We start from the raw sequence: 144,179 nt of genomic DNA, 5'->3' as shown, positions 1-144,179 counted from the left end.
GTCTTAGCAGGACGAAGGGCTTACCCTTCCACTGGTGATCTTACTAGAATATTCATTGCTACCTATGAGGTCAGAGTCCAGGGTCAGTCCATGTATAGTCTTTAGGTAGTGGCTTAGTCCCTGGAAGCTCTGGTTGCTTGGCATTGTTGTACATATGGGGTCTCGAGCTCCTTCAAGCTCTTCGAGTTCTTTCTCTGATTCCTTCAACGGGGGTCCCGTTCTCAGTTCAGTGGTTTGCTGCTGGCATTCGCCTCTGTATTTGATGTATTCTGGCTGTGTCTCTCAGGAACGATCTACATCCTGCTCCTGTCGGCCTGCACTTCTTTGCTTCATCCATCTTGTCTAATTGGGTGGCTGTATATGTATGGACCACATGTGGGGCAGGCTCTGAATGGGTGTTCCTTCAGTCTCTGTTTTAATCTTTGCCTCTCTATTCCCTGCCAAGGGTATTCTTGTTCCCCTTTTAAAGAAGGAGTGAAGCATTCACATTTTGACCATCCGTCTTGAGTTTCATGTGTTCTAGGCATCTAGGGTAATTCAAGCATTTGGGCTAATAGCCACTTATCAATGAGTGCATACCATGTGTGTTTTAATAAGACTGTATCTGACGCCTTTCTTATAAGTTAGTCAATGTTTGCTGCATCCGTTATAATTCTCAATATTCTAGACACATTCTAACAACCCACTTTGTAGTTTAAGCTGTAAAACCTGCCACTACCTTATGAAACTTCACAGCATTATTTTCAAGGCTGCTTGACTTTGTCATCTCCCAGACTCTGTCCTCAACAACTTCATGTGAATATTAATTTCTTTTGTTCCTTACCTGGCTGATTTTTATCTCAGTTAACTTACAGTTTCACTTCTTTTTAGAATACTGACAATAAAAAAAACATCACAGTCTGGGACTTTTAAGTCTCTAAGATATTTAAAGAAGTGGAGCTGTGCAACCATCAGACTGTGTACCTATGAAATATATAAATGTTGGTAGTAAAAGAATGATACATACAGGAACATATATTAAAGACCCAAGTGATTCATATATATTAGATTGCCTTGAAATGGAAGATTGGGTCATTTTAATGGCCATATTAATACACACTAATAGCCTGCATTCATGCAACTAAAGAAGCAAAAGTAATGTGATATTTAGCATACAAGAGACTCTGTAAAAATGTGGTTGCTTACCTTGGGCATCTCTGATCTTCCTGGGAGATATGTTTACCAGATTTCTAATAAGAAAAGCAACAAAAAGAATGAGACATGGTGGGGTGCATAATGTTGGCAAATATCTCTGAAGTACTAAACTACACAAAGTACTTAAAAGTACTTTAAGGAATGCTAATCTAGTTTATATTCAATTTATTTCATTTCCCTACAAAGCCCGAAGGAACATATTCCATTTGTTGCACAAAAACCAATTACAGTAATGGGCTGTTCATAAGAGTTTCCAGATTTCCAAATTAGTTCTTACTATTTAATAGTACATTTTCAAATGGCTGTGAAGCTAATCATTTCTAATTCTTCAGTGACGATATTTATAGGTTTGGAACAGAAACTATGTCATTCTCTTAGTGTTCAGTGTAGACCAATATGAATGAACTCCCAGAAAAGAAAAATAAAAAAGATCATGGAAACAGAAGCGGAAAGACCCATTCATTGTAAGGAGGTTTCCTGTGGAGATATAAATCTTTCAAATGCTTTTAAAACACTCCCATTGGAAGAACAACTCTACTTCAACATCTCATTCACATCACCTACAAAATATGGCCTAGTGAGATCTTGGGTTTGGGGCTCTCTTTTTACTTTAATGATGCTTAGGTAGATGTGCAGGATATTAAGTGGAATATTGTTGGTGGGAAAGAATGGTAGATGCCAATGAGTCTGAACCAGCTCTGTCTCTCTCAGCTCCCTGGAGTACACTACTTAGTAGTTCTATGTACTTGGGAAAATTGTTCCTTTTTCCCGACTTCTATGTTCTTCTCTGTAAAATAGAATAATCTCATTTTACTGATCATTTTTGGATAGATTAAACTGTAGAATAGAAGGAATAATATATATATATATATATATATATATATATATATGCTGGATGAGTATATGTCTTAGTGAATGCTCATTCATATTTAATTTTTTCATATATCAGTACCTAAAGTCCAGTATAAAGATGTTTATTTATTTTTTTCTTTCTAGCTCAATTATTTCCCATCCTGATGTTTGGGATATACAACCTATGTATACATCTTATCAAAAGGATCATTCCAGATATTTCTTTGGTTCTGAAGATTCATTTAAATCTCCCAGTATTTCTAGGCAGGGACAGACCAGCAGGGGGTGGGGAGAGAATTACTGTTTTTGCTCGTATAATATAAGCAATTTCTAAATGCCAATGTGAAATCATTTGTTGTGATAATCAGAGAAAATCAGTGAGTGTTTATATACATTATAGTCACATCACTGGCTACTGTTTAAAGAACAGCCAAATTTAAAGGAACTTGAGAGGGACCAGCCCTTTCTGTGTATCTGTGATTTCACCTAAGAGAATGTACATGTTTATTAGATAGCTTTTATGAAATAATTAAACCTGAGCTTTCATTTTGGTGCACCTCCTTTATCATCTATTATGAAGAAGTTTGGGGTTAGGATTCCTTTATATGTTTGAATATGTTAACATATGTAAAAATGTGGCTGCTATGTTAACATCATCAGTGTTAAAGAAAGTGTTATTTAATTAGCTTTGAAAATATAAATAACAATAAAAATTATGTAATGGTATTTATAAACTACATGTTAGTTGAATCTGCAAAAAAGGCAGTATTACTGATAGGAGGTCTTTATTTTCTAAGTGATCCAATCTCTGTTTCTCATTTCTTTTAACCAAAATATCTAGGCACCTTAGACTTTCAACCAATAGTGCAAATATATACTGAGGTTTTTATTTGTTGCAATGCATTAAATTTCCAAGGTACTTCAAAGCTCAAAAAATCTGAGATTTTTAATTCAATGCGTGAATTTCACATGATAAGTTGTAAATGGAGAGCAAATGGCACTATACTAACTAGATTTCCATATCTATGTAGTACTTATATGTGTTTTGTGATACTGAGATTATCAAAAGTGTATAGTGCCAAAGATGCTATATATGAATACATATGCAAATTTATGTCAGTTAAATTATGTATAGATAAGGGTATTGCAGTTTTAGTTATGAGTCTAGCCTTTAATGGGACCATCTCTCCAGCCCTATAAAACTCTGTTTTAAGTCTATAGTATCTTTAAAGTATTTTATATTTTGCCAAAACATAGATGGAAAAACTGAGTTTAATAAACATAAGATAGCTTTAAAATAATAAATAAATGAACAAATAATCAAGTAGAAATTATTCCACTATGCAGATGAGAAAACTCAAATCCTACTGCCTTCCAGGAGGTTCATTTTACCTCTATATTAGAAACTATAAAACCAGAAACGAGTGGTTATGGATGGAATTTTGTTGGTATCAAGAGTCAATTAGGAAGTCATAGAGCTGGCATGCCAGTCAAGCAAATTTACTGACCCTAAGAATGACATATTCATCAGTGGCACTTACTTTCCTACATCACAAAGAAAAGAGGCACTATTGTTAATATATATGAAGTCTGGGACAGTCACATACATACATACATACATACATACATACATACATACGTATCATGAGTGAACATATTGACGCTTGTATGGCTTGAGCTCTCTAATAAATTACCATCTGGACCAATGACCTATTGTTATTTCCTGACCTTTAAAACATTGTCATTATGGAGAGATAAGTTAAGAGCCAACATTTCCTTGGGTTGTCAAGAGCCTTTTACTTGCCATTTATTTCCAACCTCTGCATCTAATCTAAAAGTCTCGGTGCTAATAGATAAAATTCTGCTAAAATACTACTGAATTAGGTGGACTTCTAGCTCCCTCCAACCCTAAAGCTAGAAATAATTTTAAAGATAATTGTATTTGACATCTAGAGAAAAGGCTCATCAATTTGTTGTAGACTGTCTCCCTAATACACCCAGCAATGTGTGTGTGTCTGTGTGCATGTGTGTGTGTGTGTGCGTGTGTGCGTGTATGTGTGTGTGCATGTGTGTGTGTGTACTTGTGTGTGTATGTTTGTGTGTGCATGTGCATGTGTGTGTGTGTGTGTTAAATGAACTAATTAACAAGGTTCTCTGTTCTTTGTAAAGACTGCATAACCCATTTCATAACAGACTATGTTATTTAATGAATTTAAAGAAAGCTATGTTTCTGGAACATAGCTATTATTTAAGTGCAGAATTGGATCTTTTCTTAAGCTTTCGGTGAACAGTTGTCATTTTACATAGATCAAAATAGTCATAACACAGTCAGATGGTTAGCTTTAATTGTCAGCTTTCTACAGTGAAGAAATACTCAAGAAAAGTCTCAAAGAGTGAATGACTAGATCAGGTATGTCTGTGGGGGACTAGTTTAGCTACGTTAATTGGCATGGGATGCCTCGTCTAACTGCATGTGGCACCATTTAACAGAATAGAGATCCTGGAGTATACGCTTATAGAGAAGGACATAACCAGTGGATAGGACATGTATGCACCTCTTCTGTCTTTGCTCAACTCAGGGTATGGACAATCAATTTTAATTTCTTAACTTGATGGCCCTGCAATAAGGCACTATAAGTAGAATAAACAATGTACAACTTAAAATTTATTTTTTTATATTACTTTCTGAAAGTATTGAAAAGAAACTGGGATTCAGTGGCTATGGTAACAGGTATACAATAAAGATATTTCTATTGTACCTTAATTAACCCTCAAACAAAAAATAATATATGGAAAAAGAAAAAAGTGAACCTAGAATTTTACATCTTTGTGTCTAGTAAAAGATTTGATGTTCAGTGTTGATAATGTATAATATATGATTATATCTTAACTTAAACTTACACATTTCATGTGAACAATTGGCTTACTTTATCTCGTTACCTATCTTTAAAGTTTGCTAAGACAGTTTATGAAAATACTGTGTAACATTTGAATGGATAAGATATATCCATTTTAAGCAATTTAAATTTATCATTATTATTGCCTGGTATGTTTTTCAAAATTGATCAAAAATGTGATTTGTTATAACTTAATGAAAATATATAAATTAAGCCAATGTCAGGAACAAATTTTTCTTGAAGTTAAAATGTTAGAACTATTAGGGGTTTTCTTTGGAGTTTTTAGAATTATTGTGATCAAAAAGTGAATTCTCACTTTTTGTGATCAAAATTAGAATTCTCATTAATCATGGAAACTAGATGATAAATCTTATATTTATATTGTCATCTTTTAAACAACTTAAAATTTATTTAAAAATGTTTCACTTTACTGCCATGATGTGTTATAATCACGCACTATAAAAAATGCCATTATGGTTCTCTGTCACTGCCAAATTATTAAGGCTTCAATTTAAAAAGAATCATCAACTCTCAGCTTGGAGAGTTAGTATTTGAAAGCATATGTTTAGTTTACCAAACTAGATTATAGTTGTATTCATATGTACATAACTATTACTGTTTTAATTTGATTTACCTACCTTTTGTAACTTAACATCTTTTTTCTGAAACGCTACTTAAATTTCCAACCTCCTAAATCTATCATCTTAAAAAAAGTTTTCCTAAAACTCAACATAAATTGCGTCTGTCAATGGGTAGCCATGGTGGCTTATTGTGTAAAATTATTTTCCAACGTGACTAAGAAGATGTGGTTGAGCTTTAGGACCCACATGATAGAACAAGAGGGTACTGGGTTTGCTCTAATGCTGCTTGTATTATGTTAAATTGTGTACCCAAAATTGTTTGTATGAGAATCCACACACATAAAATACTAAGGAACCCTATTGGTTCTGACTTATCAGTTGTCAGCAGTCAATGGCTGGGCAGGGCACAGGGAGGTAGAACCTTTGGAATTCTGAGAGAGTCAGGAGGGAGAAGGAAGAAAAAGATCTTTCATGCTAGGAGAGGTGGAGGAGAGGAGTCACCATGCCTGAGAAGGTACAGAACAGAGGGCATATCCGCCATGTAGGATCCAGAGGAGAGCAACTCTGAGAGGACTGCCCCACTGAGTCCAGGAGAACAAAGATGGAATATAGATTTTAATAAAAACTCGGGAATAGCAGAGGGAAGTGAATTAGCTACGTGGAGGTTAGAAGTGGCACAGCCATTGGGCTGATTTAAGCATATCAAAATATAAAGGCTGTATTCACATGAATGTGTTTCATTCAGGAGCCCAGAACATTAGAGTGTGTAGCAAGAAACGGCCACTGCCTCCAGGATCTGTTTAAGAATTTTTGGGGTACTACTACAGATGGTGTCTAACGTGTAAGTAAAGACTCTCTTAAAAATTAATTGAAGATTCCTGAATGGAATACACATGCCTTTCATTTAAGATTAAGAGGTAGGAAGAATTACTTTCTTAGAAAAGATGTGTAGTTTTTCCCAAGCCGGTGAGCTCAAGACTAGGACATAGTACATGCTAAATTGACACACATAATTCTGGAGCTCATGACATAAGGTAGGACATGGCTGCATCCCCCAAGCTGACCCTGACAATGCTAAGTGACAGGCTTGGGATCCAGCCTGAGCCCTTCTCAAAGGCTTCTAAGCTGCTTTGAGAGATCTTGAAGTTTGGAAATGCTGGGACCCCTGCTGTGCAAGGAGGCAGACTGCTCAGATGGCAGCAAGCAAGATTCCAAGATTGCATGCTTCCTGCAATCAGATAAAAAGAGTAGCAATAAATGCAAAGTTAAGACATCAATGCTATTGTAAGTAACTGGGTTCTTTGAACATAAAGTCCACAGAAATTCTGGGATTGCTTACACTGGCATATGCCACATTATTTGCCCGAAAATAAGCTTATACAGTAAATAGAAGGGAATTTAATTGACGTTAAATAGAAAGGATATTACCTCAATTCATATAGTGAAAGGTGATAAATATATATGTATCAATGGAGATATTAATCTCCACAAAAGGGAGAAATAAATGAAACTTGCCTAATTATTTTTTAATTATTCCGGGATTAATAAATTAATTTAGTCCTTTGATCTCAAATGTAAGAACAAGGACAGGAAATAGGAAGCCTTGTCACAATTAATAATAATAATTGTTTAAGGTTGATTTAATTGCTTTGAGTTGTTTTAATTATCAAAATACGGGTGGTATATGTTTGGTGATTAAGGTATTACAAATCATCTGTGAGAGAGGTCAAAATAGAGTAGGCCTAAAGAAAAAGTAGGCTTCTAAATTGAATATACCTATATTTTTGATGATTTCAGGTTGCTGGACCAAGGAACATGCTATTCTAGAGGAGAGGCTCTGTATTTGTGTTAACAGGAATGAAGAGCAGACTTTGGACCTCTTCCAAAGTGATATGGATCATATCTGATAGGGGGAGACAGCCAGAAAAGAAAAATTGAAGAAGACCAAACAGGTAACATGATCCCTCCACATGCAAACACTCCTAAAATTGGTTTAAGTATTAAAAAAAAAAGTCTAGCCAAAGCTTCAGCTAAAATTAGCAATAAATCTTGTTGGCTAAGAAATCCTGAAGATTCATCATGCCATCCTTCACATGGCATGAGTGAACATGTATTACAATTGCTTATTGGCCAACTTAACTCATAAAAAGACAGTTGTCTTTCACATGCTAAACAAGGAGCAAAAATTCTTAACTGATCTGTGCACCTTGCACAATTCATATAAATACCTTTATTGTATTAGAAATTTGGTTGTAAGATTTCTACATTGCAAGATACAGCTCTAACAAGATTCATCCTCCAGGATGCTGAGAAGATTGACTGTTGCAACTCATTAAATGACTGCCTCACCTGAAACTGTTTTCAGAGATTTACTCCCAGAACAGCTTCAGGAATAATTGCTGATTCCTAATAAACTTGGTTCATCCAGTCTATCAGACTGATTCTGTCAGAATTCAGTCAGGCCCTGAACTTTCTAAACATACGTAGACTGGACAACAAATGCTAAATCTAGCTTTATTAAGCATAACCAATTTTTCTAAATTCCTACCCTTCCTCACCCCTTTAAAATAATTCATTGCTCCAATTCCTCAGGAAGCAGCTATGGAGAGCAGTCATGCCAAATCCTACGTTTCAAGTATCTGGTTATAGATAATTTATAAACTATAGATAGTTTGTATTTTAAGGGATAATTTGGAAATAGGAATAATTTTGGACAGGAGAAAACTAGAGAACTTAGACTTGGAAATTTCTATCTTTCCTTTTCTCTTCTTTATCCTTTCTTTTTTAAGTAAAGGGAAAGGGGTTGAAAGAAAGAAAAGGGGGTAGAGTAATATTGCTAAAAATTAGGTATATGGGAATGGATTACTAAATTTACTCTTAAACATTTTATTGCCATAACCTTAAATCGGTAGAAATCTTTATATTTGATGCAAAATTAAAGTTATAATTTCTTTTTTGCTTCTATTGGATACTTTTTTATTTAGCTTTCAAATGGTATTCCCTTTCCTGATTCCCCTGACATAAGTCCCCTATCCCAACACCCTCCCCCCTTCTTCTATAAGGGAATTCCCCTCCTCCTCAAACCCCCTTCAGCACTCCCAACATTCCTCTACACTGGGGGGTCCAGTCTTGGCAGGCCAAGGGCTTTTCTTTCCATTGGTGCCCAAAAAGGCCATCCTCTGCTACATATGCAGCTGGAGCTATGGGTCAGTCCAAGTATAGTCTTTGGGTTGTGGCTTAGTCCCTGGGAGCACTGGATGGTTGGCATTTTTGTTCTTTTGAGGATGCAAACACCTTCAGCTCTTTCAGTCCTTTCTCTAATTCCAACAGGAATCCCATTCACAGTTCAGTAGTTTGCTGCTAGCATTTGCCTCTGTATTTGACATGCTCTGGCTGTGTTTCTCAGGAGACAGCTATATCCAGCTCCTGTCAGCATGCACTTCTTAGCTTCATCAATCTTATCTAGATTTGCTAGTTGTATAAATATGGGCTGTATACCCAAGTGGGGCAGGCTCTGAATGGCTGTTCCTTCAGTCTCTGCTTGAAACTTGGTCTCCATATCCCCTCCTATGAATACTTTTGTTCACCCTTTTAAGAAGGAGTAAAGCATCCCCATTTTGTTCGTCATGGTAATTTGAGCTTTTGAGATAATATCCACTTATCAGTGAGTGCATACCATGCATTTTTCTGTGATTGGGTTACCTCATTCAAGATATTTTCTAGTTCAATCCATTTGTCTATGAATTTCATGAAGTCATTGTTTTTGATTGCGGAGTAGTACTCCATTGTGTAGATGTACCACATTTTCTGTATCCATTCCTCTGTTGAAGGGCATCTGGGTTCTTTCCAGCCTCTGGCTATTATAAGTAAGGCTTCTGTGAACATAGTGGAGCATATGTTGTTGTATGTTGGAGCATCTCAGGGGTATATGCCCAGGAGAAGTATATCTGAGGAACTTCCAGACTGATTTCCAGAATGATTGTATCACTTTGTAATCCTATCAACAATGGAGGAGTGTTCCTCTTTGTCCAAATCTTTGCATTGATTGTCACCTGAGTTTTTGATCTTAGTCGTTCTAACTGGTATGAAGTGGAAGCAACTCAGGGTTGTTTTGATTTGCATTTCCCTGATGACTAAGGAAGTTGAACATTTCTTTAGGTGTTTCTCAGCCATTCAATATTCTTCAGCTGAGAATTCTTTGTTTAGCTCTGTACCCCATTTTTAATAGAGTTATTTGGCTCTCTGTAGTCTAACTTCTTGACTTCTTTGTATATATATTGGATATTAGCCCTCTATCTGAGGTAGAATTGGTACAGATTTTTTCCAAATCTTTTGGTTGCCATTTTGTTCTAATGACAGTTTCCTTTGCCTTATAGAAGCTTTACAGTTTTATGAGGTCCCATGTGTCAATTCTTGATGTTAGAGCATAAGCCATTTGTGTTTAGTTCAGGAAAATTTCCCCAGTGCTCTTGTGTATGAGGCCCTTGCCCAATTTTTCTTCTATTAGTTTGAGTGTATCTGGTTTTATATGGAGGTCCATCATCCACTTGTACTTAAGCTTGGACAATAATATGACAATAAGAATGGGTCGATTTGCATTCTCCTACAAGATGACCTCCAGTTGAACTACCACCAATTGTTGAAAATGCTATCTTTTATCCACTGGGTGTTTTTAGCTCCTTTGTAAGATCAAGTGACCATAGGTGTGTGGGTTCATTTTTGGGTCTTCAATCCTATTCCACTGATCTATCTGCCTGTCTCTGTGAATATGAGCAGAAGTAGGCAGAAGTTGAGTTCTCCCCTGAGATCTCAGGATTGTCCATATTTCTGGGAGTTCAACTCTCTTACCTACAGGGTTGGGTGCAGGGAGCTGTGGGACCAGTTTAGATAATTTCCAGGCACAGCAAGAAACCAGAAGTGTCCTGTGCCAGAGAACTTCTGCCTTTGTGTGTTCTGAGGCCATCAGGCAGTCACTTGGAGCAGAAAAGTTTATCTCAGCTCTGCTCTCAAGTATGTAGGTGCTCTGATGACTGGCTTTCAGCTCTCGGTGCAGGCAAAAACCGAAAGTGTCCTGCTTCTGACTGCACCTAAGTCCCTGTGCCCAGAGGGCACAGATGGCACTAGACAGTTTCCTCTTGGGTCAGGAATGTGGGCAGCAAGTAGATGTCTCCTCTGAGTTCTCAGAATTGTCCGCACTTCTGAGGGCCCAGCTCTCTCCCCCATGTGGTCTGGATCCAGGGAGCTATTTGACCAGTTTGATTCAGCTCCAGGTGCAGGCAAAAACCAGCAGGTTCTGGCCGCTGACTGCTCTTATACTCCTGTATCCAGAGGCCACTATGCAGGTTCCTGTAGAACAAGGCATGTGAGCAGAATGGGCAGAAGTAGCAGTCTTCCCTGAGGTCTCAGATTGTCTGCACTTCTGGGAGTTCAACTCCCTTCCCCATGGGATTTGGAAAGTTATAACTTCTTATATTGGTACAGAATCTATATATTGATACAGGTTTAATGTTTTCATTGTTGTAAATCTTTGTTTATTAATACAAAATTTAAAATTAATATTATATGTATTGTACCAATATATGTATTGTACCAATACAACCCATTTAAGAATACAAACTCAGTACTTTTAATAGCTGCTATTACAAACTTTTTAGGATGATTATGTAATGCAAGTTAATAGGCAGATAGTAAAAGTCACGGTCATATTAGATTATAATTTAGTAACTTACAACAAATGTTTTAAAGTTTATTCCAATAGTGAATAGCTAAAGTTAATCAATGTTTGACTATTTAGTTATGCTCTCTCTATATATATCAACTTGAAAAGCATCAGAGATCCGCAGAATATGGCATTTAATGTCATTTCATTATTAAAGATCACTTGACTATGATACACGTATATTTCTGACAGTATCCCCATTCAACTCAAGGAAGATACTGTGTGCATTACCTCCAGGCAGAGTTGGTTCAATTGTGGCAAAGTACCTGCTGGGCAAGAATTGCCCCAATTCATCTGCAGACAAAAAATACTGTCTGAAAAAGGGCAAACAGCTGTAGGACAGTTGACTCCTCAGCTCTGCCAAGACAAGGTAAAATAGTTCTTCATAATTTTTGCTTCACTAAAGGTCTGTTAGGTGGTTCTAGCCCAGAAGGTTGAGAACAGATGCTCCAACATTATAAGAAATTAGGGGACTGTCCAAGCAATCAGCTAGCTCTACAAATTGTACAGTTTTAGTAGCTATGTCATTGTGCTTCTTATATACTTAGGTAATATTTATTTCCTTCTCAGATCTCTGACTAGTTCAATGACTAATTATACTCTCATAATCAAAGATAAATTGTTTGGTATTAAGGAAGATGATCTAAATTTGAAAGGATGGTTTTCAGATGGTATTAAAAGTTAAAAATCAAACATAATTCAGGTAAAGAATTGCAAACTCTTTAAGTTAGGATAGATGATAGAGTATTTTTATCTAAATTGCCAGATAAGATGGACTAGATGTTATAAATGTATACCATATGTTATTTTTCACGTAATTGTTATAATTATGTTCAATTGAAATCTGAGAGACAGGAGGCTTTTTAATTGGACAAAAAGGGAGAAATATAGTGGGTTTGGCCTAATGCTGTTTGTATCATGTTAACTTAGGTCCTTAAAATTATTTGCATGCAAATCCACACATCTACCTGTAAGACACTGTTAGAACCCCAGTTGGTTCTGATTGGTAAATAAAGTTGGTAGACAATGGCTGGGCAGGGCAGACAAAAGGGAGACCATTAGTATGAGAGAGAGAAAGAGAGAGAGAGAGAGAGAGAGAGAGAGAGAGAGAGAGAGAAGGGAGAAGAAAGTAGGAGACCCACCATGTCAGAAGAGGTGAAGGAGAGGAGAAACTATGCCTGAGAAGGTACAGCACAGAGTGCATAGCTGCCATGTAGGAGCTAGGAAGAGCAGCCCATGAGGACTGCCTGACTGGGTTCAGGGTAACAAAGATGGAATTCACCACCACTGAAATCTATAAAAGAATTTAATTGGTTACTACTACAGAGGCAACCAATTTCAAGTTGGCCTATTACCTCCACATGTGTATAAGGTTATACACATGCACACACACACACACACACACACACACACACACACACACTCACACTAAAAGTGTAATTTTAAAATGCACCATTAATTGTTAATTGTTTCTAACACCCCAATTTGGTTAACTTTTATTTCACTAAATATTTTTTTAATTATGTAATGTATAAGCAATATTAATATGGCACAATTAGCAGATTATGGTAAAATTAATATAAAGCACATGAATAAAGAAATACTTGGGGCTGGGGATTTAGCTCAGTGGTAGAGCGCTTACCTAGGAAGCGCAAGGCCCTGGGTTCAGTCCCCAGCTCCGAAAAAAAAGAACCAAAAAAAAAAAAAAAAAAAAAAAAAAGAAATACTTGTGGTATTATTACTACTATATTATATATACATACACACACACACACACACACACATATATATATATATATATATAGTCAAATATTACAAAAGCATTTTTTAATTAAAATGCAATTTGTTCCTATGGTATGCAACTTCCATGCAGAAAATCATTATAAACTCTAAACAGAATCAAAAAGCAAGAAACAGAATGCACTGAAAAGTAAAGAGAATTATACAGAATATAGCTGGGTGACCACACTGTGTGGAGAGAGGTTTTACAAATTGATTTCATTGTCACAACTTTTGGTTTGGACAACAGCATTTAACATGGCATGGGTGTGTCCTCTTTAGAGTAGGTGTGTCACTGTGGGCATGGGCTTTAAGACTGCCTGGAAGCCAGTCTTCTCTTAGCAGTGTTCAGATAAAGATGGTCCTCCTTCACCTTGCCATACTGGATGCTTATATGTACTGACCCTGATGATAATGGACTGAACTTCTGAACCTGTAAGTCTACCCAAATTAAATGTTCTCCTTATGAACGTTGCCTTGGTAATGGTGTCTGTTTCCTGCAGCAAAACCCTGGGTAACAACCTGTGATCCACTAATGTTTAACTATAAATATAACAATAAAACAGTATGCCTATATACAAGTATTGCACAAAATCAAACAAAATGATTGATTAAAAGATGAGGATTGTCTATATCTCATGAAGTTCTAAGTTCTATTTCCAGAATGAAAAAAAAATATGGAGTTAATCCAACTAAAAATAAGAAATGTATGAAATTACATGCTTTCATTAAAAGGACATAGATTAACCTCATATAATATTGTAATATGTTTTATCAGACAAGAATATACAAAAAAATTACAAACTATTAGGAAGTTCTTTTAAACATTTGCTTCTAAGTAGTATTTTGGTGTTCAAGTCCATAAAGCTAAATATAGTTATCTTTCATCTCTTAAAGCATCCATATCAACAATTCTGCTTAGTCGTTTTAAGCAAGTGCAGTGTTTGAGGTGGTTATGGTTGGCACTCTGACAAATGGCCCATGCCCATATGCAGCATTGAACTGTTAAAATATGTAATTGTTTATTCACCACTTGGAAAGCTCTCTGATAGAAAAAAAGCAACTGCTGAGGCCAGACAACCACAGGCATGACTATAATAAGATGAGGGAAATGTCATAATTCATATTCAGAGTCCTTTTGCAGCTTGTCTCTTTCTCTAACTAGTTTCAGAGTGGGAACTACTTCTCTGGAATAACAGTTGTGTGCAGACTAATGGCTGTTGTTCTTATTTCTTGAGTCCTCAGGTCAAGGCTAACTACTATGGTGCAGATGAATTCATACAGGACACTGCTCTGTCACATAAATAATAAGGGACCCTTCAATAGGTTTTTTTTTTCTGAAGGAAGAAACATCTTCTGCATTGTTGAACATTTAAACAACACACAGCACCAATATTTATCTAGAAACGTTGTTTCACTAAACCTGTTTCCTGTACCTGAAGTTGTGGAGGGTAAACACCACAGTTATAATTGTGCATTAACGTCTGGCACCTGAGAGCACATCTGAAACTGGATATCTGGCCAACATGAAGAGTAGAGGAGTTGGCATTGAAAACCAAATTTTCAGGTGGATTAGGGTTGTAGGCTGGGAAATGTCTGAGAGTTGCTTTGATGGTACAACTTAGAATTGCTATCTCAATGTGGTAAAAAGCAATTTGTTAGTAATATTAAAATTCTGTGACAACAATTTTATATTCTATGAATCTCAGAGCTTTAGAATCAGTGAACTGACATTGGATTTGCACAATGATTATAGAGGATTGTTACCTCAGAGTGTGACTATCTAGGAATATATATTTCTGGAGAATGTGCCAATGAGCCCAGGCCATTCATCAGAGTTTCACTGTGAGGCCTATTGACTGAGGAGCAGCCATATCCTAAATATATCAGATATTGAACAATGACCTTTCCAAGAGCCAAAGATTTTTGAAAGATCTCTTCCAGCAATCAATGTTTACAATGCCTTCTAATGTGGAAGATAATGAAACTTAGAGTGGTATAAAGGTAATGACTTAGAATTGCCCTTATTCTATGATACTTGAAGATTATCATAATTGTTTTAATGATACATATAATTTTAAGTGAATTTAAAGGCAATGGTCGACATAGTGGCTAGTGTTAGATCTAGTTTGTTTAAATGAAAGTTCAGAACTCTCATTTGTATGTTTGTTTGTGTCTGTGCATCTGTGTTTCTGTGTGTATGTCTGTGTATGAGTCTGTGTATGCAAAAATATATATGTGACAGAGAGGTCAACACAGAAAGAGATATACACAAATATTACTCCTAGAATTTATGGATGCTTTCAGTGCCTCATGTACACAGCACAAAGCTTTTGATAGATCTAAGGTGGGCCCTTTCAATGACTTCCAGGTTTTCTAGGCCCATTAATTCTGTAATCTATCCTTTTCTGGACCTCAAAGGACTACTATACTTTTCAAGAGTATGTTTGGTTTTACTCTGGAAAGAAAGAGAAGCCTTGTTTCCAGGTTGTTAAGATGACAGCTCTATAGATAAACATTGTACCTCCACTAACATTGAGAGAGATGGCAAAGTAAAGGTACATTTTTTTTGTTAAACTATCAGTGGAAAGATTTCCCTTGGTGAGTTACCACCCCCAAATCTGGAACCAATCATATTCACAGAAATGCAGTGTCAAGGTTTTGCTCAATGAAGAATGAGTATAACCATAAATGGAAATAATTATAACTATAATGAATTATAATTTACACAAGAGAAAACCAGTTGAGTGTAGGTTTTGATTTTTCAAAACCTTCTTTATTTAGGCTTCTAGAATGATTCAACCACCCCTCTAGCTCACTGGCCAGAGGAAGGGGAGAAAGAAAGTTAATAGAAAAAAAGGGTTATATAGCTGTTCAGAAATAGTTTTTCAGGGCAAATTCAACTCTTTGTTGTCAGGATACCAGCAGTCCAGTCTAATAGCAAATACCAAGCAGGAATCAATAGCAACAACTTCATCCAGAAGAAACCACAAGGTTCTGAGGAATCTACAAGAGTCACCAGACTACCACATCTACAAGAGATTCAGACAAACTACCACAGAAGTTCTTTGGCAAATTTCTCTCTACAAAGTGAAGACAAGTGAAGATTAGCAAAATCTTGTGAAGATCAGTGAAGCATTGCACGTCCAGAAAGGACCAGCAAGGACTAGCAAAGACCAGAGAAGATTTGCACAGCATTACAACGCAAGAGCCTACTCTTTCTAAACAATACATACCCTTCAAGTGTCTGGTCCAGCAAAACATTACATGCCCACTCATGTGTCTTCTTCATTCAGCAAAACATCCTCTCACAAGAAAGCTTCCAGAAAAACATAAGACAATGCAAGTGAGTTTCAAAAGAAACCAGAAATTTACACATTGGCTAAGTGAATGGTTTGAATTGATGGGAGAGAAAAAGAATTGTCAACCTAGAATTCTGTATCCAATTGAATTATTCCTAAACAGTGAAAGAGAAACAGAAACATTCTTTACCAGAAAACTTGAGGAGTTTATTGACAACACAACAGGCTTGAAGGAAATGTAAAGCAAGCTCCTTGAGCAAAAAAGAATAAATATTTAGGTGACAAAATTACAAAGAAGATTGTCTGGGAATAAATAGGGATGATACAGTTCTTTGTTATCATGCCATTAAAATGTGTAGATGATGGGAACGAATGACTAACTTGCTTCTCTGTACTATTAAGTATCTTAAATGACTGATAAATATAATACTAAGTAAATATTGCCTAAACAGCTACTACCCTGTCTTTCTAAAGAATGACAATGATGGAAAATTATTTATGCTCAATACAGATAATTTTTTGATATTATGGGTCATGGTTGGTTGACTGAATAGTTGTGAAAACACAAATGTGGGAAGGGGACACTGAAAATTCTATTACATGCAAAGATCTTACATTATTCAAGGCAGTATGGTGTTATCTGAAGTTAGACCAAAACCAATTAAATGAATAGCAGAACATTTTTATGCCTAAAAAGGCTTTAACTATTGAATTGATATGCTACAAGAGGACATAAAATTGGATGACAGAGGCTGCCTTAGTTCTCTTTCCCATCTTGTAAGATGGCGGGTGAAAAAGCTGAGAAGCCTGACAATGAAGGAGAAGAAACCTGCAGCCAAGAAGGCAGCAGAGACACTCACTGCTGCTGCTGGTGATGCCCCCAGCCACTGTTGCAGCCAAAAAAGGTGAGTCTAAGGTTAAAAGGCCTAGGAAGCAGAATAGAGGAATCTGCAGGTACTCCTAATCTGCTATGTATTACAAAAGGGCATTCCCGCTGAACCACTCCCAAAGCTCTCTATACACAAATCCCATGGGAGAGAGTTGGACTCTCAGAAGTGTGGACAATCCTGAGAGCTCAGGGGTGAGATTGTGACTTCTACTCCACTCCTGGTCCAAGAGTAATCTGCCTAGTCCTCTCTATGTTTTCTGGGCATAGGAACCTAGGAGTAGTCAGGGACAGGACACTTCTGGTTTCTGCCTGAGCCCAGAGCCAAAAGCCAGTCTCCAGGAGTGCCAACACATCAGAGAGCAAAGGTAAGACAAACACTTCTGCTCCAAGTGACACACCTGGTGACCTCAGGACACACAAAAGCAGAAGTCCTCTGGGACAGAACACTTCCAGTTTCTGACTGCACCCAGAGTTGAATTGCTCCAACAGCTCTCGGTATTCATTCCTGTAGGAAAGAGAGTTGGACTGTAAAAAGGGCAGATAATCCCGAGAACTAAGGGGAGCCCACCACTTCTGCTCAAATCCATCCCTGGCCTAAGAGGAACCTGCTTAGTGCCCTCTGGGTACAGGAACATAGGAACATTAAGCTGCAGGAACCTACTAGTTTCTGCCTGCCCCCAGAACTTAACCTGTCCCACAGCTCCAAGCAATCGGCCCGGAGACACAAAGATTCAGGACACACAAACCCAGAAGCACCTCTCTGTTCCCAGATCCAGCTGAGAGAAAACAAGTATACAGAGGTGCTAACAGAGAGGAATACAACAAGGTCAAACCACTGTCAGAGACAGCAAGAGAAGCTAACACGAGAGACAACCTGATGGCAAGAGGCAAGCACAAGAACTTATGAAACAGAAACCAAGACTACTTGGCATCATCAGAGCCCAGTTCTCCCACCAAAAAAAATACTGGATATCTAAATACACCAGAAAAGCAACATTTGGATCACATCTCATGACGACGATAGAGGACTTTAAGAAAGACATAAATAATTCCCTTAAAGAAATTCAGGACAACACAGGCAAACAAGTAGAAGCCCTTAAAGAGGAAACACAAAAATACCTCATAGAATAACAGGAGAACATAACTAAACAGGTGAAGGATTTGAACAAAACTATCCAGGATTAAAAATGGAAATAGAAACAATAAAGGAAGCACAAAAAGAGACAATCCTGAAGATAGAAAACCTACAGAAGAGATCAAAAGTAATACATGCAAGCAACAGAATACAAGAAATAGAAGAGAGAATTTCAGGGGCAAAAGATACCATAGAAAACATGGACACAACTGTCAAAGAAAATGTAAATTGCAAAAAGCTCCTAGTGCAAAACATTCAGGAAGTCTAGGACACAAATGAGAAGATCAAACCTAAGGATAATAAGAATAGAAGAGAGTAAAGACTCTCAACAAAAGGGCCATTAAAGTATTCAACAAAATTATAGAAGAAAAGTTCCCTAACCTAAAAAAGAGATGCCCATAAGAAGCCTACAGAGCTCCAAATGGGTTGGACCAGAAAAGAAACTCCTCCCATCACATAGTAGTCAAAACACCAAAAGCACAAAACAAAGAAAGAATATTAAAAGCAGTAAGGGAAAAAGGTCAAGAAACATATAAAGACAGACCTATCAGAATCACCAGAGACTATGAAAGCCAGAAGATCCTGGGCAAATGTCATACAGACCCTAAGAGAACACAAATGCCAGCCCAAGTTACTGTATCCAGCAAAACTCTCAATTATCATAGATGGAGAAACCAAGATATTCCATGACAAAACAAATTTGCACAATACATTTCCAAAAATCCAGCCCTACAAAGGACAATAGATGTAAAACTCCAACACAAGAACGGAACTACACCATAGAAAAAGCAAGAAATTAGTCTCCTTGCAATGCGACCAAAAAAAAAAGAGAGGCACACAAACATAATTCCCTATATAATAACAAAAATAACAGGAAGCAACAATAACTATTCCTTTATACCTCTTAAATTAAATGGACTCAATTCCCCAATAAAAAGATAAACTGACTGGATGCATAAAAAGGACCCAACATTTTGGTACATACAGGAAACACACCTCAGAGTGAAAAATAGACATGAGCTCAGAGTAAAAGCCTGGATAACAATTTTTTCAAGCAAATGGTTCAAAGAAACAAGCTCAGCAGCCATTCTAATATCAAAACAAATCAACTTTCAACCAAAAGTTATCAAAAAAGATAAGGAAGAACATTCATATTCATCAAAGGAAAAAAATCACCAAGATAACTCTCAATCCTAAATATCTATGCTCCAAATGCAAGGGCACCTACATTCATGAAAGAAACTTTACTAAGACTTAAAGAATACAATGCACCTCCCATAATAATTGTGGGAGACCTCAACACTCCACTCTCATCAATGGACAGATCATGGAAACAGAAAATAAACAGAGGCATAGAGAAACCAACAGAAGTTATGAACCAAATGGATTTAGCAGATATTTGTAAAATATTTTATCCAAAACAAAAGAATATACCTTCTTCTAACCACCTGGTACCTTGTCTAAAATTATGCATATAATTGGTCATAAAACAGGCCTCAACAGATACAAGAAGATTGAAATTATCCCAGGCATCCTATCAGATCACCACAGACTGCCAGGAGCCAAGCATGCTCAGTCTCAGGAATTCTTCTCAGGAATGCTCTGCGCATTGTATGGCCCCTATATCCAGGAAAATTAAGCCAGTTACAGCCTCTAGACTTGCGACACCTAGCCAGTTGTCTGTTCTTATCAGTGTATACCTACAATTTATGGTTTAAGGCTATAGGAAGGGTGGTGGCAGTCATGGATTGTCCTGGGTAACCTTCCCACCAGCTTTCAAAAAGCTGCTGTTTTTTGAAATAAACTTTGAGAGCTTGATCAGAACACAGACTTGCTCTCCTTCTTTGCACTTCCTATCCCCCATTCTTTCACCCCTTCCCAGGTCCACTCTTAACCCCTGCTGCCTGGGGCAATGGACTAAGGATGGTCTTCAATAACAACAATAAGGACAGGAAGCACACATATACATGGAATTTGAACAATGCTTTACTCAATGATAACTTGTTCAAAGAATAAATAAAGAAATTGAAGACTCTTTAGAATTTAATGAAAATGAAGGCACAATATACCTATACTTATGGGACACAATGAAAGCAGTACAAAGAGGAAAACTCACAGCTCTGAGTGACTCCAAAAAGAAACTGGAGAGAGCATATATTAGCACCTTGACAGCACATCCAAAACCTCTAGAATAAAAAGAAACAAATCCATCCAAGAGGAGTAGAAAGCAAAGAATAATAAAACTCAGGGCTGGAATCAGCCAAGTAGAAACAAACAATCCATAAGAAAAAACTATACAAAGAATCAACAAAACTAGGAGCTGGTTCTTTGAGAAAATCAGCAGGATACATAAACCCTTAGCCACACTAACCAGAGAGCAAAGGGAGTATACACAAATTAGCAAAATCAGAAATGAAAAGGTAGACATAACAGAGTCTGAAAAATTTTAAAAAATTCATCAAATTCTACTATAAAAGCCTATATTCAACAAAACTGGAAAATCTGGATGAAATGGACAATATTCCAGATAGATACAAGATACAAAAGTAAAATCAGGAACAGATAACCCATCTAAACACTTCCATAACTCCTAAAGAAAGAGAAGTAGTTATTAAAAGTCTCCCAATCAAAAAAAAAAAAAACAAAAAACAAACAAACAAAAAAAAAACAACACAAGACCAGATGGGTTTAATGCAGAATTCTAACAGAATTTCATAGACGACTTTATATCAATACTGTCCAAAATATTCCACAAAATCAAAACAGAAGAAGCACTATCCAATTCTTTGAAGCCACAATTATGATTATACCTAGACCACCCAAAGACTCAAAATGAAAAAGTCTGCAGACCCATTTCCTTCATGAATATCAGCTCAAAACTACTCAATAAAATTTTCTTAAACTGAATCCAAGAACACACTAAAAAGATCATCTATCATGATCAAGTAGGCTTCATCCCAGGAATGCAGGGATGGTTCAATATGTGGAAATCCATTAGTGTAATCTACTATGTAAACAAACTCAAAGAAAAAAACCCACATGATCATCTCATTCGATGCTGAGAAAGCATTTGACAAAATTCAACTCCTTCATGTTAAAAGTATTGGAAACATTAGGAATCAAGGTCAATATATAACATTGTAAAAGCAATATTCAACCAACCAGTAGCCAACATCAAAGTAAATGGAGAGAAACTTGAAGCAATCCTACTAAAATCAGGGACTAGACAAGGCTGCCCATTCTCTCCCTTCTTATTCTATATAGCACTCGAAGTCCTAGCCAGAGCAATTAACAAAATAAGGAGGTCAAAGGGATACAAATTGGAAAGGAAGAAGTCAAAATAATACTATTATACTTAAGTGACCACCAAGTTCCATCAGAGAACTACTAAGCCCGACAAAGAACTTCAGCAAAGTGGGTGAGTATAAAATTAACCCAAACAAATTAGTATCCTTACTCTACTCAAAGGATAAACAGGCTGAGAAAGAAAATTTGGATAATGACACACTTCTCAATAGTCACAATTAACATAAATTACCTCGGTGTGAATCTAACTAAGCAAGAGAAAGATCTGTATGACAAGAGTTTCAAGTCTCTGAAGAAAGAAAGTGAAGATCTCAGAAGTTGGAAAAAGTGCCCATGCTCATGGATTGGCAGGATTAATATAGCATAAATGGCCATTTTGATGAAAGCCATCTACAGATTCAACTCGGTCCCCATCAAAATTCCAACTCAATTCTTCATAGAGTTATAAAGAGCAATTTGCAAATTTATTTGGAATAACAGAAAAAACTAGGGTAGTGAAAACTATCCTAAACAATAAAAGAACTTCTGGGGGAATCACCATCTCTGACCTCAAGCAGAATTACAGAAATATAGTGATAAAAACTGTATGGTATTGCTACAGAGAAAAGCAGGTAGGTCAGTGGAATAGAATTGAAGACCCAGAAATGAACCCACACACCTATGGTCACTTGATCTTACAAAGGAGCTAAAACCACCCTGTGGATAAAAGATAGTATTTTCAATAAATGGTGCTTGTTCAACTGAAGATTATCTTGGAGAAGAATGCAAATCAACCCATTCTTATTGTCCTATACCAACCATAAGTACATGTGGATCAAGAACCTCTACATAAAACCAGATACACTCAAACTAATAGAAAAAAAAGTGGGCAAGGACCTCAAACACATGGGCATTGGGGAAAATTTCCTGAACTAAACACAAATGGCTTATGCTCTAACATCAGGAATCAGCAAATGGGAACTTATAAAACTGCAAAGCTTCTGTAAGGCAAAGGACACCGTCATTACCACAAACGGCAACCAAAAGATTTGGAAAAGATCTGTACCAATTCTACCTCAGATAGAGGGCTAATATCCAATATATATACAAAGAAGTCAAGAAGTTAGACTACAGAGAGCCAAATAACACTACTTAAAATGGGGTACAGAGCTAAACAAAGAATTCTCAGCTGAGGAATATTGAATGGCTGAGAAACACCTAAAGAAATGTTCAACTTCCTTAGTCATCAGGGAAATGCAAATCAAAACAACCCTGAGTTGCTTCCACTTCACACCAGTCAGAATGACTAAGATCAAAAACTCAGGTGACAATCAATGCAAAGATTTGGACAAAGAGGAACACTCCTCCATTGTTGATAGGATTACAACGTGATACAATCACTCTGGAAATCAGTCTGGAGGTTCCTCAGAAAATTGGATATTGCACTACCTGAGGACCTAGCTATACCTCCCCTGGGCATATACCCCTGAGATGCTCCAACATACAACAAAGACACATGCTCCACTGTGTTAATAGCAGCCTTACTTCTAATAGCCAGAAGCTGGAAAGAACCCAAATGCCCTTCAACAGAGGAATGGGTACAGAAAATATGGTACATCTACACAGTGGAGTACTACTCAGCTATCACAAATAATGGCTTCATGAAATTCATAGACAAATGGATTGAACTAGAAAATATCATCCTGAGTGAGATAACCAAATATCAGAAAAACACATGCTATGCACTCACTGATAAGTAGATATTAGCCCAAAAGCTGGAATTACCCAAGATACAATTCACAGACAACATGAAGATCAAGAAGGATGACCAAATATGGAAGCTTCACTCCTTTTTTTTTTCTTTTGGTTCTTTTTTTCGGAGCTGGGGACCGAACCCAGGGCCTTGTGCTTCCTGGGTAAGCGCTCTACCACTGAGCTAAATCCCCAGCCCCAGCTTCACTCCTTCATAAAAGGGGGGACAAAAATATTCATAGGAGGAGATATGGAGACAAAGACTGGAGCAGAGACTGCAAGAACAGCCATTCAGAAACTGCCCCACACCACTAGGGTTCACAGCCCTTTCATACACACACACACACACACACACACACACACACACACACATGCGCGCGCACACACACACACACACACACAGAGCCACCAAATCTAGATAAGATTGACAAAGCTAAGAAGTGCATGCTGACCTGAGTCAGATACAGCTGTCTCCTGAGAAGCAACAGCCAGAGCGTGTCAAATACAGAGATGAATGCTAGCAACAAACTGAAGAACTAAGAAAGGAATTCCCGCTGGAGGAATTAGAGAAAGGACTGAAAGAGCTGAAGGGGCTTTCAACCCCAAAACAACACCAACCAACTAGAAGTTTAGGGACTAAACCACTACCCAAAGACTACAAGTGGACAGATCCATGGCTCCAACTGCATTTGTAGTAGAAGATGGTCTTGTTGGGCACCAATGAGAGGAACAGCTCTTGTCCTGCCAAGGCTGTATCCCCAGGTTAGGTAATATCATGATGGGAAGGAGGGAAGGGAGGTGTTTGGGGAGGGGGAACACCTTTATAGAAGGAAGGGTGTGGGATGGAATAGGGGGCTTATGGATGGGAAAGTGGAAAAGGGAATAACATTTGAAATGTAAATAAAAAATATCCAGTAAAAAAATTGCCTTCTACAAAAGGAAATATTCAGCTGCCAAGTCCAAGACTGAAAAGAAGAAAAAGTAGAAGGTCCTTGCTACTATCTTGAAAACTGTTAGTGGAGACAAGAACTATGGTATCCAGGTGGTGAAGCTTTGAAAAATGCCTAGGTATCATCCTACAATGTGTCTCAGAAATGGCAGAACCATGGCAAAAAGCCCTCAGTCAGTAGGTGAGAAGGCTGCATGCCACATCCCGCTTAGAACTGTCCCGATCATCTTAACTTGGCTCCACGGTGGCAAGAGTGTGGTTTTCCTGAAGCACCTGTACAGTGGCTTTGTGTTTGTGACTGAGCATCTTGCTCTCAACCAAGTTTTATCCACACCTCTAAGTAAGGTTAAAATCCCAAACACCTAACCAATGCTTACTTCAAGAAGAGGAGCTGCAAAAACCTAGGCACCAGGAGGAGGAGATCTTTGATACAGAGAAATGGAAATATGAGATTTCAGAGCAGGGCAAGGCCAATCAGCAAATTGTGGACTTGCAGATTTTTCCCAAGATTAAAGCTGTTCATCAGCTCCAGGGCTACCTGCAATCTCAGTTCTCCCCGTCAAATGTGATGCATCCTCACAAATTGGTGTTCTCAGTGGATAACAACTTAATTAAACATATTCATATGTTTAAAAAATGTATGATAGAAAATATTCAGTAAAAATAGAAGAGGAAATGTATAAAAGGGTCAAGAACCTGAACCATAAATCCATACACTTAATGACTGCCTTAAGTGTGATCTACTTACTTAGAGAGAAATACCTACTGAGAGAAACATAGGAGTACATAAAAATAACATTTTAATTTTTCTAAAAGCATCTCATACACTTTAAAAATGTGTTGTGAAATAGAAAGCTATAATTACCAAATTAAATTCATACAAAGAACTCATTGGAAAAGACTTAAGAATGAAGGAACTTTTGCTTTATTAAAGGAGTCAAATAGTCATGAACATATGTACATATAACAAGGAAACAAAATTACAACTGGCAAAATGATATTGTTGAAAGACAAATAGATGAATCCATTATTACAGAGACTCCAATACTAGTATCTAGGTCATGGATTGACAATGGAAGACAGAAAATCGTTAAGACTATAGGTGTCTGGAACAACATTATCAATCAACTCTATGTAATTGACATTTATAGAATATCCCATTCAACAAAAACAGAGTGCACATTTTTCTTGAACATTTTAGACCATAAAATAAATCTTAACTAACTGAAAAGACTATAAATCATACACCTAGTCCCACAGTCCACAGGTGGCATTGAATTGGAGATCAGTGATGGAAAGAGTTCTAGAACATAACAAACTAGCAAAACTTAAAGGTCATTTTTATAAATCAATGGGTAAGAGAAGACATCTCAACTGAAATTTAAAGATATACTTAATTAAGTACAATGACAGGGTAACTTATAGGATTTGTGGGTCACAGCTGAAACAGTATTTGGAGGTTATATAATGTCAAATATATATGCTTGCAAAGAGGACACTAAAACCATCACCCTAAGCTTCCATTTTTGAAGCAATAGCAACAGAAAACTAATCCAACCCAAGACAAAGAAAAGGGAGTCGATGATAAAAATGGAGCAGAAATCAATGAACAGAGAAATATAGGCAAAGGATGGCTCATTGTAAAGATCAATAACTGATTTTCTTCTCAGCCTCACTCTTAGAATAAAGAGATCATGAATTATCAGTACTAATTTGATATTTGTTTAAAAAATGAAGGTTTAAAATAAACAGCTCAATTCCTATATGTTCAGTAAGATATGAATAGAAATCTTGGACAGATCCAAATTACTGCACTCACTCAGGAGGAAACTTCCTAAATAGTCCTGTAACTATGAAGGTAATCAATTTGGTCCATTTGTTCAGTATTTTTCTAGCCCCTTTTAAATTCATACACTTCTTTCTGTATTCTCCTCCTTTTCCTCCATGTTTCTCCCAGGCAATAAGGCTCAGCTTACTGTTATACCCCTAAGAACTAGCAGCTCAGGCCACAGCAAGATATGCCCCCTTTTCCTTCTTTGCCTTGCATGAGTTTTCTCCTTTATCAAGTCATTTATTTTTTATCAATTTAACTGACAATAGCTTAATTTAAATTGTACAAAAACAATCATATTGCCTTATAATTTCACCTCTCCACTTTAGGTTACTAATGTAAAATATATCCTGTTAATATATCAGAAATCATCATTAATATAAGCAAGTTCATAGTTTAAGGAAAATTGTGTTCCTCATATTCTACATACTGTGACTACAATAGCAAAAGTTGCCCTATTTTTCTGTGTCACATTTGCAGCCATAAATTACATTTCTGTATGGTACTGTGTGGCTGAGTAAGATCCTTTCACTTCAAATTAGTGATGAGTTCCACTAACATGACTTTTAAATATAGGTGGTTGGGTTGTAAATATTCACAAATCTTTGGATTATCTAGGAATAATTTTTCTCCTTGATTGCTGAACAGCAGCATTGCCGCATGCATCTTGATGTAACTTTGAGTGTCTTGAACTCTTCTGTCCACCTCTGTAGCCTCTGCTAAGAACCCTATCTGGTTGATGAGTATTTCACTGCCTTCAAGATTCTCTTTGTCATTGGATCAAACATTTTAATCATTCTCCCTCTGTGTAGGTCAGTGGGTACTGATTCTACTCTAATGTGTTTGATTTTCACCAGTATTTTCATTTTTCCTTTAAATTTGGTAAATCCTTGACCTTTATTTCCTCATATAAGCTTTGCTAATTCTCACGTATTCTCTAGTCACATTTCTTTGACCCTTTCTGACTTTATTTCTATCACTGACTGAACCCAGGGCTTTGTGCTTGCTAGGCAGCTTCTCTGACACTGAATTACTTCCTTATTTCCCTGGATCTATTCCCATTGATACTTGAAACTTGAAGTTTCTTTTAGGATCTTTCTTCTTTTGTGTTCTTTGTCCTGTTGGTGTTGTTTCAACTTTGCTCCTTTGACCCATTGATCTTAAATCATTTGTCCTCGAGTTTGAATCCTTTTAATGTGGTTTTTAGTTTATTCTCTTTTGCCTGCATTTTTCACTCTCTGATGAGAGTGAAATATGTTCTTTTAAATTTTTTGCTTAGATAATTGAATGTTTTGTGGTAGGTATAAATATTTCACATAATTTTGTGGCAACTATCTTAAGTATTTTGTTGGGCAACTTTGACTTGCATTTATTTCTATTTTCTTGTTTTCTGCAGGTTAATTTTATTTCTTTAATTCAGTTTTCTACTTGCTTTGTACAACATTTATTGTTGTTATTATGATTATGGTTATTATTGACATTATTAGCTTACATTCAATCACTACAGAAAAATAAGCACCTCTCCCAATCTTTAATTTTTAGCTACATTTATGTAAAAGAAGTATTTCATAATCCATCCTAGCTACAGGGTTTTAGACTTCGCAAATTATTTTTAATATGTTGCTCCGGAGCATTTTCTCGGAGAACTGTTGATTTAGCGTGTGGTGGCATGTGCACTTTCCCCACATGTCCAAGCTCTATTATTTGGTCTTCAGGATCCCAACCAAAAAAACATCAATCAGCCTATAGGTAACTGCTTGGATAGCCAAAAGGCAATCCAAAACATTAGGCACACAGTCCACTCCTTCATTCTCACCACATGGGACATGTGTTTCCTGAAGAGTTTTCTCCCTGCTTCTTTACTGGGTATAAGATATATGGCATGACGAATTTCATAAAGATTTTCACTCTCAACTTAAGAGTCCGTTCCTGGTTTCACAATGCCAGAGATACTTAACCTTTTAGTTGGATGGTAAAGTTCCTACAGAGGTATTATGATATATTAAAATAGACTATTGTTAACCAAATTATTGGTTACTACTAGACTAATTTAGCTAAAACAGCTAATTGGCCTAACTTTTTAAAATATGTCTTTTAAAAGTAAATACCCTTTTCTGCTTTCCTTAAAATTCGAGGCCTCCTTTTAATTAATGACAAGGTCCTGGGTTCAGTCCACAGTACTGAAAACAAAATCACAAGGAACTAAAACACTACTTTTTATTAATATATGCACATGTATTTCTAAATATAGTTTATATATACTGTTTGTGTGTGTGTGTGTGTGTGTGTGTGTGTGTGTGTGTGTGTGTGTGTGTACTTAGTACAAATAATGTTACTTTTATGTATGTTTTCAGTGCTAAGCTTTTGGCACCAGATGTCCATGTTTTCCCAAGTAAGACCATCTTTCCTACTCCCAGCTCTCCCCAGTTACCTACAATTTTTTGGGTAAGGTTGAAGCCTCGTGAAGCAATTTTATTAACATTTAAAACACCATTCATACAAGCTATAAATATGAGCATTTTCCTCAAGGAAGGAGATGGAAAAGAGGAAGAGAGAAAGCAGTGTCTCTATCAGTTAAGCATGGAAGTTTGACCAATGCCTTAGGTCATGGTAAATGAAAGGAAGCAAAGAAATACAGTCAACTTCAAGGATACTGGCTTGAAATTATGTACTTAAAATTTTGAAAATGAGTTTTATCGAATAGGTGCTATCAGTTCTGAGATCGATCTTCTTGATCAAATGAATTACTTCATTTGTGAGAATGGATTAATAATATTTGCCTTAATAGATCCCCTATCCTGTCCGTGTGTGTGTGTGTGTGTGTGTGTGTGTGTGTGTGTGTGTGTGTGTGTGAGTGGGGGGGGAGAGGAGGGGGGTACAGCTGCATTCACCAATGTATACACATGCTTTGGCCAGAGGAGAACATGGAGAACATTGGGTATCCTGATTTATCACTTGACAACTTAACCCTTTGAGAAGAGAATTTTGTTTTTTAATTAATTAATTTAACATCCAGACTGCTGCCCCCCTTTCTTAGCAATGTGTCAGAGGGTTTCTTCCAAATACCCCTCTCCATTTCTCCTCAGAGAGAAATGAGAGAACCCTTGGGTGGTGTGGCTATTGCAGCAGGGGTCTCACCTATGTGTCTGGTTATGGCAGACTTCCTGGGAGGCACACAGGCTGTGAGGAATGGGAGGAAGGCAGAAATGTGCTTCTCTTAATGAACATGAAGCTTCTATTTTTTTTTCACGTGGTTGCTTGGTTATTAAACTTTACATATCTAACTGGCTCTACCCCACACTGGAGAGGCATGTGCTTGAACCATGCCCAATTTTCATATGGATACTGAAATCCAATCTGAACTTGTGTTTTCTTATTGGATATTTTATTTACATTTTAAATATTATCCCTTTCTTGGTTTACAATCCATAATCTCCTTAAACCATCCCACTCCCCCCTTCTTTTATAAGGGTGATCCCTTTCCCCAACCATCTCCACTTTCCTGCCTCCCTACCCTGACATTTCCCTACACTGGATGGTCCAGCATTAGCAGGAGCAAGAGATATTCCTCCCATTGATGCACAAAAAGGCCATCCTCTGTTTCTGTAAAATTATTTAAAAAATGCTGTCTCTTATCCCACACTATATCCAGCACTGTGGTGCCCCGGGATATCTGTTGGATGTCTTCATCCCAGTCAGTAAATCATCTCACCAGCTTAGCTCCATCCCATATCACACTGATGATGGCTACTCTCTGAATCTGGCAACAATCTCTCTACCTGTCTGGTTCCCAAGGCAGGTTGCCACCACACCAGACATACACATCCCAATTCTGTGATGACCCTGTGTCTCCTGCCACCATATACTCTCCTGAATTCAATTAAATCACCACATGAAAGAACACACATCACAATATATCAGATCCAATAGATAATATATAATTGCCCACCTAGACATATAATGCCTTGTACACACCCATCCATTAAGAATACTCATAACAAAATCCCTTGGGGAAGAGAGCTGAACACCCAGGAGTGCAGACATCCTGAGACCCCAGGATACACTGCCATCTCTGCACACCTCTGCCCACATACCTAGTCCCAGGGGAAACTGCACAGTGCCGCCATATATAGGAACAGACAGCTGCCAGTACCTGCAGTTCTGGTCTGTGCCAAGGACTGAACTGAACTGGCCAAATAGCTCCCTGGACCCACATCCTGTGAGGGAGAGAGCTGGACCCTCAGAAGTCTGGATACTCCTGAGAAGTCAGAGGAGACTACCCTCTGCCCACAGTCTAGACCCAAGAGGGAAATGCATAGTGCCAACTGTGCCCGCTGGGTGCAAAGACCTAGGAGTAATCAGGGGCAGGATCCTGTGATTCCTGCCCATGCCTAGAGTGGAAGACAGTCTCCAGGAGTGCAGACACACCTGAGAGCAGAGGTAAGACCCACTTTTCTGCTACCAAGTGACCTGCATGGTGGATTCAGGATACACAGAGGCAGAAGTTCTCTGGGTCAGGGCACTTCCTGTTTCTGGCTCTGCCCAGAAGGGAACTGATACCATCCCACAGTTCCCTGCACAAAAATCCCATGGGGAAGAGTGATGAGCATCCAGGAGTGCAGACATCCAGAACTGAGAGGTTGTAGAGACAAATCTCCACCAGCACAGTCCTCTGTTAGCACCAGATGAGTGCAAGTCTTCAGCCTTCTAGCCTAGAACCAACTGACAGACTCTTGAAATGCAGAAATGTGAAGGCCTGATAATTCTGGTTTGGCAAATTTAACAATTGACTATTCTGCAAAAGGTGTCTCTTTGTGGATAGCATTAGACTGCAAATGAAATAGGCAGCTTCTGCCCAGTGCCTGCCTAATCAAAAAGTATTAACTCACCTGGAGATAGAGATGTTCAACTTCTACATTAAATCCACCAAAGGGAACAGTTAGGAGCAGATATGTCTCAACAAAAGACAAATAACTTTAAATCTCATATTTTGTGGATTTCTGACAGTTTTGAAAATCATCTATCTATATAAGGTAATCTGGAGTGCTGTCTGTTAACTATCTTAATGTATTATCTCAAAAGCATTCTAACAAACTCAGAGTCATGAATTTGCTATTTGGCCCTTAACTCACATGTGTAATTAACTCAGAAGTTTGTACTGGCATCAATAGAAGGACTGTGTCTAAACCTTGTACTTTTAATTTTTTTAACAAATAAATTCTATACCAAGTAAAGATATGATTTTTGCTTAGTTATCAAATGAGATTATGACTGTACAAATCAATCTAGTTAATTCCTCTCTGTTAAATTATGACCAATTCTATAGAATAACCACTTTCAGCCCTGTAAATATCCAGGGAATTGAGGTGATGACTCTTGAATAACTTCTTCAAGCTGTATGTGGACAATGAGATATCCTTGGGGGTTAGGGGGAAGGGAAAATGGAGCAAATGTTGTAACCCGATATTCCTGTCTTTACTGGACTCAGCTGAAAATCAGTGAGATCAGGAATCCAAGCAGGTACATTCTGGAAAATATAATTCTCAAGACAAAAGTTTAGAATTGGGATATCTTTTTGTTTGATTCTCTTGAATTTAGTTCTTCAGGTTGTCTCCTTCTATCAAATCTAATCACGATAACTCTGGAAGGTGTCCAGAGCCTAATCACAAAGACAAAGCCTGACTTTTGTTTTGGAATCAGTGACTAATTTTCCCTGAGTTCTGAAACATGGGTAAAACTCTCCACATGATTCAGGTAATCTCTGTACTCTCTTCTTCTAAAAACAAACTTAATCCTCTTCTAATAATACTTGTCATTAAGCAGTAAGTTGTTTAACTAGAATTTTAACCCAAAATTCCCATGGAGCCCACATTAGAAGAAATATGAGTATCGTGAAGCACTTTCTAAGTAACTTTCTATAAAAGCAGCTTTTAATCTCTAACTCTCTGAGCTGCCACTACTTACCACAGCAGGGGACATGCAGCCTGCAAGCCTGTTTGTGCTTCTTTGTTTGAGGTTCCCATATTTGAGCCATATTGTGATTCAACATGGCACTGGCCTCTTCTTACTTAGAAAATAAAATGTTCTCTCAACTCTTAGGTTTACTAGTGGATTCTTGCTGACCATGTTGGTTTGCCACCTGCTGCTATAAAATTATTTTAAAAAATGCTGTATTTTATCCCACATTAGATCTGGCCCCGGGACATCTGTTGGGTGTTTTCATCTCAGTTAGTAAATCATCTCCCCTGCTTATCTCCATCCCATATCACACTGTCAATGGTTACTTTCTGAGCCTGGCAACAATCTCTCTACCTATCTAGTTCTCAAGGCAGGTTCCCATCATGCCAGACATAAACATCCTAATTCTGTGGTGGCCCAATGTGTCCAGCCACCAAATACTCTCTTGAGTTCAATTCAATCACCACATGAAAGAACACACAACACAATAACCTTTAATTCAATTGATAAGATATAATTGCCTACCTAGACATACAATGCCTTGTACACATCCATCCTTTAAGAATATTCATAACAACCTGTAAATGTACAGAGAAGAATCTTAACATCCACATCCATGTTCTCTCCTCTGCTTCTCTCCCTCGTTGATCCAGTCTCCTCCTCCTCTTTAAAACTTTTCTCCCTCCAATCCTTCCTTTTTGTTCAATGACAGACCTCATTCTATCTTGTACCTACCTTTACATGAATAATGAACTTATCCTACAATCCTCTGCTACATGTGCAGCTAGAGCCATGGGTCTGTCCTTGTGTACTCTTTAGGTTGTGGTTTAGTGCCTGGGAGCACAGGATGGTTGTTATTGTTGTTATTATCTGTTTTCAAGCACCTTCAGCTCCTTAACTCCATTCTATAAGTCCTCCAAAAAGGACCACATTCTCAGTTCAGTGGTTTCCTGCTAACATTCATCTCTCTATTTGTCATGTTCTGGCTGAGCCTCTCAGGAGAGAGCTATATCCAACTCCTGTCAGCATACACTTCATAGCTTCTTCAATCTTACCTAGACTTGGTGGTTGTATATATATATGGGCTGTATATCCTTGTGGAGCAGGATCTGAATGGCTGTTCCTTCAGTCTCTGCTCCAAACTTTGCTTCCATATCCCTGCCTATGAATATTTTTGTTCCCCCTTTTAAGAAGGAATGAAGCATTCGCATTTTGATCATCATTCTTCTTGAATTTCAGGTGGTCTGTTGATTGTATCATGGGTAATTCGAGCTTTTGGGCTAATATCCACTTATCAGTGAGTATATACCATGTCTTTTTCTCTGATTGGATTACCTAGCTGAGGATGATATTTTCTAGTTCAATTCATTTGCTATGAATTTCATGAAGTCATTGTTTTTGATAGCTGAGTAGTACTCCATCGTGTAGATATACCACATTTTCTGTATCCATTCCTTTGAAGGGCATCTGGGCTCTTTCCAGTTTCTGGCTATTATAAATAATGGTGCTATGAACATGGTCGAGCATATGTCTTTCTTGTATGATGGAGCATCCCATGGATATATGCCCAGGAGAAGTATAGCTGGGGCCTCAGTAGAGCAATGTCCAATTTTCTGAGGAACCTCCAGACTGATTTCCAGAATGCTTGTACCAGTTTGCAATCCCACCAACAATGGAGGAGTGTTCCTCTTTCTCTACATCTTTGCCAGCATCTGCTGTCACCTGAATTTTTAATCTTAGCCATCTGACTGTTGTGAAGTGGAATCTCTGGGTTGTTTTGATTTGCATTTCCCTGATGACTGAGGAAGTCGAACATTTCATTAGGTACTTCCCAGCCATTTGATATTCCTCAGTTGAGAATTCTTTATTTAGCTCAGTATTCCATTTTTAATATGGTTATTTGGTTCTCTTCTGTCTAACTTCCTGAGTTCCTTGTATATTTTGGATATTAGCCCTCTACCAGATGTAGGATTGGTAAAGACATTTTTCTAATCTTTTTGTTGCTGGTTTGTCCTGATGACAGTGTCTTTAGACTTACAGAAGCTTTGCAGTTTTATGAGGTACTGTTTGTCAATTCTTGATCTTAGAGCATAAGCCATTGGTGTTTTGTTCAGGAAATTTTCTCCAGTGTCCATGTGCTCAAGGCTTTTCATCACTTTTTATTCTATCACTTTGAGTGTATCTAGTTTTACATGGAGGTCCTTGATCAACTTGAAAGTAAGATTTGTATAGGGATATCAAAATGGATTGATTTGCATTCTTCTACATGCTAACTTCCAATTGAACCAGTACCATTTGTTAAAAATGCTATTATCTCCCCCACTGGATGGTATTATTTCTTTTGTCAAAGATCACGTGACTATAGATTCACCTATAGTTTCATTTCTGGGTCTTCAATTCTGTTCCATTGATCTACCTGCCTGCCTCTGTAACAATATCATATAGTTTTTTTGTTGTTGTTTTTTTTTAATCACTATCGCTCTGTAATATTGCTTGAGTTCAGGGATGTGATTCCCTCAGAAGCTCTTTTATTGTTTAGGATACTTTTCACTGTCCTGGGTTTTTTTGTTATTCCAACTGAATTTCCAAATTGCTCTTCTAAGTCTATGAAGAATTGACTTGGAATTTTGATTGGGATTGCACTGTATCTGGAGATTGCTTTTTGCAAGGTGACCATTCTTGCTACATTAATGTTGTCAATCCATAAGCATTGGAGGTCTTTCCACCTTCTGATATCTTTCAATATCTTTCTTCAGAGACGTGAAGTTTTTGTCACACAAATCTCTCACTTGCTTGGTTAGTCACACCAAGCTATTTTATGTTATTTGTGACTATTGTGAAGGGTGTCATTTCACTAATTTATTTCTCAACCTGTTTATTCTTTTAGAAGAGGAAGGCTACTGATTTATTTGGGTTAATTTTATACACAGCCACTTTGCTGAAGTTGTTTATCAGGAATAGTAGTTCTCTGATGGAACTTTTCGGACCACTTAAGTATATTATCACATCATCTGCAAATAGTGCTATTTTGAATTCTTCCTTTTCAATTTGTATCCTTTTGACTTCATTTTTTTATCTGATTGCTCTGGCTAAGACTTTAAGTATTATATTGAATAAGTAGGGAGAAAGTGGGCACACTTGGCTAATCCCTGATTTTAGAGTGGTTGCTTCAAGTTTCTCTCTGTTTAGTTTGATGTTAGCTACTCTTTTGCTGTATATTACTTTTAATATATTTAGGTATGGGCCATGAATTCCTGATCTTTCTAAGACTTTTAACATGAAGGGGTGGTGAATTCTGTCAAATACTTTCTCAACATCTAATGAAATGATCATATAATTTTTATCTTTGAGTTTGTTTACACAGTGGATTACATTGATGAATTTCTGTATATTGAATCATCCCTCCATACTAGGATGAAGCCTACTTGATCATGATGGATGATCTTTTGATGTGTTCTTGGATTTGGATTGCAAGAATTATATTGAATATTTTGCATCAATATTCATAAGGGAAATTGGTCTGAAGTTCTCTTTCTTTGTTGGGTCTTTGAGCAGTTTAGGTATAGGCATAATTGTGGTTTCATAGAAAGAATTGTACAGCGTTCTTTCAATTTTTATTTTTTGGAATAATTTGGACATTTTTAGTATGGTGCCTTCTATGAAGATCTGATAGAATTCTCCCCTAAACCCATGTGCTCCTGGGCTTTTTATATCTGGGAGACTTTTAATAACTGCTTCTATTTCTTTAGGAGTAATGGGACTGTTTGTCTGGTTTATCTGATCCTGATTTAACTTTGGTACTTGGTATCTGTCTAGAAAATTGTCCATCTAATCCAGATTATCCAGATTTGTTGAAAATAGGCTTTTTTAGTAGGATCTGATGATTATTTGCATTTCCTCAGTTTCTGTTGTTATGTCTCCCTTTTCATTTCTGATTTTGTTAATTTGTATAATCTCTCTGTGCCCTCTGGATAGTCTGGTTAAGGGTTTATCTCAATTCTTGATTTTCTCAAAGAACCAACTCCTGGCTTTGTTGATTCTTTGTATAGTTCTTTTTGTTTCTACTTGGTTCATTTCAGCCCTGAGTTTGATTATTTTCTGCTGTAAACTCCTCTTTGGTGTATTTGCTTCTTTTTGTTATAGAGATTTTTAGGTGTGCTGTCAAGCTGCTAGTGGCTGCTTTCTCCAGTTTGTTTTTGGTGGCACTCAGAGATTTGAGTTAAAATCTTTGCATTGTTTTCATTGTGTCCCATACGTTTCAGTATGTTTTGTCTATATTTTGATTGAATTCTAAAAAGACTTTAATTACTTTCTTTATTTCTTCCTTGACCATGTTATCATTGGGTAGAGCATTCTTCAACTTCTATGTGTATGTGAGCTTCCTGTCATTATTACTGTTATTGAAGACCATCCTTAGTCCATGATGATCTGATAATCCTGTCAGATCCTGGGATAATTTCAGTCTTCTTGTATCTGTTGAGGCCTATTTTCTGACTGATTATATGGCCAGTTTTGGACAAGGTACCATGAGTTGATGAGAAGAAGGTATATTCTTTTGTTTTAGGATGAAATGGTCTACAAATATCTGTGAAGTCAGTTTTCTTCATAACTTCTGTTAGTTTTTCTATGTCTCTGTTTAACATCTCTTTCCATGATGTCTATTGATGAGAGTGGGGTGTTGAAATCTCCTACTATTTTGTGTGAGATGCATTGTGTGATTTGAGGATTAGTAAGGTTTCTTTTATTAATGTAGGTGCCCTTGCATTTAGAGCATAGATATTTAGGATTCAGCATTCATCTTGGTGGATTTTTTTTCTTTGATGAATATTAAGCATCCTTCCTTATTTTTTTATAACTTTTGGTTGAAAGTCAACTTTATTCAACATTAGAATGGCTACTCAAGCTTATTTTTTTGGGACCATTTGCTTGGAAAGTTGTTATCCAGCCTTCTAATCTGAGGTCGTGTCTGTATTTGTAACTGAGGTGTTTTTCCTGTATGCAGCAAAATGTTGGGTCCTCTTTACATATCCAGTCTTTAATCTATGTCTTTTTATTTCAGAATTGAGTTCATTGATGTAAAGAGGTATTAAGGAATAGTGATTGTTGTTTCTTGTTATTGTGTTGTTAGAGGTTGAGTTATGTTATTGTGGTTCTCTTCTTTTGAGTTTGTGGCAAGGAGATTACTTTCTTGCTTTTTCTAGTGTGTAGTTTCCCCCTTGTGTAGTAGTTTTCCATCTATTTTCCAGTGTAGGGCTGGATTTGGAGGAAGATATTGTGTAAATTTTTTTTTGTCATTGAACATCTTGGTATATCCATCTATGGTAATTGAGAGATTTGTAGTAGCCTGTCCTGGCATTTTACTCTCTTAGTGTCTGTATGACATCTGCCCAGGATCTTCTGGCTTTCATAGTCTCTGGTGAGAGGTCTGATGAATTCTGATAGGTGTGCTTTTACATGTTACTTGACCATTTTCCCTTACTCTTTTAAATATTCTTTGTTTGAATATTTGATGTTTTGACTAGTATATGATGGGAGAAGTTTCTTTTCTCATCCAATCAATTTGGACTTTTGTAGGATTTTTGGATGTTTGTTCGCATCTCTTTCTTTAGATTAGGGAACTTTTCTTCTATAATTTTGTTGACGATATTTACTGACCCTTTAAGCTGTAATCTTTGCTCTCTAATATATCTATTATTTTTAGTTTTTTTTTAATCATCATGGCCTAGATTTCCTGGATGTTTTTGGAGCTTTTTGCATTTTACATTTCGTTTGATGGTTATGTCAATATTTTCTATTGTATCTTCTGCCCCTGAGATTCTCTCTTCTATTTCTTGTATTCTGTTGATGATGCTCCCTTCTAATATTCCAGCTCTCTTTCCTAGGTTCTCTATCTTCAGGATTTTCTCCCTTTGTGATTTCTTTATTGATTCTTTTTTAATTTTTAGATCCTGGATGGTTTTGTTCAATTCCTTCATCTGTTTGTGTTTTCCTGTAATTCTTTAAGGGATTTTCGTGATTCCTCTTTAAAGGCTTCTACTTGTTTACCTGTGTTATCCTATATTTCTTTAAGGGAGTTATTTATGTCCTTCTTGAAGTCCTCTATCATCATCCTGAGATGCGGTTTTACATCAAATATTGCTTTTCTGGTCTGTTGGGATATTCAGTATTTGCTTTTTTGGAAGACCTGTTCAGTAGGTCTGATGATGCCAAGTAGTCTTCTTGGTTCCTGTTGCTTAGGTTTCTGTACTTGCCTCTCAGCCTCTGGTGGTCTCTCAAGTTAGCTTGTCTTGCTCTCTCTGACAGTGGCTTGGCCCTTCTGTATGTATGCCTGTGTGTCAGCACTCCTGGAAACCAGCTTTCTCCCAGCAAAATCTGGGTACAGAGAGTTGTGTCACTGGGTCAGCTTAAAGTGCGGTAGAAATCTAAAGGATTCTGTTCCAGACTGCTCCTTTGTTCCTGTGTCCAGAGGGCTCCAGTTGGATTTTTCTTGGGCCAGAAATGTGAGGAGAAGTGGTGGTTCCCTCAGTGATCTCAGGATTGTCCCTGAGATTCCCATTCTCTCCCCCAGGTGATCTGGATACAGAGATCTGTGAGACCAGGTCAGCTCTGGGCTCAGGCAGAAACCAGGAGGGTTGGAAGAATTTCAATGTCTTTTTCTATTTTGTAAGGGTTATGGGACTGATTTTCATTAACTTTCATACTGCGACTGTATGTAGAAACTCAACCATTTCACCTAGACTTTCCAGTTTTGTTGAGTATACATTTTTGTAGTAGATTATTATGATTTCTTTTTACTTCCTCAGGTTTTGGTGTTATGTCTCCCCTTCTCTTCCCATTTTTTTTAAATTTGTATACATTTTCTCTGCCCATTAGTTAATTTTGATAAATAATTATTTATCTTGTTGATTTTCTTAAAGAACTAGCTTTTGGTCTGTTGATGCTTTATATAGCTCTCTTTGGTTCTATTTGGTTGATTTCAGCTCTGAGTTGACCTAATTCCTGTGCTTTCCTCCTCTTCTGTGTGTTGGCTTCTTTTTGTTCTAGAAGATTCCAATGTGCTGTTAAGTTGCTTAGTTTAACATCTCCCAAATTTCTTTATAAAAATACTCGGTGATATGAATTTTCCTATTAGCACTGCTTTCATTATGTCCCCAAAGTTTGGTTATGCTATCCCTTAATTTTCATTAACTTTTATTTATTTTTTTTATTTTTTCTTTTTTTTTTCGGAGCTGGGGATCGAACCCAGGGCCTTATGCTTGCTAGGCAATCGCTCTACCACTGAGCAAAATCCCCAACCCTTCATTACTTTTATAAAGCCTTTTTTTCTTTTTTCCTTCCCTGACCAAGTGATTATTGAATGCAGACTTACTTAGTTTCCATGATTATGCTTAGTTTTTGGGCTTTTTCTTTTCTTTCTTTCTTTCTTTCTTTCTTTCTTTCTCTCTTTCTTTCTGTTGCTGTTGTTGTTATTGAATACCAGAAAAATTCTGTGGAAATTACATAAAATGTATTGCAGTATTTCAATCTTTTGTATCTTTTGAGTCATGCATTGTGTGCTTTTTGGAAAAGCTACCAGGAGGTTCTGAAAAGAATCTTTTTGTTTAGGGTCAAATGTTCTGTAGATATATGTTAAACCTGCTTGGTTCATAATTTCTGTTTAATGTTTAGAACCACTCTAAAGTGTATACATAGATTAAGGAGGTCTAAATGAAGTTGCTCCCAAAAGCAAGGAGACAGAAACCCAACTGGTCACAACTTGTCACCAAATGAATCATTTAATGTGGCAATACATTACATCTAACTAAGTTTTTTGTCAAAGGAGTCCCATGGGAAGGCCCCCAAAACCCAATTCACTGCAAGCCTATGGCTGTGTTCCATAAACAGACAAGAAGGACTCATTATTTGATATGGTGATGAATCACTCCTTTAACACAGGGAAATCAAACCAATGCCTTCCTACATCTTCCACCCATAAGGGATTGGTGCTCATGGTACTAGAAGGTAATCTGCTCCCTATCAAAGCAGAAAGTTGAACACCAACCCAGCCAAAATCTCTTTAACCTACAATGGTGACCAAGATATATGTTGGTGCAATTGTGAAACAAACCTTGTGGAAGTAATTAACCAATATTTGACTTGAGTAGAATCCCACTCCATGAGATTAAACCCATACATAGTGTTGCTGGAGTGACCATGAACCTGAAACTGGATAGGCCTGGGGTCAAAAGGAAAATCTACTGTTCCTTTTCTGCCTAAGGAAAATTGTTACTTTAGTTTTTTTCGAAACTTCTTTTAATGGTGTTTCTTAAATGCTTTAACCTTCATTTAGTCCACCACCCATCAGATGTAGTAGATATGACATAGATGTAGAGAAGTAGATGTAGAAAAGATATGACAAGGAGGAATGGATCTGTTTAGAAAGAATTCTTAAAACAAAATCCTATGTGCATTGTCAGGAAATCAGAAGTTCAGTTCACAGGAGATGGCAGTGGTAGCTTGACCTACTTGCAAACATTTCATGGATAAGCCAGCACTCCAGTATGGTAGATTTGCGATGGGAAACACAAAGTTTATTTCTCTCTATATATTAACTCTCTGAGGATCTCTGTATTTGCTGCCATTTACTGCAGGAGGAAGCTTCTCTGTTGATTGTGAGGAATGCAATGACCTATGAGTACAGCAGAGTTATTGTTAGGACTCAGTTAGTTCTACTGTTTGAAGTAGAAATTCAGGCTTCTTTGGAAATTCAGTTGTCTTTGACCGTATTTACCTGGGTAACGTATGAATGAATGCTTTCCTGAAGTGGATACAAGTGAACGACTAAGGTAGACTCATGAAGGAGTGTTTATCTGAAGTAAACACAGGTTAAAGAGGAAGGCAGACTTATGAAGCAACATTATGTTGAAGCAGACCCATGTTCTGCCAAACCAAACACCAAGGTGACCCACTGGTTGCTTTAGAATCTTGAGGTCAATTTACTGATCAAAAGATTGCTGTCCAAATGGCAACAGGAAAACTACTTTATTACCTCTGGACAACAAAATATTGCATGGACCTGGATACTGACACAATATCCCACCTCTTATTGATCATGTCTGATTGCCCCAGCATGAGATCTCTTGCTTAAACAGAAAGCAACACTCATCATCTCCGTAATGAGGCACAGTTAGAATTCCAATAACCAAAACTAGGTATTGTCTAGCTGAAAGTTCTGCCACCAATCAGAAGATAGAGTTGGACTGTTTCTAAGATTTGCAGTCAAGATTCCCTGGGCTTTGGGTAGAAAATAACACTCCAGGACAGGATGTAAACCATAATTGCTATAATTGTTCAAGTAATGAGTCCTGCTATCCTTGCTCAGATTAATGCAATGACTCTAGAAGCAACAGAAGGTATTAGAGTCCATATTGCCCTGCTCAGAGAGACAGGCATAATGATGCCTTCAAGGCCTTACTGTAATGAATCACTCTAAATTGTGAATTAGCTTAGGACCTCTGATTATAGAGCTGTCCAAGAGCTGAAAAAAGTACATAAGAAGATTGAGACCATCCACCCGACAGATCCAAACGCACACATTCTCATGAGTTTGAGTTCTCAAAAGAAATAGGTGTAGTCTGTCTTGGACCTGAAACATGCACTGTTCAGCCAGTGTAGCCTTCAAATTTTCAAAACCTAATTTTCCTAAGGGTTCTCCATGGTTTTAAGCCACTTTCTAGCCTACCACTCATGGGTTGGAGACAAAAGACAGGTAAACAGAACAAGGTGGTGTGGACATGATTAGAAGTATTTCTTTGGGGGCAATTCTAGTCTCCATTGTCAGGATACCAGTTCAGTAGAGTCAGGACACTAAACAGGACTCAGTAGCAGTGGCATGATCCAGCAGAGACAGTCACAGGTTTGAGTCTGTACCAGCCATTGTGAGCAGTAGAATGTGCTGAGAAACCAAGAGAAGTGCTCTGCCTTGCCTCTCTCAAAAAAGTGATGAACAGTGATGACAAAGACCAAGGAATCTTTTCCATTCTAGCTATGCAAGCACAGCATTAACGTCCACGAGTCCAATTTATACCTTCTCCAGACATAACATGTTCTCCCAGAGTCTGGCCTCAGCAAAACACCTTGCTATTCTGACAAAGCATAAAACCATGTGCCTCTGCACTGTATGTACATCCAGAAAATTCAACTTCAAACTATTCTTAGGCAAAGGTGATTAAATTCCATTTTGAATGAAAGAATCAGAGGGTGGTTAAAGTGAGGAACTTACTTAGAACCTATTTTCCCAAAGATTTAAATTTCCTCCAGTCCTGTTTGATGAGGCACTAAGTGCTGACCTCCTGCCCTCTTAAGTTTCCAATGACCGAGCTCTTACAGTATATACATGATCTCCCCCTATCTTTTATCCTGAAGTCATTCTAAAAGGGCCTAGGAGGAACTGCTGCAAGAGGTACAGGAAATGATCTACAAAGTGTCACCTGAGAAAGTCCAAGTTTGTTCATAACGGGATACCTATATTAGATGCCAACAGAGGGGGGAAGCAAAGGAGTTCAGCAAAGGAATCCTGACAGTCAACAGATACCAACACCCAGAATAAGAGACAGGTTTGACTGATTCACCATGTGGTTGTGTATGGCAGACCCTGGATACTAGGGCTTACAGATATAGCAAAGCTTCTACACACCAGCACAAATGAGAGGACTGATCCACAAACCAGTATCGAACTGAACAAAATGCGCTTAGAACTTTTAACAGAGGTGATTTTGGATCCACTCTTGCCACTTCCAGATGCTTCTAAACCCTTTGATCTGTTTGTCCATGAAACAAAGGTACTCCAAAGGGTGTTTAAACAAACACTTTAGAGCCATGGAATCTCCCCGTATTGTCTATGTCCAAACTCCTGGAACCTATTACCTCAGCATGACCCATGTATCTCAGAGCTATGCTGGCTACTACTATTAGTGAAAGGAGCAGAGAAGTTGGGTCTAGGTAAGAATAGTAAACTCATATCACCCCATAGAGATCTATTTATCTTCAAGGAACATGGGGAACCCTGGTTGTTTAATGCATGTGTGAAATGTAGCAGTTTTTACTCGGAAAACATCCTGAGGTCTGGTTTGAAAAACCCACTGACAACAATTCTACTAACTTCTGGTCTGATTATGGCCTAAGGATACTACTCATCAATGACTATATGAGTTAAGAACCATGATCCAAGGCATCTGTCTATACCTAGTGGACACTTACTCACCCCAGGAAAAATTCTAATGCAAACTTACGCATGGATGGCAGCATCTTCATAAAACATAGAACCACATGCATATGGGCTCCAGCAGTTATTGTAACTGAAATGATTTGGACCCAAGCCTTACAGCCAGGTATCTCTGCCCAGAGAGAAGAATTTATTACTCTGACTCAGATGGTCAGATTGTGAAAAGGAAAGTCTATCATCATATACCTGGAAAATCACTATGATTTTGCTACTGCACATATGTATACTATGATATATAGGGAAAGAGAACTCGTAACTGAGTGCTTCCTAAAGTAATTGAAGTGATCCTATACTAGCCACTGAACTGCCCATCTAAAAGCTCTAGAAAAAAAAGAAGTAAACACACCCAAGAAGAATAGAAGGGGAGAATACTCAAACTCAGTGCTGAAATCATTCAAATAGAAACACAGAAAAAGATACAAAGAGAAACAAAAATAAGAACTGGTTCTTTGAGAAAATCAACAAGATAGATAAACCCCTAGCCAAACTAACTAAAAGGCAAAGAGATGGTTTCCAAAGTAACAAAATCAGTAATGAAAGGGGAGAAATAACAACAGATAAAGAGAAAATTAAAAAAAAATCATGTCTTACTGAAAAAGCTTATACTCAACTGAACTGGAAAATCTAGAAAAAAATGTATGATATTATAGGCAAATGCCATGAACCAAAGGTAAGTCAAGTTCAGGTAAACTATTTAGCCACTCCCAAAACATCTAAGGAAATAGCAGTAGTCATTAAAACCCTCCCAAACAAAAGAGCCCAGCACATATGAGGGCAATAAGTCTGATCTGGAAGGAGACTGTACAAAATGTCTTTGAGACTTTAAAGACATGTGATTTGGATGCAATCCTAGCACTTCCAGATGTCTCCAAACATTTTCTTTCATAGGTCCATGAAAGAAAATTTACTGTAAAGGGTGTGTAACTACTCACTGTAGTGACATGCAATCGCCGTGTAGTACACCGGTTCAAACTCTTGAACCCTGCAGCCTCAAGCTGGCCCACTTGTCTAAGAGCTGTGGTTTCTAGCATCATTAGTCAAAGAAGTAACTAAGTTAACTCTGGGTCAGGAACTTAAACGCACATATTCTTATGTAGCTGGGGCACTTTTCATAGCAACACCAGAATTATGGATTTTTATTGCATGTGTGAAACAGTAGCAGGTTCTACTCCTGAACCATCCTGGAGTCAGGGTTGCAAAACCCACTACCATCAATCCTGCTACTCTCTTACCGGATATTGACCTAAACATGCTCATCAATGATTGTATGAGGAAACCAACATGGTCTAAGTAATCTGTCTAGACCTATTGGACATTGCCACATCCTATGAAAGGTTCTGATGCAATGTGTACATGGATGGTAACATCTTCATTAAACTTGGCACCAGGTACAAAGGGGCTTTGGCAGTTATTGCAAATGAAATGATTGGACACAAGACTTAGAGACAGAATACATGGTGAAAATGAAGAACTGTCATCTTGTACAAGGAAAGTCACTATGCTTTTGTTACTGCACATACACATGGTATGATCTATAGGGAAAGAGGTCTCTTCATAGCCTTCAGAAAGATCATTAAAAACAAAATAATTCATGGCTCTCCTGGTGAATATTTGCCTTCCTCTATGAGTTCCTTGGTTTCAATGCTGAGGACATCAACTTAATGTCTACCTTGAGACCAGAGGTTAACAGGGTACTGTCGTGTCTGTCCCAAAGTGGCTCAAAAAACTGTGGGGTCTACTGACATTTTGGTGACATACTGTGACTCATTGCTGCCTTAGACTCCATGGTATATCCATGAAAAGTTGAGAATGTAAAAAGAACAAAAGAAGAGCTTGAGCCCAAAGGTTGGTGGGAAGGGAAGGATTGCTCTGCCAGAAAATATTGGCAGGGTTTTGGTAACTAACCTTAACCAGGCTCCATGTCTGGGGTCTAGAATACTTTTTGAGTTTCTCAGAACAAGATATGTTATAACTAGACTTGACAGGCTGGCTGTATGTATCTAAGCAATGTGTCAGGTTTGTAGTTACGTAAATATAAAATAGTGATCCTTCTTTCGGGAAGTGGGCATATATGAAGGGCCAAAACTATGGTCAAGTCTGGGAAACAGAATTCACTGATATCTGCCTGCTAGAGGAAGATAAGGGTATATATTTATATTTAATAAAATGTTTTCTAGATGGGAAGATGCTTTTTCAACCAGACTGAAAATGCTCAAGAAACAGCTATAAGTTTCTGTAGGTACTGAGCCAACAATTTTACCACTACCTCCAGATTGTTTCAAACAATCACTGAGCTTTCATAGTCAAAATTTGTCAATTAAAAGTGAATGATAAATGCATAGATGGGTACCTTGATTGTGCATGCACACTTCAGAGTTCTGGTCATGTGCAAATAAAGAGGACATTACAGAAGCAGTACAAAACTCTCATTATTGTCCAAGAAAGGGTGAATAGACTTCCTATTTACCTTGGGCCTATGGTAACCCATTCATGGAAGGATTCATGCCTATAATACTATGGTTAGAATACCTCCTTCATTGTTTCTCAGGCTCAGAGATTGGCAGCTAGCCAAAGTCTCGCACCAATCCTTTTTCATTATACAGGCACTCTAGTTCTCCATAAAGTATATTCATTGAACAACCTGAGAGACCCACTGGACTTCTGACTTCCCCAACATCCTACCAGCTCCCATTTTGAGCTTTGTCATTGTGATACTGCCTGCTCAAGGGGGTAGCCAAAGGCATTGAAATCAATTGGAAAGGATTTACATGCTTTTCCCACTCTTACAGCTCTGTGGTTAGGTGGCATTTTAACATGGCATCTGCAAACCCATGCCAAGAAGGCAGAAGCCACAGACAGTGTCTCAGGGACTTCCTTGGGAACTTATGAACCCAAGACATTTGAGGTTTCATTAGATCTGAGACTATTCATTCCCTATCTATCCTTCTTAGTATTAAGTATATTATGAATACAGGATTATGGTTCTACTCTAAAATACCAACCCCCAAATACCTCAGGGCTGAGCCAGGAAATTCAGGAAGGTAGATGTTGGAAAAAGGACAGTTTATGAGACCACAGAATAGCAATCTACAGTGCTTGTTGAACATTGCTCACTGATGACTACTTTAATTGTCTAGCTGAATTGGAGATTATGAGGATGTGGGATTTTATCTTTTAAGAATGAACACAAAGTTTACAATTTGATATTTGCCCTATACCTGAGTACATATGTATATGAGAACAAGGGAGTTTTCATTACAAAAAAAATGGGATGGCAAAACAGAGATTTTATAAAAACACATGGATGAATATATTGAAACTGCCCCCTCTCAAGGAATACTCAATGAAAAAATATACTCCAACTTCCATAAATTTAAATGTGTGGGGAAAAGATATTGGCCTCTGGAAAACAGGGAAAACTCTGGGAATTGGATTACATGTCACATGAATGGACTCTGATGGTAGATATTTCATTGACAGGAATCTCCCTCATCTAAGGTCCTTAGATTTTTGGGTCTTAACAAAGATCTTCTACTCATATCAAGGCCATAACCAACTCCCCCTTTCCTAAGCCCTTTAATGATAATGAAGTAGAGAGAACTGTTGAGCTTTGGAAGGAGCGTTTACCAAGGGCTAATCCTTGGGTCAAAATAGAGACTACAGGAATAGAAACCTCAGAAACTGGTCAATCTAGAGAGAGGTAGTTAGGATGTAGACTGTGGCATTTCCCAGTGACATCATCAGTAGTCTCTTTCCTGGACATTCTCTTGTGTTCAGGAGAACCCTAGAATATCTGTCATGTCACAGTTATCCCTTCACAACTTACTGGGTTCACAAGCAGGCATGTTGTCCAGGCTGCTCAGGCTTTTGAAATTGAGAATGGAAAATGAGAGACCAGATTAAGAGAGAAGGAGACTGGCCTTCTATCATGTTGTAGAACAAGAAGAAATAGCCCTGGGAAGGTCCAGTGAGTCCTGGGCAGGGGTTGGGGAGCTTCCTGGAAGAGGTTGGCTTGAGCTGGTCCTTCTAGGAGTAGGACTTATGATTTAGAGCCTCAGTCTTCCTACATGGGCAGACCCAGACTCTACAATTTCTGATGATTAGTTTGTTAAAGAGCCAGGAATTGATATGTGTTGAGCTGTTTTCCTTGGAGCTCTTTAAATTCTTGCAGAGTGTCAAAGAATAACAGGAGAAGCCTCTGGGAGAATAACAAAGTATTCGTCTCAGAATAGGCTGTTGAAACACTTCATTCTCAGCAGAGTGCTTTGGGTTGCGTGTGTATTTGTTGCCAAGAGCAGAGAGGGATCCCCTCCTGGTCATGTATCAACATTTCAGTCATTTTGAACTTGAACACACATGAATATTCAGAGTGCTAAGCAGTATGGATTTCAGGACTTAATGGCATCACATGAGACATCAGACATGAGCTGAGAATGTCCTCCGATTCTACTTTTTGGGCCAGCTTATGCATTTCCAGGCCAGAAGAATGGCACTAAGGAGTGGCGTATATGTCTAGCTATGATGGTTAGGAACAGAGACATAGCTGAGGAGTACAGCTTGAAGATAGCTTTCATGTTATTTCAGGGATTCACAGTGTTTCTAGCAACCATTTTTCCTCAGACTTCTGTTGTGACTAAGCATGACTTTTTCCTGGCCCTATGCCCTCATGTATGCTAGTTTACTTTTGTTTATCTACATACAGGGTCTACTCAGAAGGCATCATCCCCAACCCTCCACTACCCTTGATCAGGGGAAGAGGATGAAGAGGCTGGTGAAAATTGGTTGAAAATTGATCTTCAGGTGATGAAAAATGAAAGGGATGAACTCAGAGGTATCGTCTCCAATCACACAACAAAGGATTTAAACAATAGGTAGTCATGATGTGAATTCTTTGTTGTCTGTCTTGAGTTCTCTGTTAAGCCTATATTTCCTCACATCGAAGTAATCTACAAATTCTCATGTCATCATGGTTAAAATCATTTTCCTGATTGCATCTTAGACACAGAATCTGATGTTCTGATAGGAGTGAGATGGGGACACAGACTATTTTGAGTCCTCCAAAAGTAAATCAGAACCAGTGACCTGAAAAACAGTCTGGGAATAAGGGTAGTAGTGTGTGAACACTCATTTTGTGCTTTAGGAAGCCTGGACATGTGTTGGCTTGTAGAAATGTCTAGGTGCTATGTGTTTATGACCAAACATTGCTTAGTTGACCTAGAAGTGCTCTGGGTTCAGTTGGTCCTGTCAACAGCTGGAGGGACCTGGTCCCACTTGCTGCCTCTCAGTATGTGATTGGATTGACTCTAGGTCACCACTGGTTTTTTCTGACTTTGAGATAATGCCACATTATTGTATTGATTTGGCATTAATGGTATTTAAGTGTCTGTGTGAGTGTGTTTTGTGTATACCTTAAGATATATACCTGGGATTCTGCGGCCTTAATTTGGCCTGGGGAATAGCCTGATTCAGTTTCTCGTGTATGATGGTGATGAGACCAGTGAGTCTCACTTTGAGCAGTACAGCACTTGACCTCTGCTCACCTTGGAGGCACACTGGAATCTCCTGGTATGTGTTATAAATTCTTTTCCCTATAAATACTGATTATGTCCTTTGGGATTTCATGTAGCAATAGATTCTAGGATTGAGAATTCAATAAAAGGATGTTAATCACAGGTATAAATTGGAGACTGGCTTATGCCACAGGGTCCTGGGAAGTTCTTGGTGAACTAGTCCTTTCCTTCAAGCCCCCTCAGTGAGCTCAAGCAGATCAGCCCCTCCTTTTGGTTTGCTGGCTGTGCTATCCCCAGGTCCATAATAATAAGCACCAAAAGGTTCCAATACCAAGGAGCAAGCATATGGCATGTCCTAGGTTGGTTAGCCAGGATTCAGTCTGAATTCATGTAGTTCTTGAATCCTTAGTTCAAAAAGTTATTTGTTTCTTGGACCATGTTCTACAACAGGACCAAATTTGATGATCCTTGCAACTCCAGCAAGTGATCTACCTGCAGAAAATTCCCCAGCAGATTAGTGCACGAGTCCAAGGTACTGACAAGTGAAAATCAGTCCTACTGGTGAGTGACTAACAGGGCTGTGACCCCAGAACTGGGCACAAAAAGTGCCTGCCCATCGTTGTCTTTGAACCAAAGTAAGGATCAGGTTCTATATTGTTAGGATTTTTACCTCTTGGACTCAGTTTGACCAAATGTGAAGTGTCTCTAAGCCCACTCCAAATATTTTCCTTCCCAACTCAGAATCGTCAAGATAGAAAAGGTATGATATATATTCCATTTCCATGAGACACATAGATAGATTGTATACCTGTTGGCTCTATTCTCCTCTTTCAGAGAGTGTTTACCTGCAGGTGACTTTCTAGTGAAATGGACATATAAGCACACTTGAGAATAATGTCCTCTTCTGAGAGGAACATGAATCCATGTTGGTGTCACATTTTTGAGAATTACTTTGAGTCTTCTGTAATGTTGCTATTTTCTGGATTTGACCTGTCTCTAGGTTATGCTCCATGACTACTCTAGACTTCAACTACAGTCTGGGTTGTCTATGGATTAGGGCCCTAGAAGGAGTGATGTAATTGGAGAAGTTGGAGGAAGATGGATGCTGGCTGGGATTCACCATTTTTTGTTTGTGCCTCAGGACCAGGTACTGTTCCTCCTGAGTGAGTCTACTCAGCTTTAACACAAATGAAAACAGTATGGAATGAGAACAGAGAGCTTCTATAGGATCAGATTGCACTGGGAGAATCCATTAAGAAAACAACAAGGTTCTGTGTGTAAACCAGTATGAAAATCTATGATGCATGTTCCCAGCAGCATCAGGTAGGATGAATGAAGCATCAGATGCAGGTTGTCCCCATATCTAGCCATAAACCCAGTTAAACCCATTTAACCATTCTCCAACCACTCTTCTGTGTCTCATCCAGTTCTTCATCTCTTTGATCATTGAGAAGACTTTCTGTGGTTTAGCCTCTTGCAAGAAACTGGAGGATTGGCAACCAAATCCTCCTGCTCAACTAGACACTGCATTTCCTTAAGGGAGATACATTGATCATACATCACACACTTACCTTCCAATATGCTAGAGGCATGTTCTGTGGTAGCCTCATTTGTAATACCACAGAAATTATATTAGAGCCCAGTGGAATTGCCAAAAGAGTGGTTATCATTTTCATTTTTGATGGGGTTTGTAACCTTTCTCTCCTGTTTCTCCTACATCGTAAAATGTTTCCTTTTCCTGCCCAAATCTTTATTCATATTGATAGAGCTTGAAAAGTCGCTTGTCAGTCCTGTTTTGTGTCCATGTTTTAGAGTTATTTCCTGGAGCTTATATTCTGGAGCTGACTGGGTGAACAAGGATGTGGGAAAGGCTTCTCTCAGGGTGAGAGTTGGTGTGAGAGATGTGAGGCATTGAGATAAAAATCTTTTCAACTTTCTCAAACTAGTCTGCCCAAGAAGTGTGCTCCAGACTCATTTTTAATCCCCAAGGCATGGATAGCAATGATGAAGATCTCACTTGAAATATCTCCTTTGCCTAATCTGCATTCAACAACTGTTTATCTAGTATGACAACCTCCTCATTGTTTTCTGCTTCTTACTTATGATTCTCATGTGTGTGTGTGTGTGTGTGTGTGTGTGTATGTGTGTGTGTGTGTGTGTGTGTTTGTATCTGTGTGGGCATAGATGTGTGTGTGCATGTTTATGGCTATGTTGCATATGTGTACAATTGGAGGTGCTTGTTGTAAGTGTTTTGGTGTAGGTACGTATGTATACAGGTGTGTGTTTATGTGTGTGCTTATGTATGCATGTGTGTGTGTGTTTGTGTGTGTGTATGTGTGTGTGTAAAGGCATGTACTCATGTTCCTGCACACATGTAAATATATGTATTATAAGTCTACATTTGTGTGTGTATATATAAAAACATCTAAAAGCATATATATGTGTATGTATATGTAAATTTCTCTTTATGTGAATATATATTTTTCTCTAGAACAAGAGGAAATAAAATGTTTCAATATCAGATTTTAAACTATTTTTAGAAGGAAAGCTATTACTATTGAAACTGTTTATAGAGTGAAAACTACTTGCCAATATTCAAATTGTTTGGAGGCAAAAAAAGGGAGTGCAAGGATGTGAGCAGATGCTGTGTATAAAACCCATGTTTCTGAGAGTGAAAACTGCTGGCTGAGGGCTCTTCTCCTTTTTTGCTCTTGGTGAATAGCGACTGATCAGTGAAAGTTTATGTGGCTTGTTGTGTCATCTCAACATCCTGGCTGTTTTAATCATTGCCTGTTACCATTTTCTTTCCAGATTGACCTAACCTTGGCTCAGTATACCTTGGCTGTGGAGTTTGGACTGGATTTTGTTATTTGAAAGATTAAGTTGTTAGAGTTGAATCTGCATCCAGAATATGTCCAGTAACTATGTGAGGTATGATCACAGGACTGCTTCAGACAAAACCTTAGACACTCACCTTGTCTGAAGCACTCACCTTGTGTTCTGTCTGTGGCACTCTTAACTATTGTTATTCAAAATTATTTGATAAGAGTAAAATTCATCCTCCTGGAGGGTTTGGAGAAGTGAGGACCCTAATATATTGCTGGTGGTGTAAAATGGGTAGCTCTGTGAGAAGCCATGTACAACTCTCCAAAAGTTGAACTGCAGCCCCCATTGACCCAGAGACTCCAGAACAAAAAATAGGAACTATGGTACATTAGGGTTGTAGTGGTACACCGCTGAGCATCCCTGTAGTAAAACTATCCATATGTCCATCAGTCGGAAAGTGAAAATGTACAAAGGTGTCCAGCCCTTCCTTGGAATATTGCAGAGTGTGACTAGACATGCAACCATTTGGCCTTGAACTAGTCAGCCTTATCTTACTCAAAATATACTCAACAGTATCCCATTACAATGTGAAGAGTTTTACTTTGGATTTCGGTTATGGAGATTTCCTAGATGTTTGTGTTGATAGTGTTGGTTCCAAAGTCAGGCAGGTTATGGTAAAGGGTGCTCCTATTGGAAGATGCTGCTGACTTTGGAGATAATGGGAAACAGTGAGTTAGCGAATGGAACAGGCTTGTATACCACTACCCAGTAATCTATTGGTGGGAATCAAGCCTACTGTGCACAGACTTGAGAACTTGTTAGGCAGGTGTGGCTAACAGGCCAAGACCCCATATTTCTGACTTATGTTTTTAGGGGAAAACACTTTATTGACTTAGCTGTCTATAGGCTATGCCCTCTGTGTACTTATCCAGTTCAAGGATTTTTTTCTTATGCCTCTATAGTATCCTCGGTGATCTCTTATATTATCATTAACTGAGAAACTAACCACATTCCTGCAAAGTACTATGCTTGTGTGTGTGAACAAATGTATTGGTGTATTCAGGAGTATGTATATCTGGGTGTCTGTTTCTCTGCCTGGCTATGTGCCTGTATGCATGCATGACTCCATGACAATATAATCTTGTAATGACCAGGATGAGGACAGATCCTGGAAGAAAGTCTGTACAACTCACTGAATCAGAAAGAACTGGTCACTGAGCAAAAGGACTTGGCTCAGAAGATTCAGCATCATTTCAGTGTCTCTGAGATGAGGTAAGCGCACAAAATGGAAGGAACCAAGTAAATTACCTATACCTGTCAACTGACTTTTTTGAGGGGTGTCTGACTTTCTACATAGTTCTCAGACTCAGTTAACTAGGAACAGCTCAGAATATTGTTCTGCTCCGATTTTAAAGAACTTTGGTCCATGAAATATATGTGATCTACAGAGATTCTGGCTATTGTGTACTCATCCCTCCCTGATGACCTCTCTAGCATTATCTGAGCCCATTCCCTTGAAGTCTCCCACAAATAGTTCTACAGTAACTATAAACAAAGCAGGGATATCATTTCTTTTCTTCATGAGCATCTCTTTTAGAGTTCAGTGCCTCCCCTTGGGAAGACTTACATGCAGCACACTCTTGCTGATTATAGTATCACTTCAGTGCGCATGTACTTTGTGTGATATTATTCCTCTCTGTATTTTCAGATAGAGAGGTTGTCAAGTGGAACCCAGGCAGATTCCTTCACTGGAGGCATAATAATAGCCTGCAGTATAGTGGTGGCCCAGCTCCTAAGAAGGCTTTCACATGGTTTTCTCTCCTCAACTGATATTCAGACTTTGCAACATGATTTTTAAAATATAATATATATGGACTACTCAAGTAATGTGGTCTTCACAGTTCAGTTTCTAGCAGGTTTTTAAAAGCAGAGAAAATATAAAGACCCATGAGATCTCTTACCCTACTCTCTTAGAGATGAGAGAATGACCTCAGTTGAAAGGTCTTACTGGATTATCCTGCTGAATAGTGCCTCTGTGGGTTGGATAACTGACATGGCAGGTTCTCACCAGGCTTTTATCTCTTAATTCCCGAGGTCTGAAATACTCCAGTAGAAGCATGAACAGTGCACGGAACAGGACAAGAGTTCCCTCAGACAGAACTGCCCACCAGGAACACTGAGTGTGCAAAGAAAGCCAACAATTCCCCCATCTCAACCCTATAAACCATGGCAATCTTGGACTTCCCGTTCTTCATTTACTTTTGTTTCTTATGTGGGAAGAGCAATTTATTTTGTCTAGCATCTGGTACAGTAAGAGTCACTTTGGAGGGCTTCAGAAGAGTGCTGAGAGATACTAAGAACTGCTTGGCATCCAGAAGGTGTCTGAGAGTGGCAATTTTTGCTTGTCCTGATGGATTAACAAGTATAATTTCCTGGACATCAGTCATTCAAATTTTTAAAACCTTGAGATATGGTCTGTAACATGTCTCATTCTTAGCCTTTGAAAGACTTGTCCATCAACAACCAACCACCCCAATGAGGCATGTCTACATTCGTCTTGAAAAAATTATTACCATCTGGAGTGCCTTCCTGCTATGTTTACAGGGCTAGCAACACTCTGTAGGAAAAATCTGCAGCAAGAGGATGCTGCTTAGGTCAATTGTTGTGTTTGGGTTTTGTTTTGAGGTTTATGTTTTTGGTTTTCTTTGTTTTCACTAGAATTTTTGTTATTTATTTGTTATCTTTTGTTATTAACTTGCTTTTTTCCTAAGTCTATACATTTTACTCATTGACTCTCCACTTTAAGATGTTGTTGAATAAATTAATGTATTCTTACAAATAAATATGTGACCTCTACCCCTTCACTCATAAGAACTTCCTGTTACTCATGTGTGGTTCTCAGTCCTGTAATAGCACAAGTACCAGGGAACAATGGTTTTCTGCAAGTCTCCTGCAGCTTAGGCTTCATAATCAGTTTGTATCCAGCCAGAGCTGCACAGGAAACTGTTCTCTCGAAGTAGATAGTGTGTCATACTCTGTGGATCCCAAAGTCATGATGAAAAAGTATCCTTGCTGTGTCTTAGTGCTCATAAATTTAGTTACCCTTATAATATGCTATGCTATGGAAAATCACGTTGGACAAACAAAGGAGAAAAAGCAGTATGTCTCTAATATGTTTCAGGAAATAAAAATATTCAGTAAGGGAGTTTAAAAAAGAACAAGAAACAAAGAGCTGTATGCCTCCGGTTTCCTTGAAATAAAGCATCAGTTATAACTGCAGAGCAAAGATAATGAATTGCAACAACATTGGAGAAACAAATGTTTTTATTATTATTAGTGGTGGTTTGTTTATTCTTCTTGATAATGATAAGATTTCCTGATGCCTTATCGATATATTTGATAAATTCTTCTTTTTGGGGGGGTAGGGGTTTGTTTAGGTTTTCAAATTATTTCTTATTTCTTTTGTTTTTCATTGGATATTTTCTTTATCAACATTTCAAATATTTTCCCCTTTCTGTTTTCCCCTCAGGAAACCCTCTATCCTATCTCCCTAACCTCTGCCTCTATGAGGGTGTTACCCTACCAGCCCAACCACTCCCTCCTGCTTCCAGATGTTTGTCTACAAGCAATTCTGACAGATTACAGCAGAGGTCATTGGACTGCATCTGAATCTGAGGTTATAGAGCTTTGTAAAATGCCCTTTAGGTCTTATGGGATTCAAATTCTCCAGCTGATGAGCCATATCTCCAGCCCTGGTCCTGAAACTTTGTCCTTCTTTGTGTGGTACATTAGTCGTACTGGCTCACACCCAAACAAAGAAGAAGATGCTTGAGACCTCTGGGGATACATACGGCGGTAGTCGTGCTAATGGTCTAAACTGCCAGGCATTCATGTAGAGCATTTGTGGGTTCAGGATCATGCCTCAGCATCTCAGCATTTTCTGGGTTGGATCAGATCTCTCACACATCTCATCCTTGATGGCAAATGCAGATGAGACCCATCAGATAAAACGCAGAATTAAGAAACTCCTGTGAGTGGAGCTGGCAAGTAAATCATGTAGATGAACAATCAAAGCAGTGTAAGGGCAAGCTTCTGACTAGACTGGGGGTATGGAGCATGTAGCAGAGACCACATACCTCTGGTGGAGAATGTTTCCTCTCAAAACTAGGAAGTGAGAGGGGTAGTTGCTACTCTTTTACAACAGTAGATCTTGGGGTTGGGGATTTAGCTCAGTGATGGAGCGCTTGCCTAGCAAGCGCAAGGCCCTGGGTTTGGTCCTCAGCTCCAGAAAAAAAAAAAAAAAAGTAGATCTCACAGTATAAGGAAGTGTTTCGTTCTTCCCGATGAATAAGTGATTCTTGTGAAGCTCCCTCAATCATATGACTTCTAAAACTCTATGTCAGGGATGTAAGTACAGAAGAAGGGTTCCCAGGGGTCTCCAGATTTCTGCTGTCAAACAAAGGTAAAAACAAATCTTTTTATGAATGACAGATATACACAGAGAACAACACTGTAGACACAGAGCTGCTTCAGTTCCATGACTGAGGTGACCAGAGTGTGAGTTGTCTCAGTAAGTCCAGGAACTTGCCTCCAACTCTCCAAACCTGAGCTCCTTCGCTAGGACCCACATGGTTTAAGGAAAGAACAAACTTGGCACATTCTGTCCTCTGACGTTAAAATTCTTCAAGTTGCCAGGGCTTAGCCCACAGAAACTAAGACATCTAGTTAATATTTCTTGCTTATGCTAAAATCTCTCCATCTGATGTACTCATGAAGATACATTAGTGTGGGTTTCAACTGAGAGGATTTTGTTGACTGTTTTAATTTTGTTGCCTAGAAGCTACAGAAACTAAGAAGGCTTGTACCAGAGCCTCTCATCTCATGAAAAATGAGTTAAGGGAATGTGGCCATTGAAAATTTGTAACTGAGCTGAGAGATTATTTTTTTTTGCTTTTTTAAATTGTGTTTTTATTTACATTTTAAATGTTATCCCTTTCCAAGTTTCCCCTCCATAAACCTGCTATCCCAACCCTCTCCCTGAATCTGAGAGTGATCTCTCACCCACCTACTTACTAATTTCCACCTCCTCACTCTGACATTCCTTTACACTGTAGCATCTAGCCTTGACTGGAATCTGCTGACAAGGGCCTCTCTTCACACTGATGTCCAACAAGACCCTCCTTTACTACATATAGAGATGGAACCATAGGTCCACCCCTGTGTTCTTTTGAGATGGTGGTTTACACCATGCAAGGTTTGGGGGATCTGGTTGGTTGATATTGCTTTTCTTCATATGGAGTTGCAAATCCCTTCAGCTATTTCAGTCCTTTCTCTAACTCCTCCATTGGGGACCCTGTTCTCAGTTCAGTGGTTGGCTGTGAGCATTCACCTTTGTATTTGTCAAGCTCTAGCAGAGCCACTCAGGAGGAAGCTATGTCAGACTTTTGGCATCCACAATATTGTCTGAGTTTGCTATCTATATATGGGTTGAATCCCCCAGGTGAGGCAGTCTCTGGATGACCTTTCCTTCAGTCTTTGTTCCACATGTTGTCTCCATATTTCCTCTTGTATTTTTGTTTCTCCTTCTTAGAAGGTCTGAAGCATCCATACTTTGGTTTTCTTCTTCTTGAGCTTCATGTAGTTTGTGAATTGTAGCTTGGGTTTTCTGAGCTTTTGGGCTAATATCTGCTTATCGGTGAGTGCATACCATGTGTAATTATTTGTGATTGGATTACCTCACTCATGATGATATTTTCAAATTCCAATCATTTGCCTAAGAATTTCCTGAAGTCATTATTTTTAATGAGTTGAGACTCTTATGAGACAAGCAATACTCTAAGTGATCCCAACTATATATCTCATATAGTAGTCAGCAATACCTAATAAAATTTATGATTATCTTCTCAGTCCACATAAAGGGGATTTATTAGAATGATTACAGGCTATGAACCAGCTAATTCAACAATGGCTGATTATGAATAGAGAGTCCAAGTACCCAGGAGCTGCTCAGTCCATGAGGAGGCTGATGTCTCAACTTGTCCTCAGTATATTCTTGAATCCTGAATAAGCAGGCTCTGATGCGATTGAAAAAAAATGGACATGCTAAAAAGGTGAGTACAAGCTGGCTACAAATAAAAGCTTCCTTATTCCAGTCCTTAGTTAGACCTCTGGAAGGAGGGATGGTTCTGATTATATCTGGATTAAATTTCTGGGTTAAAAGTGTAACTTCCTTCCTCAAAGATGCAGATTGAATTAAGCATAAATCCCTCACAGATGTGCCCTCTATTTTTGGTTTTATTTAACCCCAGATGAAATCTAAGTTGAAAACCAAGAATAGCAATCATAATCATTTTCTCAGCTTCAATAATATTCTTGAACAATTGTTACACTGAATGATCAAACGAAAAATGAATACAATGAAAAGATACATGTAGATATCTCTAGACCTCATGGTCACGATGACTTTTAAGGGGCTCTTTATGACCAGGGATTTCTCAAATATGATTAATAACTTATTTCACTTTTTGAGGGACATAGAGAGGAGTGAGAAACCAATTTCAAAAGTTCTGTTCTTTTTCTAAAAGTGAAAATTGAAATTCCTTCACCTGTTTGTTTGTGTTTTCCCATAATTCTTTAAGGAATTTTTGTGTTTCCTCTTTGGACAGGAAACCGGGAAAGGGAATAACATTTGAAATGTCAATAAAAAAAATATATCTAATAAAAAAAGGTACTTGTTTACCTATGTTGTCCTGTATTTCTTTAAGGGAGTTATTTATGTCCTTCTTTATGTCCTCTAATATCATCACGAGATGTGATTTTAAATCTGTATCTTGCTTTTCCAGTGTGTTTGGATATCCAGTATTTGCTTTGGTAGAAGAACTGGGCTCTGATGCTGCCAAGAAGTCTTGGTCCCTGTTGCTTAGGTTTCCTCTCACCATCAGGTTGTCTCTGGTGTTAGCTTGTCTTGCTGTCTCTGACAGTGGATTGACCCTCCTGGAAGCCTTTGTGTCAGCACTCCTGTAGACCTGTTTTCTTTCAGCAGGATCTGGGAACAGAGAGCTGCTGATGGGTTTGTGTGTCCTGTAGGCTACAGGTGGGCTGCTTGGAGCAGAAGAGTTGGTCTTACCTATGATTTCAGGTGTGTTGTCGCTCCAGGAGACTGGCTTTCAGCTCTGCTCAGGCAGAAACCGGAAGGGTGCTTTCCCTGCCTGGTCCTGGGTTCCTGTGCTCAGAGGGCACAGAGGGCACTAGGCAGGTTCCTCTTGAGTCATGAATTTTAGCAGAAGTAGTTGTCTCCTCTGAGCTCTCAGGATTGTCTGCACTTCTGAGTCTCCAGCTCTCTCCCCCATGGGATGTGCATACAGAGAGCTTCTGGGCGCAGGCAGAAACCAAATGGTATGAACTTGGGATTTTATACTTGCTCGGAAAGTGCTCTTATCTGCTGAGCCATCTTCTCCGTCATTGATTTTCTTTCTCTTGAAGATTTACTTCTTATTTTCGTATAAAAGTATTTTTGCCTCCATGAATCCATCCACATTGTGTGCATATCTTTGCTCAGAGGATCCAGAAGAGGAGGTTGTATTCTCTGGAATTGGAGCCGTTATGTGTTTGCTAAGAATCGAACCCAGATCTCTGACAAGTCCTTGAGACCTCTAATTCATCTCTCCAGACTCCACATTTTATAATGCTATGACTGGATACATTATATACTCCCAAGAACAAAATTCTTACATGCTTTTGTTTGTTTGTTTGTTTGTTTGTTTGTTTTTAGAAATTACTTTTGGAACCTGAAAAACATGTGGTAACTATTTGGTTAAACCATGATTTTTAATGAATACTTCTTGGATACAATGAATATACAGTAAAAAGGAATAATACATATTAATCACAAAGGAAAACCTTACTAAAATAGGCAGAGTTGTATCTGAAAACCCCAAAACTGATGCACTGCTATAAAATATGTCCTTTTCATTTTGCATAGAAAACTGAAAAGAAACCATATTAAACTTTTTCTCTCTTTCATTGAAAACAATGAATCATTCAATCATATCTTATAAGATCTGAATGGAAAACAAGGTCAAGATTTCATAAGTTATAATGCCTCCACTTCTGTTAATGACATAATTGAGGGGTTTTTTTTGTGAAGCTACCATTTCTACAAATCTAATTTTTATAATTCCCGTAAATTACTAGACAATTAAAATATATGTCAATAAGTGAATGCTTTGAAGAATGTTCAGCACTCAGACTCACTACCTCTTGGTTAGCAACAGGAAAGTACAGTGCATAAAAACCTCAGCATCAAGTCCTGAAGCATATTCAGTTGACATTTTGGCTATTCACAGGAGATAGAGAATTGTCTAGCAAGGTTAGGGTTATGATGTTGTCAAGGTAAACTAACACACTTACATTCTTTAAGACTAATGACACTAGTATAGAATTTTAATTTTAGATGGGTGAATTATTCTTGAGTTTTTACCCCAAATAAAGACTCGTTTTCCCTCAGAGGTCAGAACAGAACATCTTTTTGTCCATATAACCTCAACATTCACATGTTCTCAAGATACACAGCTCTCCTTGGCATCTAATATTTTTTGTAATACTTGAAAGAATCTAGAAAAACCCCTCCTAACGTTGCAGCTTATCAAGTGGAGTTATTGGAATCAGTGACTTTATGGATCAGGAGCCACAGGTAGGCATCAGAGTCAGGGACAGCTCCCACTCCAGTTATTGGGATATTCATGAAGATCAAGTTGCACATTTGATATATTTGTGTGTGTGGAGGAAGGGAGGTTCAGCCCATATATGTCCTTTGGGTGCTGGTTCAGTCTCTGAGAGCTCCCAAGGTCCAAGGTTACTTAACTCTGTTGCCCTTCTTATGGAGTCCCTATCACCTTCAAGTCCCTCAGTTTTTCCCCTCCCAACTCTACTCTCCCATAAGACACCAGAGCTTCATCTGATGTTGGACTGTGGGTCTTCGCATCTGTTTCAATAAGCTGCTGGGTAGAGTCTCTTAGCAGACAGTTTAAGCATAACAGAATATCATTGACAATGTCAGAGATTGGTATGCCCACAAGGTGAGTCTCAAGGTGGGACAGTCATTAGTTGCTGATTCCCTCAGTCTGTGTTTCATCTTTGCCCCTGCACTTCCTGTGATCAGGACAAATTTTGGGTCAAAGGTTTTGAAGATGTGTTGTCATCCTTAGCCCTCCACTAGGAGTCCTGCCTGGCTACAGGAGATGGTCACTTCAGGCTCCATATGCCCCATTGCTAGGAGTCTCAGCTTAAAGTCACCTTCATAGACTCCCTGGAACCTCGTCTATCTAAGTAGCAACCATGGTTTTAGATGTTTAAAATAGATTCAGAAGGTCACAGAACTAAGAATAAAAGGTGGTAGGGAAACTTTCCAAAGTTTGACAGATCACACATTATGAAAATAAAAATGTCTGCTAGGATATTCAGGAAAGGAGAGCTGGCCATCACCTAAATGAATTTTATAGGTAAAAGTGGTTCAACCGTGACATATTTGAAAAATGTTTTAAATTATTAATAGTAACTAATTATAACAAATGCAATATCTTCTATACAAAAGCCTTATCCATTTACCAAATATTTTGTGTAAATATGAATTCATGAACATGGGATGCCTCTAAAGGATGGAATTAAAAATGAAAAAAAGCAAGAAGGTAATAGACAGCCACCAGAAAAAAAATCAAAACAGACCAAGAAGGGTGACACAAATTTAAAAAAAATAAATGAAAAATAGAATCATTTTCAAAGACAATAGCCAGTAAGTATGGCATGACCCTCTTCTGCCTGTTCCCAACTCCCTTTGCATCCTACCTTCTGCTATGATTCTTCTGGCCATGGTGTTTACACAGGCAATTCTCATCAGCCCACATATTAGGGAAACTGTTAATTCCACCAATGAAACTTTTGGAGATCATTCATTTTCGTGTTTAAGCCCAGGTCAAGAAGTTGGTTTTGTTCTCAAGATGAGATCTGTCACATGCAGCTTTCCAACTGCATTTCTGCTAGGTTCCCTAGAAATGCAAAATAAACTTTTCTCTTATTCTTTCATGCCTCAGAAAACTTACCTTGGTTTACAGAGAAAAACACATTGACCTACAAGCTCTAAGAATTCTTGGAGAATGGTGAGTGCAGAACTGGGAATGGTGGACTTGGTTTAGGTGGAAGATGAGGGTTGTGACAGTGGCAGTGGCTATTGCCTGCTCCTATTCTTTTTAAAGTGTATTTCCAATAGGACAAGTTTTGTCTCTCTTATAATTATTGCTATGTTATGATTCTATCATCTGTTCATACAATCCATGCCACATGAACTATTGTCCCTAATCTTCTCCATCACAAACTCAAAATACATAAAAAGAGAAATCCAACAGTGCTTTCTGGTACCTCCACAACCAGTGTGTGTACCCATGCCCTTGTGTTTTCAAAACACCTTGGTTACTGCACCTAAAACTTTAAATGTTATCATCAGCATACTGTACCCAAAACTTTAAAGGTTATCATAAACATGCTGAATGTCCATTATTTTGTGACAAAAACATGAAACATACTACATATTGCAGTTTTGATGATCAAACAAGATAGACATCGAAGGCTGCTCTTGGTGAATACCAACCCATTTCCAACTGTCAATCATTAACTCCAAAATCAACATCATCTTTTTATGACTCCTGGGGCCCACATTGTGCAAGGTAAAAAATAAGCTCAAGGAAGTTTTCTGTGACCTCCATTTACATTCTGCAGTACATATAAATGTACATGCACACACATACACACACACACACACACACATACACACACATACACATACACACACACTAAATAGATACAACAAAAAAGAAAGTTATTATAATTTATTCATTTTTAAAATTTTAAAATGCAACATCTAGCATAGCCTTTATTTATTATCAATAGATTGATATTATAACTATCAATGGATTTTCTTTTTTCTTTTTTTGGCTCCAAATATTTTATTTTTATTTGGATATTTTATTTATTTACATTTCAAATGTTATCCCCTTTCCTGATTTCCCCTCCAGAAACCCCCTATCCCACCCCTGCTTCTATCAGGGTGTGCCCTCCCCCACCCACTCCCACCTCCCTGCCCTACACTGGGGAATCAAGCCTTCAAAGGACCAAGACCTCACGTCCCATTGATGCTTGGCAAGGCCATCCTCTGGTACATATGCAGCTGGAACCATGGGTCCCTCCTTGTGTACTCTTTGGTTGGTGATTTAGTCCCTGGGAGCTCTGAAGGGTCTGGTGGGTTGATATTGCTGTTCTTCTTATGGGGTTGCAAACCCCTTCAACTCCTTCAGTCCTTTCCCTAACTCCTCCATTGGGGTCTCCATGCTGAGAGCTGCTAGCACCCATATCTGCATTTGTCAGGTGCTGGCAGACACTCTCAGGAGACAGATATAGCAGGCTTCTGTCAGCAAGCATTTCTTGGCATCCACAGTAGTATCTGGATTTTGTGTCTGTATATGGGCTGGATCCCCAGGTGGGGCAGTCTCTGGATAGCCTTCCCTTCAGTCTCTGCTCCACACTTTGTCCCCATATTTCCTTTAGACAGGAGCAATTCTGGGTTAAAATCTTGGAGATGAGTGGGTAGCCCTATCCCTCAACTGGGAGCCATGCCTAACCTTTGGATATAGTCTCTACAGGTTCTCCTTCCCCTTTCTTGGGCATTTCAACTAATCTCATCCCCTTTGAGTCTTGGGAGGCTCTTGCTTTCCTGGCATCTGGGATTTTCTGGTGACTACCCCCAGTTCCCCATCTCCCATTGCTACACACTTCTGTTCCATTTTCTTATGCTCTGTATATCCCTCTGTATATCATCCCCGTCTCCTTCCATACCTGATCCTTTAAACAATTTGCCCCTCCCCCTCCTCTGTTCCTCCCAAGTCCCTCCCACACCATACTTCCTGTGAATATTTTGTTCTCTTTTCTAAGAAGGACTGAAGCATCCACACTTTGATCTTTCTTCTTTTTGAGCTTCATATGGTCTGTGAATTGTATCAAGGGTATTCTGTTCTACCCACTTGCCTAAGAATTTCATAAAGTCATTGTTTTTAATTGATAAGTAGTATGCCATTGTGTAAATGTGCCACGTTTTCTGTATCCATTCCTCTGTTGAAGGGCATCTGGGTTCTTTCCAGCTTCTGGCTATTATAAATAAGGCTGCTATGAACATAGTGGAGCACGTGTCTTGTTATATGTTGGGGCATCTTTTGGGTATATGCCCAAGAGAGGTATAGCTGGGTCCTCAGGTAGTTCAATGTCCAATTTTCTGAGGAACCTCCAGACTGATTTCCAGAATGGTTGTACCAGTCTGCAATCCCACCAACACTAGAGAAGTGTTCCTCTTTCTCCACATTCTGCCAGCATCTGCTGTCACTTGAGTTTTTTAATCTTAGCCATTCTGACTGGTGTGAGGTAGAATCTCAGGGTTTCGATTTGCATTTCCCTGATGACTAAAGATGTTGAACATTTCCTTAAGTGTTTTCCAGCCATGTGAGATTTCTCATTTGAAAATTCTTTGTTTAGCTCAGTATCTTGTTTTTTAAATATGGTTCTTTGGTTCTATGGAATCTAATTTCTTGAGTTCTTTATCTATTTTGGATATTAGCCCTCTATCAGATGCAGGATTGGTAAAGATCTTTTCCCAATCTGTTGGTTGCTGTTTTGTCCTATTGACAGTATCCTTTGACTTACAGAAGCTTTGCAATTTTATGAGATGCCATCATTGGATTTTCTAATATGTACCTGCCCCTTCATTCATATGTCTCAGCTTTCCAATGGTCTTTTATTTGATTTCTGTCTCACAGTAGAGTCCATAGCAATCTTCACATCATGCACATGACTCAACCCTTAAATAATCTTAAAAGATCATCTGTTCTTCTACTGGCAATGTGGAGGGAAATGCACTCAGTTTATAATACCTCTGTGGAAATTTAATGAGATTAGTGAAGATCTTAACACAACTCCAAAAGGACATTTCCAAAATATGAATGACTATTCATATATGGTGGTCTTAGCATTCCCCTCAGATGTAATTTGGATGCATTTTGCTATAAGTCACTGCTGAGGAACATAGAACAGTGAAAAGCATAAAACATAACACACTTGTGTATTTCAGCCAAGAACAAGGAATACTTGAATTACTTCATTTACCTTCTTTTGATTATATTTTCTTCCATGGAATTTGCCATGATGAAAATGAGATATAATCATATTTTCTATTGTATTAATGGCAAAATCCTTCAAGACATATGTGATCTTTTGTCAAATCACATAGTACATATGTCTTTTGTCAGAGCAGCATGAGATTTATTTTCTTGTTTGATTAAAAATTTTGACACTACACATTTTTGAGTGAAGAAAATCTTTAATTATAAGTGGAATTCAGGAAAAACACCTCATTCATTGCTGCTCAATTAGTGTGAAGTAGACAAAATGTAAGACCTGAGACGAACATGTACCAAATTGGATTATAACCTGAATTCTCAAAGATAAATCTATTTACTTAATCAAATCAATATATTTTCAAACTTCATGCTATTACTGACAAATTGCTTTTATATTATCCACCACACTTATTTCCCTTAGAGCAAATCTAGGTATAGAGACACATGTAACCTGCTTATTTGCATAAAGAAAAATTTTAAATGGATCTGTGGTCAAAATATAAAACACATTTAGAATGTTAAGTCTTCTGAACGAAAACCCCCAAGGAGAAATTTTTGTAATTAAGTAGACAAGAGGTTTTTTTGGGCCACAAAATCATAACACATAAAAGAACAATTCTGCTAAACTATATACCATCAAAATTAAACTGTTTTATCCTCAAATTATGTCATGCAGAAAACGCTCTTTTATACTAACTTGGTAAAGGCTATTCTCGTGCCTCATAGAGACTTCTGTATAAATGCTACTTCCAAAAATCAGTGTTTACCAAGAGTTCATTGTTCTTTGATCTGTAAAAAGATTTTCTATGAGCACGTACACACACACACACACACAAACACACACACACACACACACACACAAGATAATGAGTGTGTGATACTATGAGGACAATTTGCTTGAGATAGTTTCTTCTTTCTATGATGTGGTTCACAGGGATTAAATTTGGGTCATCAGTCATGGCAGAAAAAAATATCTTTACCTACAGAGCCCTCTTCTCAACACAGTTAAATTATATGTATCTGAAACAAATAGGAAAATCATAACTAAAAATTATCAATTCCATGTTTTGGATACTTTTGTGGTCACATTATCACAATTGTCGTTAATAATCTTGACCTTTACTGTAATCAAAATATGCATAAATATTATACAAATTATAATGAATTCAAGGGTCTCTTATTCATTAAGAACTATAGTGTTTAAAATTAACTGTATTGTTCCTATTACTATCTACATGAAAATAAAAGATGCTCTTGTATGGCTATTCTGAATTTAAGTGAGAAGAGAAAATCATAGGATGAAGCAAAGGAAATTTACTCATTAGTAACAGGTTTCAATGTTCAAGGAGCTACTGAATCCTACAACCCAGAAGAGTCAAAGCCCCTTACTCGAGCAGAAAAGGAATTCCTAGCGAGGAATGTCTCCGATTCTAAATGGGGAAATATCTACAAATTATACTTGGAACTTAAGTATTCATCTTTTATGAGTCTTCACTCCCATACCATTTTAAAGAGGGTTATTTGATTCTCTAGAATGTAACTATTTGATTTCTTTGAATCTTTTGGATATAGGGCAGGTTTTTTACTGACTTGTTTAAATAACTTACTCAGCTTGCTCTCTTAGGGAAGCCAAGACTCACACCCCAGGGATGATACCATTCACACTGGGCTGTGTCCTCCTTTGTTGTTCCTAGTTGTGAAAATGCCTTACACCTGTGTCTCAAGAGGCATTTCCTCAACTGAGACTCCTTTCTCTGGGATAACGCCAGCTTATGTCAGGATGACACATAAAATTTTTCACTACACCCCCTATTAATAAATAGGTTCCCCCATCTAAAAGGACTGAAATATCCTCACTTTGGTAGTCCTTCTTCTTAAGGTTTTTATATTCTATGGACTATATCCTGGCAACTCCAAGCTTTGTTCTACTATCCATTTCTACGGAAATGAAGAGCATGTTTTGTTGTGGTTGTTATTGAGGTTATTGTTGGTTTGTTTCTATTGGGTTTTGTTTTGCTTTGTTTTGTTTTGTTTTGTTTTGTTTTGTTTGTGTGTGTGTGTGTTTGGTTTACCTCCCTGAGGATAATTTCTTCTTCCATCCATTTGCACTTGAATGTCATGATTTCCTTTTTTTTAGTAGCTTAGTATTTATTCATTTTGAATATGTCCCACATTTTCTTTATCCCTTCCTCTGTTGATGGACACCTGATATCTTTCCAGCTTCTGGGTATTCTAGTCAATGCTGCTAAGAACATAGTGGATCAAATGTCCATTGCAAAGTTTGGAGCATCATAGGTGTATTCTAGGATTGGTATAGCTTGGGCCTCAGGTAATTCAATCTCTAATTTTCTGAGGAAACTCCCAAGTGATTTCCAGAGTGGTTGTTCCAGCTTAGAGAGCCACTTATTTTAGAGGGTGTGTCTAGGCTTCTCCACATCCTCACCAGCAACTGTTATACTCTGAGTTTTTGATCTCAGCCATTCTGACTGCCCTCTTACGGAATCTCCGTGGTCTATTCTTTCTTTTTTTTTTCCTTGTTTTTTTTTTTTTGTTTTTTTGTTTTTATTTTATTTAATTTTTTTTGCAGATTTGCATTTCCCTGATGCCTATGGATGTTGCAAATATCTGTAGGTTCTTATCAGACATTAGATGTTCCTCAGATGAGAATTATTGTTTAGCTCTGCACCCCATTTTAAAGAGAGTTATTTAATTCTGTGGAGTGTAACTATTTGAGTTCTTTGAATCTTTTGGATATAGGGCATCTATTGTATGTAGGATTGGTAAAGATCTTCTCCCAAACTGTTGGCTGCTGTTTGGTCTTAATGACAGTGTCCTTTGCTTGCAGAGACTTTGAAATGATATGAGGTCCCATTGGTCTATTCTTGATCATAGAGCAGAAGCCATTGGTCTTTTATTCAGTATACTTTCCCTGTGTCCATGTATTCGACCCTCCCCACAGTTTTTCTTCCATTCCTTTGATTCAATCTGGTCTTATGTGTATGACCTTGACCTACTTAGACTGCCACTTTGAACAAGGCTCTAGGAATGCATCTATTTGCATATTGGACCAGTCAGTAACTGACGTAGTGAGGAGGAGGTGTGGCCCAGGTTCCACCTGCCAGCCTCAGGTATAAAATGGCAAACCAAAGAGAGGAAAGGAGCACTAGGCGGTTGGCCTCTCTCTGAACTTGTGGTCTGCTCAGGACAGCACCCAGCTCACTAGAGGCAGGGCACGGACGAGTTGGGTCGAGTGTGCTGATCGAACCAAGAGTGTCCCTTCGTGTCCTTGGCTGTGGACATGGAACCAGGCTCTCAGGCAGGCGCCCTGCAGGAGATCCTGGACTGTCTGTGTCGAGAGAGCGACCCAGGAAAGATCTACAAAACACTGAAGAAACTGTCTTCTGTGCCTATCCTGTGCGACAGCCTGGCAGAGATTGGCTTCAGAAAGACCATAAAGACATTGAAGAATCAGCAGCTCCTGCTCCCCTTTGTTAAGGACCTAGTAGACAAGTGGTCACCGGGGTTCGTGCTGGGACCCCAACAAGAGCAAGACTCCCTGGACTTTGGATTGCTGAGGAGCCACAGGACAGCGCATCAGAGCACTGGTCTAGAACAGACAAACCAGAAGCAAATATTCCAGGTAAGCCGAGTTGCTGGGGGACAGGTATTTTTTGGGCTCAGCAAATGCAACCCAGGCTGGATCCATTGCCTGAGCCCTAGCTGCAAGTCCAACAGAGATTTTCACCCACAGACGCCCAGGAGTCCAAGCCTGGATCCAGCAGAAAACAGGAGCTCTGAGCAGCAGCCAGCTGTCCAGGACCCAGGGCAGGTAGGAATCCAGGGTGCGAGCTTTGAGGAGCCTTTGAGCATGAGGGGCCTTTGATCATGAGGGAGCCAAGCCTCTCTCCAGAAAGCCAGGGCCTGTGTCAGAGAAACACAAGTGGCTTGTGATTGGGGGACACAGAAACAACACTCATCAGGGCCCCGGGAGTGGGAGGAAACCACTGGGACAGGTTGGGTGTTGGATTGCCTCAATTCTGAATGCTGATCTCCTTCTACAGGTCCCACCACCATGCAAGAGGAAGAGTGAACTCCTCTGGCTTGAGGAAGCTCGGGAGCCTCCCGCAAAGATTCCTCGAGGTGATTCTCAAATATCCAGGGAGCAGAATCCCACGGCTGACTGTGCTAGCCCAGATTCTCAGGGCTGTGGTCAAACCTGCCTTGCTGTGGATGGTGTCCCGCAGCCTTCTTCCTCTCAGCTGGATCGAGAAGCGTCACCTAGGGGCTGGTATCTCAGAAAGAACAACAAAACGCCAGTCTATTCAGGGCGTCTTCCAGCAGACCCTTGTCCTCAGGAATCCCACCCAGGGCTCCTGGGTAAGCCCCCGGCTGTCATCAGGAATGCTACTGTCGGACAATCGGTCAAAGAAGAAACTGAGCCTGGGCAGTCCAAGGAGAAGACACAGTGCCAGACGCAGACTAGCAAGCAAAGACAGAGCTTGACTAAGCCCTCTGCACACCTGTGTCTTCAGGAGTCCCAAGAGGAGAGGCTTCAGGCCGTCAGAGCCCGCATCCAAAACTCAATGGCCAAGAGGCTGCAAGCAAGACAGACAACCATGACCTCCTTCCATACCCAGCACAAGAGCCCTGGTCAACAAGGGGAGCTTGGACCCAGAAGGGCTGATACTGTACCAACTTCCCACAGTCTTCCTGAGGCTCCTACCCATCCAGGATCCCAGAAGCTTTCCTGCCTGCCCTCTCGAGCAATAGGCCCAAAAAAGGCGCCACCTAAGAGACCTGCTCCACTCATGGCCAAGGCATTCAGAGACTACAGCCGTAGGTTCTACACAAAGTGACTTGCTGATGCTCTCCACAGTCACAGTACCTGCCACTCCTGGGACTTCGAAGGACTGGGCATACACTCTTTCTCTTGGAAGAACTGGCACAGAACACACTGTGGTTGTCAAGCTCCAGACACACTCCACAGCACCCTTTTCTGGAGTTTTCACTGTGCCTCTGGACAAGATTTTCCAACCTACACCCTTGTCCCATGGCAAGTTGTAAATCATGCTCCAAAGTAAATAAATATCTACCTCCCCCTTTATTCAGTGTGTTGGTGTTTACATGTCTTGAGAATGATGGATACAGATTAATGTAGATATTGCATTTCAGTTGGATAAATGGACTCACTCTGTACAGAGAGTTCCACAAAGGTACATTCATGTGATCATACCATCCAATATGTCTTAGAGTCATACTTAGTCATGTATGTAAATACGAGTTGAAATCTCCGTGGAAGACTAGCCCTCAATTCCCACAATCTAGATGATTTAGTGAATCTGAGAGATATTAAAGGTAAAAACAAAACAAAATAAAATAAAACCTGTCTAAATCGAGTGATTGTGCCTGTGTGTTACTGTGTGTTTGTGTGTGTGTGTGTGTGTGTGTGTGTGTGTGTGTGTGTGCGTGTGTCTTGTTAGGTGTGGGTTTGTGTTCGTGTATATGTTAGAGTTATGATTATTTTAGTGATAATGCAGAAGAGGCATTAAAACACACACAGATGAGAGTAAGAAGAAAGAAGGTACAGAGAGAGATAACCTGCATGTCCAGATGAGGAGCAAAGTGGGCCAAAGTTTGCCGATTTTCTCTCCTATTAGGGGAAGTGCACTGGTACACGGACACCCAGCCTTAGTCCATACCTGTGATAGTGCTTTGGGTCTAAGGTCATGTGAACAAAAGCCATGGAGAAAACCAGGTACGTGTCTACCTATTTAGAAAAGAAGTATGGAGTAGTCACACAGAGTTTCAAAAAGGAGATAAACATTGATAGTAAAGAAAAAAGAGACAGACCTAAAGTGGCAGAGAGGCAAGCAGAAGGAGATTCAATCAAAATGAAGGGCAATCTCCTGACAACCCAGCAAGTGGAGACACAGGTGGCCAATGTCAAAATGGAAATGCAAAGGTCTGGCTTGGCTTTTGGTCTTTGTACCTGTGGGGAAAGCCATGGCCAGGAGATGTGGGGAGAAGGAAGGTATTAGAAGAAAAGAGAGGCTTGCAGCACTTTGTTGCTTAAGAAAGTTGGCCTACACAGGAAAAATCCTTGCCCTATGAAGGCTCAAATAGCTTAGTCAAAATGCTGCCATGACGTTTTGCATTGTGCAGAAAACTGTGAGGAGAGTAGACTGCATCCTGTTGTGGTTTTGTTTGTTATTCTAGTTGTTCCTTTCTAACCTTTTCCTTCTTTTATTCCACCCTTCCTTTGTAACTTCTTTCTTCATTCCATCTGTCTTTTCTTCTTTTAATGCTCTCTTTCTGTTCCCTTTTTTTTACTTATTTCTATCATTTTTCTTTCCTTCTGTTTTTATTTCTTTTTCTATCTTGTGTTGGTTCGTTTTATTTAATCATTTTTATTGGACATATTATATATACATTTCAAATATTATCCAGTTCTGCCTTTTTTTTTCAAATAAGACCCCTATCCATTTTGTCTTCCTCTAGTTCTAGCGAGGTGAGTGCCTGCCCATCCAACCATGTTTTCCCATTTCCCTACACTGAGTTTTCCAATTTTCCCATCTTACTTAGGGTTTTTATTCCCACACAAACATCATGACCAAGAAGAGAGTTGGGGAGGAAAGGGTTTATTCAGCACCAAAGGAAGTCAAGACTCGAACTCAGGCAGGTCAGAAAGCAGAAGATGATACTGTGGCCCTGGCGGCAGGTTTGTTACTGACTTATGTCCCCTACCTTACTCAGCTTGCTCTCTTAGGGAAGCCAAGACTAACACCCCAGCGATGTTACCACTCACACTGAGCTGTGTCCTCCTTTGTTGTTCCTAGTTGTTGAAATGCCTTACACCTGTGTCTCCTGAGGCATTTCCTCAACTGGGTCTCTGTTCTCTGGGATAACGCCAGCTTATGTCAGTTTGACACACACAATTTTTCACTACACCTCCTAATAAATTATTGGTTCCCCCTTCTAAAAGCACTGAAACATCCTCACTTTGGAAGTCCTTCCTCTTAAGGTTCTGATATTGTATGGACTATATCCTGGCTACTCCAAGCTTGGTCTACTATCCATTTCTAAGGGAGTGAAGACTATGTTTTGTTGTGGTTGTTATTGAGGTTATTGTTGGTTTGTTTCTATTGGTTTTTGCTTTTGTTTTGTTTTGTTTTATTTTGTTTTCTTTGTGTGTTTGTGGGTGTGTTTGGTTTACCTCCCTGAGGATAATTTCTTGTTCCATCCATTTGCACTAGAATGTCATGATTTGCTTTTTGTTAGTAGCATAGTAATTATTCAATTCTGAATATGTCCCACATTTTCTTTATCCCTTCCTCTGTTGATGGACACCTGATATCTTTCCAGCTTCTGGGTATTCTAATCAATGCTGCTAAGAACATAGAGGATCAAATGTCCATTGCAAAGTTTGGAGCATCTTCTCGGTGTATTCTAGGATTGGTATAGCTTGGGCCTCAGGTAATTCAATCTCTAATTTTCTGAGGAAACTCCCAACTGATTTCCAGAGTGGTTGTTCCAGCTTAGAGAGCCACTTATTTTAGAGGTGTGTCTAGGCTTCTCCACATCCTCACCAGCAACTGTTATAATCTGAGTTTTTGATCTCAGCCATTCTGACTGCCCTCTTACGGAATCTCCGTGGTATTTTCTTTCTTTTTTTTTTCCTTGTTTTTTTTTTTTTGTTTTTTTGTTTTTATTTTATTTAATTTTTTTTGCAGATTTGCATTTCCCTGATGCCTATGGATGTTGCAAATATCTGTAGGTTCTTATCAGACATTAGATGTTCCTCAGATGAGAATTATTGTTTAGCTCTGCACCCCATTTTAAAGAGACTTATTTAAATCTCTGGAGTGTAACTATTTGAGTTCTTTGAGTCTTTTGGATATAGGGCATCTATTGCATGTAGGATTGGTAAAGATCTTCTCCCAAACTGTTGGCTGCTGTTTGGTCTTAATGACAGTGTCCTTTGCTTGCAGAGACTTTGAAATGATATGAGGTCCCATTGGTCTATTCTTGATCATAGAGCAGAAGCCATTGGTCTTTTATTCAGTATACTTTCCCTGTGTCCATGTATTCGACCCTCCCCACAGTTTTTCTTCCATTCCTTTGATTCAATCTGGTCTTATGTGTATGACCTTGACCTACTTAGACTGCCACTTTGAACAAGGCTCTAGGAATGCATCTATTTGCATATTGGACCAGTCAGTAACTGACGTAGTGAGGAGGAGGTGTGGCCCAGGTTCCACCTGCCAGCCTCAGGTATAAAATGGCAAACCAAAGAGAGGAAAGGAGCACTAGGCGGTTGGCCTCTCTCTGAACTTGTGGTCTGCTCAGGACAGCACCCAGCTCACTAGAGGCAGGGCACGGACGAGTTGGGTCGAGTGTGCTGATCGAACCAAGAGTGTCCCTTCGTGTCCTTGGCTGTGGACATGGAACCAGGCTCTCAGGCAGGCGCCCTGCAGGAGATCCTGGACTGTCTGTGTCGAGAGAGCGACCCAGGAAAGATCTACAAAACACTGAAGAAACTGTCTTCTGTGCCTATCCTGTGCGACAGCCTGGCAGAGATTGGCTTCAGAAAGACCATAAAGACATTGAAGAATCAGCAGCTCCTGCTCCCCTTTGTTAAGGACCTAGTAGACAAGTGGTCACCGGGGTTCGTGCTGGGACCCCAACAAGAGCAAGACTCCCTGGACTTTGGATTGCTGAGGAGCCACAGGACAGCGCATCAGAGCACTGGTCTAGAACAGACAAACCAGAAGCAAATATTCCAGGTAAGCCGAGTTGCTGGGGGACAGGTATTTTTTGGGCTCAGCAAATGCAACCCAGGCTGGATCCATTGCCTGAGCCCTAGCTGCAAGTCCAACAGAGATTTTCACCCACAGACGCCCAGGAGTCCAAGCCTGGATCCAGCAGAAAACAGGAGCTCTGAGCAGCAGCCAGCTGTCCAGGACCCAGGGCAGGTAGGAATCCAGGGTGCGAGCTTTGAGGAGCCTTTGAGCATGAGGGGCCTTTGATCATGAGGGAGCCAAGCCTCTCTCCAGAAAGCCAGGGCCTGTGTCAGAGAAACACAAGTGGCTTGTGATTGGGGGGCACAGAAACAACACTCATCAGGGCCCCGGGAGTGGGAGGAAGCCACTGGGACAGGTTGGGTGTTGGATTGCCTCAATTCTGAATGCTGATCTCCTTCTACAGGTCCCACCACCATGCAAGAGGAAGAGTGAACTCCTCTGGCTTGAGGAAGCTCGGGAGCCTCCCGCAAAGATTCCTCGAGGTGATTCTCAAATATCCAGGGAGCAGAATCCCACGGCTGACTGTGCTAGCCCAGATTCTCAGGGCTGTGGTCAAACCTGCCTTGCTGTGGATGGTGTCCCGCAGCCTTCTTCCTCTCAGCTGGATCGAGAAGCGTCACCTAGGGGCTGGTATCTCAGAAAGAACAACAAAACGCCAGTCTATTCAGGGCGTCTTCCAGCAGACCCTTGTCCTCAGGAATCCCACCCAGGGCTCCTGGGTAAGCCCCCGGCTGTCATCAGGAATGCTACTGTCGGACAATCGGTCAAAGAAGAAACTGAGCCTGGGCAGTCCAAGGAGAAGACACAGTGCCAGACGCAGACTAGCAAGCAAAGACAGAGCTTGACTAAGCCCTCTGCACACCTGTGTCTTCAGGAGTCCCAAGAGGAGAGGCTTCAGGCCGTCAGAGCCCGCATCCAAAACTCAATGGCCAAGAGGCTGCAAGCAAGACAGACAACCATGACCTCCTTCCATACCCAGCACAAGAGCCCTGGTCAACAAGGGGAGCTTGGACCCAGAAGGGCTGATACTGTACCAACTTCCCACAGTCTTCCTGAGGCTCCTACCCATCCAGGATCCCAGAAGCTTTCCTGCCTGCCCTCTCGAGCAATAGGCCCAAAAAAGGCGCCACCTAAGAGACCTGCTCCACTCATGGCCAAGGCATTCAGAGACTACAGCCGTAGGTTCTACACAAAGTGACTTGCTGATGCTCTCCACAGTCACAGTACCTGCCACTCCTGGGACTTCGAAGGACTGGGCATACACTCTTTCTCTTGGAAGAACTGGCACAGAACACACTGTGGTTGTCAAGCTCCAGACACACTCCACAGCACCCTTTTCTGGAGTTTTCACTGTGCCTCTGGACAAGATTTTCCAACCTACACCCTTGTCCCATGGCAAGTTGTAAATCATGCTCCAAAGTAAATAAATATCTACCTCCCCCTTTATTCAGTGTGTTGGTGTTTACATGTCTTGAGAATGATGGATACAGATTAATGTAGATATTGCATTTCAGTTGGATAAATGGACTCACTCTGTACAGAGAGTTCCACAAAGGTACATTCATGTGATCATACCATCCAATATGTCTTAGAGTCATACTTAGTCATGTATGTAAATACGAGTTGAAATCTCCGTGGAAGACTAGCCCTCAATTCCCACAATCTAGATGATTTAGTGAATCTGAGAGATATTAAAGGTAAAAACAAAACAAAATAAAATAAAACCTGTCTAAATCGAGTGATTGTGCCTGTGTGTTACTGTGTGTTTGTGTGTGTGTGTGTGTGTGTGTGTGTGTGTGTGTGTGTGCGTGTGTCTTGTTAGGTGTGGGTTTGTGTTCGTGTATATGTTAGAGTTATGATTATTTTAGTGATAATGCAGAAGAGGCATTAAAACACACACAGATGAGAGTAAGAAGAAAGAAGGTACAGAGAGAGATAACCTGCATGTCCAGATGAGGAGCAAAGTGGGCCAAAGTTTGCCGATTTTCTCTCCTATTAGGGGAAGTGCACTGGTACACGGACACCCAGCCTTAGTCCATACCTGTGATAGTGCTTTGGGTCTAAGGTCATGTGAACAAAAGCCATGGAGAAAACCAGGTACGTGTCTACCTATTTAGAAAAGAAGTATGGAGTAGTCACACAGAGTTTCAAAAAGGAGATAAACATTGATAGTAAAGAAAAAAGAGACAGACCTAAAGTGGCAGAGAGGCAAGCAGAAGGAGATTCAATCAAAATGAAGGGCAATCTCCTGACAACCCAGCAAGTGGAGACACAGGTGGCCAATGTCAAAATGGAAATGCAAAGGTCTGGCTTGGCTTTTGGTCTTTGTACCTGTGGGGAAAGCCATGGCCAGGAGATGTGGGGAGAAGGAAGGTATTAGAAGAAAAGAGAGGCTTGCAGCACTTTGTTGCTTAAGAAAGTTGGCCTACACAGGAAAAATCCTTGCCCTATGAAGGCTCAAATAGCTTAGTCAAAATGCTGCCATGACGTTTTGCATTGTGCAGAAAACTGTGAGGAGAGTAGACTGCATCCTGTTGTGGTTTTGTTTGTTATTCTAGTTGTTCCTTTCTAACCTTTTCCTTCTTTTATTCCACCCTTCCTTTGTAACTTCTTTCTTCATTCCATCTGTCTTTTCTTCTTTTAATGCTCTCTTTCTGTTCCCTTTTTTTTACTTATTTCTATCATTTTTCTTTCCTTCTGTTTTTATTTCTTTTTCTATCTTGTGTTGGTTCGTTTTATTTAATCATTTTTATTGGACATATTATATATACATTTCAAATATTATCCAGTTCTGCCTTTTTTTTTCAAATAAGACCCCTATCCATTTTGTCTTCCTCTAGTTCTAGCGAGGTGAGTGCCTGCCCATCCAACCATGTTTTCCCATTTCCCTACACTGAGTTTTCCAATTTTCCCATCTTACTTAGGGTTTTTATTCCCACACAAACATCATGACCAAGAAGAGAGTTGGGGAGGAAAGGGTTTATTCAGCACCAAAGGAAGTCAAGACTCGAACTCAGGCAGGTCAGAAAGCAGAAGATGATACTGTGGCCCTGGCGGCAGGTTTGTTACTGACTTATGTCCCCTACCTTACTCAGCTTGCTCTCTTAGGGAAGCCAAGACTAACACCCCAGCGATGTTACCACTCACACTGAGCTGTGTCCTCCTTTGTTGTTCCTAGTTGTTGAAATGCCTTACACCTGTGTCTCCTGAGGCATTTCCTCAACTGGGTCTCTGTTCTCTGGGATAACGCCAGCTTATGTCAGTTTGACACACACAATTTTTCACTACACCTCCTAATAAATTATTGGTTCCCCCTTCTAAAAGCACTGAAACATCCTCACTTTGGAAGTCCTTCCTCTTAAGGTTCTGATATTGTATGGACTATATCCTGGCTACTCCAAGCTTGGTCTACTATCCATTTCTAAGGGAGTGAAGACTATGTTTTGTTGTGGTTGTTATTGAGGTTATTGTTGGTTTGTTTCTATTGGTTTTTGCTTTTGTTTTGTTTTGTTTTGTTTTCTTTGTGTGTTTTTGCGTGTGTTTGGTTTACCTCCCTGAGGATAATTTCTTGTTCCATCCATTTGCACTAGAATGTCATGATTTGCTTTTTGTTAGTAGCATAGTAATTATTCAATTTTTAATATGCCCCACGTTTTCTTTATCCCTTCCTCTGTTGATGGACACCTGATATCTTTCCAGCTTCTGGGTATTCTAATCAATGCTGCTATGAACATAGTGGATCAAATGTCCATTGCAAAGTTTGGAGCATCTTCTCGGTGTATTCTAGGATTGGTATAGCTTGGGCCTCCGGTAACTCAATCTCTAATTTTCTGAGGAAACTCCCAACTGATTTCCAGAGTGGTTGTTCCAGCTTAGAGAGCCACTTATTTTAGAGGTGTGTCTAGGCTTCTCCACATCCTCACCAGCAACTGTTATAATCTGAGTTTGTGATCTCAGCCATTCTGACTGCCCTCCTACGGAATCTCTGTGGTCTTTTCTTTTCTTTTTTTTTTTTCTAGTTTTTTTTGTTTTTTTTTTATATTATTTTATTTTTTTGCAGATTTGCATTTCCCTGATGCCTATGGATGTTGCAAATATCTGTAGGTTCTTATCAGACATTAGATGTTCCTCAGATGAGAATTCTTGTTTAGATATGCACCCCATTTTAAAGAGAGTTATTTAATTCTCTGGAGTTTAACTATTTGAGTTCTTTGAGTCTTTTGGATATAGGGCATCTATTGTATGTAGGATTGGTAAAGATCTTCTCCCAAACTGTTGGCTGCTGTTTGGTCTTAATGACAGTGTCCTTTGCTTGCAGAGACTTTGAAATGATATGAGGTCCCATTGGTCTATTCTTGATCATAGAGCAGAAGCCATTGGTCTTTTATTCAGTATACTTTCCCTGTGTCCATGTATTCGACCCTCCCCACAGTTTTTCTTCCATTCCTTTGATTCAATCTGGTCTTATGTGTATGACCTTGACCTACTTAGACTGTCACTTTGAACAAGGCTCTAGGAATGCATCTATTTGCATATTGGACCAGTCAGTAACTGACGTAGTGAGGAGGAGGTGTGGCCCAGGTTCCACCTGCCAGCCTCAGGTATAAAATGGCAAACCAAAGAGAGGAAAGGAGCACTAGGCGGTTGGCCTCTCTCTGAACTTGTGGTCTGCTCAGGACAGCACCCAGCTCACTAGAGGCAGGGCACAGACGAGTAGGGTCGAGTGTGCTGATCGAACCAAGAGTGTCCCTTCGTGTCCTTGGCTGTGGACATGGAACCAGGCTCTCAGGCAGGCGCCCTGCAGGAGATCCTGGACTGTCTGTGTCGAGAGAGCGACCCAGGAAAGATCTACAAAACACTGAAGAAACTGTCTTCTGTGCCTATCCTGTGCGACAGCCTGGCAGAGATTGGCTTCAGAAAGACCATAAAGACGTTGAAGAATCAGCAGCTCCTGCTCCCCTTTGTTAAGGACCTAGTAGACAAGTGGTCACCGGGGTTCGTGCTGGGACCCCAACAAGAGCAAGACTCCCTGGACTTTGGATTGCTGAGGAGCCACAGGACAGCGCATCAGAGCACTGGTCTAGAAGAGACAAACCAGGAGCAAATATTCCAGGTAAGCCGAGTTGCTGGGGGACAGGTATTTTTTGGGCTCAGCAAATGCAACCCAGGCTGGATCCATTGCCTGAGCCCTAGCTGCAAGTCCAACAGAGATTTTCACCCACAGACGCCCAGGAGTCCAAGCATGGATCCAGCAGAAAACAGGAGCTCTGAGCAGCAGCCAGCTGTCCAGGACCCAGGGCAGGTAGGAATCCAGGGTGCGAGCTTTGAGGAGCCTTTGAGCATGAGGGGCCTTTGATCATGAGGGAGCCAAGCCTCTCTCCAGAAAGCCAGGGCCTGTGTCAGAGAAACACAAGTGGCTTGTGATTGGGGGGCACAGAAACAACACTCATCAGGGCCCCGGGAGTGGGAGGAAGCCACTGGGACAGGTTGGGTGTTGGATTGCCTCAATTCTGAATGCTGATCTCCTTCTACAGGTCCCACCACCATGCAAGAGGAAGAGTGAACTCCCCTGTCTTGAGGAAGCTCGGGAGCCTCCCGCAAAGATTCCTCGAGGTGATTCTCAAATATCCAGGGAGCAGAATCCCACGGCTGACTGTGCTAGCCCAGATTCTCAGGGCTGTGGTCAAACCTGCCTTGCTGTGGATGGTGTCCCGCAGCCTTCTTCCTCTCAGCTGGATCGAGAAGCGTCACCTAGGGGCTGATATCTCAGAAAGAACAACAAAACGCCAGTCTATTCAGGGCGTCTTCCAGCAGACCCTTGTCCTCAGGAATCCCACCCAGGGCTCCTGGGTAAGCCCCCGGCTGTCATCAGGAATGCTACTGTCGGACAATCGGTCAAAGAAGAAACTGAGCCTGGGCAGTCCAAGGAGAAGACACAGTGCCAGACGCAGACTAGCAAGCAAAGACAGAGCTTGACTAAGCCCTCTGCACACCTGTGTCTTCAGGAGTCCCAAGAGGAGAGGCTTCAGGCCGTCAGAGCCCGCATCCAAAACTCAATGGCCAAGAGGCTGCAAGCAAGACAGACAACCATGACCTCCTTCCATACCCAGCACAAGAGCCCTGGTCAACAAGGGGAGCTTGGACCCAGAAGGGCTGATACTGTACCAACTTCCCACAGTCTTCCTGAGGCTCCTACCCATCCAGGATCCCAGAAGCTTTCCTGCCTGCCCTCTCGAGCAATAGGCCCAAAAAAGGCGCCACCTAAGAGACCTGCTCCACTCATGGCCAAGGCATTCAGGGACTACAGCCGTAGGTTCTACACAAAGTGACTTGCTGATGCTCTCCACAGTCACAGTACCTGCCACTCCTGGGACTTCGAAGGACTGGGCATACACTCTTTCTCCTGGAAGAACTGGCACAAAACACACTGTGGTTGTCAAGCTCCAGACACACTCCACAGCACCCTTTTCTGGAGTTTTCACTGTGCCTCTGGACAAGATTTTCCAACCTACACCCTTGTCCCATGGCAAGTTGTAAATCATGCTCCAAAGTAAATAAATATCTACCTCCCCATTTATTCAGTGTGTTGGTGTTTACATGTCTTGAGAATGATGGATACAGATTAATGTAGATATTGCATTTCAGTTGGATAAATGGACTCACTCTGTACAGAGAGTTCCACAAAGGTACATTCATGTGATCATACCATCCAATATGTCTTAGAGTCATACTTAGTCATGTATGTAAATACGAGTTGAAATCTCCGTGGAAGAATAGCCCTCAATTCCCACAATCTAGATGATTTAGTGAATCTGAGAGATATTAAAGGTAAAAACAAAACAAAATAAAATAAAACCTGTCTAAATCGAGTGATTGTGCCTGTGTGTTACTGTGTGTGTGTGAGTGTGTGTGTGTGTGTGTGTGTGTGTGTGTGTGTGTGTGTGTGTGTCTTGTTAGGTGTGGGTTTGTGTTCGTGTATATGTTAGAGTTATGATTATTTTAGTGATAATGCAGAAGAGGCATTAAAACACACACAGATGCGAGTAAGAAGAAAGAAGATACAGAAAGAGATAACCTGCATGTCCAGATGAGGAGCAAAGTGGGCCAAAGTTTGCCGATTTTCTCTCCTATTAGGGGAAGTGCACTGGTACACGGACACCCAGCCTTAGTCCATACCTGTGATAGTGCTTTGGGTCCAAGGTCATGTGAACAAAAGCCATGGAGAAAACCAAGTACGTGTCTACCTATTTAGAAAAGAAGTATTGAGTAGTCACACAGAGTTTCAAAAAGGAGATAAACATTGATAGTAAAGAAAAAAGAGACAGACCTAAAGTGGCAGAGAGGCAAGCAGAAGGAGATTCAATCAAAATGAAGGGCAATCTCCTGACAACCCAGCAAGTGGAGACACAGGTGGCCAATGTCAAAATGGAAATGCAAAGGTCTGGCTTGGCTTTTGGTCTTTGTACCTGTGGGGAAAGCCATGGCCAGGAGATGTGGGGAGAAGGAAGGTATTAGAAGACAAGAGAGGCTTGCAGCACTTTGTTGCTTAAGAAAGTTGGCCTACACAGGAAAAATCCTTGCCCTATGAAGGCTCAAATAGCTTAGTCAAAATGCTGCCATGACGTTTTGCATTGTGCAGAAAACTGTGAGGAGAGTAGACTGCATCCTGTTGTTGTTTTGTTTGTTATTCTAGTTGTTCCTTTCTAACCTTTTCCTTCTTTTATTCCACCCTTCCTTTGTAACTTCTTTCTTCATTCCATCTGTCTTTTCTTCTTTTAATGCTCTCTTTCTGTTCCTTTTTTTTTTTACTTATTTCTATCATTTCTTCTTTCCTTCCGTTTTTATTTCTTTTTCTATCTTGTGTTGGTTCATTTTATTTAATCATTTTTATTGGATATATTATATATACATTTCAAATATTATCCAGTTCTGCCTTTTTTTTTTTCAAATAAGACCCCTATCCATTTTGTCTTCCTCTTGTTCTAGCGAGGTGAGTGCCTGCCCATCCAACCATGCTTTCCCATTTCCCTACACTGAGTTTTCCAGTTTTCCCATCTTAGTTAGGGTTTTTATTCCCACACAAACATCATGACCAAGAAAAGAGTTGGGGAGGAAAGGGTTTATTCAGCACCAAAGGAAGTCAAGACTCGAACTCAAGCAGGTCAGAAAGCAGAAGCTGATACTGTGGCCCTGGTGACAGGTTTGTTTCTGACTTATGTTCCCTAACTTACTCAGTTTGCTCTCTTAGGGAAGCCAAGACTAACACCCCAGAGATGATACCACTCACACTGAGCTGTGTCCTCCTTTGTTGTTCCTAGTTGTTGAAATGCCTTACACCTGTGTCTCCTGAGGCACTTCCTCAACTGGGTCTCTGATCTCTGGGATAACGCAAGCTTATGTCACTTTGACACACAGAATTTTTCACTACACCTCCTAATAAATTGTTGGTTCCCCCTTCTAAAAGCACTGAAACATCCTCACTTTGGTAGTCCTTCCTCTTAAGGTTCTGGTATTGTATGGACTATATCCTGGCTACTCCAAGCTTGGTCTACTATCCATTTCTAAGGGAGTGAAGAGTATGTTTTGTTATGGTTGTTATTGAGGTTATTGTTGGTTTGTTTCTATTGGTTTTTGCTTTTGTTTTGTTTTGTTTTGTTTTGTTTTCTTTGTGTGTTTGTGGGTGTGTTTGGTTTACCTCCCTGAGGATAATTTCTTGTTCCATCCATTTGCACTAGAATGTCATGATTTGCTTTTTGTTAGTAGCATAGTAATTATTCAATTCTGAATATGTCCCACATTTTCTTTATCCCTTCCTCTGTTGATGGACACCTGATGTCTTTCCAGCTTCTGGGTATTCTAATCAATGCTGTTAAGAACATAGAGGATCAAATGTCCATTGCAAAGTTTGGAGCATCATCTCGGTGTATTCTAGGATTGGTATAGCTTGGGCCTCAGGTAATTCAATCTCTAATTTTCTGAGGAAACTCCCAACTGATTTCCAGAGTGGTTGTTCCAGCTTAGAGAGCCACTTATTTTAGAGGGTGTGTCTAGGCTTCTCCACATCCTCACCAGCAACTGTTATAATCTGAGTTTGTGATCTCAGCCATTCTGACTGCCCTCTTACGGAATCTCTGTGGTCTTTTCTTTTCTTTTTTTTTTTTTCTAGTTTTTTTTTTGTTTTTTTTTATATTATTTTATTTTTTTGCAGATTTGCATTTCCCTTATGCCTATGGATGTTGCAAATATCTGTAGGTTCTTATCAGACATTAGATGTTCCTCAGATGAGAATTATTGTTTAGATCTGCACCCCATTTTAAAGAGAGTTATTTAAATCTCTGGAGTGTAACTATTTGAGTTCTTTGAGTCTTTTGGATATAGGGCATCTATTGTATGTAGGATTGGTAAAGATCTTCTCCCAAACTGTTGGCTGCTGTTTGGTCTTAATGACAGTGTCCTTTGCTTGCAGAGACTTTGAAATGATATGAGGTCCCATTGGTCTATTCTTGATCATAGAGCAGAAGCCATTGGTCTTTTATTCAGTATACTTTCCCTGTGTCCATGTATTCGACCCTCCCCACAGTTTTTCTTCCATTACTTTGATTCAATCTGGTCTTATGTGTATGACCTTGACCTACTTAGACTGCCACTTTGAACAAGGCTCTAGGAATGCATCTATTTGCATATTGGACCAGTCAGTAACTGACGTAGTGAGGAGGAGGTGTGGCCCAGGTTCCACCTGCCAGCCTCAGGTATAAAATGGCAAACCAAAGAGAGGAAAGGAGCACTAGGCGGTTGGCCTCTCTCTGAACTTGTGGTCTGCTCAGGACAGCACCCAGCTCACTAGAGGCAGGGCACGGACGAGTTGGGTCGAGTGTGCTGATCGAACCAAGAGTGTCCCTTCGTGTCCTTGGCTGTGGACATGGAACCAGGCTCTCAGGCAGGCGCCCTGCAGGAGATCCTGGACTGTCTGTGTCGAGAGAGCGACCCAGGAAAGATCTACAAAACACTGAAGAAACTGTCTTCTGTGCCTATCCTGTGCGACAGCCTGGCAGAGATTGGCTTCAGAAAGACCATAAAGACGTTGAAGAATCAGCAGCTCCTGCTCCCCTTTGTTAAGGACCTAGTAGACAAGTGGTCACCGGGGTTCGTGCTGGGACCCCAACAAGAGCAAGACTCCCTGGACTTTGGATTGCTGAGGAGCCACAGGACAGCGCATCAGAGCACTGGTCTAGAACAGACAAACCAGGAGCAAATATTCCAGGTAAGCCGAGTTGCTGGGGGACAGGTATTTTTTGGGCTCAGCAAATGCAACCCAGGCTGGATCCATTGCCTGAGCCCTAGCTGCAAGTCCAACAGAGATTTTCACCCACAGACGCCCAGGAGTCCAAGCCTGGATCCAGCAGAAAACAGGAGCTCTGAGCAGCAGCCAGCTGTCCAGGACCCAGGGCAGGTAGGAATCCAGGGTGCGAGCTTTGAGGAGCCTTTGAGCATGAGGGGCCTTTGATCATGAGGGAGCCAAGCCTCTCTCCAGAAAGCCAGGGCCTGTGTCAGAGAAACACAAGTGGCTTGTGATTGGGGGGCACAGAAACAACACTCATCAGGGCCCCGGGAGTGGGAGGAAGCCACTGGGACAGGTTGGGTGTTGGATTGCCTCAATTCTGAATGCTGATCTCCTTCTACAGGTCCCACCACCATGCAAGAGGAAGAGTGAACTCCCCTGGCTTGAGGAAGCTCGGGAGCCTCCCGCAAAGATTCCTCGAGGTGATTCTCAAATATCCAAGGAGCAGAATCCCACGGCTGACTGTGCTAGCCCAGATTCTCAGGGCTGTGGTCAAACCTGCCTTGCTGTGGATGGTGTCCCGCAGCCTTCTTCCTCTCAGCTGGATCGAGAAGCGTCACCTAGGGGCTGGTATCTCAGAAAGAACAACAAAACGCCAGTCTATTCAGGGCGTCTTCCAGCAGACCCTTGTCCTCAGGAATCCCACCCAGGGCTCCTGGGTAAGCCCCCGGCTGTCATCAGGAATGCTACTGTCGGACAATCGGTCAAAGAAGAAACTGAGCCTGGGCAGTCCAAGGAGAAGACACAGTGCCAGACGCAGACTAGCAAGCAAAGACAGAGCTCGACTAAGCCCTCTGCACACCTGTGTCTTCAGGAGTCCCAAGAGGAGAGGCTTCAGGCCGTCAGAGCCCGCATCCAAAACTCAATGGCCAAGAGGCTGCAAGCAAGACAGACAACCATGACCTCCTTCCATACCCAGCACAAGAGCCCTGGTCAACAAGGGGAGCTTGGACCCAGAAGGGCTGATACTGTACCAACTTCCCACTGTCTTCCTGAGGCTCCTACCCATCCAGGATCCCAGAAGCTTTCCTGCCTGCCCTCTCGAGCAATAGGCCCAAAAAAGGCGCCACCTAAGAGACCTGCTCCACTCATGGCCAAGGCATTCAGGGACTACAGCCGTAGGTTCTACACAAAGTGACTTGCTGATGCTCTCCACAGTCACAGTACCTGCCACTCCTGGGACTTCGAAGGACTGGGCATACACTCTTTCTCCTGGAAGAACTGGCACAGAACACACTGTGGTTGTCAAGCTCCAGACACACTCCACAGCACCCATTTCTGGAGTTTTCACTGTGCCTCTGGACAAGATTTTCCAACCTACACCCTTGTCCCATGGCAAGTTGTAAATCATGCTCCAAAGTAAATAAATATCTACCTCCCCATTTATTCAGTGTGTTGGTGTTTACATGTCTTGAGAATGATGGATACAGATTAATGTAGATATTGCATTTCAGTTGGATAAATGGACTCACTCTGTACAGAGAGTTCCACAAAGGTACATTCATGTGATCATACCATCCAATATGTCTTAGAGTCATACTTAGTCATGTATGTAAATACGAGTTGAAATCTCCGTGGAAGAATAGCCCTCAATTCCCACAATCTAGATGATTTAGTGAATCTGAGAGATATTAAAGGTAAAAACAAAACAAAATAAAATAAAACCTGTCTAAATCGAGTGATTGTGCCTGTGTGTTACTGTGTGTGTGTGTGTGTGTGTGTGTGTGTGTGTGTGTGCGTGTGTCTTGTTAGGTGTGGGTTTGTGTTCGTGTATATGTTAGAGTTATGATTATTTTAGTGATAATGCAGAAGAGGCATTAAAACACACACAGATGAGAGTAAGAAGAAAGAAGATACAGAAAGAGATAACCTGCATGTCCAGATGAGGAGCAAAGTGGGCCAAAGTTTGCCGATTTTCTCTCCTATTAGGGGAAGTGCACTGGTACACGGACACCCAGCCTTAGTCCATACCTGTGATAGTGCTTTGGGTCCAAGGTCATGTGAACAAAAGCCATGGAGAAAACCAGGTACGTGTCTACCTATTTAGAAAAGAAGTATGGAGTAGTCACACAGAGTTTCAAAAAGGAGATAAACATTGATAGTAAAGAAAAAAGAGACAGACCTAAAGTGGCAGAGAGGCAAGCAGAAGGAGATTCAATCAAAATGAAGGGCAATCTCCTGACAACCCAGCAAGTGGAGACACAGGTGGCCAATGTCAAAATGGAAATGCAAAGGTCTGGCTTGGCTTTTGGTCTTTGTACCTGTGGGGAAAGCCATGGCCAGGAGATGTGGGGAGAAGGAAGGTATTAGAAGACAAGAGAGGCTTGCAGCACTTTGTTGCTTAAGAAAGTTGGCCTACACAGGAAAAATCCTTGCCCTATGAAGGCTCAAATAGCTTAGTCAAAATGCTGCCATGACGTTTTGCATTGTGCAGAAAACTGTGAGGAGAGTAGACTGCATCCTGTTGTTGTTTTGTTTGTTATTCTAGTTGTTCCTTTCTAACCTTTTCCTTCTTTTATTCCACCCTTCCTTTGTAACTTCTTTCTTCATTCCATCTGTCTTTTCTTCTTTTAATGCTCTCTTTCTGTTCCTTTTTTTTTACTTATTTCTATCATTTCTTCTTTCCTTCTGTTTTTATTTCTTTTTCTATCTTGTGTTGGTTCGTTTTATTTAATCATTTTTATTGGATATATTATATATACATTTCAAATATTATCCAGTTCTGCCTTTTTTTTTTCAAATAAGACCCCTATCCATTTTGTCTTCCTCTTGTTCTAGCGAGGTGAGTGCCTGCCCATCCAACCATGCTTTCCCATTTCCCTACACTGAGTTTTCCAGTTTTCCCATCTTAGTTAGGGTTTTTATTCCCACACAAACATCATGACCAAGAAAAGAGTTGGGGAGGAAAGGGTTTATTCAGCACCAAAGGAAGTCAAGACTCGAACTCAAGCAGGTCAGAAAGCAGAAGCTGATACTGTGGCCCTGGTGACAGGTTTGTTTCTGACTTATGTTCCCTAACTTACTCAGTTTGCTCTCTTAGGGAAGCCAAGACTAACACCCCAGAGATGATACCACTCACACTGAGCTGTGTCCTCCTTTGTTGTTCCTAGTTGTTGAAATGCCTTACACCTGTGTCTCCTGAGGCATTTCCTCAACTGGGTCTCTGTTCTCTGGGATAACGCAAGCTTATGTCACTTTGACACACAGAATTTTTCACTACACCTCCTAATAAATTGTTGGTTCCCCCTTCTAAAAGCACTGAAACATCCTCACTTTGGAAGTCCTTCCTCTTAAGGTTCTGGTATTGTATGGACTATATCCTGGCTACTCCAAGCTTGGTCTGCTATCCATTTCTAAGGGAGTGAAGACTATGTTTTGTTGTGGTTGTTATTGAGGTTATTGTTGGTTTGTTTCTATTGGTTTTTGCTTTTGTTTTGTTTTGTTTTATTTTGTTTTCTTTGTGTGTTTGTGGGTGTGTTTGGTTTACCTCCCTGAGGATAATTTCTTGTTCCATCCATTTGCACTAGAATGTCATGATTTGCTTTTTGTTAGTAGCATAGTAATTATTCAATTCTGAATATGTCCCACGTTTTCTTTATCCCTTCCTCTGTTGATGGACACCTGATATCTTTCCAGCTTCTGGGTATTCTAATCAATGCTGCTATGAACATAGTGGATCAAATGTCCATTGCAAAGTTTGGAGCATCTTCTCGGTGTATTCTAGGATTGGTATAGCTTGGGCCTCAGGTAATTCAATCTCTAATTTTCTGAGGAAACTCCCAAGTGATTTCCAGAGTGGTTGTTCCAGCTTAGAGAGCCACTTATTTTAGAGGGTGTGTCTAGGCTTCTCCACATCCTCACCAGCAACTGCTATAATCTGAGTTTGTGATCTCAGCCATTCTGATTGCCCTCTTACGGAATCTCCGTGGTCTTTTCTTTTCTTTTTTTTTTTTCTAGTTTTTTTTGTTTTTTTTTATATTATTTTATTTTTTTGCAGATTTGCATTTCCCTGATGCCTATGGATGTTGCAAATATCTGTAGGTTCTTATCAGACATTAGATGTTTCTCAGATGAGAATTCTTGTTTAGATCTGCACCCCATTTTAAAGAGAGTTATTTAAATCTCTGGAGTGTAACTATTTGAGTTCTTTGAGTCTTTTGGATATAGGGCATCTATTGTATGTAGGATTGGTAAAGATCTTCTCCCAAACTGTTGGCTGCTGTTTGGTCTTAATGACAGTGTCCTTTGCTTGCAGAGACTTTGAAATGATATGAGGTCCCATTGGTCTATTCTTGATCATAGAGCAGAAGCCATTGGTCTTTTATTCAGTATACTTTCCCTGTGTCCATGTATTCGACCCTCCCCACAGTTTTTCTTCCATTACTTTGATTCAATCTGGTCTTATGTGTATGACCTTGACCTACTTAGACTGCCACTTTGAACAAGGCTCTAGGAATGCATCTATTTGCATATTGGACCAGTCAGTAACTGACGTAGTGAGGAGGAGGTGTGGCCCAGGTTCCACCTGCCAGCCTCAGGTATAAAATGGCAAACCAAAGAGAGGAAAGGAGCACTAGGCGGTTGGCCTCTCTCTGAACTTGTGGTCTGCTCAGGACAGCACCCAGCTCACTAGAGGCAGGGCACGGACGAGTTGGGTCGAGTGTGCTGATCGAACCAAGAGTGTCCCTTCGTGTCCTTGGCTGTGGACATGGAACCAGGCTCTCAGGCAGGCGCCCTGCAGGAGATCCTGGACTGTCTGTGTCGAGAGAGCGACCCAGGAAAGATCTACAAAACACTGAAGAAACTGTCTTCTGTGCCTATCCTGTGCGACAGCCTGGCAGAGATTGGCTTCAGAAAGACCATAAAGACGTTGAAGAATCAGCAGCTCCTGCTCCCCTTTGTTAAGGACCTAGTAGACAAGTGGTCACCGGGGTTCGTGCTGGGACCCCAACAAGAGCAAGACTCCCTGGACTTTGGATTGCTGAGGAGCCACAGGACAGCGCATCAGAGCACTGGTCTAGAACAGACAAACCAGGAGCAAATATTCCAGGTAAGCCGAGTTGCTGGGGGACAGGTATTTTTTGGGCTCAGCAAATGCAACCCAGGCTGGATCCATTGCCTGAGCCCTAGCTGCAAGTCCAACAGAGATTTTCACCCACAGACGCCCAGGAGTCCAAGCCTGGATCCAGCAGAAAACAGGAGCTCTGAGCAGCAGCCAGCTGTCCAGGACCCAGGGCAGGTAGGAATCCAGGGTGCGAGCTTTGAGGAGCCTTTGAGCATGAGGGGCCTTTGATCATGAGGGAGCCAAGCCTCTCTCCAGAAAGCCAGGGCCTGTGTCAGAGAAACACAAGTGGCTTGTGATTGGGGGGCACAGAAACAACACTCATCAGGGCCCCGGGAGTGGGAGGAAGCCACTGGGACAGGTTGGGTGTTGGATTGCCTCAATTCTGAATGCTGATCTCCTTCTACAGGTCCCACCACCATGCAAGAGGAAGAGTGAACTCCCCTGGCTTGAGGAAGCTCGGGAGCCTCCCGCAAAGATTCCTCGAGGTGATTCTCAAATATCCAAGGAGCAGAATCCCACGGCTGACTGTGCTAGCCCAGATTCTCAGGGCTGTGGTCAAACCTGCCTTGCTGTGGATGGTGTCCCGCAGCCTTCTTCCTCTCAGCTGGATCGAGAAGCGTCACCTAGGGGCTGGTATCTCAGAAAGAACAACAAAACGCCAGTCTATTCAGGGCGTCTTCCAGCAGACCCTTGTCCTCAGGAATCCCACCCAGGGCTCCTGGGTAAGCCCCCGGCTGTCATCAGGAATGCTACTGTCGGACAATCGGTCAAAGAAGAAACTGAGCCTGGGCAGTCCAAGGAGAAGACACAGTGCCAGACGCAGACTAGCAAGCAAAGACAGAGCTCGACTAAGCCCTCTGCACACCTGTGTCTTCAGGAGTCCCAAGAGGAGAGGCTTCAGGCCGTCAGAGCCCGCATCCAAAACTCAATGGCCAAGAGGCTGCAAGCAAGACAGACAACCATGACCTCCTTCCATACCCAGCACAAGAGCCCTGGTCAACAAGGGGAGCTTGGACCCAGAAGGGCTGATACTGTACCAACTTCCCACTGTCTTCCTGAGGCTCCTACCCATCCAGGATCCCAGAAGCTTTCCTGCCTGCCCTCTCGAGCAATAGGCCCAAAAAAGGCACCACCTAAGAGACCTGCTCCACTCATGGCCAAGGCATTCAGGGACTACAGCCGTAGGTTCTACACAAAGTGACTTGCTGATGCTCTCCACAGTCACAGTACCTGCCACTCCTGGGACTTCGAAGGACTGGGCATACACTCTTTCTCCTGGAAGAACTGGCACAGAACACACTGTGGTTGTCAAGCTCCAGACACACTCCACAGCACCCATTTCTGGAGTTTTCACTGTGCCTCTGGACAAGATTTTCCAACCTACACCCTTGTCCCATGGCAAGTTGTAAATCATGCTCCAAAGTAAATAAATATCTACCTCCCCATTTATTCAGTGTGTTGGTGTTTACATGTCTTGAGAATGATGGATACAGATTAATGTAGATATTGCATTTCAGTTGGATAAATGGACTCACTCTGTACAGAGAGTTCCACAAAGGTACATTCATGTGATCATACCATCCAATATGTCTTAGAGTCATACTTAGTCATGTATGTAAATACGAGTTGAAATCTCCGTGGAAGAATAGCCCTCAATTCCCACAATCTAGATGATTTAGTGAATCTGAGAGATATTAAAGGTAAAAACAAAACAAAATAAAATAAAACCTGTCTAAATCGAGTGATTGTGCCTGTGTGTTACTGTGTGTGTGTGTGTGTGTGTGTGTGTGTGTGTGTGTGTGTGTGTGCGTGTGTCTTGTTAGGTGTGGGTTTGTGTTCGTGTATATGTTAGAGTTATGATTATTTTAGTGATAATGCAGAAGAGGCATTAAAACACACACAGATGAGAGTAAGAAGAAAGAAGATACAGAAAGAGATAACCTGCATGTCCAGATGAGGAGCAAAGTGGGCCAAAGTTTGCCGATTTTCTCTCCTATTAGGGGAAGTGCACTGGTACACGGACACCCAGCCTTAGTCCATACCTGTGATAGTGCTTTGGGTCCAAGGTCATGTGAACAAAAGCCATGGAGAAAACCAGGTACGTGTCTACCTATTTAGAAAAGAAGTATGGAGTAGTCACACAGAGTTTCAAAAAGGAGATAAACATTGATAGTAAAGAAAAAAGAGACAGACCTAAAGTGGCAGAGAGGCAAGCAGAAGGAGATTCAATCAAAATGAAGGGCAATCTCCTGACAACCCAGCAAGTGGAGACACAGGTGGCCAATGTCAAAATGGAAATGCAAAGGTCTGGCTTGGCTTTTGGTCTTTGTACCTGTGGGGAAAGCCATGGCCAGGAGATGTGGGGAGAAGGAAGGTATTAGAAGACAAGAGAGGCTTGCAGCACTTTGTTGCTTAAGAAAGTTGGCCTACACAGGAAAAATCCTTGCCCTATGAAGGCTCAAATAGCTTAGTCAAAATGCTGCCATGACGTTTTGCATTGTGCAGAAAACTGTGAGGAGAGTAGACTGCATCCTGTTGTTGTTTTGTTTGTTATTCTAGTTGTTCCTTTCTAACCTTTTCCTTCTTTTATTCCACCCTTCCTTTGTAACTTCTTTCTTCATTCCATCTGTCTTTTCTTCTTTTAATGCTCTCTTTCTGTTCCTTTTTTTTTACTTATTTCTATCATTTCTTCTTTCCTTCTGTTTTTATTTCTTTTTCTATCTTGTGTTGGTTCGTTTTATTTAATCATTTTTATTGGATATATTATATATACATTTCAAATATTATCCAGTTCTGCCTTTTTTTTTTCAAATAAGACCCCTATCCATTTTGTCTTCCTCTTGTTCTAGCGAGGTGAGTGCCTGCCCATCCAACCATGCTTTCCCATTTCCCTACACTGAGTTTTCCAGTTTTCCCATCTTAGTTAGGGTTTTTATTCCCACACAAACATCATGACCAAGAAAAGAGTTGGGGAGGAAAGGGTTTATTCAGCACCAAAGGAAGTCAAGACTCGAACTCAAGCAGGTCAGAAAGCAGAAGCTGATACTGTGGCCCTGGTGACAGGTTTGTTTCTGACTTATGTTCCCTAACTTACTCAGTTTGCTCTCTTAGGGAAGCCAAGACTAACACCCCAGAGATGATACCACTCACACTGAGCTGTGTCCTCCTTTGTTGTTCCTAGTTGTTGAAATGCCTTACACCTGTGTCTCCTGAGGCATTTCCTCAACTGGGTCTCTGTTCTCTGGGATAACGCAAGCTTATGTCACTTTGACACACAGAATTTTTCACTACACCTCCTAATAAATTGTTGGTTCCCCCTTCTAAAAGCACTGAAACATCCTCACTTTGGTAGTCCTTCCTCTTAAGGTTCTGGTATTGTATGGACTATATCCTGGCTACTCCAAGCTTGGTCTGCTATCCATTTCTAAGGGAGTGAAGACTATGTTTTGTTGTGGTTGTTATTGAGGTTATTGTTGGTTTGTTTCTATTGGTTTTTGCTTTTGTTTTGTTTTGTTTTATTTTGTTTTCTTTGTGTGTTTGTGGGTGTGTTTGGTTTACCTCCCTGAGGATAATTTCTTGTTCCATCCATTTGCACTAGAATGTCATGATTTGCTTTTTGTTAGTAGCATAGTAATTATTCAATTCTGAATATGTCCCACGTTTTCTTTATCCCTTCCTCTGTTGATGGACACCTGATATCTTTCCAGCTTCTGGGTATTCTAATCAATGCTGCAATGAACAAAGTGGATCAAATGTCCATTGCAAAGTTTGGAGCATCTTCTCGGTGTATTCTAGGATTGGTATAGCTTGGGCCTCAGGTAATTCAATCTCTAATTTTCTGAGGAAACTCCCAACTGATTTCCAGAGTGGTTGTTCCAGCTTAGAGAGCCACTTATTTTAGAGGGTGTGTCTAGGCTTCTCCACATCCTCACCAGCAACTGCTATAATCTGAGTTTTTGATCTCAGCCATTCTGACTGCCCTCTTACGGAATCTCTGTGGTCTTTTCTTTTCTTTTTTTTTTTTTCTAGTTTTTTTTTTTTATATTATTTTATTTTTTTGCAGATTTGCATTTCCCTGATGCCTATGGATGTTGCAAATATCTGTAGGTTCTTATCAGACATTAGATGTTCCTCAGATGAGAATTCTTGTTTAGCTCTGCACCCCATTTTAAAGAGAGTTATTTAAATCTCTGGAGTGTAACTATTTGAGTTCTTTGAATCTTTTGGATATAGGGCATCTATTGTATGTAGGATTGGTAAAGATCTTCTCCCAAACTGTTGGCTGCTGTTTGGTCTTAATGACAGTGTCCTTTGCTTGCAGAGACTTTGAAATGATATGAGGTCCCATTGGTCTATTCTTGATCATAGAGCAGAAGCCATTGGTCTTTTATTCAGTATACTTTCCCTGTGTCCATGTATTCGACCCTCCCCACAGTTTTTCTTCCATTACTTTGATTCAATCTGGTCTTATGTGTATGACCTTGACCTACTTAGACTGCCACTTTGAACAAGGCTCTAGGAATGCATCTATTTGCATATTGGACCAGTCAGTAACTGACATAGTGAGGAGGAGGTGTGGCCCAGGTTCCACCTGCCAGCCTCAGGTATAAAATGGCAAACCAAAGAGAGGAAAGGAGCACTAGGCGGTTGGCCTCTCTCTGAACTTGTGGTCTGCTCAGGACAGCACCCAGCTCACTAGAGGCAGGGCACGGACGAGTTGGGTCGAGTGTGCTGATCGAACCAAGAGTGTCCCTTCGTGTCCTTGGCTGTGGACATGGAACCAGGCTCTCAGGCAGGCGCCCTGCAGGAGATCCTGGACTGTCTGTGTCGAGAGAGCGACCCAGGAAAGATCTACAAAACACTGAAGAAACTGTCTTCTGTGCCTATCCTGTGCGACAGCCTGGCAGAGATTGGCTTCAGAAAGACCATAAAGACGTTGAAGAATCAGCAGCTCCTGCTCCCCTTTGTTAAGGACCTAGTAGACAAGTGGTCACCGGGGTTCGTGCTGGGACCCCAACAAGAGCAAGACTCCCTGGACTTTGGATTGCTGAGGAGCCACAGGACAGCGCATCAGAGCACTGGTCTAGAACAGACAAACCAGGAGCAAATATTCCAGGTAAGCCGAGTTGCTGGGGGACAGGTATTTTTTGGGCTCAGCAAATGCAACCCAGGCTGGATCCATTGCCTGAGCCCTAGCTGCAAGTCCAACAGAGATTTTCACCCACAGACGCCCAGGAGTCCAAGCCTGGATCCAGCAGAAAACAGGAGCTCTGAGCAGCAGCCAGCTGTCCAGGACCCAGGGCAGGTAGGAATCCAGGGTGCGAGCTTTGAGGAGCCTTTGAGCATGAGGGGCCTTTGATCATGAGGGAGCCAAGCCTCTCTCCAGAAAGCCAGGGCCTGTGTCAGAGAAACACAAGTGGCTTGTGATTGGGGGGCACAGAAACAACACTCATCAGGGCCCCGGGAGTGGGAGGAAGCCACTGGGACAGGTTGGGTGTTGGATTGCCTCAATTCTGAATGCTGATCTCCTTCTACAGGTCCCACCACCATGCAAGAGGAAGAGTGAACTCCCCTGGCTTGAGGAAGCTCGGGAGCCTCCCGCAAAGATTCCTCGAGGTGATTCTCAAATATCCAAGGAGCAGAATCCCACGGCTGACTGTGCTAGCCCAGATTCTCAGGGCTGTGGTCAAACCTGCCTTGCTGTGGATGGTGTCCCGCAGCCTTCTTCCTCTCAGCTGGATCGAGAAGCGTCACCTAGGGGCTGGTATCTCAGAAAGAACAACAAAACGCCAGTCTATTCAGGGCGTCTTCCAGCAGACCCTTGTCCTCAGGAATCCCACCCAGGGCTCCTGGGTAAGCCCCCGGCTGTCATCAGGAATGCTACTGTCGGACAATCGGTCAAAGAAGAAACTGAGCCTGGGCAGTCCAAGGAGAAGACACAGTGCCAGACGCAGACTAGCAAGCAAAGACAGAGCTCGACTAAGCCCTCTGCACACCTGTGTCTTCAGGAGTCCCAAGAGGAGAGGCTTCAGGCCGTCAGAGCCCGCATCCAAAACTCAATGGCCAAGAGGCTGCAAGCAAGACAGACAACCATGACCTCCTTCCATACCCAGCACAAGAGCCCTGGTCAACAAGGGGAGCTTGGACCCAGAAGGGCTGATACTGTACCAACTTCCCACTGTCTTCCTGAGGCTCCTACCCATCCAGGATCCCAGAAGCTTTCCTGCCTGCCCTCTCGAGCAATAGGCCCAAAAAAGGCGCCACCTAAGAGACCTGCTCCACTCATGGCCAAGGCATTCAGGGACTACAGCCGTAGGTTCTACACAAAGTGACTTGCTGATGCTCTCCACAGTCACAGTACCTGCCACTCCTGGGACTTCGAAGGACTGGGCATACACTCTTTCTCCTGGAAGAACTGGCACAGAACACACTGTGGTTGTCAAGCTCCAGACACACTCCACAGCACCCATTTCTGGAGTTTTCACTGTGCCTCTGGACAAGATTTTCCAACCTACACCCTTGTCCCATGGCAAGTTGTAAATCATGCTCCAAAGTAAATAAATATCTACCTCCCCATTTATTCAGTGTGTTGGTGTTTACATGTCTTGAGAATGATGGATACAGATTAATGTAGATATTGCATTTCAGTTGGATAAATGGACTCACTCTGTACAGAGAGTTCCACAAAGGTACATTCATGTGATCATACCATCCAATATGTCTTAGAGTCATACTTAGTCATGTATGTAAATACGAGTTGAAATCTCCGTGGAAGAATAGCCCTCAATTCCCACAATCTAGATGATTTAGTGAATCTGAGAGATATTAAAGGTAAAAACAAAACAAAATAAAATAAAACCTGTCTAAATCGAGTGATTGTGCCTGTGTGTTACTGTGTGTGTGTGTGTGTGTGTGTGTGTGTGTGTGTGTGTGTGTGTGCGTGTGTCTTGTTAGGTGTGGGTTTGTGTTCGTGTATATGTTAGAGTTATGATTATTTTAGTGATAATGCAGAAGAGGCATTAAAACACACACAGATGAGAGTAAGAAGAAAGAAGATACAGAAAGAGATAACCTGCATGTCCAGATGAGGAGCAAAGTGGGCCAAAGTTTGCCGATTTTCTCTCCTATTAGGGGAAGTGCACTGGTACACGGACACCCAGCCTTAGTCCATACCTGTGATAGTGCTTTGGGTCCAAGGTCATGTGAACAAAAGCCATGGAGAAAACCAGGTACGTGTCTACCTATTTAGAAAAGAAGTATGGAGTAGTCACACAGAGTTTCAAAAAGGAGATAAACATTGATAGTAAAGAAAAAAGAGACAGACCTAAAGTGGCAGAGAGGCAAGCAGAAGGAGATTCAATCAAAATGAAGGGCAATCTCCTGACAACCCAGCAAGTGGAGACACAGGTGGCCAATGTCAAAATGGAAATGCAAAGGTCTGGCTTGGCTTTTGGTCTTTGTACCTGTGGGGAAAGCCATGGCCAGGAGATGTGGGGAGAAGGAAGGTATTAGAAGACAAGAGAGGCTTGCAGCACTTTGTTGCTTAAGAAAGTTGGCCTACACAGGAAAAATCCTTGCCCTATGAAGGCTCAAATAGCTTAGTCAAAATGCTGCCATGACGTTTTGCATTGTGCAGAAAACTGTGAGGAGAGTAGACTGCATCCTGTTGTTGTTTTGTTTGTTATTCTAGTTGTTCCTTTCTAACCTTTTCCTTCTTTTATTCCACCCTTCCTTTGTAACTTCTTTCTTCATTCCATCTGTCTTTTCTTCTTTTAATGCTCTCTTTCTGTTCCTTTTTTTTTACTTATTTCTATCATTTCTTCTTTCCTTCTGTTTTTATTTCTTTTTCTATCTTGTGTTGGTTCGTTTTATTTAATCATTTTTATTGGATATATTATATATACATTTCAAATATTATCCAGTTCTGCCTTTTTTTTTTCAAATAAGACCCCTATCCATTTTGTCTTCCTCTTGTTCTAGCGAGGTGAGTGCCTGCCCATCCAACCATGCTTTCCCATTTCCCTACACTGAGTTTTCCAGTTTTCCCATCTTAGTTAGGGTTTTTATTCCCACACAAACATCATGACCAAGAAAAGAGTTGGGGAGGAAAGGGTTTATTCAGCACCAAAGGAAGTCAAGACTCGAACTCAAGCAGGTCAGAAAGCAGAAGCTGATACTGTGGCCCTGGTGACAGGTTTGTTTCTGACTTATGTTCCCTAACTTACTCAGTTTGCTCTCTTAGGGAAGCCAAGACTAACACCCCAGAGATGATACCACTCACACTGAGCTGTGTCCTCCTTTGTTGTTCCTAGTTGTTGAAATGCCTTACACCTGTGTCTCCTGAGGCATTTCCTCAACTGGGTCTCTGTTCTCTGGGATAACGCAAGCTTATGTCACTTTGACACACAGAATTTTTCACTACACCTCCTAATAAATTGTTGGTTCCCCCTTCTAAAAGCACTGAAACATCCTCACTTTGGTAGTCCTTCCTCTTAAGGTTCTGGTATTGTATGGACTATATCCTGGCTACTCCAAGCTTGGTCTACTATCCATTTCTAAGGGAGTGAAGACTATGTTTTGTTGTGGTTGTTATTGAGGTTATTGTTGGTTTGTTTCTATTGGTTTTTGCTTTTGTTTTGTTTTGTTTTATTTTGTTTTCTTTGTGTGTTTGTGGGTGTGTTTGGTTTACCTCCCTGAGGATAATTTCTTGTTCCATCCATTTGCACTAGAATGTCATGATTTGCTTTTTGTTAGTAGCATAGTAATTATTCAATTCTGAATATGTCCCACATTTTCTTTATCCCTTCCTCTGTTGATGGACACCTGATGTCTTTCCAGCTTCTGGGTATTCTAATCAATGCTGCTAAGAACATAGAGGATCAAATGTCCATTGCAAAGTTTGGAGCATCTTCTCGGTGTATTCTAGGATTGGTATAGCTTGGGCCTCAGGTAATTCAATCTCTAATTTTCTGAGGAAACTCCCAACTGATTTCCAGAGTGGTTGTTCCAGCTTAGAGAGCCACTTATTTTAGAGGTGTGTCTAGGCTTCTCCACATCCTCACCAGCAACTGTTATACTCTGAGTTTTTGATCTCAGCCATTCTGACTGCCCTCTTACGGAATCTCCGTGGTATTTTCTTTCTTTTTTTTTTCCTTGTTTTTTTTTTTTTGTTTTTTTGTTTTTATTTTATTTAATTTTTTTTGCAGATTTGCATTTCCCTGATGCCTATGGATGTTGCAAATATCTGTAGGTTCTTATCAGACATTAGATGTTCCTCAGATGAGAATTATTGTTTAGCTCTGCACCCCATTTTAAAGAGACTTATTTAAATCTCTGGAGTGTAACTATTTGAGTTCTTTGAGTCTTTTGGATATAGGGCATCTATTGCATGTAGGATTGGTAAAGATCTTCTCCCAAACTGTTGGCTGCTGTTTGGTCTTAATGACAGTGTCCTTTGCTTGCAGAGACTTTGAAATGATATGAGGTCCCATTGGTCTATTCTTGATCATAGAGCAGAAGCCATTGGTCTTTTATTCAGTATACTTTCCCTGTGTCCATGTATTCGACCCTCCCCACAGTTTTTCTTCCATTCCTTTGATTCAATCTGGTCTTATGTGTATGACCTTGACCTACTTAGACTGCCACTTTGAACAAGGCTCTAGGAATGCATCTATTTGCATATTGGACCAGTCAGTAACTGACGTAGTGAGGAGGAGGTGTGGCCCAGGTTCCACCTGCCAGCCTCAGGTATAAAATGGCAAACCAAAGAGAGGAAAGGAGCACTAGGCGGTTGGCCTCTCTCTGAACTTGTGGTCTGCTCAGGACAGCACCCAGCTCACTAGAGGCAGGGCACGGACGAGTTGGGTCGAGTGTGCTGATCGAACCAAGAGTGTCCCTTCGTGTCCTTGGCTGTGGACATGGAACCAGGCTCTCAGGCAGGCGCCCTGCAGGAGATCCTGGACTGTCTGTGTCGAGAGAGCGACCCAGGAAAGATCTACAAAACACTGAAGAAACTGTCTTCTGTGCCTATCCTGTGCGACAGCCTGGCAGAGATTGGCTTCAGAAAGACCATAAAGACATTGAAGAATCAGCAGCTCCTGCTCCCCTTTGTTAAGGACCTAGTAGACAAGTGGTCACCGGGGTTCGTGCTGGGACCCCAACAAGAGCAAGACTCCCTGGACTTTGGATTGCTGAGGAGCCACAGGACAGCGCATCAGAGCACTGGTCTAGAACAGACAAACCAGAAGCAAATATTCCAGGTAAGCCGAGTTGCTGGGGGACAGGTATTTTTTGGGCTCAGCAAATGCAACCCAGGCTGGATCCATTGCCTGAGCCCTAGCTGCAAGTCCAACAGAGATTTTCACCCACAGACGCCCAGGAGTCCAAGCCTGGATCCAGCAGAAAACAGGAGCTCTGAGCAGCAGCCAGCTGTCCAGGACCCAGGGCAGGTAGGAATCCAGGGTGCGAGCTTTGAGGAGCCTTTGAGCATGAGGGGCCTTTGATCATGAGGGAGCCAAGCCTCTCTCCAGAAAGCCAGGGCCTGTGTCAGAGAAACACAAGTGGCTTGTGATTGGGGGGCACAGAAACAACACTCATCAGGGCCCCGGGAGTGGGAGGAAGCCACTGGGACAGGTTGGGTGTTGGATTGCCTCAATTCTGAATGCTGATCTCCTTCTACAGGTCCCACCACCATGCAAGAGGAAGAGTGAACTCCTCTGGCTTGAGGAAGCTCGGGAGCCTCCCGCAAAGATTCCTCGAGGTGATTCTCAAATATCCAGGGAGCAGAATCCCACGGCTGACTGTGCTAGCCCAGATTCTCAGGGCTGTGGTCAAACCTGCCTTGCTGTGGATGGTGTCCCGCAGCCTTCTTCCTCTCAGCTGGATCGAGAAGCGTCACCTAGGGGCTGGTATCTCAGAAAGAACAACAAAACGCCAGTCTATTCAGGGCGTCTTCCAGCAGACCCTTGTCCTCAGGAATCCCACCCAGGGCTCCTGGGTAAGCCCCCGGCTGTCATCAGGAATGCTACTGTCGGACAATCGGTCAAAGAAGAAACTGAGCCTGGGCAGTCCAAGGAGAAGACACAGTGCCAGACGCAGACTAGCAAGCAAAGACAGAGCTTGACTAAGCCCTCTGCACACCTGTGTCTTCAGGAGTCCCAAGAGGAGAGGCTTCAGGCCGTCAGAGCCCGCATCCAAAACTCAATGGCCAAGAGGCTGCAAGCAAGACAGACAACCATGACCTCCTTCCATACCCAGCACAAGAGCCCTGGTCAACAAGGGGAGCTTGGACCCAGAAGGGCTGATACTGTACCAACTTCCCACAGTCTTCCTGAGGCTCCTACCCATCCAGGATCCCAGAAGCTTTCCTGCCTGCCCTCTCGAGCAATAGGCCCAAAAAAGGCGCCACCTAAGAGACCTGCTCCACTCATGGCCAAGGCATTCAGAGACTACAGCCGTAGGTTCTACACAAAGTGACTTGCTGATGCTCTCCACAGTCACAGTACCTGCCACTCCTGGGACTTCGAAGGACTGGGCATACACTCTTTCTCTTGGAAGAACTGGCACAGAACACACTGTGGTTGTCAAGCTCCAGACACACTCCACAGCACCCTTTTCTGGAGTTTTCACTGTGCCTCTGGACAAGATTTTCCAACCTACACCCTTGTCCCATGGCAAGTTGTAAATCATGCTCCAAAGTAAATAAATATCTACCTCCCCCTTTATTCAGTGTGTTGGTGTTTACATGTCTTGAGAATGATGGATACAGATTAATGTAGATATTGCATTTCAGTTGGATAAATGGACTCACTCTGTACAGAGAGTTCCACAAAGGTACATTCATGTGATCATACCATCCAATATGTCTTAGAGTCATACTTAGTCATGTATGTAAATACGAGTTGAAATCTCCGTGGAAGACTAGCCCTCAATTCCCACAATCTAGATGATTTAGTGAATCTGAGAGATATTAAAGGTAAAAACAAAACAAAATAAAATAAAACCTGTCTAAATCGAGTGATTGTGCCTGTGTGTTACTGTGTGTTTGTGTGTGTGTGTGTGTGTGTGTGTGTGTGTGTGTGTGTGCGTGTGTCTTGTTAGGTGTGGGTTTGTGTTCGTGTATATGTTAGAGTTATGATTATTTTAGTGATAATGCAGAAGAGGCATTAAAACACACACAGATGAGAGTAAGAAGAAAGAAGGTACAGAGAGAGATAACCTGCATGTCCAGATGAGGAGCAAAGTGGGCCAAAGTTTGCCGATTTTCTCTCCTATTAGGGGAAGTGCACTGGTACACGGACACCCAGCCTTAGTCCATACCTGTGATAGTGCTTTGGGTCTAAGGTCATGTGAACAAAAGCCATGGAGAAAACCAGGTACGTGTCTACCTATTTAGAAAAGAAGTATGGAGTAGTCACACAGAGTTTCAAAAAGGAGATAAACATTGATAGTAAAGAAAAAAGAGACAGACCTAAAGTGGCAGAGAGGCAAGCAGAAGGAGATTCAATCAAAATGAAGGGCAATCTCCTGACAACCCAGCAAGTGGAGACACAGGTGGCCAATGTCAAAATGGAAATGCAAAGGTCTGGCTTGGCTTTTGGTCTTTGTACCTGTGGGGAAAGCCATGGCCAGGAGATGTGGGGAGAAGGAAGGTATTAGAAGAAAAGAGAGGCTTGCAGCACTTTGTTGCTTAAGAAAGTTGGCCTACACAGGAAAAATCCTTGCCCTATGAAGGCTCAAATAGCTTAGTCAAAATGCTGCCATGACGTTTTGCATTGTGCAGAAAACTGTGAGGAGAGTAGACTGCATCCTGTTGTGGTTTTGTTTGTTATTCTAGTTGTTCCTTTCTAACCTTTTCCTTCTTTTATTCCACCCTTCCTTTGTAACTTCTTTCTTCATTCCATCTGTCTTTTCTTCTTTTAATGCTCTCTTTCTGTTCCCTTTTTTTTACTTATTTCTATCATTTTTCTTTCCTTCTGTTTTTATTTCTTTTTCTATCTTGTGTTGGTTCGTTTTATTTAATCATTTTTATTGGACATATTATATATACATTTCAAATATTATCCAGTTCTGCCTTTTTTTTTCAAATAAGACCCCTATCCATTTTGTCTTCCTCTAGTTCTAGCGAGGTGAGTGCCTGCCCATCCAACCATGTTTTCCCATTTCCCTACACTGAGTTTTCCAATTTTCCCATCTTACTTAGGGTTTTTATTCCCACACAAACATCATGACCAAGAAGAGAGTTGGGGAGGAAAGGGTTTATTCAGCACCAAAGGAAGTCAAGACTCGAACTCAGGCAGGTCAGAAAGCAGAAGATGATACTGTGGCCCTGGCGGCAGGTTTGTTACTGACTTATGTCCCCTACCTTACTCAGCTTGCTCTCTTAGGGAAGCCAAGACTAACACCCCAGCGATGTTACCACTCACACTGAGCTGTGTCCTCCTTTGTTGTTCCTAGTTGTTGAAATGCCTTACACCTGTGTCTCCTGAGGCATTTCCTCAACTGGGTCTCTGTTCTCTGGGATAACGCCAGCTTATGTCAGTTTGACACACACAATTTTTCACTACACCTCCTAATAAATTATTGGTTCCCCCTTCTAAAAGCACTGAAACATCCTCACTTTGGAAGTCCTTCCTCTTAAGGTTCTGATATTGTATGGACTATATCCTGGCTACTCCAAGCTTGGTCTACTATCCATTTCTAAGGGAGTGAAGACTATGTTTTGTTGTGGTTGTTATTGAGGTTATTGTTGGTTTGTTTCTATTGGTTTTTGCTTTTGTTTTGTTTTGTTTTGTTTTCTTTGTGTGTTTTTGCGTGTGTTTGGTTTACCTCCCTGAGGATAATTTCTTGTTCCATCCATTTGCACTAGAATGTCATGATTTGCTTTTTGTTAGTAGCATAGTAATTATTCAATTTTTAATATGCCCCACGTTTTCTTTATCCCTTCCTCTGTTGATGGACACCTGATATCTTTCCAGCTTCTGGGTATTCTAATCAATGCTGCTATGAACATAGTGGATCAAATGTCCATTGCAAAGTTTGGAGCATCTTCTCGGTGTATTCTAGGATTGGTATAGCTTGGGCCTCCGGTAACTCAATCTCTAATTTTCTGAGGAAACTCCCAACTGATTTCCAGAGTGGTTGTTCCAGCTTAGAGAGCCACTTATTTTAGAGGTGTGTCTAGGCTTCTCCACATCCTCACCAGCAACTGTTATAATCTGAGTTTGTGATCTCAGCCATTCTGACTGCCCTCCTACGGAATCTCTGTGGTCTTTTCTTTTCTTTTTTTTTTTTCTAGTTTTTTTTGTTTTTTTTTTATATTATTTTATTTTTTTGCAGATTTGCATTTCCCTGATGCCTATGGATGTTGCAAATATCTGTAGGTTCTTATCAGACATTAGATGTTCCTCAGATGAGAATTCTTGTTTAGATATGCACCCCATTTTAAAGAGAGTTATTTAATTCTCTGGAGTTTAACTATTTGAGTTCTTTGAGTCTTTTGGATATAGGGCATCTATTGTATGTAGGATTGGTAAAGATCTTCTCCCAAACTGTTGGCTGCTGTTTGGTCTTAATGACAGTGTCCTTTGCTTGCAGAGACTTTGAAATGATATGAGGTCCCATTGGTCTATTCTTGATCATAGAGCAGAAGCCATTGGTCTTTTATTCAGTATACTTTCCCTGTGTCCATGTATTCGACCCTCCCCACAGTTTTTCTTCCATTCCTTTGATTCAATCTGGTCTTATGTGTATGACCTTGACCTACTTAGACTGTCACTTTGAACAAGGCTCTAGGAATGCATCTATTTGCATATTGGACCAGTCAGTAACTGACGTAGTGAGGAGGAGGTGTGGCCCAGGTTCCACCTGCCAGCCTCAGGTATAAAATGGCAAACCAAAGAGAGGAAAGGAGCACTAGGCGGTTGGCCTCTCTCTGAACTTGTGGTCTGCTCAGGACAGCACCCAGCTCACTAGAGGCAGGGCACAGACGAGTAGGGTCGAGTGTGCTGATCGAACCAAGAGTGTCCCTTCGTGTCCTTGGCTGTGGACATGGAACCAGGCTCTCAGGCAGGCGCCCTGCAGGAGATCCTGGACTGTCTGTGTCGAGAGAGCGACCCAGGAAAGATCTACAAAACACTGAAGAAACTGTCTTCTGTGCCTATCCTGTGCGACAGCCTGGCAGAGATTGGCTTCAGAAAGACCATAAAGACGTTGAAGAATCAGCAGCTCCTGCTCCCCTTTGTTAAGGACCTAGTAGACAAGTGGTCACCGGGGTTCGTGCTGGGACCCCAACAAGAGCAAGACTCCCTGGACTTTGGATTGCTGAGGAGCCACAGGACAGCGCATCAGAGCACTGGTCTAGAAGAGACAAACCAGGAGCAAATATTCCAGGTAAGCCGAGTTGCTGGGGGACAGGTATTTTTTGGGCTCAGCAAATGCAACCCAGGCTGGATCCATTGCCTGAGCCCTAGCTGCAAGTCCAACAGAGATTTTCACCCACAGACGCCCAGGAGTCCAAGCATGGATCCAGCAGAAAACAGGAGCTCTGAGCAGCAGCCAGCTGTCCAGGACCCAGGGCAGGTAGGAATCCAGGGTGCGAGCTTTGAGGAGCCTTTGAGCATGAGGGGCCTTTGATCATGAGGGAGCCAAGCCTCTCTCCAGAAAGCCAGGGCCTGTGTCAGAGAAACACAAGTGGCTTGTGATTGGGGGGCACAGAAACAACACTCATCAGGGCCCCGGGAGTGGGAGGAAGCCACTGGGACAGGTTGGGTGTTGGATTGCCTCAATTCTGAATGCTGATCTCCTTCTACAGGTCCCACCACCATGCAAGAGGAAGAGTGAACTCCCCTGTCTTGAGGAAGCTCGGGAGCCTCCCGCAAAGATTCCTCGAGGTGATTCTCAAATATCCAGGGAGCAGAATCCCACGGCTGACTGTGCTAGCCCAGATTCTCAGGGCTGTGGTCAAACCTGCCTTGCTGTGGATGGTGTCCCGCAGCCTTCTTCCTCTCAGCTGGATCGAGAAGCGTCACCTAGGGGCTGATATCTCAGAAAGAACAACAAAACGCCAGTCTATTCAGGGCGTCTTCCAGCAGACCCTTGTCCTCAGGAATCCCACCCAGGGCTCCTGGGTAAGCCCCCGGCTGTCATCAGGAATGCTACTGTCGGACAATCGGTCAAAGAAGAAACTGAGCCTGGGCAGTCCAAGGAGAAGACACAGTGCCAGACGCAGACTAGCAAGCAAAGACAGAGCTTGACTAAGCCCTCTGCACACCTGTGTCTTCAGGAGTCCCAAGAGGAGAGGCTTCAGGCCGTCAGAGCCCGCATCCAAAACTCAATGGCCAAGAGGCTGCAAGCAAGACAGACAACCATGACCTCCTTCCATACCCAGCACAAGAGCCCTGGTCAACAAGGGGAGCTTGGACCCAGAAGGGCTGATACTGTACCAACTTCCCACAGTCTTCCTGAGGCTCCTACCCATCCAGGATCCCAGAAGCTTTCCTGCCTGCCCTCTCGAGCAATAGGCCCAAAAAAGGCGCCACCTAAGAGACCTGCTCCACTCATGGCCAAGGCATTCAGGGACTACAGCCGTAGGTTCTACACAAAGTGACTTGCTGATGCTCTCCACAGTCACAGTACCTGCCACTCCTGGGACTTCGAAGGACTGGGCATACACTCTTTCTCCTGGAAGAACTGGCACAAAACACACTGTGGTTGTCAAGCTCCAGACACACTCCACAGCACCCTTTTCTGGAGTTTTCACTGTGCCTCTGGACAAGATTTTCCAACCTACACCCTTGTCCCATGGCAAGTTGTAAATCATGCTCCAAAGTAAATAAATATCTACCTCCCCATTTATTCAGTGTGTTGGTGTTTACATGTCTTGAGAATGATGGATACAGATTAATGTAGATATTGCATTTCAGTTGGATAAATGGACTCACTCTGTACAGAGAGTTCCACAAAGGTACATTCATGTGATCATACCATCCAATATGTCTTAGAGTCATACTTAGTCATGTATGTAAATACGAGTTGAAATCTCCGTGGAAGAATAGCCCTCAATTCCCACAATCTAGATGATTTAGTGAATCTGAGAGATATTAAAGGTAAAAACAAAACAAAATAAAATAAAACCTGTCTAAATCGAGTGATTGTGCCTGTGTGTTACTGTGTGTGTGTGAGTGTGTGTGTGTGTGTGTGTGTGTGTGTGTGTGTGTGTGTGTGTGTCTTGTTAGGTGTGGGTTTGTGTTCGTGTATATGTTAGAGTTATGATTATTTTAGTGATAATGCAGAAGAGGCATTAAAACACACACAGATGCGAGTAAGAAGAAAGAAGATACAGAAAGAGATAACCTGCATGTCCAGATGAGGAGCAAAGTGGGCCAAAGTTTGCCGATTTTCTCTCCTATTAGGGGAAGTGCACTGGTACACGGACACCCAGCCTTAGTCCATACCTGTGATAGTGCTTTGGGTCCAAGGTCATGTGAACAAAAGCCATGGAGAAAACCAAGTACGTGTCTACCTATTTAGAAAAGAAGTATTGAGTAGTCACACAGAGTTTCAAAAAGGAGATAAACATTGATAGTAAAGAAAAAAGAGACAGACCTAAAGTGGCAGAGAGGCAAGCAGAAGGAGATTCAATCAAAATGAAGGGCAATCTCCTGACAACCCAGCAAGTGGAGACACAGGTGGCCAATGTCAAAATGGAAATGCAAAGGTCTGGCTTGGCTTTTGGTCTTTGTACCTGTGGGGAAAGCCATGGCCAGGAGATGTGGGGAGAAGGAAGGTATTAGAAGACAAGAGAGGCTTGCAGCACTTTGTTGCTTAAGAAAGTTGGCCTACACAGGAAAAATCCTTGCCCTATGAAGGCTCAAATAGCTTAGTCAAAATGCTGCCATGACGTTTTGCATTGTGCAGAAAACTGTGAGGAGAGTAGACTGCATCCTGTTGTTGTTTTGTTTGTTATTCTAGTTGTTCCTTTCTAACCTTTTCCTTCTTTTATTCCACCCTTCCTTTGTAACTTCTTTCTTCATTCCATCTGTCTTTTCTTCTTTTAATGCTCTCTTTCTGTTCCTTTTTTTTTTTACTTATTTCTATCATTTCTTCTTTCCTTCCGTTTTTATTTCTTTTTCTATCTTGTGTTGGTTCATTTTATTTAATCATTTTTATTGGATATATTATATATACATTTCAAATATTATCCAGTTCTGCCTTTTTTTTTTTCAAATAAGACCCCTATCCATTTTGTCTTCCTCTTGTTCTAGCGAGGTGAGTGCCTGCCCATCCAACCATGCTTTCCCATTTCCCTACACTGAGTTTTCCAGTTTTCCCATCTTAGTTAGGGTTTTTATTCCCACACAAACATCATGACCAAGAAAAGAGTTGGGGAGGAAAGGGTTTATTCAGCACCAAAGGAAGTCAAGACTCGAACTCAAGCAGGTCAGAAAGCAGAAGCTGATACTGTGGCCCTGGTGACAGGTTTGTTTCTGACTTATGTTCCCTAACTTACTCAGTTTGCTCTCTTAGGGAAGCCAAGACTAACACCCCAGAGATGATACCACTCACACTGAGCTGTGTCCTCCTTTGTTGTTCCTAGTTGTTGAAATGCCTTACACCTGTGTCTCCTGAGGCACTTCCTCAACTGGGTCTCTGATCTCTGGGATAACGCAAGCTTATGTCACTTTGACACACAGAATTTTTCACTACACCTCCTAATAAATTGTTGGTTCCCCCTTCTAAAAGCACTGAAACATCCTCACTTTGGTAGTCCTTCCTCTTAAGGTTCTGGTATTGTATGGACTATATCCTGGCTACTCCAAGCTTGGTCTACTATCCATTTCTAAGGGAGTGAAGAGTATGTTTTGTTATGGTTGTTATTGAGGTTATTGTTGGTTTGTTTCTATTGGTTTTTGCTTTTGTTTTGTTTTGTTTTGTTTTGTTTTCTTTGTGTGTTTGTGGGTGTGTTTGGTTTACCTCCCTGAGGATAATTTCTTGTTCCATCCATTTGCACTAGAATGTCATGATTTGCTTTTTGTTAGTAGCATAGTAATTATTCAATTCTGAATATGTCCCACATTTTCTTTATCCCTTCCTCTGTTGATGGACACCTGATGTCTTTCCAGCTTCTGGGTATTCTAATCAATGCTGTTAAGAACATAGAGGATCAAATGTCCATTGCAAAGTTTGGAGCATCATCTCGGTGTATTCTAGGATTGGTATAGCTTGGGCCTCAGGTAATTCAATCTCTAATTTTCTGAGGAAACTCCCAACTGATTTCCAGAGTGGTTGTTCCAGCTTAGAGAGCCACTTATTTTAGAGGGTGTGTCTAGGCTTCTCCACATCCTCACCAGCAACTGTTATAATCTGAGTTTGTGATCTCAGCCATTCTGACTGCCCTCTTACGGAATCTCTGTGGTCTTTTCTTTTCTTTTTTTTTTTTTCTAGTTTTTTTTTTGTTTTTTTTTATATTATTTTATTTTTTTGCAGATTTGCATTTCCCTTATGCCTATGGATGTTGCAAATATCTGTAGGTTCTTATCAGACATTAGATGTTCCTCAGATGAGAATTATTGTTTAGATCTGCACCCCATTTTAAAGAGAGTTATTTAAATCTCTGGAGTGTAACTATTTGAGTTCTTTGAGTCTTTTGGATATAGGGCATCTATTGTATGTAGGATTGGTAAAGATCTTCTCCCAAACTGTTGGCTGCTGTTTGGTCTTAATGACAGTGTCCTTTGCTTGCAGAGACTTTGAAATGATATGAGGTCCCATTGGTCTATTCTTGATCATAGAGCAGAAGCCATTGGTCTTTTATTCAGTATACTTTCCCTGTGTCCATGTATTCGACCCTCCCCACAGTTTTTCTTCCATTACTTTGATTCAATCTGGTCTTATGTGTATGACCTTGACCTACTTAGACTGCCACTTTGAACAAGGCTCTAGGAATGCATCTATTTGCATATTGGACCAGTCAGTAACTGACGTAGTGAGGAGGAGGTGTGGCCCAGGTTCCACCTGCCAGCCTCAGGTATAAAATGGCAAACCAAAGAGAGGAAAGGAGCACTAGGCGGTTGGCCTCTCTCTGAACTTGTGGTCTGCTCAGGACAGCACCCAGCTCACTAGAGGCAGGGCACGGACGAGTTGGGTCGAGTGTGCTGATCGAACCAAGAGTGTCCCTTCGTGTCCTTGGCTGTGGACATGGAACCAGGCTCTCAGGCAGGCGCCCTGCAGGAGATCCTGGACTGTCTGTGTCGAGAGAGCGACCCAGGAAAGATCTACAAAACACTGAAGAAACTGTCTTCTGTGCCTATCCTGTGCGACAGCCTGGCAGAGATTGGCTTCAGAAAGACCATAAAGACGTTGAAGAATCAGCAGCTCCTGCTCCCCTTTGTTAAGGACCTAGTAGACAAGTGGTCACCGGGGTTCGTGCTGGGACCCCAACAAGAGCAAGACTCCCTGGACTTTGGATTGCTGAGGAGCCACAGGACAGCGCATCAGAGCACTGGTCTAGAACAGACAAACCAGGAGCAAATATTCCAGGTAAGCCGAGTTGCTGGGGGACAGGTATTTTTTGGGCTCAGCAAATGCAACCCAGGCTGGATCCATTGCCTGAGCCCTAGCTGCAAGTCCAACAGAGATTTTCACCCACAGACGCCCAGGAGTCCAAGCCTGGATCCAGCAGAAAACAGGAGCTCTGAGCAGCAGCCAGCTGTCCAGGACCCAGGGCAGGTAGGAATCCAGGGTGCGAGCTTTGAGGAGCCTTTGAGCATGAGGGGCCTTTGATCATGAGGGAGCCAAGCCTCTCTCCAGAAAGCCAGGGCCTGTGTCAGAGAAACACAAGTGGCTTGTGATTGGGGGGCACAGAAACAACACTCATCAGGGCCCCGGGAGTGGGAGGAAGCCACTGGGACAGGTTGGGTGTTGGATTGCCTCAATTCTGAATGCTGATCTCCTTCTACAGGTCCCACCACCATGCAAGAGGAAGAGTGAACTCCCCTGGCTTGAGGAAGCTCGGGAGCCTCCCGCAAAGATTCCTCGAGGTGATTCTCAAATATCCAAGGAGCAGAATCCCACGGCTGACTGTGCTAGCCCAGATTCTCAGGGCTGTGGTCAAACCTGCCTTGCTGTGGATGGTGTCCCGCAGCCTTCTTCCTCTCAGCTGGATCGAGAAGCGTCACCTAGGGGCTGGTATCTCAGAAAGAACAACAAAACGCCAGTCTATTCAGGGCGTCTTCCAGCAGACCCTTGTCCTCAGGAATCCCACCCAGGGCTCCTGGGTAAGCCCCCGGCTGTCATCAGGAATGCTACTGTCGGACAATCGGTCAAAGAAGAAACTGAGCCTGGGCAGTCCAAGGAGAAGACACAGTGCCAGACGCAGACTAGCAAGCAAAGACAGAGCTCGACTAAGCCCTCTGCACACCTGTGTCTTCAGGAGTCCCAAGAGGAGAGGCTTCAGGCCGTCAGAGCCCGCATCCAAAACTCAATGGCCAAGAGGCTGCAAGCAAGACAGACAACCATGACCTCCTTCCATACCCAGCACAAGAGCCCTGGTCAACAAGGGGAGCTTGGACCCAGAAGGGCTGATACTGTACCAACTTCCCACTGTCTTCCTGAGGCTCCTACCCATCCAGGATCCCAGAAGCTTTCCTGCCTGCCCTCTCGAGCAATAGGCCCAAAAAAGGCGCCACCTAAGAGACCTGCTCCACTCATGGCCAAGGCATTCAGGGACTACAGCCGTAGGTTCTACACAAAGTGACTTGCTGATGCTCTCCACAGTCACAGTACCTGCCACTCCTGGGACTTCGAAGGACTGGGCATACACTCTTTCTCCTGGAAGAACTGGCACAGAACACACTGTGGTTGTCAAGCTCCAGACACACTCCACAGCACCCATTTCTGGAGTTTTCACTGTGCCTCTGGACAAGATTTTCCAACCTACACCCTTGTCCCATGGCAAGTTGTAAATCATGCTCCAAAGTAAATAAATATCTACCTCCCCATTTATTCAGTGTGTTGGTGTTTACATGTCTTGAGAATGATGGATACAGATTAATGTAGATATTGCATTTCAGTTGGATAAATGGACTCACTCTGTACAGAGAGTTCCACAAAGGTACATTCATGTGATCATACCATCCAATATGTCTTAGAGTCATACTTAGTCATGTATGTAAATACGAGTTGAAATCTCCGTGGAAGAATAGCCCTCAATTCCCACAATCTAGATGATTTAGTGAATCTGAGAGATATTAAAGGTAAAAACAAAACAAAATAAAATAAAACCTGTCTAAATCGAGTGATTGTGCCTGTGTGTTACTGTGTGTGTGTGTGTGTGTGTGTGTGTGTGTGTGTGTGCGTGTGTCTTGTTAGGTGTGGGTTTGTGTTCGTGTATATGTTAGAGTTATGATTATTTTAGTGATAATGCAGAAGAGGCATTAAAACACACACAGATGAGAGTAAGAAGAAAGAAGATACAGAAAGAGATAACCTGCATGTCCAGATGAGGAGCAAAGTGGGCCAAAGTTTGCCGATTTTCTCTCCTATTAGGGGAAGTGCACTGGTACACGGACACCCAGCCTTAGTCCATACCTGTGATAGTGCTTTGGGTCCAAGGTCATGTGAACAAAAGCCATGGAGAAAACCAGGTACGTGTCTACCTATTTAGAAAAGAAGTATGGAGTAGTCACACAGAGTTTCAAAAAGGAGATAAACATTGATAGTAAAGAAAAAAGAGACAGACCTAAAGTGGCAGAGAGGCAAGCAGAAGGAGATTCAATCAAAATGAAGGGCAATCTCCTGACAACCCAGCAAGTGGAGACACAGGTGGCCAATGTCAAAATGGAAATGCAAAGGTCTGGCTTGGCTTTTGGTCTTTGTACCTGTGGGGAAAGCCATGGCCAGGAGATGTGGGGAGAAGGAAGGTATTAGAAGACAAGAGAGGCTTGCAGCACTTTGTTGCTTAAGAAAGTTGGCCTACACAGGAAAAATCCTTGCCCTATGAAGGCTCAAATAGCTTAGTCAAAATGCTGCCATGACGTTTTGCATTGTGCAGAAAACTGTGAGGAGAGTAGACTGCATCCTGTTGTTGTTTTGTTTGTTATTCTAGTTGTTCCTTTCTAACCTTTTCCTTCTTTTATTCCACCCTTCCTTTGTAACTTCTTTCTTCATTCCATCTGTCTTTTCTTCTTTTAATGCTCTCTTTCTGTTCCTTTTTTTTTACTTATTTCTATCATTTCTTCTTTCCTTCTGTTTTTATTTCTTTTTCTATCTTGTGTTGGTTCGTTTTATTTAATCATTTTTATTGGATATATTATATATACATTTCAAATATTATCCAGTTCTGCCTTTTTTTTTTCAAATAAGACCCCTATCCATTTTGTCTTCCTCTTGTTCTAGCGAGGTGAGTGCCTGCCCATCCAACCATGCTTTCCCATTTCCCTACACTGAGTTTTCCAGTTTTCCCATCTTAGTTAGGGTTTTTATTCCCACACAAACATCATGACCAAGAAAAGAGTTGGGGAGGAAAGGGTTTATTCAGCACCAAAGGAAGTCAAGACTCGAACTCAAGCAGGTCAGAAAGCAGAAGCTGATACTGTGGCCCTGGTGACAGGTTTGTTTCTGACTTATGTTCCCTAACTTACTCAGTTTGCTCTCTTAGGGAAGCCAAGACTAACACCCCAGAGATGATACCACTCACACTGAGCTGTGTCCTCCTTTGTTGTTCCTAGTTGTTGAAATGCCTTACACCTGTGTCTCCTGAGGCATTTCCTCAACTGGGTCTCTGTTCTCTGGGATAACGCAAGCTTATGTCACTTTGACACACAGAATTTTTCACTACACCTCCTAATAAATTGTTGGTTCCCCCTTCTAAAAGCACTGAAACATCCTCACTTTGGAAGTCCTTCCTCTTAAGGTTCTGGTATTGTATGGACTATATCCTGGCTACTCCAAGCTTGGTCTGCTATCCATTTCTAAGGGAGTGAAGACTATGTTTTGTTGTGGTTGTTATTGAGGTTATTGTTGGTTTGTTTCTATTGGTTTTTGCTTTTGTTTTGTTTTGTTTTATTTTGTTTTCTTTGTGTGTTTGTGGGTGTGTTTGGTTTACCTCCCTGAGGATAATTTCTTGTTCCATCCATTTGCACTAGAATGTCATGATTTGCTTTTTGTTAGTAGCATAGTAATTATTCAATTCTGAATATGTCCCACGTTTTCTTTATCCCTTCCTCTGTTGATGGACACCTGATATCTTTCCAGCTTCTGGGTATTCTAATCAATGCTGCTATGAACATAGTGGATCAAATGTCCATTGCAAAGTTTGGAGCATCTTCTCGGTGTATTCTAGGATTGGTATAGCTTGGGCCTCAGGTAATTCAATCTCTAATTTTCTGAGGAAACTCCCAACTGATTTCCAGAGTGGTTGTTCCAGCTTAGAGAGCCACTTATTTTAGAGGGTGTGTCTAGGCTTCTCCACATCCTCACCAGCAACTGCTATAATCTGAGTTTGTGATCTCAGCCATTCTGATTGCCCTCTTACGGAATCTCCGTGGTCTTTTCTTTTCTTTTTTTTTTTTCTAGTTTTTTTTGTTTTTTTTTATATTATTTTATTTTTTTGCAGATTTGCATTTCCCTGATGCCTATGGATGTTGCAAATATCTGTAGGTTCTTATCAGACATTAGATGTTTCTCAGATGAGAATTCTTGTTTAGATCTGCACCCCATTTTAAAGAGAGTTATTTAAATCTCTGGAGTGTAACTATTTGAGTTCTTTGAGTCTTTTGGATATAGGGCATCTATTGTATGTAGGATTGGTAAAGATCTTCTCCCAAACTGTTGGCTGCTGTTTGGTCTTAATGACAGTGTCCTTTGCTTGCAGAGACTTTGAAATGATATGAGGTCCCATTGGTCTATTCTTGATCATAGAGCAGAAGCCATTGGTCTTTTATTCAGTATACTTTCCCTGTGTCCATGTATTCGACCCTCCCCACAGTTTTTCTTCCATTACTTTGATTCAATCTGGTCTTATGTGTATGACCTTGACCTACTTAGACTGCCACTTTGAACAAGGCTCTAGGAATGCATCTATTTGCATATTGGACCAGTCAGTAACTGACGTAGTGAGGAGGAGGTGTGGCCCAGGTTCCACCTGCCAGCCTCAGGTATAAAATGGCAAACCAAAGAGAGGAAAGGAGCACTAGGCGGTTGGCCTCTCTCTGAACTTGTGGTCTGCTCAGGACAGCACCCAGCTCACTAGAGGCAGGGCACGGACGAGTTGGGTCGAGTGTGCTGATCGAACCAAGAGTGTCCCTTCGTGTCCTTGGCTGTGGACATGGAACCAGGCTCTCAGGCAGGCGCCCTGCAGGAGATCCTGGACTGTCTGTGTCGAGAGAGCGACCCAGGAAAGATCTACAAAACACTGAAGAAACTGTCTTCTGTGCCTATCCTGTGCGACAGCCTGGCAGAGATTGGCTTCAGAAAGACCATAAAGACGTTGAAGAATCAGCAGCTCCTGCTCCCCTTTGTTAAGGACCTAGTAGACAAGTGGTCACCGGGGTTCGTGCTGGGACCCCAACAAGAGCAAGACTCCCTGGACTTTGGATTGCTGAGGAGCCACAGGACAGCGCATCAGAGCACTGGTCTAGAACAGACAAACCAGGAGCAAATATTCCAGGTAAGCCGAGTTGCTGGGGGACAGGTATTTTTTGGGCTCAGCAAATGCAACCCAGGCTGGATCCATTGCCTGAGCCCTAGCTGCAAGTCCAACAGAGATTTTCACCCACAGACGCCCAGGAGTCCAAGCCTGGATCCAGCAGAAAACAGGAGCTCTGAGCAGCAGCCAGCTGTCCAGGACCCAGGGCAGGTAGGAATCCAGGGTGCGAGCTTTGAGGAGCCTTTGAGCATGAGGGGCCTTTGATCATGAGGGAGCCAAGCCTCTCTCCAGAAAGCCAGGGCCTGTGTCAGAGAAACACAAGTGGCTTGTGATTGGGGGGCACAGAAACAACACTCATCAGGGCCCCGGGAGTGGGAGGAAGCCACTGGGACAGGTTGGGTGTTGGATTGCCTCAATTCTGAATGCTGATCTCCTTCTACAGGTCCCACCACCATGCAAGAGGAAGAGTGAACTCCCCTGGCTTGAGGAAGCTCGGGAGCCTCCCGCAAAGATTCCTCGAGGTGATTCTCAAATATCCAAGGAGCAGAATCCCACGGCTGACTGTGCTAGCCCAGATTCTCAGGGCTGTGGTCAAACCTGCCTTGCTGTGGATGGTGTCCCGCAGCCTTCTTCCTCTCAGCTGGATCGAGAAGCGTCACCTAGGGGCTGGTATCTCAGAAAGAACAACAAAACGCCAGTCTATTCAGGGCGTCTTCCAGCAGACCCTTGTCCTCAGGAATCCCACCCAGGGCTCCTGGGTAAGCCCCCGGCTGTCATCAGGAATGCTACTGTCGGACAATCGGTCAAAGAAGAAACTGAGCCTGGGCAGTCCAAGGAGAAGACACAGTGCCAGACGCAGACTAGCAAGCAAAGACAGAGCTCGACTAAGCCCTCTGCACACCTGTGTCTTCAGGAGTCCCAAGAGGAGAGGCTTCAGGCCGTCAGAGCCCGCATCCAAAACTCAATGGCCAAGAGGCTGCAAGCAAGACAGACAACCATGACCTCCTTCCATACCCAGCACAAGAGCCCTGGTCAACAAGGGGAGCTTGGACCCAGAAGGGCTGATACTGTACCAACTTCCCACTGTCTTCCTGAGGCTCCTACCCATCCAGGATCCCAGAAGCTTTCCTGCCTGCCCTCTCGAGCAATAGGCCCAAAAAAGGCACCACCTAAGAGACCTGCTCCACTCATGGCCAAGGCATTCAGGGACTACAGCCGTAGGTTCTACACAAAGTGACTTGCTGATGCTCTCCACAGTCACAGTACCTGCCACTCCTGGGACTTCGAAGGACTGGGCATACACTCTTTCTCCTGGAAGAACTGGCACAGAACACACTGTGGTTGTCAAGCTCCAGACACACTCCACAGCACCCATTTCTGGAGTTTTCACTGTGCCTCTGGACAAGATTTTCCAACCTACACCCTTGTCCCATGGCAAGTTGTAAATCATGCTCCAAAGTAAATAAATATCTACCTCCCCATTTATTCAGTGTGTTGGTGTTTACATGTCTTGAGAATGATGGATACAGATTAATGTAGATATTGCATTTCAGTTGGATAAATGGACTCACTCTGTACAGAGAGTTCCACAAAGGTACATTCATGTGATCATACCATCCAATATGTCTTAGAGTCATACTTAGTCATGTATGTAAATACGAGTTGAAATCTCCGTGGAAGAATAGCCCTCAATTCCCACAATCTAGATGATTTAGTGAATCTGAGAGATATTAAAGGTAAAAACAAAACAAAATAAAATAAAACCTGTCTAAATCGAGTGATTGTGCCTGTGTGTTACTGTGTGTGTGTGTGTGTGTGTGTGTGTGTGTGTGTGTGTGTGTGTGTGCGTGTGTCTTGTTAGGTGTGGGTTTGTGTTCGTGTATATGTTAGAGTTATGATTATTTTAGTGATAATGCAGAAGAGGCATTAAAACACACACAGATGAGAGTAAGAAGAAAGAAGATACAGAAAGAGATAACCTGCATGTCCAGATGAGGAGCAAAGTGGGCCAAAGTTTGCCGATTTTCTCTCCTATTAGGGGAAGTGCACTGGTACACGGACACCCAGCCTTAGTCCATACCTGTGATAGTGCTTTGGGTCCAAGGTCATGTGAACAAAAGCCATGGAGAAAACCAGGTACGTGTCTACCTATTTAGAAAAGAAGTATGGAGTAGTCACACAGAGTTTCAAAAAGGAGATAAACATTGATAGTAAAGAAAAAAGAGACAGACCTAAAGTGGCAGAGAGGCAAGCAGAAGGAGATTCAATCAAAATGAAGGGCAATCTCCTGACAACCCAGCAAGTGGAGACACAGGTGGCCAATGTCAAAATGGAAATGCAAAGGTCTGGCTTGGCTTTTGGTCTTTGTACCTGTGGGGAAAGCCATGGCCAGGAGATGTGGGGAGAAGGAAGGTATTAGAAGACAAGAGAGGCTTGCAGCACTTTGTTGCTTAAGAAAGTTGGCCTACACAGGAAAAATCCTTGCCCTATGAAGGCTCAAATAGCTTAGTCAAAATGCTGCCATGACGTTTTGCATTGTGCAGAAAACTGTGAGGAGAGTAGACTGCATCCTGTTGTTGTTTTGTTTGTTATTCTAGTTGTTCCTTTCTAACCTTTTCCTTCTTTTATTCCACCCTTCCTTTGTAACTTCTTTCTTCATTCCATCTGTCTTTTCTTCTTTTAATGCTCTCTTTCTGTTCCTTTTTTTTTACTTATTTCTATCATTTCTTCTTTCCTTCTGTTTTTATTTCTTTTTCTATCTTGTGTTGGTTCGTTTTATTTAATCATTTTTATTGGATATATTATATATACATTTCAAATATTATCCAGTTCTGCCTTTTTTTTTTCAAATAAGACCCCTATCCATTTTGTCTTCCTCTTGTTCTAGCGAGGTGAGTGCCTGCCCATCCAACCATGCTTTCCCATTTCCCTACACTGAGTTTTCCAGTTTTCCCATCTTAGTTAGGGTTTTTATTCCCACACAAACATCATGACCAAGAAAAGAGTTGGGGAGGAAAGGGTTTATTCAGCACCAAAGGAAGTCAAGACTCGAACTCAAGCAGGTCAGAAAGCAGAAGCTGATACTGTGGCCCTGGTGACAGGTTTGTTTCTGACTTATGTTCCCTAACTTACTCAGTTTGCTCTCTTAGGGAAGCCAAGACTAACACCCCAGAGATGATACCACTCACACTGAGCTGTGTCCTCCTTTGTTGTTCCTAGTTGTTGAAATGCCTTACACCTGTGTCTCCTGAGGCATTTCCTCAACTGGGTCTCTGTTCTCTGGGATAACGCAAGCTTATGTCACTTTGACACACAGAATTTTTCACTACACCTCCTAATAAATTGTTGGTTCCCCCTTCTAAAAGCACTGAAACATCCTCACTTTGGTAGTCCTTCCTCTTAAGGTTCTGGTATTGTATGGACTATATCCTGGCTACTCCAAGCTTGGTCTGCTATCCATTTCTAAGGGAGTGAAGACTATGTTTTGTTGTGGTTGTTATTGAGGTTATTGTTGGTTTGTTTCTATTGGTTTTTGCTTTTGTTTTGTTTTGTTTTATTTTGTTTTCTTTGTGTGTTTGTGGGTGTGTTTGGTTTACCTCCCTGAGGATAATTTCTTGTTCCATCCATTTGCACTAGAATGTCATGATTTGCTTTTTGTTAGTAGCATAGTAATTATTCAATTCTGAATATGTCCCACGTTTTCTTTATCCCTTCCTCTGTTGATGGACACCTGATATCTTTCCAGCTTCTGGGTATTCTAATCAATGCTGCAATGAACAAAGTGGATCAAATGTCCATTGCAAAGTTTGGAGCATCTTCTCGGTGTATTCTAGGATTGGTATAGCTTGGGCCTCAGGTAATTCAATCTCTAATTTTCTGAGGAAACTCCCAACTGATTTCCAGAGTGGTTGTTCCAGCTTAGAGAGCCACTTATTTTAGAGGGTGTGTCTAGGCTTCTCCACATCCTCACCAGCAACTGCTATAATCTGAGTTTTTGATCTCAGCCATTCTGACTGCCCTCTTACGGAATCTCTGTGGTCTTTTCTTTTCTTTTTTTTTTTTTCTAGTTTTTTTTTTTTATATTATTTTATTTTTTTGCAGATTTGCATTTCCCTGATGCCTATGGATGTTGCAAATATCTGTAGGTTCTTATCAGACATTAGATGTTCCTCAGATGAGAATTCTTGTTTAGCTCTGCACCCCATTTTAAAGAGAGTTATTTAAATCTCTGGAGTGTAACTATTTGAGTTCTTTGAATCTTTTGGATATAGGGCATCTATTGTATGTAGGATTGGTAAAGATCTTCTCCCAAACTGTTGGCTGCTGTTTGGTCTTAATGACAGTGTCCTTTGCTTGCAGAGACTTTGAAATGATATGAGGTCCCATTGGTCTATTCTTGATCATAGAGCAGAAGCCATTGGTCTTTTATTCAGTATACTTTCCCTGTGTCCATGTATTCGACCCTCCCCACAGTTTTTCTTCCATTACTTTGATTCAATCTGGTCTTATGTGTATGACCTTGACCTACTTAGACTGCCACTTTGAACAAGGCTCTAGGAATGCATCTATTTGCATATTGGACCAGTCAGTAACTGACATAGTGAGGAGGAGGTGTGGCCCAGGTTCCACCTGCCAGCCTCAGGTATAAAATGGCAAACCAAAGAGAGGAAAGGAGCACTAGGCGGTTGGCCTCTCTCTGAACTTGTGGTCTGCTCAGGACAGCACCCAGCTCACTAGAGGCAGGGCACGGACGAGTTGGGTCGAGTGTGCTGATCGAACCAAGAGTGTCCCTTCGTGTCCTTGGCTGTGGACATGGAACCAGGCTCTCAGGCAGGCGCCCTGCAGGAGATCCTGGACTGTCTGTGTCGAGAGAGCGACCCAGGAAAGATCTACAAAACACTGAAGAAACTGTCTTCTGTGCCTATCCTGTGCGACAGCCTGGCAGAGATTGGCTTCAGAAAGACCATAAAGACGTTGAAGAATCAGCAGCTCCTGCTCCCCTTTGTTAAGGACCTAGTAGACAAGTGGTCACCGGGGTTCGTGCTGGGACCCCAACAAGAGCAAGACTCCCTGGACTTTGGATTGCTGAGGAGCCACAGGACAGCGCATCAGAGCACTGGTCTAGAACAGACAAACCAGGAGCAAATATTCCAGGTAAGCCGAGTTGCTGGGGGACAGGTATTTTTTGGGCTCAGCAAATGCAACCCAGGCTGGATCCATTGCCTGAGCCCTAGCTGCAAGTCCAACAGAGATTTTCACCCACAGACGCCCAGGAGTCCAAGCCTGGATCCAGCAGAAAACAGGAGCTCTGAGCAGCAGCCAGCTGTCCAGGACCCAGGGCAGGTAGGAATCCAGGGTGCGAGCTTTGAGGAGCCTTTGAGCATGAGGGGCCTTTGATCATGAGGGAGCCAAGCCTCTCTCCAGAAAGCCAGGGCCTGTGTCAGAGAAACACAAGTGGCTTGTGATTGGGGGGCACAGAAACAACACTCATCAGGGCCCCGGGAGTGGGAGGAAGCCACTGGGACAGGTTGGGTGTTGGATTGCCTCAATTCTGAATGCTGATCTCCTTCTACAGGTCCCACCACCATGCAAGAGGAAGAGTGAACTCCCCTGGCTTGAGGAAGCTCGGGAGCCTCCCGCAAAGATTCCTCGAGGTGATTCTCAAATATCCAAGGAGCAGAATCCCACGGCTGACTGTGCTAGCCCAGATTCTCAGGGCTGTGGTCAAACCTGCCTTGCTGTGGATGGTGTCCCGCAGCCTTCTTCCTCTCAGCTGGATCGAGAAGCGTCACCTAGGGGCTGGTATCTCAGAAAGAACAACAAAACGCCAGTCTATTCAGGGCGTCTTCCAGCAGACCCTTGTCCTCAGGAATCCCACCCAGGGCTCCTGGGTAAGCCCCCGGCTGTCATCAGGAATGCTACTGTCGGACAATCGGTCAAAGAAGAAACTGAGCCTGGGCAGTCCAAGGAGAAGACACAGTGCCAGACGCAGACTAGCAAGCAAAGACAGAGCTCGACTAAGCCCTCTGCACACCTGTGTCTTCAGGAGTCCCAAGAGGAGAGGCTTCAGGCCGTCAGAGCCCGCATCCAAAACTCAATGGCCAAGAGGCTGCAAGCAAGACAGACAACCATGACCTCCTTCCATACCCAGCACAAGAGCCCTGGTCAACAAGGGGAGCTTGGACCCAGAAGGGCTGATACTGTACCAACTTCCCACTGTCTTCCTGAGGCTCCTACCCATCCAGGATCCCAGAAGCTTTCCTGCCTGCCCTCTCGAGCAATAGGCCCAAAAAAGGCGCCACCTAAGAGACCTGCTCCACTCATGGCCAAGGCATTCAGGGACTACAGCCGTAGGTTCTACACAAAGTGACTTGCTGATGCTCTCCACAGTCACAGTACCTGCCACTCCTGGGACTTCGAAGGACTGGGCATACACTCTTTCTCCTGGAAGAACTGGCACAGAACACACTGTGGTTGTCAAGCTCCAGACACACTCCACAGCACCCATTTCTGGAGTTTTCACTGTGCCTCTGGACAAGATTTTCCAACCTACACCCTTGTCCCATGGCAAGTTGTAAATCATGCTCCAAAGTAAATAAATATCTACCTCCCCATTTATTCAGTGTGTTGGTGTTTACATGTCTTGAGAATGATGGATACAGATTAATGTAGATATTGCATTTCAGTTGGATAAATGGACTCACTCTGTACAGAGAGTTCCACAAAGGTACATTCATGTGATCATACCATCCAATATGTCTTAGAGTCATACTTAGTCATGTATGTAAATACGAGTTGAAATCTCCGTGGAAGAATAGCCCTCAATTCCCACAATCTAGATGATTTAGTGAATCTGAGAGATATTAAAGGTAAAAACAAAACAAAATAAAATAAAACCTGTCTAAATCGAGTGATTGTGCCTGTGTGTTACTGTGTGTGTGTGTGTGTGTGTGTGTGTGTGTGTGTGTGTGTGTGTGCGTGTGTCTTGTTAGGTGTGGGTTTGTGTTCGTGTATATGTTAGAGTTATGATTATTTTAGTGATAATGCAGAAGAGGCATTAAAACACACACAGATGAGAGTAAGAAGAAAGAAGATACAGAAAGAGATAACCTGCATGTCCAGATGAGGAGCAAAGTGGGCCAAAGTTTGCCGATTTTCTCTCCTATTAGGGGAAGTGCACTGGTACACGGACACCCAGCCTTAGTCCATACCTGTGATAGTGCTTTGGGTCCAAGGTCATGTGAACAAAAGCCATGGAGAAAACCAGGTACGTGTCTACCTATTTAGAAAAGAAGTATGGAGTAGTCACACAGAGTTTCAAAAAGGAGATAAACATTGATAGTAAAGAAAAAAGAGACAGACCTAAAGTGGCAGAGAGGCAAGCAGAAGGAGATTCAATCAAAATGAAGGGCAATCTCCTGACAACCCAGCAAGTGGAGACACAGGTGGCCAATGTCAAAATGGAAATGCAAAGGTCTGGCTTGGCTTTTGGTCTTTGTACCTGTGGGGAAAGCCATGGCCAGGAGATGTGGGGAGAAGGAAGGTATTAGAAGACAAGAGAGGCTTGCAGCACTTTGTTGCTTAAGAAAGTTGGCCTACACAGGAAAAATCCTTGCCCTATGAAGGCTCAAATAGCTTAGTCAAAATGCTGCCATGACGTTTTGCATTGTGCAGAAAACTGTGAGGAGAGTAGACTGCATCCTGTTGTTGTTTTGTTTGTTATTCTAGTTGTTCCTTTCTAACCTTTTCCTTCTTTTATTCCACCCTTCCTTTGTAACTTCTTTCTTCATTCCATCTGTCTTTTCTTCTTTTAATGCTCTCTTTCTGTTCCTTTTTTTTTACTTATTTCTATCATTTCTTCTTTCCTTCTGTTTTTATTTCTTTTTCTATCTTGTGTTGGTTCGTTTTATTTAATCATTTTTATTGGATATATTATATATACATTTCAAATATTATCCAGTTCTGCCTTTTTTTTTTCAAATAAGACCCCTATCCATTTTGTCTTCCTCTTGTTCTAGCGAGGTGAGTGCCTGCCCATCCAACCATGCTTTCCCATTTCCCTACACTGAGTTTTCCAGTTTTCCCATCTTAGTTAGGGTTTTTATTCCCACACAAACATCATGACCAAGAAAAGAGTTGGGGAGGAAAGGGTTTATTCAGCACCAAAGGAAGTCAAGACTCGAACTCAAGCAGGTCAGAAAGCAGAAGCTGATACTGTGGCCCTGGTGACAGGTTTGTTTCTGACTTATGTTCCCTAACTTACTCAGTTTGCTCTCTTAGGGAAGCCAAGACTAACACCCCAGAGATGATACCACTCACACTGAGCTGTGTCCTCCTTTGTTGTTCCTAGTTGTTGAAATGCCTTACACCTGTGTCTCCTGAGGCATTTCCTCAACTGGGTCTCTGTTCTCTGGGATAACGCAAGCTTATGTCACTTTGACACACAGAATTTTTCACTACACCTCCTAATAAATTGTTGGTTCCCCCTTCTAAAAGCACTGAAACATCCTCACTTTGGTAGTCCTTCCTCTTAAGGTTCTGGTATTGTATGGACTATATCCTGGCTACTCCAAGCTTGGTCTACTATCCATTTCTAAGGGAGTGAAGACTATGTTTTGTTGTGGTTGTTATTGAGGTTATTGTTGGTTTGTTTCTATTGGTTTTTGCTTTTGTTTTGTTTTGTTTTATTTTGTTTTCTTTGTGTGTTTGTGGGTGTGTTTGGTTTACCTCCCTGAGGATAATTTCTTGTTCCATCCATTTGCACTAGAATGTCATGATTTGCTTTTTGTTAGTAGCATAGTAATTATTCAATTCTGAATATGTCCCACATTTTCTTTATCCCTTCCTCTGTTGATGGACACCTGATGTCTTTCCAGCTTCTGGGTATTCTAGTCAATGCTGCTATGAACATAGTGGATCAAATGTCCATTGCAAAGTTTGGAGCATCTTCTCGGTGTATTCTAGGATTGGTATAGCTTGGGCCTCAGGTAATTCAATCTCTAATTTTCTGAGGAAACTCCCAAGTGATTTCCAGAGTGGTTGTTCCAGCTTAGAGAGCCACTTATTTTAGAGGTGTGTCTAGGCTTCTCCACATCCTCACCAGCAACTGCTATAATCTGAGTTTTTGATCTCAGCCATTCTGACTGCCCTCTTACGGAATCTCTGTGGTCTTTTCTTTTCTTTTTTTTTTTTTCTAGTTTTTTTTGTTTTTTTTTATATTATTTTATTTTTTTGCAGATTTGCATTTCCCTGATGCCTATGGATGTTGCAAATATCTGTAGGTTCTTATCAGACATTAGATGTTTCTCAGATGAGAATTCTTGTTTAGATCTGCACCCCATTTTAAAGAGAGTTATTTAAATCTCTGGAGTGTAACTATTTGAGTTCTTTGAGTCTTTTGGATATAGGGCATCTATTGTATGTAGGATTGGTAAAGATCTTCTCCCAAACTGTTGGCTGCTGTTTGGTCTTAATGACAGTGTCCTTTGCTTGCAGAGACTTTGAAATGATATGAGGTCCCATTGGTCTATTCTTGATCATAGAGCAGAAGCCATTGGTCTTTTATTCAGTATACTTTCCCTGTGTCCATGTATTCGACCCTCCCCACAGTTTTTCTTCCATTACTTTGATTCAATCTGGTCTTATGTGTATGACCTTGACCTACTTAGACTGCCACTTTGAACAAGGCTCTAGGAATGCATCTATTTGCATATTGGACCAGTCAGTAACTGACGTAGTGAGGAGGAGGTGTGGCCCAGGTTCCACCTGCCAGCCTCAGGTATAAAATGGCAAACCAAAGAGAGGAAAGGAGCACTAGGCGGTTGGCCTCTCTCTGAACTTGTGGTCTGCTCAGGACAGCACCCAGCTCACTAGAGGCAGGGCACGGACGAGTTGGGTCGAGTGTGCTGATCGAACCAAGAGTGTCCCTTCGTGTCCTTGGCTGTGGACATGGAACCAGGCTCTCAGGCAGGCGCCCTGCAGGAGATCCTGGACTGTCTGTGTCGAGAGAGCGACCCAGGAAAGATCTACAAAACACTGAAGAAACTGTCTTCTGTGCCTATCCTGTGCGACAGCCTGGCAGAGATTGGCTTCAGAAAGACCATAAAGACGTTGAAGAATCAGCAGCTCCTGCTCCCCTTTGTTAAGGACCTAGTAGACAAGTGGTCACCGGGGTTCGTGCTGGGACCCCAACAAGAGCAAGACTCCCTGGACTTTGGATTGCTGAGGAGCCACAGGACAGCGCATCAGAGCACTGGTCTAGAACAGACAAACCAGGAGCAAATATTCCAGGTAAGCCGAGTTGCTGGGGGACAGGTATTTTTTGGGCTCAGCAAATGCAACCCAGGCTGGATCCATTGCCTGAGCCCTAGCTGCAAGTCCAACAGAGATTTTCACCCACAGACGCCCAGGAGTCCAAGCCTGGATCCAGCAGAAAACAGGAGCTCTGAGCAGCAGCCAGCTGTCCAGGACCCAGGGCAGGTAGGAATCCAGGGTGCGAGCTTTGAGGAGCCTTTGAGCATGAGGGGCCTTTGATCATGAGGGAGCCAAGCCTCTCTCCAGAAAGCCAGGGCCTGTGTCAGAGAAACACAAGTGGCTTGTGATTGGGGGGCACAGAAACAACACTCATCAGGGCCCCGGGAGTGGGAGGAAGCCACTGGGACAGGTTGGGTGTTGGATTGCCTCAATTCTGAATGCTGATCTCCTTCTACAGGTCCCACCACCATGCAAGAGGAAGAGTGAACTCCCCTGGCTTGAGGAAGCTCGGGAGCCTCCCGCAAAGATTCCTCGAGGTGATTCTCAAATATCCAAGGAGCAGAATCCCACGGCTGACTGTGCTAGCCCAGATTCTCAGGGCTGTGGTCAAACCTGCCTTGCTGTGGATGGTGTCCCGCAGCCTTCTTCCTCTCAGCTGGATCGAGAAGCGTCACCTAGGGGCTGGTATCTCAGAAAGAACAACAAAACGCCAGTCTATTCAGGGCGTCTTCCAGCAGACCCTTGTCCTCAGGAATCCCACCCAGGGCTCCTGGGTAAGCCCCCGGCTGTCATCAGGAATGCTACTGTCGGACAATCGGTCAAAGAAGAAACTGAGCCTGGGCAGTCCAAGGAGAAGACACAGTGCCAGACGCAGACTAGCAAGCAAAGACAGAGCTCGACTAAGCCCTCTGCACACCTGTGTCTTCAGGAGTCCCAAGAGGAGAGGCTTCAGGCCGTCAGAGCCCGCATCCAAAACTCAATGGCCAAGAGGCTGCAAGCAAGACAGACAACCATGACCTCCTTCCATACCCAGCACAAGAGCCCTGGTCAACAAGGGGAGCTTGGACCCAGAAGGGCTGATACTGTACCAACTTCCCACAGTCTTCCTGAGGCTCCTACCCATCCAGGATCCCAGAAGCTTTCCTGCCTGCCCTCTCGAGCAATAGGCCCAAAAAAGGCGCCACCTAAGAGACCTGCTCCACTCATGGCCAAGGCATTCAGGGACTACAGCCGTAGGTTCTACACAAAGTGACTTGCTGATGCTCTCCACAGTCACAGTACCTGCCACTCCTGGGACTTCGAAGGACTGGGCATACACTCTTTCTCCTGGAAGAACTGGCACAGAACACACTGTGGTTGTCAAGCTCCAGACACACTCCACAGCACCCTTTTCTGGAGTTTTCACTGTGCCTCTGGACAAGATTTTCCAACCTACACCCTTGTCCCATGGCAAGTTGTAAATCATGCTCCAAAGTAAATAAATATCTACCTCCCCATTTATTCAGTGTGTTGGTGTTTACATGTCTTGAGAATGATGGATACAGATTAATGTAGATATTGCATTTCAGTTGGATAAATGGACTCACTCTGTACAGAGAGTTCCACAAAGGTACATTCATGTGATCATACCATCCAATATGTCTTAGAGTCATACTTAGTCATGTATGTAAATACGAGTTGAAATCTCCGTGGAAGAATAGCCCTCAATTCCCACAATCTAGATGATTTAGTGAATCTGAGAGATATTAAAGGTAAAAACAAAACAAAATAAAATAAAACCTGTCTAAATCGAGTGATTGTGCCTGTGTGTTACTGTGTGTGTGTGTGTGTGTGTGTGTGCGTGCGTGTGTCTTGTGAGTTGTGGGTTTGTGTTCGTGTATATGTTAGAGTTATGATTATTTTAGTGATAATGCAGAAGAGGCATTAAAACACACACAGATGCGAGTAAGAAGAAAGAAGATACAGAAAGAGATAACCTGCATGTCCAGATGAGGAGCAAAGTGGGCCAAAGTTTGCCGATTTTCTCTCCTATTAGGGGAAGTGCACTGGTACACGGACACCCAGCCTTAGTCCATACCTGTGATAGTGCTTTGGGTCCAAGGTCATGTGAACAAAAGCCATGGAGAAAACCAGGTACGTGTCTACCTATTTAGAAAAGAAGTATGGAGTAGTCACACAGAGTTTCAAAAAGGAGATAAACATTGATAGTAAAGAAAAAAGAGACAGACCTAAAGTGGCAGAGAGGCAAGCAGAAGGAGATTCAATCAAAATGAAGGGCAATCTCCTGACAACCCAGCAAGTGGAGACACAGGTGGCCAATGTCAAAATGGAAATGCAAAGGTCTGGCTTGGCTTTTGGTCTTTGTACCTGTGGGGAAAGCCATGGCCAGGAGATGTGGGGAGAAGGAAGGTATTAGAAGACAAGAGAGGCTTGCAGCACTTTGTTGCTTAAGAAAGTTGGCCTACACAGGAAAAATCCTTGCCCTATGAAGGCTCAAATAGCTTAGTCAAAATGCTGCCATGACGTTTTGCATTGTGCAGAAAACTGTGAGGAGAGTAGACTGCATCCTGTTGTTGTTTTGTTTGTTATTCTAGTTGTTCCTTTCTAACCTTTTCCTTCTTTTATTCCACCCTTCCTTTGTAACTTCTTTCTTCATTCCATCTGTCTTTTCTTCTTTTAATGCTCTCTTTCTGTTCCTTTTTTTTTACTTATTTCTATCATTTCTTCTTTCCTTCTGTTTTTATTTCTTTTTCTATCTTGTGTTGGTTCGTTTTATTTAATCATTTTTATTGGATATATTATATATACATTTCAAATATTATCCAGTTCTGCCTTTTTTTTTCAAATAAGACCCCTATCCATTTTGTCTTCCTCTTGTTCTAGCGAGGTGAGTGCCTGCCCATCCAACCATGCTTTCCCATTTCCCTACACTGAGTTTTCCAGTTTTCCCATCTTAGTTAGGGTTTTTATTCCCACACAAACATCATGACCAAGAAAAGAGTTGGGGAGGAAAGTGTTTATTCAGCACCAAAGGAAGTCAAGACTCGAACTCAAGCAGGTCAGAAAGCAGAAGCTGATACTGTGGCCCTGGTGACAGGTTTGTTTCTGACTTATGTTCCCTAACTTACTCAGTTTGCTCTCTTAGGGAAGCCAAGACTAACACCCCAGAGATGATACCACTCACACTGAGCTGTGTCCTCCTTTGTTGTTCCTAGTTGTTGAAATGCCTTACACCTGTGTCTCCTGAGGCATTTCCTCAACTGGGTCTCTGTTCTCTGGGATAACGCAAGCTTATGTCACTTTGACACACAGAATTTTTCACTACACCTCCTAATAAATTGTTGGTTCCCCCTTCTAAAAGCACTGAAACATCCTCACTTTGGTAGTCCTTCCTCTTAAGGTTCTGGTATTGTATGGACTATATCCTGGCTACTCCAAGCTTGGTCTACTATCCATTTCTAAGGGAGTGAAGACTATGTTTTGTTGTGGTTGTTATTGAGGTTATTGTTGGTTTGTTTCTATTGGTTTTTGCTTTTGTTTTGTTTTGTTTTGTTTTGTTTTCTTTGTGTGTTTGTGGGTGTGTTTGGTTTACTTCCCTGAGGATAATTTCTTGTTCCATCCATTTGCACTAGAATGTCATGATTTGCTTTTTGTTAGTAGCATAGTAATTATTCAATTTTGAATATGTCCCACGTTTTCTTTATCCCTTCCTCTGTTGATGGACACCTGATATCTTTCCAGCTTCTGGGTATTCTAATCAATGCTGCTAAGAACATAGTGGATCAAATGTCCATTGCAAAGTTTGGAACATCATCTCGGTGTATTCTAGGATTGGTATAGCTTGGGCCTCAGGTAATTCAATCTCTAATTTTCTGAGGAAACTCCCAACTGATTTCCAGAGTGGTTGTTCCAGCTTAGAGAGCCACTTATTTTAGAGGGTGTGTCTAGGCTTCTCCACATCCTCACCAGCAACTGTTATAATCTGAGTTTTTGATCTCAGCCATTCTGACTGCCCTCTTACGGAATCTCTATGGTCTTTTCTTTTCTTTTTTTTTTTCTAGTTTTTTTTTGTTTTTTTTTTATATTATTTTATTTTTTAGCAGATTTGCATTTCCCTGATGCCTATGGATGTTGCAAATATCTGTAGGTCCTTATCAGACATTAGATGTTCCTCAGATGAGAATTCTTGTTTAGATCTGCACCCCATTTTAAAGAGAGTTATTTAAATCTCTGGAGTGTAGCTATTTGAGTTCTTTGAGTCTTTTGGATATAGGGCATCTATTGCATGTAGGATTGGTAAAGATCTTCTCCCAAACTGTTGGCTGCTGTTTGGTCTTAATGACAGTGTCCTTTGCTTGCAGAGACTTTGAAATGATATGAGGTCCCATTGGTCTATTTCATACCCAGCACAAGAGCCCTGGACCCAGAAGGGCTGATACTGTACCAACTTCCCACAGTCTTCCTGAGGCTCCTCCCCATCCAGGATCCCAGAAGCTTTCCTGCCTGCCCTCTCGAGCAATAGGCTCAAAAAAGGCGCCACCTAAGAGACCTGCTCCACTCATGGCCAAGGCATTCAGGGACTACAGCCGTAGGTTCTACACAAAGTGACTTGCTGATGCTCTCCACAGTCACAGTACCTGCCACTCCTGGGACTTTGAAGGACTGGGCATACACTCTTTCTCCTGGAAGAACTGGCACAGTACACACTGTGGTTGTCAAGCTCCAGACACACTCCACAGCACCCTTTTCTGGAGTTTTCACCTTGCCTCTGGAGAAGATTTTCCAACCTTAACCCTTGTCCCATGTCAAGTTGTAAATCATGCCTCAATTCAATAAATATCTACTTCCCACTTTATTCAGTGTGTTGGTGTTTACATTTCTTGAGAATGATGGATACTGATTAATGTACATATTGCATATCAGTTGGATAAGTGGACCAACACTGTACAGACTGATCCACAAAGGTACATTTATGTTTTCATACCAAAGAATAGGTACATAGAGTCATACTTACTCATGTATGTAAACACGAGTTGAAATCTCCGTGCAAGACTAGCCCTAAGTTCTCACAATCTACATGATTTTCTGAATCTGAGAGATATTAGAGGTAAAAACAAACAAACAATAAAATAAAACCAGTCTAAATTGTGTGAATGTATCTCTGTGTTAGTTTGTGTGTGTGTGTGTGTGTGTATGTGTGTTTTGCTTGTTCATGTGTGTGTTTCTGGGTTTGTGTGTTTGTGTTTGAGTATATGATAGAGTTATGATTATGTTAGTGATAATGCACCAGAGGCATAGAAACACACACAGGTAAGAGCAAGAAGAAAGAAGAGATAGAAAGAGACAAAGAGAGATAATATGCGTGTCCAGATGAGGAGCAAAGTGGGTCAAAGTTCGTAGAATTTCTCTCTATAAGGGGAAGTACACTGGTACATGGACACCCAGCCTTAGTCTATAACTGTGATAGTGCTTTGGATCCAAGGTCATATGAACAAAAGCCATGGAGAAAACCAGGTACGTGTCTACCTATTTAGAAAAGAAGTATTGAGTAGTCACACGGAGATTCAAAAAGGAGACAAACATTGATAGTGAAGAAAAAAGAGACAGACCTAAAGTGGCAGAGAGGCAAACAGGAGATTCAGTCAAAATGAAAGGCAATCTCCTGACAACCCAGCAAGTGGAGACACAGATGGCCAATGTCAAAATGGAAATGCAAAGGTGTGTCTCGGCTTTTGGTCGTTATACCTGTGTGTCCCACGCTATCGTCTTGCCAACAAGAACGCACGCGGACACCAGGATCCTTCTGCAGCAAAGCGTTTACTGTACAGCTCTCTTAAACAGGGACAGGGGGACCTCAAGTGCTCGCCTTATATAGACAGCAGGTTGAGGCTATGCTAATTGTCCTTCAGGGATTGGCGGAGCATGAGTTATCTTATTAGCATGGTACTGCTCCCTCATTAGCATATTACTTGCCAACTGATGCCAGGTGCAAAGCCTGTGCATGAGCAGTACCGTTGTTCACCACAGGAGGGCGCCCTACATTCTCCCCCTTTTTTGTTTAATAAAATGACTGGTCTAGATCTGGGTGTCATGTCAATCTTGTCATTGCTCCTGTCTTAGGTCGTTCTCATCCAAACTCGGCCTTTTCCATTATAGAGTTACCCTATCGCCTCCGGAACCCATGTCTTAGGTTGGTCCGAGCTCGAGGAAACTTGCCCATCTCTGGATACAATGACTCCACATGACAGTGACAAAAATGATCTAGGGTAAACTCTTAATCTTTCAAAGAGGCCAGTCATATGTTGGGAGAAGCACCCCTTTAATGATGGTCATAGCCTGGTAAACAACCACTTTGTGTCTGGCATGTTCTCTTTTTTAAATGTCCAATAAGCCAGAGACCTACTCCGCATCCGAGGAGGACAATAGCTTCCCAGGCAAACATGCCTGCCCACTCCTTAAAAAGGGGAGAAAGTATTGGTGATCCATGAGGTCAAATCTTCAACTGTTTTGGGATCCAACTTAGTGCTGTTGAGGACAGCAAGTGTCTTGATAGTTGCTCTGCTTTCATGGACCAGTTTCCCTTCAGGTAATTCAAGATTTCTTTGCTCTGTTGAAAATGCTCAGAAAAGTTAGCTTGCAAAGGAATAATGCATAAATTCTAAAGGAGGAAACACAGGACAGCTGCATCATATGACACAGTGTTTCAATTTGTTCCTGAACTAAATCTATCCTTTGATTATCTAACAGAAAGCCAGGTGCCAAATGGGTACATTGCTCACATTAGTGCTTATATTATATTGAATATTGAAATGTGGCTCTACGCAACCAAACGCAGGGCAGGGAAGAGTTCCCAACAGCAAAACATAAGGTATGCGACAGAGAAAAGTCAATGGTGGCATACCGTTGGGGCATCTCTCCATCTGGCACTATACAGGCAACATCACGCAAACAGGAGGAAGTGGAAAAGGTTAGCAAAACAGTAGAATTGCCATGAACTGGCATGGATACCGGCCAGGATCTGGCAATAGCCCACAAGATGAGTGAATCAACCTGGATTACCATTCCCAGTAATAGTAGGGTTCGTAGTTTCATCTCCAGGAAGAGCATAAGGCAATTTTCGAGTCAAGTGCTCAGGTACCCAAATTGGATTTTCCTGATTCTGCGGAAAAACACAAACAGCTCCCCTGGATCTTATTAATATAGGATCCGGGCCTTTCCAAACATCCTTCCATTTTACCATCTCTTTTGGTCTATCAGGCTCTGAACAGTGACGTTCGGCCGCAGTATGGCCTTGGGCATCAAGATTTAAAAAATTAAGGGTGAAGAGTGCCATGGAAACAGCCACTCTTGGTACTGAGGGTAGAGCCTCCTCGACTCCCCCTTTTTGTTTAATTAAATAGGATTTGAGAGTGCAATGGGCACGTTCTACAATGCCCTGCCCTTGAGGATTATACAGGAGACCAGTCAAGTGAGTCACATCCATCTGGTGGCAGAATTGTTGAAATTTTTGAGAAGTATAAGCTGGTCCGTTGTCTGTCTTAAGGAGTTTGGGTTTACCCCAAGCACTCCACGCCTCAAGGCAATGTTGAATTACATGCGAGGCCTTTTCCCCTGTTAGAGGTGTAGCAAACATGATGCCAGAGCATGTATCAATAGAAACATGCAGATACTTAAGTCTTCCAAAAGTAGGGATATAAGTAACATCCATTTGCCAGACCTGCAGTGGTCTGATTCCTCGTGGATTAACTCCCACATGGGGTACAGGCAGGAATTGACAACAATTTTGACATTGGGTAACTATCTCCCTAGCTTCTTTTCTAGTCAAAGCAAATTGGCGGTGTAAAGTTTCAGCTGTCACATGAAATTGTCTGTGAAATTCTCTTGCTACCTCTAATCAGGGGGACAAGGCGACTGCAATCACTCTTGTAGCTCGGTCTGCTAGGTCATTTCCGCGGGACATTGGACCAGGAAGGCCCGAGTGAGCTCTAATATGTGTTATAAATGCAGGGGATCTCCTGCCAAGAAGGGTAGATTGAATTTGTTGGAAAATTTGAGCAAGTTTGCTGGAAGGCCTAATTACTCCAGCCACCTCAAGAATCTTAACCGCATTAACCACATAGGAGGAATCTGATACAATGTTAAGTGGGCTCGGGAAGGCCTCGGGGACTTCTAGCACCACTAAACATTCTACAACTTGGGGTGAGGTTTCATTATATTGTTTAGATACTACCTTATTATTGACCACATAAGCACCTACACCAGTTTTTGACCCGTCTGTATACAGTACAGTCCCATCAATGAGTGGTTCCTGTGACATTATGTGTGGGAACACAATGGCTTGGCTTAAGGCAAATTGTAGGATCGGGTGTTTTGGATAATGATTATCAATCTGTCCAGCAAAGGAAGTGACTAACACTGCCCAAACATTTGAGGTAGCAGCTAATGTTTGAACCTGAATAGCTGTGTATGGCACTATCAAAATTTGGGGTTCTTTTCCAAAATGAGTAGTAGCTGCCTTTAAACCGCGGAGTGCAAGCTGAGCAACCACATTGGGATACCAGTCAATAATCTTAGCAGGAGATGCACTGGGATGGATACACAATAAAGGCCCATTTTGCCACAAGACAGCTGTTGGTAATTGCATAGTTTTGAAAACACATAAATCAAAGGGCTTGGTTTCATCAATGCGCTGTAATTGAGCATCCTGTAAGGCACTTTCTACAACTTGTAAGGCCTGGTTTGCTGCTGGCGTCAATGCTCTCGGAGAGGAGATATGAGGGTCCCCTTCCAAAATGTCAAATAAAGGTTTTAACTCAGCAGAGGGAATCTTCAAGAACGGTCTCAGCCAATTTATATCTCCCAATAATTTTTGGAAATCATTTAAGGTATGTAAATGGTCTCTACGAATCTCTAATTTCTGAGGAACTATTTTTTCAGGATAAATGGCTGATCCCAGAAATAAGCCAATTTCTGCAATTTGAACCTTTTCTGTAGCGACTTGTATTCCCCATTGCCCCAATGTTTCGATTAGGATTGGATATGAGGTCTGTAAGATTGCTAAATCTCCATGGCACATAAGAATGTCATCCATGTAATGGATCAAAAGCAAAGATGGAAACTGCTTCCTTATAGGTTCAAGGGCTAGTTGTACATATAGTTGGCAAATAGTAGGGCTATTGGCCATGCCTTGAGGCAGAGCTTTCCAATGAAATCTTCTATCAGGTTCAAGATGATTAATAGCTGGTATAGTAAATGCAAACCTCTGTCTGTCTTGTGGGCATAAGGGGATGGAAAAGAAGCAATCCTTGATATCTATAATTATTATCTTCCATTGTTTAGGTAAGGCGGAGGTTGGATCTAGCCAAATAAATGCATCTGTGCATTAATGGCCCTCAAATCATGGAGAAGTCTCCCCTTTCCTGATTTTTTCTTAATTACAAAAATAGGAGTATTCCATGGTGAAATAGAGGGTTCTAAATGACCAAGCTGTAATTGTTCATTAACCAGCTTCCAATTTTTCAGAGGATAGAGGCCATTGAGGAACCCATATGGCTTCTTCTGCGAGCCAGGGTATGGGCATAGAACCCTCAATGGCCCCTAGGAAAAACCCAGGCCCTGTCTTCCTATATTACCTTCTTGTGGGTCCGGTTCTAATTTTCTTTGTTCTTTTCTTCCTAGTCCCCTCCCTTCCTTGTAACCCATTCTCTTCATAATCCCAACAGCTTGTTGAGAATACTCATTGGTCAATGTTAGTCCCAGACCCTGTAAGATATCCCTCCCCAAAAGGTTAACAGGAAGAGGGAGGACATGTAGAGGGCCGCAATAACATTCGCCACCGCTAGATGGCGCTGGCTTCCTCTGCGCCCCACGTGGAAGGCCAGGATAGCCTCCGCCATTACAAGATGGCGCCAGCCTTCGCCGCGCCAGCCGACTTCCTTTCAGGAAGTTAACTGTGTGCGCATGTGCAAGAGTGCCTTCGTGCCAGGTCTTTGCCCACTCTGGGGCGTGCCTATGAGATCATCGGTAAGCAACCAATCAGGCGTGGACACACCACATTAGGGTGTATATAAGCAGCGCCATTCTGGGGCTTGCTCTCTCCTCTTCAAGATGTAATAAACGCTTTGCTGCAGAAGGATCCTGGTGTCCGCGCGTCGTTCTTGCTGGCGAGACGTTGGGCGCGCGACATTTGATGCCGAAACCCGGAACAAATGCCACACCATCGCCGGCGCTGAGGAGAGCCTCTGCTCACAGAGAGGGTCCAGAACTGCAGGTCGAGAGGTAAGCTCTGAGAGGCATGTTTGGTCTTGACACAGCATGTCAGAAACAGAGTGGGATGAAAGATTAAAGAGCTCAAAGAGAAAAGGTGCACATAAGAAAAAAGGCCCTTCCAAGGATTTTAGATCCAAGGAAGCGAGAGATAGGGGAAAGGACGCCCCGGGAGAGAAACAGGGAAAGGAGGAGAAAGCCCCGAAAAGGAAAAACCTTTATCCGGTAAAGGAGTTAGAGGCTTTGGGGCTTGATAGTTCAGAAACAGAAGAGCTTAGCCCCTCTGAGGAAGAGGATTTAGAAGATGAGGCAGCTCGCTATGAAGAAGAAAGATATGGGCCTAGGTGGAGAGCCACTGTGAAGAAACTGAAAGTTATGGATCCTTCATGGACAAGGCTGATAATTTTGTTTATTTTTTTCTTTGTGTGGGAAGCCATTACAGCCGTTAGGACAGGTCAGAGGGTCCTTACAGAACAACAAGAAAGTACGTCGGAGGGAGAAAAGGTCTCTAAAGAAAAAACGAAAAGAAAAGGAGATAAAAGGAACACAGTATTTTGGGAGAAAAATTTTGTCTTTGTGCCTGTAAACGGCGTGCTTAAGCTCCGGCGCCGGCTCTCGGGACGCCTCAGTGTCCGTGCGCTGACGCGACAGCTTTACAGAGTCATACTGATCAGATTTGATAGAAGCAGACCGCCTGAAAATTTATTCAGGAGAATCAAACAAAAGGATATCTCAATGCCCATGCACAGCTTGATGGAGTTAATGTAATTGGGTCGTGAGTGAAAATACTCAGGACTGTGTTTCACTTCCATACCATTGGCGAATGTCAGTCGTGCTGCTCATATAATATATCTCAGTATCTTACAGGAATTGGGTTTCAACACGTTGATGGACTAGTCCAGGAGTTGAGACAATCCATCGTCCATATCGACTCCACTCGAGTGGATAGTCACCGTGAACACCATCTGGTTTCTTCCCTCTTTGTCTATTGTCTGTCCCTGGTGCACCAGGATGTCCCCATGTCTGTCAGTTTATGTCTGTGGTTCTTGCTCCTCGTTGTTTAAATGTTTTATGTTTCATGTTCAAAAGAAAAAAAAATGGTAAAAACTTTATCTGCTGGTCGTTCACACCTTGACTTGGTTTTAACTCGTTTCAAAAGGGAACAAATGAATAAAAAACAGTTTCAATCAAGTCTTTGGACCCCTGTGCCTGGAGCCAGGTGTCTAGATTAGCTGGAGAAGCTGCCCAGAGGCTAAGTGTCTACACGAGCTGATCTTAAAGGCGCCAACAGCTTCTCAGCTTCTTCGATACAAGAGTTGATAGCTGTTTCTCTTAGAAAAATCCCTGACTTATTATTTGACTCAACAGGTGACAAGGTGCTTCTCTTAAAATCATAGCTAAAAAGGTAAAAATGGTGCTTGGTCTAAATATTAAAGATATGTGTAGCCACTTCAATTTTGTTTCTCATTGGTTTTAAATGTGTAAATATGCTCTACTTGCCTTGGTTATGGACTATTGGCTTTCAAGTTATTGGATATGGTTAAAAAGGTATAATATTGGTAACAGAAAGTTGACATAAACCTGGTAATTTGGATGGAGTTATTTCTAGACAACATGTGGCATGAGCCAACCCAGGGAAACAGGTCTAAATTGAGATAATATTTTTATGGAATTCTTATCCTAGAAACCAGGCTTCTAAAAGAATTTAGGACAATGTCTCTTTGTTGAGGTTCTAGAGACTACGCCATCGTGCGTTCATATATAGGAATTGGCAGTCAAACTTTGTACTAGTTTGTTGGAGGTCGAGTTTTGCTTTCCTAGTTGTGGTTTGCCCTGAGGCTATCTGTATTTTAATGCTAATTCCACTGCCCCAAGGACAGCTGCCTAGAACTCAGGTGACCTTGTAGTTGTGCTCTGGTGTTACAAGAAGAACTTAAAGATTGTGATTAAGGATTGCCAGTGTTACATTGACTAACTCAAACTTATTTTTAATTAAGAAAAAATCAAACAGGTAGAGATTGTTACAAGATTTACGAAGGATTGATGAGGTTTTAGAACTTGTGAGAACATTACAGCCAGTTTACTTACTCCAACTGCCATTTCAAGATAGATTTAGAGGATTGATTTTGAGTTTTCATTTCGTGAGCCTGCTTATAATTTTAGAGAGCCCATAGAGTGATATCATTAAGAATGGCTAATAGCCTTATATTATGTAATTTTGTTGCTTCTTCAATGTAAGAAGTTAGAACTTAAATCTTTCAGTGTATATGGAAATTTTTACTACAAACCTTTGCTCTCAATATGAGCTTTAATATTTGGGGAGTAGCTGTTAGACTACTCCAGAAAAGAATGTTTGAAGCTAATTTCAAGCTTCTAAGGATATGTTAATTGTGTAAGTACCTCACCCTACCAGAGGACTTAGGTCTTTGTTATGCACATTGGAGATAAAGCTTCAGCTGTGTTAATACAGAATTGTAGACTAGAGTCATGGAAGTATATTAAAAAGAAACCTGGTGAAACATATCTTATTCCAAACAACAGTTAATTGGTTATTGCAAAACACTGATATTTGGCCTATTACATATACAAATTTTTCAGGCAAAATTGATAATTTTACTCTTTACATGCTTTTGTACTTCCTGTATATTTGTGCATACAACCCATAGAAAATGTGCTTAGTGGTTCATCTAATGAAAAGGCTACGTATATGATTGGATCACTTGTTTATTCTCTTGAGTTTCTGTTGCTTCAACACAGATTATTAATTTCCGTGGTTTAGCCACTGTTTTTAAATCAAACTTTCAATTCACATACTGATAGCCAATGTGTGGCTTGTGGTTTACAATTGATTTCAATAACTTAATGCTTTATTAGAGACAGGTTTTCTACTTAAAATCAGTGAGTGATTTCAGTGTAAATTGTCTGACAACTCACTGTCCTTTCAGTGCTCTGGCTCAGACAACTAAACAAAACCATAGACCCAGCTCTTTGAAAATGATAATGGAGTTGATATAAAAAGAGGAAGACTTCATTTGCTTACTTTAAATTCTCAGCCTCGCCCTGCCAGCTCAGAGATTTCTAGTAAGACTGAAATTGGACAATATTTACAAGATTTGACATTTCTAATTAATGCTTATGTTTAGGTAAATAAAGTTTGTGAGGTGCTAGAGAAATGGCTTAGTGGTTAAGAGCACTAAGTACTGTTCCTTTATAGGACATTTAAGAACTCAAACTGGATTGCCTGGGCTCCTTAACAAGGGAGGACAATGATACCAGACAGATTGTAGGCTTTACATAGGAACAATTAGTCAAAAAATCTCATTCTTTATATATCCAAAACAATAATGCTGGAGACAATAATTTGGTATACAAGTCAATTTATAAATACAAGTGCTCAGTGTCCTCAATTTAATCCTCGAGGACTTACCTTAATAAATAATATCTTTACTATATCTTAATAAATAAAAAGGGGGAGTTATCCCTGTATGCTAAATAATGCTCCTTTTATTTCAATTTTAAAATTTGGATCCCAAAGTTTATGGCACCCTACAACTAGGCATACTTCTGCTTAGATGAAATAGAAAGATCCATATATTGACATGATCCTGTCCAGTTATTTTATATGGGGAAGAGGGAATGTTTGTGTTTTTTCTACAGGATGCTACAAGAGTGTGCCAGCTGCCTGAGTGGTTGCTGAGACTTGCTGATCCTGGTTACATGAAGATTCAGCTCTCGCGGTTCGGGTCCCTGGAGTCATTCCTCTGCCCTGAGAGGAAGATAGAAGATTCCCCCTCACCTTTTGTCATCACAGAGATTTTGGCATTGCTGCAGTCAGTGTTACCGCTGTGTGTGTCCCGTCCCACTATGGCCCGCTCTCTGACCCTCTGTGCACTGCTGCTTGCTGGAGAAGACTGGACTCCAGCCGTTGCTGCCGCCCTCATTTTCCATGGTGACTCTTGCTGCCTTAACTGGTCATTTTACAGACTGTAGCTTCACAGGAATGCCACCTGCGTAAAGCTGCTGTGGACTGGGGAACTCTGCCCTGGTTGTACAGATCTCAGAAATGGTTCCATTGTCTGCTGGTTGTTCCAGAGAAAAAATGACTGATCCTGAACTGTCCTGGAAAAGACCTTGACACTTTCGCTGCTATTGTAGCAGCCATTACTGCTGCAGACATTGTGTCTGCAGTGTCTGGAGTTATCCTCCCCCAATCTATTGTTAGACAAGCACAGTGGGTGAACTTTCTGGAGTAGTTGCTAACAATTGGGAATTCTAAACTCTATTATAGGAGTGGCTTGACTACGGCCCTTGGTGGTAACAGCTGAGGAGGACCAAATGAGGTGCCCATTACTTATCGGGAGTAGCTCTGTTTGGTGCAGCCCTATGCTGTGGATCAGTGTTCATACTATGGTTGGTTTGCAAACTCAGATCTCAACAGAAATGTGACAAGGCCGTTATCACTCAAGCATTTGTGGCCATTGTACAAGGGGCCTCCCCTGGAATTTGGTTATCTATGCTCAGGAATTAGTCGGTATCTGAGTTCTCTGCTCCTGCACCCCATGGATCTGTGGATCCATTGCACTGGGAGGAGAGAGACTCTCTCTCGGTATCTGAGTTCTCTGCTCTTACACCCCATGGATCTGTGGATCCATTGCACTGGGATGAGAGAGACTCAGTGATCCTTTGATCAGCCCTTGCACATCGCTGAGGTTTCCTCATTGCACGCAATAGGGTGATCATGATTTGTTATAAAATAATTGATCTGTTATAAAATAAATAAATCGGGGGAGATGTAGAGGGCCGCAATAACATTCGCCACCGCTAGATGGCACTGGCTTCCACTGCGCCCCACGTGGAAGGCCAGGATAGCCTCCGCCATTACAAGATGGTGCCAGCCTTCCGCCGCGCCAGCCGACTTCCTTTCAGGAAGTTAACTGTGTGCGCATGTGCAAGAGTGCCTTCGTGCCAGGTCTTTGCCCACTCCGGGGCATGCCTATGAGATCATCGGTAAGCAACCAATCAGGCGTGGACACACCACATTAGGGTGTATATAAGCAGCGCCATTCTGGGGCTTGCTCTCTCCTCTTCAAGATGTAATAAACGCTTTGCTGCAGAAGGATCCTGGTGTCCGCGCGTCGTTCTTGGCTGGCGAGACGTTAGGCGCGCGACAAGGACATGGAATGAACCTTCCTGATTGGCCCTCTGGAGCATGCCACATCAAGGAATGTGAACTGATAGTGGGGCTGGCCTCACCCTAGTCCTTGTAAGGAATGGGATGATTGAATGACAGGCCATGTCTTAGGCCACCAGCTGGAGGAGATAATACTCTTATCAGCCCCTGTATCTAAAATTCCTGTAAAAGTCTTTCCTTCTATATTCAACTCTAAAGAGGGTCTGGAACTAAGGTCCATTATTAAATAGGCAGAATCAGTCCCGGAGGAGCCAAGCCTCGGGCGGTGTCTCTAGGGACTCCAGAAGAAAGAAAATGATCATGTGAACTTGGAAGGATAATCAACTGAGCAATCCTGTCACCTGTGGAGATGGAAAAAACGCCTTGAGGGCAAGAGCAGAGAACCTGAAGCTCTCCCGAGTAATCTTGATCTATTATTCCAGGGTGAACAATAAGTCCCTTTAAGGTTAAGGAGGATCGACCCAAAATAAGGCCGACACTTCCCACGGGTAGGGGGCCTTTGTAGTCGGTAGGGACAGGTTTTACATCCATCTGTGGCATTAGCATGAATTGGGTGGTGGAACGGAGGTCCACTCCTGCTGAGCCTTCTGTAGCTCTGTGGACCGTGGTGTCCGCTTGTTGTGAGCTGGGGTCCCATATGTTTTGGGGCCCTGAGACTTGGGGCCCGGATAACCGTTTTTTGGAGCATTTTCGCCTTCTTCTGCCTGGGGAGGTCCGGGCTGAATAAGCCAGCCTCTGATATCTCTAACTGAGCAACATTCACTGGCCCAATGATAGCCTTTCCCACACTTAGTACAAAGTCCTGGTGCTCTCCTCTTTGTGAGGGCCTGGCACTCCCTTTTTAAATGTCTGGTTTGCCACAGTTATAGCAGACCTTGCGATCACCTGTACCTGAGCGCTTTTGGCCCTGTAGGATAGCAGCCGCGAGGCCGGCATTAATAAGCGGGCCTCCAAGTTCCCGGCAAACTCTCAGCCAGTCCTGTAACCCTTTGCTCTTTCTAGGTGTAATAGCTGCTCTGCATTCCTGTGTGGCTTGCTCATAGACCAACTGTTCCACTAAAGGCATTGCTTGTTCAGGGTCTCCAAAGATCCTGCCTGCTGCCTCTGTCATCCTAGTCTGAGAATGGCTCCTGGGGGCCTTGTATAATTTTTGTTAGGTGTCCCCCAGACTCTCCCTTCCTGGAAAGTGCCTTCCACGCCTTAATGGCAGCAGCGGAGATTTGAGCGTATGCTTCCCAATTGTAATTTGTTTGATTATTGGCATACTGCCCTTGTCCTGTTAGCAGATCAAGTGTCCAATTTCTTTGATCGCCTTCAGCAGTGGCATTGACCTTGCCCTGCGCTTGAGAGGCGTCATACCACAAGGCCTTCCATTCCATATATTGCCCCATATTAGGGAGCGCAGCCTTCACTGTTGTCTGCCAGTCTCCTGGAGTCATGGCCAGAGTGGCAAGCCTCTCGACTTGAGAAACAGTGAAATTGGCACTAACTCCGTAGTTACAGACCGACTCGGCAAGTTCTTTAATTTGGATATATTCTACTGGTGTGTGAACACAGCCTCCATCGACAGCCTCAAACACCGGAAATACCGGCCGTATCTTTTTTTGTTCATCTTTAGTGAGGAAGGAATCTGAGTGAAATCTTTCTATATAAGGTGGAGGGGCGCTGGGGCTTATAGGCCGGGAAACCGCATGGTTTCCACCTCCCACTTTCTTCTGTTTTTTACCCAAGCTGTTAGCTCGTCGTTCATCTGGGTGATATCTTCCTTCTTCATAGCGAGCTGCCTCATCTTCTAAATCCTCTTCCTCAGAGAGGCTAAGCTCGTCTGTTTCTGAACTATCAAGCCCCAAAGCCTCTAACTCCTCTACCAGATAAAGGCTTTTTTTCAGGGTTTTCTTCTCCTTCCCGTTTCTCTCCCAGGGCGTCCTTTCCCCTATCTCTTGCTTCCTCGGATCCAAGGTCCTTGGAAGGGGCTCTTTTCTTAGGTGCACCTTTCCTTCTTAAAGCTTGTAATCTTTCACCTCGCTCTGTTTCTGACATGCTGTCCTGTAACTCTTCTAACGCCCCTTGTCCTGCTATTACTGTTGGGCGGCATTTCTCATCTTCTAGGCACGATTTCTGACTGTACCTTGCGGCAGCTGCAAAATCACAAACCAAAAGAAAAAGAATGAGCGCTGCCAAAACAATAACAAAAGCTTCCACCGCACCTTCTAATGGGGGAGAGAGATGAGAGAGATCAAGACCAAACATGCCTCTCAGAGCTTACCTTCGTCCTGCAATTCTGAATCCTCTCCGAGAGCGGAGGGTCTCCTCGGCGCCGGCGACAATGAGGTGTTTTTTCCCAGCTTTCGGCACCAAATGTCCCGAGCTATCGTCTCGCCAGCAAGAACGCACGCAGACACCAGGATCCTTCTGCAGCAAAGAGTTTACTATACAGCTCTCTTGAACAGGGACAGGGGGACCTCAAGCGCTCGCCTTATAAAGACAGCAGGTTGAGGCTATGCTAATTGTCCTTCAGGGATTGGCGGAGCATGAGTTATCTTATTAGCATGGTGCTGCTCCCTCATTAGCATATTACCGGCCAACTGATGCCAGGTGTAAAGCCTGTGGATGCGCAGTACTGTTGTTCACCACAGGAGGGCTCACTACATTCTGTGGGGAAAGCCATGGCCAGGAGATGTGGGGAGAAGGAATGTATTAGAAGTCGAGAGAGGTTTGCAGCACGTTGTTGCTTCCAAAAGTTGGCCTACACAGGAAAAATCCTGGCCCTATGAAGGCTCAAATACCTTAGTCAAAACGCTGCCATGCCATTTTGCATTGTGCAGAAAACTGTGAGGAGAGTAGAGTGCATCCTGTTGTTGTGTTTGTTGCTCTGGTTGTTTCTTTCTAACCTTTTCTTTCTTTTCTTCCATCCTTCCTTTCTAACTACTTTCTTTATTCCATCAGTCTTTTTTTTCTTTCTGCCTTCTTTCTGGTTTTTTTTTTTTTTTTTTTTTTACTCATTTCTATTATTTCTTGTTTCCATCTGTGTTTATTTCTTTTTCTATCCTGTGTTGGTTCATTTTATTTAATTAATTTTTTTGGATATATTATATATACATTTCAAATATTATGCCCTTCTGTGTTTTTGCAAATAAAACCCCTATCCATTTTATCTTCCTCTTGTTCTAGCGAGGTGAGTGCCTGCCCATCCAACCATGTTTTCCCATTTCCCTACACCGAGTTTTTCGGTTTTCCCATCTTAGTTAGGGTTTTTATTCCCACACAAATATCATGACCAAAAAGGGAGTTGGGGAGGAAAGGGTTTATTTAGCACCAAAGGAAGTCAGGACTGGAACTCAAGCAGCTCAGGAAGCAGAAGCTGATACTGTGGCCCTGTCACCTATTTAGTACTGACTTGTTTCCCCTAACTTACTCAGCTTGCTCCTTTAGAGAAGCTGAGACTAACACCCCAGGGATGATACCACTCACATTAGGCTGTGTCCTCCTTTGTTGATCCTAGGAGAAAATGCCTTACACCTGTTTCTCATGAGGCATTTCCTCAACTGAGTCTCCTTTCTCAGGGATAATGCCCGCTTATGTCAAGTTGACACACAAAATTTTTCAGTACACCTCCTATTTATTTATTGGTTCCCCCATATAAAAGGACTGAAATATTCTCACTTTGGTAGTTCTTCTTCTT

The 144,179-nt window shown here is 41.7% G+C and overlaps 13 pseudogenes; all 13 read left to right on the top strand.

The window, feature by feature from the left end:
* The first annotated feature begins 17,106 nt into the window (after positions 1-17,106).
* Rpl6-ps16 (ribosomal protein L6, pseudogene 16) lies at positions 17,107-24,995 on the top strand (annotated as a pseudogene).
* A 43,177-nt stretch (positions 24,996-68,172) lies between these two features.
* LOC148000402 (uncharacterized) lies at positions 68,173-70,000 on the top strand (annotated as a pseudogene).
* A 3,315-nt stretch (positions 70,001-73,315) lies between these two features.
* Positions 73,316-75,143, top strand: LOC120097440 (elongin-A3 member D-like; annotated as a pseudogene).
* Positions 75,144-78,508: 3,365 nt separating this feature from the next.
* LOC148000401 (uncharacterized) lies at positions 78,509-80,274 on the top strand (annotated as a pseudogene).
* A 3,320-nt stretch (positions 80,275-83,594) lies between these two features.
* On the top strand, positions 83,595-85,422 carry LOC120097423 (elongin-A3 member D-like; annotated as a pseudogene).
* Positions 85,423-88,722: 3,300 nt separating this feature from the next.
* LOC148000400 (uncharacterized) lies at positions 88,723-90,550 on the top strand (annotated as a pseudogene).
* Positions 90,551-93,853: 3,303 nt separating this feature from the next.
* Positions 93,854-95,681, top strand: LOC148000399 (uncharacterized; annotated as a pseudogene).
* Positions 95,682-98,996: 3,315 nt separating this feature from the next.
* Positions 98,997-100,824, top strand: LOC148000398 (uncharacterized; annotated as a pseudogene).
* A 3,365-nt stretch (positions 100,825-104,189) lies between these two features.
* LOC148000397 (uncharacterized) lies at positions 104,190-105,955 on the top strand (annotated as a pseudogene).
* A 3,320-nt stretch (positions 105,956-109,275) lies between these two features.
* LOC120097457 (elongin-A3 member D-like) lies at positions 109,276-111,103 on the top strand (annotated as a pseudogene).
* Positions 111,104-114,403: 3,300 nt separating this feature from the next.
* On the top strand, positions 114,404-116,231 carry LOC120097456 (elongin-A3 member D-like; annotated as a pseudogene).
* A 3,305-nt stretch (positions 116,232-119,536) lies between these two features.
* Positions 119,537-121,364, top strand: LOC148000396 (uncharacterized; annotated as a pseudogene).
* Positions 121,365-124,672: 3,308 nt separating this feature from the next.
* LOC120093076 (elongin-A3 member D-like) lies at positions 124,673-126,500 on the top strand (annotated as a pseudogene).
* Positions 126,501-144,179: the final 17,679 nt, after the last annotated feature.

This window comes from Rattus norvegicus, chromosome 16, assembly GCF_021556685.1.
Source record: "Rattus norvegicus strain SHRSP/BbbUtx chromosome 16, alternate assembly SHRSP_T2T, whole genome shotgun sequence".
NCBI classification, from domain to species: domain Eukaryota; kingdom Metazoa; phylum Chordata; class Mammalia; order Rodentia; family Muridae; genus Rattus; species Rattus norvegicus.
Note: the sequence above shows the minus strand (reverse complement) of the source record. Positions and strands in the feature narration are given on the sequence as shown.